The sequence below is a fragment of the Ciconia boyciana genome, chromosome 14 (assembly GCF_034638445.1).
Source record: "Ciconia boyciana chromosome 14, ASM3463844v1, whole genome shotgun sequence".
Classification (NCBI taxonomy): domain Eukaryota; kingdom Metazoa; phylum Chordata; class Aves; order Ciconiiformes; family Ciconiidae; genus Ciconia; species Ciconia boyciana.
In genome coordinates, this window is record NC_132947.1 from 7,674,689 (window position 1) to 7,818,867 (window position 144,179).

The window sequence follows — 144,179 nt, forward strand, 5'->3', positions numbered from 1 at the left end:
TTCTAAGAATATTGATACAGTATTAGTGTTACACAGGTTAGCAAAACTTTGAAGAATAATCAGCTTTATTGATTATTCAATACTGTTTATTTTTCCCCAGGGCCTGGGAATTGTGGCTACAATTAGTTTAGCAACGTCCTCATTGTGTTTCCAAAAGCTGTAGGCAAGAGACAGCCATGATGTTCAAAGGGAACCTTTGTGCCTCTGTCCGTAAAAGAGGAATTTCCTGCACATCATCTGCGGTGCGGAGCAGAGCCATCCCAGAGCTGGGCAGTGGCTGAGCTCTCGGCTCCGTGTGCAAGCGCTGGTTCAAGTCATTAAAAGAGATACCCATATGTCTGGGCTATCAAGTTCAGCAAATGTTTCACACTGAATTACGTCCAAACATCTCAGATGCAGTTGTTCTGTCAAGGTAATATTTGGACAATTCTCAGTGTTTATTAGCCCATAAAATCATACCTATTTGAGCAAGTGGCAGTTTTAGAAGTTATATAAAATACAGGCTAACTCAAAGCCTTTTTAGGCCAGTGCTTTTTAAATTTGATGCCATTTAACCATGGAGCACTAACTGTACACGTTTTAGAAAAGACATCTCAATAGGTTGTACAAGATTAGCTTTATACATTCACAGTGAATTTCTTGACTTCTTTTGATAGTTTATTTTAAGCCCTTAATGTCACTCAAATACAGCATTTTTTTCTCTAATAGTTAATAAGTTATTGTAAAAAGCCTTGAGAAAAGAAACTGTTTAAAGTGCAAGAACACACAGTAAGTTATTTTTACATTCAGTTTGATTTTTCCCTCAATTAATCCATTGTACTACTGCAAAAGCTATCAAGTCTCTGAGGCAGTTCTATTTCTCTTCTCTGTTATTTTATAGTGTCATAGCATTGCACAAAGCTTTGCAGACATGGAGAGAAAACAGGTCCTTGTTCCCAGGAGCTTTGTAGCCTAAAGATGATACAACCTACTAAGGCATGACAGTAAATACGTGCGGGTGGGGGGAATGGAACTAAAAAGGTTACTTAAAATAAACAGACTTGCTTATTATCTCTGCAGTATAAGAGCTTTCTGTAAAAGCAAGCACTTACGTAAGGATTGCAGGAAAAAAATAGTTTATGTCAGTTATTTTTGCTACTTAATACACTGAAGTGCAGGTACAATGTCAGGAATGACGGTCACTCTGGAGATTACTTGTACACTGTATAGCAGAAATGCATCCATAGTTCAACAGTATGTTGTACATCTGCCACTGCATTTAAAGTTCAAGCTAGGAGTTGCAGGACCAGCAGACGCTAAAGAAAGGTGTCCAAAAGCAGGGGGAGTCTAGGACTTTTTTTTTTCCTTTTTTCTTTCTTTTTTTTTTTTCTGACCTGCGAAAACCAGAAAAAAGTTCAAAAAGAAAAACCCAGAACAGTTTCTTTAATTCATAGACAAGGCTGCCTTACAGCCATTATCAAATTGTGCTGTGGGGAACTTACGGGTGCATCCACAACTGCATTTTAATTTACATCAGAAGTGCAGTTTTGAAGTAAATCTCCTCAGCAACTCCACTCATCCCACTTCAACTTGCACTGTAGGGAGGTCTTTCAGTGTGAAAGTACCTTTCCTCCAGATAAAACTAAACCAGAAGACATATGCCAGATGAGGCTCACACACTATCTACTGGCCAGCGTTCACATCTCACAGACAAACTCCAGTCCAGAGTGAAAACTGTGTGTCTAGTACGGACGTCACCTCCTCAGCAGCAGGTGCCTGGCCATATAGATCCACTCCTCTCGCCTCAAACTGCTAGCTACCATAGACATAGCCCAAGGCCATCTCTGCTCCTGCCTTGTCCTAGCACTGAGCACATACGGGCCAGAAAATCCAACCCTCAGACAGGAGCAAATTGCAATTTCGGTTAAAAGAAAGAATTGCTGTTAGAGTTGAAACTATTTGGATGCCAGCATGACTCTGGAATCCAAACAACACTGCAAGCAGGTTTCAATGTATTATACTTCCAAAAGACAAAATATTTTTTCTTACCCCTATGTTCCTGATCAGGTTAGCTTTATCAGCAATGATCCATAAGAAACTGCAGTACACCTTCTTGAATCTCATGGGCAACATACAGTCCAGACAGTATTCTGCCTATTTTAGCTAATTCAAATCATGCAGCATTAAATTCAAGATCCTGAAGAACCTAACAAAACTGTGATTTTTGATTCTAACAGAATAGCAAATAAACAAAGCTGAGACCATAACTACAGACACTGAACATTACATGATGGATTGCTATTCTGACTGTGTTAGATACCTATACAACATTAATAATCTTTCTTCACAGTATCAGTGAATTTACCATACCTCCGATCAAGGACCAACACAGGTATGATTTTTTTTCCCATAATAGCTACAACTGATTACACAGCATCTTTCGCAAAGTTGGAAAGTTCTTAGCAAACATGAATAAATGTCATGAATTTGACATGAGATCTACATAGTCTGCAGACGCTTATTGGTAATTTGCCATGAATAATTTCTGTCCAAGTCTTTAATGACTTTTTGAAGCCAACTGACTGTCAATGAAAAGTTACCTGTTTAAGTTTGAATATATTCTCAGTTTCATTAAAACCTGAAGGTAGCTGAACCCTAGCACCCTCTCCTTGAAGAGTCTGCTAAGGACATTTGAAGGAGAAATATCATCTGCACCACCTGATGCGTCAGAGCAACTTCACCACAGCGTAGGTAGCCAAGACTCTACTGGGGCACAGTTATTACTGGCGTAATCCCCAGTGATGACAATAGGTGGATTTGGGCCATTATCTCCAGAGTCCAGCAAGGCAAGAAAAACTAATGCCAGTCCTTAATGGACTAGTGTAAATGTATTCCCTCGGCCCCGGGGTCTGCTGCTCTATCCACGATTGCCACATGGCATAGCCCAGGTATCAACAGAAAGAGTCCAACTGACTTGTGGATTTAGGATTCCTCTAGAAACAGAAATCCCGTGTACAACGCTGTGTAAAGTAGCAGATATAAACTGTGTAGATTGTGATTCAATATAGTTTTCCTCAGTGATAGGCATTTCATAAGAATTTCACTTCAGACAAAATTAAACTCAGTTTTATAACTCAAGGTTAAGACAGGTATAAATCAGCAAAGCTATACAGAGTTTGCTGTGACTCCATCAATTTCTATCAGATGAGAATATGACCTGTCAAGACTACATTTAAATCACTATTTCAAAGTGTTTTTATTAAGTGATTAGAGCATATGTTACTTTTTTGTCTTTAACAATAATAAATCACCAATGAACTGACATGGAAACAGCAGACAGGACAGAGTACAATGTATTAAGTTTTCCATATACTGTTGATATTAAATGCAGCCACTGCACATGGAAGGGTAGTTCACCAAGGGAAAATGTTTGAAGATAAGTCCTGCAAATATAAAATCAAATAATTACCTGCAAATAGTCTGATCAGATAACTTGAGTTACATTACCACTATTTTTGACAAGCTTTTTATACAGCAGAAAAATAGGAAATCAAACGGAAGGGATGAGAATTAACATTACTTGAGAACAAAGGCTGAAGAATCTTGAACCCCAGAAGGATTGCAGACACTGCAGCAAGTCAATTCAGGTAACACCAGTTCAGTCAATGGACAGAGCTGCATATTGAAAAGTAGTTTATACCTATGAAACATGGATAGGTTTTGGGTTTGGTTGGGTTTTTTCCCCCCACAGAAGTCCTTGAAGGTATTTGAGGTGTTCGGATATTTGCATAATGAAAGCCACATGAAAACTATTATTTAACTCATTTTAATTCACAGCCTTTAGGGTCTGATTCAATGCTTATTGAAGTCAGTAGGAGTCTTCCCATTTAATTCATGAGTTTAGATCAGACCTTCATCTGCAGCTATAATGAAAGGGAGTTAAAAAGGGTAATTTTGGGGCACATCGTTCTCTTCAAGTTAGAATTCCTAGAATCAGTTCCTTCAGCTAATTCGTGCACCCCTACTGGGGAGGACAGAAGAAGAGAATTGCATCCAAATGACAAGCAGATGAAAATAAAGACAACCAATGTTAAATTGTGTATTAGCAACCTAGTCGCTCAGAACGGCTCAGCGGTTCCTCTCACACAATTACATTATTCTCAGATAAATGCACTGTGTGGTATAGATCTGCCTCAGATCAAACCCTTAAATTTGACTGTTTCCAGACTGGAAAATATCAATTCTACCTTTGCAATTTTAGGCACAAAAATACAACTCTCAAGCCATCGACTTGTGTTCGACCACCAGAATAACCACCTGGTTTCCAGTAGGATTCCATTCATGGTTAATTGACTTTCTAACAAGTTAATTATAAGCTCACTCCTGTTAAAGTAGTCACATAATCCCTGCAAGAAAAGGACATGACCAATTCCCTAAACACAGGGAGACTCTACCTAGATTTCATACTTTCTTAGGCAACAAAGAATGAACTTCCACAGATAAGATCTTTACCTATGTATCTGCCTGGAGTCTAGCGACACCTGAACATGCATGTTTTTCCCATAGTCAGGATACTTGCAATAGGAGCATTCAACATAGATTCTCTAATTAGGCTGGTGTTCATGCTGCGTTTTCTGTCCAGTAATGGCATTAATAAGCTGTTTTTCACCTGAGCATTTTCACAAAATTTGCAGAACTTTTGAGACCTTCGATCTTCAACCAAGTTTAGTTGATATTAAACAGCTGAGTTATTGGTGAGGCAGAAGACCAAACAAGAGTGCCTGAAATCTCTTTCCTTATTGGAGAAGTAAACTAAAAATAAAAAGAATCAGCCCTATTAACTATTCTATTACAAAGCTTAATTAAATGTGATTTATGTGAATTCTGTATTCATGAAAATACAGAGAATGAAGAAACATCCCAACTTGTGAATGACTACTAGGTTTCAGCTCACATATCATTTCCCAGGGCTCTAGCTTTTCCAGTTCATATTTTCCTGGCATCTTAGAAGTGCACTTGCTTTAGCGACAAGATAGTTATGATAGCAGCATAATAGCCATGACCCGATTTGGCAGCATGTCCTAGAGACACAGATTACATCCTGAGGTATAAGACAAGACTTCAGCAAAGTTATTCCTATAGATTTGATGCCTACTCTCTGTCCCAGGCTTAGCAAAGAAAAATACTTTGGAAATCCAAAAACCCATAAATAGCCATACCCAGCAGCAAATAACTCTGAACAATCAGTGTGTCTACTTAGTTCCTAATAACTGTTTCAAACTAATGAAGTATCATGCACTGTAATCTTCTCTAGCAAAAAAACCTTGCAACTTCCCAGCGATATTTAAGGTAACAGGTTCACAATATACATTAGTGAACTTCTATATGCTCCATGTTATAATGTTGTTCTACTTCATGTGTAGACAGATTTAGTCTTTGCAAAAAACCAGCCTCTTAGAAATCACTGAAATCAAATTAGATCTTTCTGTTGCATCTATCTTCATTTGGATAGAAGTGAATTTTTAGAAAAAATAAAAATTCAAGTTTTCATACTCTTTTTGCAGCTGTGGCTTTAAAACAAATGAGCCAAGGCTCATTCTTCTCTTAATGTTAGCCGAAAGATCTTCTGTTTAGAGCAGATGACTTCTTTGTGAAAGCTGGTATGATATTTAATTGAGCTGATAACCTCTCACTATCAAAAAAAGACTTTTTAAAAAGTCTGAAAATAACTGAAATCTACTTTCTAAAGCTCATATTTTAAAATGTCTAGAGTAAATGTGTCTCCTTAATTTGATTGTGAAACATCTTCAGATGCAAAATCCACCAAAGTATGTCAAGGGAGATGGCAACAAAACTAAATAAACAAACAGAAATTATTCTTTCAGATCTGACACCTGCTGTCTCTTCAGACAGTGTGGATCTGATGAGAATTAATGTAGCAGATGGAGCAAAATAAATGGCGACTGCTTGTTTCTGAATCATCAAATTGTAAAGAAATCCTCTAACAGTTTTTTCAGAGGTTGCTTAGCAGGAAAAAAAAAAAGCAGGATTTTCCTGCACATCCCCTAAAGGTATACCCAGATAAAACTGCATAGAAGTGGCCTTCCCATCCTGCTTATACCAGCCTAGTTATTTACATTGCTGCTTTAAGAAACATACAGTTCCTAAGAGCTAAAACTCAAGTATTCAGGTATCAGGCTAAAACATTTCTATGCTCTAACTCTTGAATCTCTGCTTTGTCAAAGGTGTCTCCTCCCAGGCCAGGAAATCCTGTCCATGTTACGCAGTCATAACAATGATTTTCCAGGGAGGCAGCAGGAGTTTGGCAATTCCACGTGGTGCAGTTTTCTGACAGATCAACATTTTACTATTGTGTTCTTTTATATTTTGGGAGGATACAGCATCTCACTAATGAGCTACTCAACACAAGGAAAACAATGGACTGCTCTAAAAAAATCTGCAGAAAACATGCATATTCCATGTTGCAGCAAGAAAGTATAGGAACATATATAAATGCCAAGAACCATTACGGACAAGAATTTTACTTCCAATATTTTGTGACAATCTAGAAGTTAAGTTGTAGTACCACTGAAAAAGAAATTGAACTTCAAAACTGCCCTCTTTGCATTCTTAGTGATTGCTCTCAATGCCTCTGCTCTCAGAAATCCTATTTGTAAAATGTGTGGAAAAAAGAAACATATGCCTTCAGCCCAGGGCCTTTGATACATCTGCATTTGAGTGCGATCAGGGCGTGATTGATCTTCCAAAGTAAATTGAGTTGTCAAGAGGGGCTTTTAGTTATTTCCATTTGTTTCCTTTCTCTTGCATATTAGACACTGATAACTAGAAGCAAACAGACTTTTTGAGTTAAGCAAGCCATTTTTTTAACCTTTTTGCGTAGATTTCACATTGAAACTATTCTAGGTAATAACGTCCCTATAGCTATGGCATGCTAGAGAGGTCATTCAAGTTTCAGAAGTATCTTCTCATCCACCTACCTCTGCAGTCCCCTCAGAATTAGCCATTTGGCTTCAGCAAGTACACAGCTTCACAGCCTTTGCTGTGGTCACGAATTCTCTTAGGCAAGTCTTGGTCTATGGACCTTCTCATAAAATCCCAGAAGGCAAGAATCTAATTTGTGTGGTAAAATATCTAACTATTTGGGCAAGCACAAACTTAAGCAACTGGTGACATTTGGCAGTGGGGCCTAATGTACTGTCACTGTCTTCCTAACATCCCTGTTCCCCTGAGTACAGCTGCAGATGAAGAGAGGTTACCCTACTGTGAGTAAGCTCCTTTCGGGCCATTTCTTTTTACAAGCAGATCTTGTCTCACATTTACAATATTGAGCTACTCTTCCAATGCTATGGAATTATCTTTACAAGCCTATCTAGAGTCATGGTGATTTACTAGCACGTGGCAACTCCCACCATGTACATCTTTAGCTCTGCATCTCTTTCTCCAACTGCCAGAGCCTGCCCTTCTCAAATATTTGCATTTGTTTTCAACACAGTCTGAAGTTTTTCACTTTCTTCTAGCTTTAAAACTATACTGCTTCATTGCAAATCAGAATCTGGCTGAAATGGTCACCTGCACTTTGAGCATTTGTAAGAGATTATTAGCAAATCAAGTCACAGAGAAGATAGCTTCTATGTGAAAATATAGCCTTTGTGTAACCTAAACCCATCTGGCAGGCAGGTATCTACAAAATACACTTAGACCAGCTGTAACAAAATGTAATGAAATTACATTTAAGAATTTATACAATTAGGAATTTATCTTTCTCAGACAATTACAAGTGCAGTCTTCAGAGGAGCCATTGTAACCACATGGATGTGCTTTATCTCAGATTTTCACTTAAACTAATGGCTTCTAAATTACTTGAGTGGAAAATTAAGAATGCAATGCTGCACTTAAGAAAGCATTTGCTTTTCATTGCATATGCTGTTAAATTTCCATTAAACTCTACATTTATATACAGATTTTTAATTCATAAAGTATGGTAATAGAATGAAACAGTCTGATTGGGCAGATGATACCTTCTGAAGAAAGCAGATCTTTCTGGATATCTGCCTTCCTCAGAGTGTACCCTGTACCTATTCAGCATCACATGTCCTTTGTTTTGGGAAAACAAGCTTAAACAAAGAAGTTATAAGCTACTTGAAAATGAAACTGGTTAACTTTTTTTTTTTCAAATCAAGTCCAAGATCTATCCTCCAAGGTTTATGATGACAATTAAGAATTCCAGGGTATTCAACAAATATACATCATGCACTGGTGGGTTAATCCCAAAGCTGTATAAAGACGATAAAGTGTTTTAAAATTGCAAAATAATCTATTTATAGAGCAAAGTATTCAACAATCTTTTGTGCAAGAAATAGAAACATGGTGGTTAACTTACGAAGTAAACTGCAGGTTCCAGTGAGACATTAAGAATTGCCTGGGAAGATGGTGGACTCATCTTTGCCAAAGACTTTCAAAAATCATCCTGTGATGATCCTGCCTTCCGGAGATTTCTTAGTCTCTTTAGCCCTGTTGCAGATAGATCTGTTATTTCACAACCAGCCAATCTCTGCCACTGTCGTGGTTTAACCCCAGCCGGCAACTAAGCCCCCCCCAGCCGCTCGCTCACTTCCCCCTGGTGGGATGGGGGAGAGAATCGGAAGGGTAAAAGTGGGAAAACTCGTGGGCTGAGATAAAGACAGTTTAATAGGGAAAGCAAAAGCCACACGCACAAGCAAAGCAAAGCAAGGAATTCATTCACTCCTTCCCAGGGGCAGGCAGGTGTTCAGCCATCTCCAGGAAAGCAGGGCTCCATCACGCGGAACGGTGACTTGGGAAGACAAATGCCACCACTCCGAATGTCCCCCCCTTCCTTCTTCTTCCCCAGCTTTATATACTGAGCATGACGTCATGTGGTATGGAATAGCCCTTTGGTCAGTTTGGATCAACTGTCCTGGCTGTGCCCCCTCCCAGCTGCTTCTGCACCTGGCAGAGCATGGGAAGCTGAAAAGTCCTTGACCAGTGCAGCAACACCTAAAACATCTCTGTATTATCAACACTGTTTTCAGCACAAATCCAAAACATAGCCCCATACTAGCTACTATGAAGAAAATTAACTCTATCCCAGCCAAAACCAGCACAGACACTAATTCATAGTAGAGCTGGCAATACTCGATCTCATTAAAGCTTTACGCAGACCTCATTAAGAAAAAAGCAACAAGTGCAGAACATACTGCAGTTACATTTTCAGGTTGCAGGGTACACTGCATGTGCATTTTTGATCCTTTTGCTTACTATGTGTGTAAGGTCAAACAACTAATTTATTTTTTATTAATAATTAGCATTTTAATGACATCCTGGAAAATATGTTACCAGATTTAACCATATTCAGCTTTATTCTCAAGTGCTAAATTGACATTTGTAAGGCTCTCCCTCAGGTAGGATTTTCAAGAAAAGAAAGGATTGCTTGGACCGTATTGGTCACTAAGGGTACATAAAGCATTCAAGCCTTGAAGGGTCATTGTGGAATCATTGCTGATGTTGGAACTATTCAGAGAAGTGTTCAATAATATGAATGAGGAGTCCACAGTCAGCTCAATGGCTCATATCTGCTCTGTTTTGCATAAGAAATCCATAGTCCACATACAAATCAACTGGTAGGATCAGATAGGTGTACAAATACTTTCTAGCTAGCTTGAAGGAATGAAGATACTGCAATCAGTCTGCATTTTCATCCCGTGTAATACCTAACATGAGGCTCGGATGTGGCTAATTTCAAGGCACTCTTTGCTGCAGGAATTTTTTGGTCCCATGTCCTTTTGGCGAGCAAATTTTCAAGTATTTTACCACATTTCATTCTAATCACCACTGTGCCATGTGTGTGACTAACCCATCAGTAGTGACTCTGGCTCTTTCACTGATGGGCTCCAGGAAATTTGTTTCATAAATAAAACTTTAGAAAATAAGGACATTAAAATCATTGGTGTTTACATGAAAAGTAATTGAATATCAATCAAAACACACTGGCAACCTCTTGACAGCTCCAGTTCTGCTATAATTCATTGAATTAATCAAGTCTTGACACTGTGATATGTTATTACAAAGGCTGAAGAAGGAGCAGGAAATTACAAAGTTAAGAAAAAGAAGACCTTTTTCTTCACTTCATTGTATGTGAAACTTTCTAGTGGAGGAGAATAAGGACATGAAAGGAACTGCCATAACTCAGATTCAGCTAATCTATTGTTTCATCTGGTAGTGGCCAAATCCAACCATTAAAATGATGGTGCAAGAATTGCATCAGGCAAATCTCTTGACATAACCAAAGCAGCAATAAAGTTATAGCATCCTGCATATCCTTATAGCATATCTGTATTACCTTCACTACTTCTCAGATGTGTGTCTCATTCTTTTATGAGGAGAAAGACCAAATTGACTATATTACATTAATACCCCTCTTTTTTTCAAAGGAAAATTAGCAAGGCAATAGTGTCCCCCGTGTATTACATTGTAGAATATTGCAATCTCCTTTCACTGGCTACCAGGAAAACTTTGCAAGATACAACCAGTACAATTTTTGAAAAAGTGCTAAAAAATGCCACTTCCTTTTGATCAGGTTGGGCATGAGCAGCAGCTACCATGACTCCTTCGGTGTACTTCAGCCACAGCACATCTTTGTTTCAAAAACTCACTCCAAGCCGTGCAATGTGAAATGTGTGCATTGAGTTTCTGCTTTATTACTAAGACATTGTGGTACAGACCACAAAGCATAGGTAAATATTCATATATGTACAAGTATTCAGAGTATGTCTTCTGCACAGTAAAGCAAAAATAGCTAGTACTTGCTTTTGTATATCAGTCAGATAGCTGCCTAACTACTGTCACCTCTACCCCCCCAAGCGATTTCCCAATGTCATATGATGAAGCAGTGGTGGAGCTGGTACGAGAATTATTGTCTGCAGACTCGTAGCCTCCTGCTCTAGCCACTAGATCATGTGGTCATGAATAACTGCAGACAGAGAGGCATTTGGAAGCACAATAACACATTCAATCATGCAAATGTGTGTTTAGTGCACACTAGAACCTGTCCTTATAATAAATGGGTAACTTAGGAGCACAAATAGGACCCTATATAATCAAACTAATATTCATTCCACTGTTCCAACAGCTTATAGACACACAGCAAACACCACAGACGTCTGTTTCCCAAGCTGTTAATGCCTAGAACAGAAGAGAAAGTGCTGAAAAAAAAAGATCTACTCTAGGGAACATTTGCAAAAGACAGGTGACTTATCAGGTATTCTTCCCCTACCTTATCTCCCCTTTGCTTTTGTAACATAAGCAAAAGCAGATAAACACATAGCCATATGCTAAAAAAGTGCAGACAGTTCATAAAGCAGGAGGAAAATTGTGCCATGGGATCTTTCTTCTCTAAATGACCTTCCTGAGAAATGCTGCATAGGATGAAGTGAAATGCTTACACTTCCTAGCAGCTACAGTCTGATGCTATACTTGCTGTTTTCTGATACTTTGCATCTAGAGAAGGGGGAAAAAAGCCAAGCAGGTTTCAATTTCTCTGGAAAGGAGAAGATTTTAAGACCATTTCAGCTGGCAAAGTGCCATAGTTGCTCACAAAAAGGAGAAAGCAGGATATTTTAAACCTCACGCTATATTCCCCTGCTACAATAGGGAGTATAATATCTTCATCTCAAAGATTTTGTCAGAAGATGTTGTTTTAGTACACTTAAATTTGTTTTTAAAAAATGAGCTCGATGAACAGATGTTGAATTTACCTCAGTGGAAAATGAACTCTGCTTTTTATCCACACAACAAATCCAGCCACTCTAAAATAAGAGCTGACAAACCTTTCCTGAAGTACTGTGCTATGCTGTTCACTTGCTTTTGTTGCACCCATCATTACTATCTAAACTAGATTTTTTCCAGTCCTCCTCCCATTTTCTCACCCAGGTGGAAATACCATGTGCCTGATTTTTAAGTATGCTTTCTTTCCCGCCCCCCCCTTATTAGAAAAGTGAATTTTATACTTGGAAGAGAAAGAAGAAAAGCCTGCAGCAGATCTTCAATTGTGTTGAAGTAATTTGTTCTACAATCCTGAACTGGCTTCCCATAAAAAAAAAAAGCATCCTGCTTTTACCTTGTGAGAGACTATTTTCAAATTGTGGACAAAGCAAAAAGCAAATATTTAGAGCAAATATGCCATCAGACACATTTACTGAGCTGGGATCTACATATCTTGTGGAAGAGTTTTACGGCTGGCAAATTTAAACACAAACCTTGGTCCGAACTGGTACAGGAAGGAGGGTGATCTCAGGCAACTCAATGTCAGCTTTCACCTTCTCCTTCAGGCAGGAGGAACCTGTCAGTCCTGAAAAAGTGGAGATAATCATGGCACTTCTCAGCCCAGACGGAGCACTGCTTCCTCGGTTCTGCCCTAGGAGAGGAAAAGCAATCAGCTGTGCCCTCCCTGTTCTCTCGCTGCTGAGGGGGCAGTGATTCACGCAGGCTGCAGAGATGCTCTTTGTGTGGTCTTATTCCTTTAGTGTCATGGGACGCCTCATCCAACAAGGGTCCTGGCTTTTGCTAGAAACCTGGGATACTTGTGGGCTCCTGGATATCAACATCTCTGTTGCTCTCTTCTTGAGGCACATCATAGTTTCTTTTTTATATTAAAAGTTACATGTTCTGTGCTTGCTGACACAGTACTTTGTAGTGTAGGGGTTTGCAGAGCCAGAAAAGCCAGGAAACGTTCTGATCTGGAGGGATGTTCTGGACTAAATACTTCTAATGTGCTTGACTCCAACTGCAAGAAATTGGATTCAGTGACCCAGATAGCTTTTTCCACTTTATATTCTCATGTTAAGTACCTAGAGCTTGAGTCCTTTGCTAATATCCTAATTTAAAATACATATTAGCAAATCTTTCTATCACTAAAGGATAAAATGGTAGCAAGCACGGCAGTGGCTCTTCCACCACACTATAATTCAACCTAGCCTCCTGATTTTCTAGGAGTTCAACTTAATACACGACACATGATAATTCGTATTTGAAATTGTTAATGGGGTTTTATATTTCAGTTAAACCTAGAGATACACCATCTCTACATCATTTCGAGATCTTTGCTGCATCAACTTTAAAACAAATAACAGCAGAGAGAATGGCTGAGGTGCCATGAGACTTGGGCAAAACCTTTAAATGATAAAAGGCAAAGTACAGTGCATAGTAGATATTTTCAGGAACACATTCTCATCTCCAGTTTACACACAAACACAGACAGGGCAATGATATTTAATACCAAGGCGCAGACCTCAGTAATATGTCCAACAGCAATTCCTAAAAGAAGAAATGGCTTTTTTTGCAGCAACAATAAAGCCAGCTCTCTTGGGCAATAGGAAATAAAATGTTTTAGTTTGTCTAAAATATGAGCTGTGAAAATAAATAGCTGTGCTATACAGAAAATGTCACTCAAATAAAAAACTGCACTTTCCTTTTGATGGGATATTAAATATAACGCTGTTGCTGTCTGATATTCCTTCCCAGTTCGCATTACCCTACAGACACCACTTAGTCATATACATTTTGTTTTATTATTCCTAGCATGCAATATTAATCTATTCTTGGCTAGTAATTAATTACTGTTACATATTTTCACAGCTCCATAGCCTCCTTAGGGGAAAGACTCTACTACATATTTAAGAAGTAGATTAATGTGTACTTATGTAGATGGACCCTCTGGAATAATTTACATTTTGCTAGGATGATTTCTTAGTCAAACACACCTGAGTGGCTTTTTTCAGTGCAAGAATAACAATGTCCACAAAGTTAGGCATACTGATACTGAGAAATAAAAACTAAATAATGTGGTGTCCTTTGGGAGCTCAAGGAACAAGCCTGTCTTCAGTAATGATGGTATTCAGTGATAAAATAGGAATGAATCAGATCCATTATTTTAATCTACTTTCCAAAAGGTAGAACAAATTGTTAGTTTGCCTGCTTTAAGTAGTGCCACTCCAAAGTATCTTCAGAGTGGAAGAGCTTGAAGATAAGGGGCCTTACTTTACTCTTTCATTGCTGTAATCCTGAAGATATAATTACTTCAGACTTCTGGCCTGATTCAAAGCACACTGAAATTAGTGCAAGCCTTTCCTCTGGCTTCAGATTAGGCTGCTAAAATAGCCTGTCTCTCCGCACAGTATCTAGCTAAGGAGTGTAACTAATACAGTTTAAGGGTGTATAATTCCTATTCATGTCATAAAGTATAGAATTTCTATGAAGATCAACATCTCTTGATTGTATGGCTAATCATTGCATTCCCACTTTGCAGGAAAGGAAAATAAATATTTTTTCTGGGAATGAATAAATTCAAATGTGACAGCTGAAGTGATAGAAGTTAATGGAGAAAGTAGCATTTCAGCTGTGAGGAATGATAAATAACTATTGAGGTCACACAGAGGCAACAAGAATAATAGCTAGACTTGCTATGCAGTATATTGCACCTATAGGGAAGCCAGCTGACTGTTTTTGCTTCATCCTTACTTCCACAGCCTGTTTCTTAATGTGGCCACATGAATTCTTCTGATAGTTTCTCTTCAAACACTGAACCCAGACAGGCATGGCACAGCACCCATTTAATTTTCCCTGTTAATAGTTACCAAATACCTTCCGTTCCAAGAATAATTTACCAAACATTCACAATTAGAAAGTGCTTGCCCTTAGAAGTACAGACCTTGGCTGTTTCACTCCACTTGATGTTCTGGCCTTAATGCATCACTCCATTAAAGGGACAAGAGCATTTTTAACGTATGTGATGGCCACCAAACAGAACAAATTGATCTTTACATTCCTGTAAGTGCTAGGTTTACATAGAAGTTTATACATCTTGCATAATTATTGGAATCGAATGCATTAATAGGTCCTGATGAGTGTTATCAGTGCATGGACCTTTAGAATGGCTAGGAATTTGCCAAAGCATTAATTTTATATTCTATTCTGTAAACCCGCAAAGTATTCATGCAGAATAAACCCATTTGAAAAATGCCTTTGTAAAGTGGCAACTGGTAGTGTCAGTTTGTTCCTAAGGCTTCATGAATTGGGATCCAAGGGTTAAGCTACAGTTTTTCTTGTATATTATTATTACCAGTTAAAAAGAATACTCTGCACAAGTTCTGGCCTCTATTTCCCTAGATAAGCTTGGTCATAATTTTCATCAAAAAGATCTTTCATTTATTCCTATTAAAAAACTACTTTTTTCCCCATCCTTCCAGATTAAAGAATATAAAACCAGAACTCCTTTGGAGGATTGGGGTTTTGTTCTTTTTTGCCTGCCTTAGATGAAAACTCAACTATTACCTAGTTGTTCAATGAAACAAAAGGGTTTTTATTTTCTTTCAAACATTTCACAGACAGTATTTTTCTGAAGACGACAGTTATTACTCTGGATTCACACAGGGAGGCAGTTTGCTGAAAAAGCTATTTCCATTTTTGCCCGTACCTTTGATGATAAAAAAATCATTTACAGGCTAAATTTACTCATGACCATTTTACAGCTATTTATTCTCATATTCACCTTTAGTGGAAATAGCTCTTCTCCCCCGTTTTAACCATCTCCCATATCTATAGAAGGCAGTTGTGTCCTTCTCAGCCCTCCTTTTGCCTAGGACCTTTAGTACTCTCCTGTATGAACACTGGAGTCTGGTAACTCCAGACTTCAGTTCCCATTTTCCTAGGGCATATGGAAAAATATTGTAACCCCTCCTGCCTTTGGCATAAAAATAAAAGTCATTGTGGACTGGATAAAATATTTCATTAAGATACCTTTGGTTGTGCAATCCAGACTAGAACCTTGCCTCACGTAAGAAGAAAATACAGGTGACTGGAAACCACACCAGTTATAAGTCAGTCATGCTATTTAATAAAGCCCATATCACCTAGCCACGATAGCTATTCTCTTGAGAGTTCAGGTCATAAAACATTACATAGAATGATCACTGCTTACTACTCTTCTGCAAAGTGCTGAGGGGGGAGGGGTGGGAAATCAATCTCATTAGAGAGACTTAAGCAAGACAACTTTCACTGTTTTACTGTGCTTCATAAATAAAAAAACTTTGCATGTTTTTGAGATACAAGAAGGTACTATAGTGGAAAAATCTATTAAAGGACTTTAATTTGGAAAGTGAGGCAGATAACTAAGAGTTCAAAAAGACCAGCATACACAAGAATGGCCATAAATTTCAACCAGACTTTGGGTACAAAAAGTATCTTTGCAACTGAAGTAACACATAACTCCTCATATTCACTGTATGAAGGTTGAAAGCATCCTTACCGTGAAGGGGGGAGTACTCTGTGCAAAACGCCCAGCAATCAGGAATATCAGCCAGAAATTTGAGGAAGGAATTAGACTTTCACAAAAGCCATCAGCAGTGCAATTAGCTCAGATCTCTCCCAGGTAAGATTTGGATCTCAACCATACTTTAAGGTCATCCTGCTGCTTGATATCTCAGGCTTAACATGATCCACAAGCCAGGAACATCACTTTCTTTCAGTCCTAAAGCTATAAATTCTAGATTATAGAGGAGAAATTTGCTGCTGGTCATCTGTTCTATGAGTTGTCGTTGTCTATCAGTTATTCTGCTGTGTATCACAAAATACTGTAAGTTAACTGGTATCTCCAGTGATGCTGAAGGTATATTTTGCTGGCTTCTGTAGTTTGTCCAAAGGGAATAATGTATTTTGCTCAGTAATACCCTAGTTCCGGAACATGGAGTGCTATGGCAGCTTAACATTCCACATTTAGCGAGTAGAAGTATTCCAAAAGTAAATCTCTGCCTTACTTCTCCTAATATTGTGAAATGCTCTAGCTCCAACATTGCTTTTCATTAAAACATTTCTATTTTTAATATTTATTTCTAAAGCATGTAAAAAGATACATTATTTTCATACCACCTATTAAGTAGTTTAAAACATAATTGAAATAAAGTCACTGCACTTCGAAGATTTATTTAAGGCTCCTAGAACCAAGAAATGTTGTAAAGTCTATTCAGCTGTTCTATTCAGGTCCTTAAATAGAATATAGAGAAAAATGTTGTCTCTATAGAAACAGGCAGCTTCCTTGAACTTATCGCTGGTCACTTAGCTTCAACCTTGACCCTTGTGATGATGATACGTATGAAAAGTTATTTCTTCTTTACTTTTGCATCTCATAGCCACGTATTAGCAAAAATACAGGAGAGGCAGATTTGCTTTTTACCCTCAAGTTTTTAAATGAAAATCAGTTAGTAATTCAAAACAGGGCAGCTTGACTGTGCCCTTAATTCTCTACTGTCTTTGTAGTAGCAAGGCATGGTGGCACACCGCAACACAAAATGATAATCTAAATGTTAGCAAGTCGCAATTAAAGAATGATGACCATTTTCAAAGTACAAACGATCCCTGACATGCTATCAGACATGAGAGAAGACAAGATATTTTATTCATTTCAGGGCTTCATTATCAATCCCTCTTCAAAGGAGTCAGAACTTGTGCACCTCTCAAGTGTGTAACAACTTACTAGTGTAGTAATTAGCATAAGAAGTTAAAACTGAAAGCATATATAAGCACATAAAAGCGTACATGTATGTGCTTCTGATTATTAAGTATGAGAAGATGGCTGTGTTCAGAAAACCATTATACTGGTTTTCCATTAGATGCATCACTCTCCTTTTGGCCTGCCAACCTCTTTCTTACTTAGAAAACTGAAGGAAAATGATTAAAAGGAAACATTATGCTTGCATATCGAAACCTGTGCAATAAGCCACCTCATTAAGCAACCTTCAGCCTCAGAGAGGCCAGGATAGCCACAGGTGCAGGAAGTACAAGACTTCAGTTTCATTAGGAGAGCAACTTCTGGCAAAGAAATATGTTTTGGTCACCTCTGCAACTTTAACATCTTCTTGATAAATTCTAAATCAAGAGTTATTCTGATGCAGATTTGCAGCCACGCAAGATTTCTGGTTGTCACCAAGCTGATAGCTCACCTACCTCTAACTTGATGCCAAAAGAGGAGTTGAACTCTCTTCATGCTGTTATAGACAGCCTAGCCCTAATATTTTTACCGCAGTCATGTTTTATAGGGGTATTGTACACAAAACATCTTATTTGGAATCAATCCTAACATTCACAAATAATATTATAAAGTTTGTTCCATAAGTTTTGAATGAGCTTCTGAAGTAAGAAATGAAGAAAACAGCTATTCTTTTGGCCCAGTTTCATATGTATGAATATCCCCAGTGTTTTTAACATGGAGTATCTGGTGATTTGGGGCCAAATCACCACCAAGCTGCCCACGTACTACTTGATTTCTGGTAAAGGAGCTGCTATGGAGGGAAAAAGAATGTTGTACTTCGGTGACTAATTGCCCAAGTTGTGCCTTTTTTTTTCCTTTTAAAACCCAGATTTGTTAACCAATCAGCTATTAATATGCTCCTTAATGACATATAGAGACATTTCAAACAAAACTGGGAAGGTAGGAACAATTAATGACAATTCCCTAAAGGCAAACACTAGTTTTCTCTGAAACTGAAAGCTGCAAGAGATAAAGCTAAACTGCAACAGGAAAATAAATTACAAAAGTCATACCCTGAATATCCCCAGTAGGCCATCTGGTCAGATGAATGGTTGCTATAGCACCAACTCACCTTATATGAATTTATTCCTAAAGACCCAAAATAGCTTCTTTTCTAAGTAAAAAAATACAGGCAGATAAATTTTGTATCGGTAACACCACTGGAGATAGACTGTCTCCAATCGCACAACAATAGCCACCAATCTCCCCGAGAACTTTGCTTTTAGTTATGAACCGACCCTAGCAGCAGGCTCTGGTTCACCTTTCAGACATCACTCGTGCCTTATTCTTTGACTACAATGGTAAAAAAATCTGATCCATCAGAAGTGATTCCCTGCTGTGGTAGCAATATGGTTAATGTTATCAGTACAGTTGCAGCAAGAAACACTACGAGTTCAACGAAGGGCCACAAGGATGATTAAGGGACTAGAGCACCTCACATATGAGGAAAGGCTGATGGAGCTGGGACTGCTTAGCCTAGAGAAAAGAAGGCTCAGGGAGGATCTTATTAACGTACAATAAATACCTGAAGGAAGAGTGCAAAGAGGACAGAGCCAGGGTCTTTTCAGTGGTGCCCAGTGGCAGGACCAGAGGCAATGGGCACAAACACAGGAGGTTCCATCTGAACATCAGGAAATGCTTTTTCACTGTGAGGGTGACTGAGCACTGGAATAGGTTGCCCAGGAGGGTTGTGGAGTCTTCCTCAGAGATATTCAAAAGCCACCTAGACACAGTCCTGGGACACGGGCTCTAGGTGGCCCTCCTTGAGCAGGAGTTTGGGCAAGATGACCTCCAGAGGTCCCTTCCAACCTCAACCATTCTGTGACTCTGAGACGGACATCAGTTGAAACTTAGCCCTATGGGTTGTCTGAGTTCCCTTGGGAGAACTACTCCCTTCCAGGTACAGCTCTGCTTTTGTAATGAGTAATCATACTGCAGTCATTAAGCTTGGACAGGGCTTATGTTCTCAGGGAAAGAGGAAACTTGCAATAAGCAAGAAGTGGTGTGCGGGACAGCAAGGTCTACAGACCTTCAGATTAAGTCTGGTTAAAATAGAGACAAAAAGTTAAACATATATTAAAAGTCAATAGGCTTCCCAGTACTTAACACCCAAGTCTTGGGCTAAGTCTCCTTTGTAATACTGGCACCTCCACTTACCCTTGCTCCAAAGCCTCCTACCTTTCTTAGAATAAATGACTCTTCATCAGGGTAGGATAGAAGTGAAGGGGTATTGGGCTGGTAAACTGAATTTTGATAGTCTGAGGCAGACGAAAATGGCTTTGAGTAAGGTATCGTGGTCAGAGTAAAAACAGCCTTGCTGCTACGTTGAATTGCGTCAAAGATCTACACCCTGGCTGTTTGCTGGCAGAAGATAAGATATCGAGCTCCTTCTCTGATTAGGTCTCTCTCATGTATGAAGAATTAGCTTGGTATATTAACATTTAATTAAGTTAAAACCCAAAAACTTACGAAATGACTACACAGCATTGCTATCTTTATGGACCTAATTGAATCACAAACTGAGTCATTTTCTCTTGGTTGCAGCAAGAAAATTTAATAAAAAAGGGCAAATATTTTCAACTTTATGGTGAAACATTGTAATCACCTGCCCTTTCTATACTGCACACCCACATTTAGAGGACAACAGAGGCTGGATTTAAGTGGCTTCACCATGGAACTGGTTGAGAAGCATCAAATTACAGCCGGTTTCACAACTCAGGTACACAGCTGTCCAAATTTCCTTTACCTGTGCCATTTATGAAATTACGGAACATTATTTACAATTGGCTGGGCTGATGCACATAACAGTTAATCCAGGTGAGTAGAGAGATAGCAACTGAAATTACTGTAACTTAGGTGAGTTCAAGTCTCCCTTGCTGTACCAAACAGCTTCTACCTCTGATTTCCCTAAAGCCAGATTAAGTCCACCAGAATTCATCGACACTTTGTCTTAATAATGTTCCAATAAACATCTGGGAAGTCCCCCTCAGCTTGCACCTTTCACTTGCTCCATGCAGCCTTGGATCAATACCTGTCAGAGGCACCTTAACTGACGTTAATTCCTGCACCTTGTGTAGCAGTTACAGAGAGCCGATGTGTTCAAAGTAAACTAATAGAGCAGCCAGTGTTATTAAGTGGTAAGAGGCCTCACGTGTTACAGCTCACAGATTGTTTCAGCTTTTTAACATTTCTGGGACAAGAACACTAATAAATGAAACTAAATCCTTTAGTTTCCTATCACTTCCTTTCATGCTTGTTCCTGCTCACATTTTCTTACTGTCTCAGTCTGCCATCTTTAACAGCTCTGACTACTTGTCTGTTAATAATTTCCACAGCTTTACCCTAACATTAGGTTCATTTTTCTTAATTTATCCAAATTAAAATGCAACATTACCGCGACACCTCCCTCCAGCCATGCTGAACATGACCAGACATCAAGTCCTGGCAATATTCTATTTGATAACGGGTTCTTTAAGAGACATGAAATAACATGGAATAACGTGGAATACCCCAAGGAACATTTAAGAAATTCTAGCAAACAGCCTTGGGATCACATAGAAGTACTTTCTTCTTTCCTTTCAAATTTCTGGCCAGGGCCAGACAAATCAACCAGCAACACATCATGCAGGTACAGCTTGCAGGAAGTTTTGCTTGTGTACCCTAACAGTTCTGTCAAATACAAGCATGCAGGATTTTGAAAAGGCCAACTTTAGGCATTTATGCAAACAAAACTCAATTGTGGAAAAATTAAGACAAAGATCTGTATGTAACAACTGTCTGTTATCCAGACAATAACTGAACTAGATTGGACTCTCACTTATGCATGGTGAGGTCAAGCTGGTGCTACCCTGCTGAGGGTGTGAACACAGCTTGGTTTATGCTCGTTAGTCTCACTTTCATAAATGTCAGAGTCAAACTGGCTTTATTTAAATGAGAAACATATGTCCACTCCACAGGCTCCATTTCTACTTAAAAGAACTCTTCATGAATGAGGCAGCTCCTCTGTTTTTACTCACCCACACTCTTTTTCCTGTTAACTGCTGTGATTATCAAACTTGCCAGTCAGATTGCACAATGGAGTTGCCATGGTAAATATTTTTACTTTTAATAAACACTCAGCTATATTCTTTCTAATGCCTCACAGCAGACAGGGAATGTAAAAGTATGATTTTCAAATCTCTTGCCAAATTTCATGCTAAGATTGCCAAGAACTATTTTTTTAAGCATGGCTAAGCTGATATACCTCCCATAATGAACTGACTGCACTAATAAATAACATGCAGGCTTAATAAGACATATTTTGTTTTTTTTGGTTTTGGTTTTCATAAACTTGATGACAGCTTTGCCAGAGCAACATCCTTATGCAAAGACACTTTTGCCTATGTAATGTCATTTACCATCAGATTCTAAATGCATATATGACAAACGGAACATTTATTTGTGCCCTCAGTTGATGGGGACCCAATAAATCACTCAGACTTCACCAGAGTTGGATTTTCCCTCCTATGACACCAGCTGCTTCAAACTGTGGGGTTTTTTATTATTTCCTACACAACCTCCATATACATAATCTAAAATTCATAGCTTTTCCTTTTTTCAGGATTCTGACAGTCTTTCTATCAGATTCTGACTTTCTTTAGTACTATCCAACTACCCTAAACAATAAGAATTTTAAAAGGTTCTGAACATCTGAGTCTATTTGTGTTGTTGCTATTCCTGTGTTTACTGTGCCTAAAAAAATTCATTGTCAAAACATGTGGTGATGCTGTGTGCTCTCCTCATATTAACAGTAGTAATACTTATGAAAATCTATTTTGCTTCCTCTTCTGTGCTTTATTAATTATTTTTTTTACTATTTCTAATGCCTCTTTGGTGTTATACAGCCACGAGGTACTTTTGAAACAGAGCAATACTCTTCTTTTTTACTGAAGACCTAAACTCTTGGCCACCATTTTGTTCAGTATCTCTAATCAAAACTAATCAAGCTATCGTGCTTTCTTTTTCTCCTAGAGAATTAGCAAAACACAAAAGCATATGTGAAGTCTAAGCTGTAGGTCTGAGTGGGAAGATAATTATGGGAAGATATCTTACATGAAATTCAAAAAACCCACATGTTTGCAGATAATTTGCAACTCAGTCATTAAAAAGTCATTAAGAAAGCATGTTTCATCTCTTCTCTGATAAAAGTCTATTACAGCCAGGTTTCATAAGGGCCTTCTTTTGCTGTCTTTGCGGTAGGAATGCGTGATGCTGGTGCTTAGCCATCCCTGTGGCAGGACTGGCTCTATCATATGGCCAAACATCCTCTAGGTTGCACTTCCACAGCTGTAAAATGTGTCCACAGCTGTGGGTTTATAAACATATACCTGTGCAGTGCTGTTTACCTCTGGTCCTGGCACTCAACCATATCATACCCTTCCCATTCCACCTAACCCTTTCCTTTTCCGTAACCGCTTCTTAAAGGCGTTTAGAATTAATCACACCACCTACTACTACTATCAATATTGTACACCTGAAAAGATCCTAAAGAGAAAAACATCTTATAAATGCACATTATTCAGTCATCTGTCAATACTCGTTACTTTATACTTTCCCAGTTTTCACATTAGAGGGAGCTCTTTTGCTGCTCCAGTGCAAATCTTGGGTTGTGCAAACCCCACTTTGGCCATGTGGGTGCCTTACGTTGTGTAAGGAGCAGCTGTAGGTTCCAGTACAGTATGAAGAGACAAAACTCCTTATGATCTGTAAAAACCCTGCAATAGCCTCAACTATTCCAGTGTGTGAAGAGAATTTAAAGCAAGTGGGATGTTGAAGTATTCTGCAGTTTGATGCATCTTGGAGCTCAAACTCTCATTCATATATAAGGGGGGCAGGGGGTCAAGAGAATTTAACTTTTACCTACAGTTTGAGCCAGTAAATCCAATCTAGTTGTCTCCTAGGCTTTGTGAAAATGGGTAGGATGTGAGTTTTAATGCTACAAGATACCTTCTCAAAACCTTTAACACAGCAAATGTGAACTGAAGCATCACAGATTCTGACCCAGGCTTTGCACCTGATGTGTGTTTCTGACCTCAGATATAAGCTATATTCAATCCATTTTTATAGAGAGGAGCTGAACAAAGTAGGGGGGAAAACATGCAGAAGTCAGGGCAAAGCACCTGGACAAACCCTTACACTAGTCCCAGGCACTCAGCTGGCCGAGCCACGGGACCTGCGGGTTCATCAGCTCCGCATCTCAGCTCAGCCTAGGCCTCAGGACATATCCCGCTTCCAGCCTCAGCCTTTATAGCCCCAGATCTGCCCAGCAAAAACCTTTCGGAAAGCTTTGGGGCACAGCGAGCCAGACCTCCTCAGGGCGGACCACACTTGCATAACCCCAACAGGCCTGGGGGCTGCACGTCCCCAGTAGCTGTGTCCATCACCCCATCCACCCTTTGCATGCTCACACCCACCTTGGCCAGGTCTCACACGTTCCTCCACAGCTCACACGTTCCTTCCTCTGCACCGGGAGCTGCAGAGTTTACCTCACCCTGGGTAACACCGCTTAGGTCTGAAAATTTGCCTGAAAAGCCTTGCAGTGTGATTTTTCTCATACTGTTGTCACACTCCCAAACCTGACTGGGACCTTGAAGCCTAGAAAGAGCTGAAAATTAGAGTCTTCCCTCTTAAGAAATAAAGAAAAAGGTTTCAAGTTTACTTCATTTGAAGGTTGCAGGTTCATTCTTTTTATAGTTAAATTGGGACCTTTTGTGTGTCTTCTACCTGATCACTTTAAGACTATTGATCCAGGCATCTATGCCCAGAAAATTGCTTTATTGTACAGCTTCCATATTTTTAACTGTAGTTTGAAAGATACCGTAATAGTTATGAATTCCCATTGAGACTCACTATGTTGGCAATCAGGTGCCTCAAAAGGGCAAAAATATTCCAGGCAATGTGTGCTATTCGGCTTTGAAAGAATCTGTGTTGTTATGCTGTTCTGTATTATTCAATATATAACAATGAGGCATTTCAAGTACTTTAAAATTATTCTGTTACTGTGTGCACTTAAACAGTCTGAAGTAACAGAAAATATCCCTTGGAAGAGTGAAACATCAAGGACATTTCAGGGCTGTCAGTGCCCTTGATCTGGGGAAGCATTGCACTCACTGAGTTTTTGGTCTGTGCATCAAGACATGGTCTGTTTTGACTCTCCTGAAGTAGTTAAAAATACCCACAAGCAATTTCCTGGAGACACGCACACATTTGGCAATTAGGAAACTTAAGTGCAGTGCATGTAGGTGTCATGGTAAGAGTGGTCTGGGACCAAAAATTTACTCTCCTCCGCACTGGTGAGGGAAGTGCTACTTATTTGAAGTTAGTATTTCTCATTTAAAACTAACAGGCACCATGACCAGAAGAGCTGTATGTGAGCTGGATCCAAATAAGGTGCAACAAATTACACAGTTTGCCTCTTGCACTTCTTCCTTCAAACAGCTCTGATTGAATACATCTCTAGCTTTTCCTTTACCTGTCACCGTGGTAAGTACGTGGCCCCCAGGCAGCAACTGCCAAGGTGAGCGTCCCCCAGCGCTTGCCCAGCCGCGGTTCCTCCCCATCTCTCCTGCTAGCCCCATACCCAAGCTCCCCAGGACGTGACCAGCAGCGTTCTAAGGCACCCGGCCATGCAGGCTGCTCAAGATCTCTTCAAGCTCCTCAAACCCTTCCTGTCCTGATATGCCCACGACATTCTGCACAGCGCCTGTATTTGGGGTAAGGGCTTAACTCAGAGCTGGGGCAGTAAACCGCCCAGACTTGCTGATCACTGGATGACTATCACAAATCTTTGCAAAGTAAGATTGATCTGCATCCACAATGCAAAGGAGAAGGACTATAGTTTATACCTCCATAAAACAGCCCTGGATGCCAGGCTTGCATAAACCTGCATAGTGATGGTAGATGAGTTTGGGTAAAATGCAGGGAAGAGTACTTTAAACCTGCAGCAAAGATAAATCCTACAGGCAAACCTAAATAGCTAAGAGGACATTTGGCTCACCACTACTTCTATCTGTCAGCTGCAAATAAGTCCTTTCATATTATTCAATATTCTTTTTAACAAGGTTAGAAATCAGGAGCAGACCCAGATGACTTTCGTGAAGTTCTAATAATTTATACCTATCAAGAAGTTTGGTTTTGCTTGGGGTTTGGTCAGTTTGTTGTTGGGTTATTTAGGGTTGGGGAAGAGCTGAAGAAAGGTGAATGACATGAAAGGGGACCTGCATCTGGAAAAATACAATTTCAGCTTTTGGGGAAAACTATTGAAAAGGAAACACAGAAGACCCCTTTGAACTGCAGCAGATAGCGATGAAAACAAAATCTCAGAACAAGTAAATTAATAAATAAGTCAGATTGCAGATTGTTTCACAGCCACAACAAGCTGCAGAGTTTATTGTTTTGTTTCCAGACCGAGGTCTATAGAAAATAAATATATGGGGCTTGGGGCATTTACAGATAATGAACATCCAGACTGAGGAATGTACCCCAAGGTATTTTGGAATCATCTCACTGACAGAACAGAAATCGGATAAAAAAGCAAGAAAGAAATATGATCTGCAGAGACACAGAGAGGCAGAGACTCAAACCGACTGGTAAGTAATGGCATCTTTCCACCCCTAGTACAAATAACTGTGTTTGAAGTTTACTGAGGAAGAGATTTCAGCTGATTTAGTCCTGACCCGTTTCTGAAGTTTTGCCTATACAGTGCAACCGGTGAACTAACAAACCTGCAGGCCTGTTGCCTGCCTATAAAAGCAGCACTGATGCCTGCCTTCCCTACCATCAACCTCCCCCTCGAGGCTGGGCAGCTGCTGGAGGCCTGCCCTTTTGTACACATTAAATCATTCAACCAGGTATTTAATCTTCCCTGACACATTTGTTATCAGGATAATAGAGGAGGGATTTTTTGCTATTCTGCAAATGGCATTTTCATGACTCCAGAGAACCCATCTCTGCTGCCTCAAGGCAGCTATCCAGGTGCAGGGATGGTCACCCAGAGCCACAGCCCATGTGCCACACAGTGTCCCTGCCACGCACGCGCCCAAGCGCACTAAGGGCTCTGGCTTTCTGCTGTTCAGCTCCGCGGTGAACCATCTTTCTGATGGTGTTATTTCTGGGTGCAATTCATACTGATGAGTCTAATACTCAGTTACAAAAGCAAAACCAAAAGAAAAACTTTACCTGACCTCAACAAGATATCTTATGACATATAATTATTATTGCTTAGTTTTGGCACTGAGTAACCCATTAATTTTGACTTGAGTAGGAAAAAAATACCTGTGTAATATGCATCTTTCAAGGAATGGAAAGTGTACCGTGACTCCTGCCACAAACCAACCTCTGCCAATCTCTAATAACAAATATGCTTGAATATTATCTGTAATAAGTCCAAGAACGAAGAGAAAAATCTTCCTCAATTCACTTCAAGTGCAGTGAGCTTAAAGTCATTCTCCAAGAAGAAAAAAGGCTACACAAGTTTCTTTACAACAATTTATTTTTTTCAGCCCTTTCTATAGCACTGCCAACCTAGCTATAGTGCTGCATTGGATATAGTTGCCTTTGCATTGTAACAGGAGTTTAGATCCTCAAGTACTGTAAATTGAGGTCTCTCTATTGACTCTAGCACATGGATTCTTTCTGCTGAATCTTTACACCACATCAATCTTGTGTGTTTCGATATAAACTTCAGTTTCTGTTTATCAACTTACAATTATTTAATCAAGAAAAGCTCTTGAAATGCATTATCACACTTTGAAAAATAATACCAAGGATGAAAGAGAGAGGAAAAGCAACAGATGGGTAACAGTTCCAGCAGGACAATTCAATTTCCAAACAACAAGCCATCACAAGCACATCAGCCTCCCCACAGGTTTCTTTTTAAGTTTAGCAATAACATGTTAAACGTGCCTCCAATTTGTGAGGAATTTCACAGTGTAAACGTTTCGGTGAACCTTTGGTAACTGCAGCAAAGCTCACTAAAACAGACAGCCCTGCTGGGGCCTCACTCTGCCAGGGATGCCCGAGGCTGTGCTGGGTGCTGCAGGGGCCTTCCTCCCCCTGGGACTTTTTGGGTGAGCAGCACCCAGACAGCACTACTGGCAAACAGGAATCCCATCTGAGGCTGAAGCCTGTATAAATTGAACAGGGGGAGAGGAAATTAGTTTTCTGGGCTGAGCTATCGCTGCCCATTATATTTGTGCAAGGGATAACCTCCTTGTTACATTGCAGTTTCTCCATTCATCTTCTGAGGGGGAAGAGAGTACTGGGCTTCTCCCCCACACACCCCTTTTGATTGTTATCATCCGTGTGTGTAGTTATCCAGCTGAAAAATAGTTAGGAAAGAACTGAAAAACCAATATAATCCATCAATTTAGCTCATTTTTCTCCCCTTTCAGGATACGTCTCTGGAACTCTTGAATTCCGTCTATGCATAAAGCGGAGTATTCCCAGGATTTAATTTCCTTTCATGAAATATAGAGAGAATATCTGCTACTCCAGGTTTATTTTCCCTTGAAATACTTCACAGCCTCCTTTCTCCTCCTTCTAAAAGCAGCCTCGTAGAGTCAGGCACCTGGTCTCATCAGGCACTACTGCTCCCGCTCTCCCGGGCTGCGGGTGCTCCAAAGGCGTATGCAGATGCAAGCCACAGGGCTGAGCGGGAGCACGCTCTAAGGCTGGAAATGGAACTGGTTTTCTTTTCTAGGACTGTTCTCACATGCCCGTACAACTGCTTCTGTGCGAGCGTGTGACTACATGTGTGACTTCCAGAAGGGAACCATTACCAGGAAGCAAAACCAGCAAAAACTAATTTGAGTCTTACATTGTAGCCAAACCAGCAAAATGTAATTTGAGTCTTATATGGTAGCCAATATTGTGGGAACTTGGATGCTCTCCTCTTTTAATAAATAGCAATATCGGAATGTTTAATTCGTTATTGTTTATATTAGCACATTACATTCCTTGGGGTTTAATTATTATTGCGTCCTCTAAGTCTGCTCAGTCTCAAGCTCATGCAAATGACTGGCAAGCCCTTGGTTTGATGCAGAGAAAGGAAAAGCTTGTACTTGGCTGTCACCTCCTTCAGGCAAGGTGCAGCATGCAGCACTATTAATAGTTATTCATTTAATAGTTATCTAAGATTTTCTGTCCTGTTTCTCCACAAGAGTTTCCATCTTTTCTATGCTAAAAGACTTTTTCTAGTGGCTCAGAAGATAAATGAATTTAGCATGGTAGCACCTTCCTCTTCCTGGTATACATGATAACCTCCAGAATCTCTTACAGGACAGAGCACAGCAATAAGCTCAGAATGAAAAATGTTGTGTTCAAACCTCTACCTTCCTGCAGACTTCTAGTGCAAAGTCAGACCATGTAGTTAAATTCAGATGACACTGAGGCATCCAGCTCCTACTGGATTCAGGAAGCAATATTTACATATTTGTGCTCCATTTTGATTTAACTCCACATTTTTTAAAAACAGAGATTACAGCTTCCCTAACTCAAAAGGGTTTTGCAAAGATTAAAGAAAAAACAAACCATAAGCTGCAAAGCAATCAGATGCAGTGAGCCCCATAAACAGAAAAAGCCCTAATTACCTCACACCTTGAGCACGCGGAACGGGGGCTGCCCACCCAGGAGCAGCACGGCTCTGCAGGGGATGACATGGCGGGAGCCGAAAGGGACAACGTGGCAGCGTCCTCACCAGCACAGGCAGAGCCCAAGCAGAGCCGAGTCAGTGGCACCAACAGGTCCAGCAACAACACACAGAGAAGCAGGTCCAAAAGCAACTGGAAAGGCATCAGCAAGTGGGATTCAGGGGCAGACAGGGCTGAGTAAAGAGCTGCCCACGACAAGCAAAAAAACTCATCCAAGCAGCAGGGTCTGCCCTAAATGTGGCTCCAGGGCCCGTGGGTGGGTGTGTGGGTGGGGGGCTCAGGTGATCCTGGTCAGGGCAATGAAGGCCTCAGCAGCAGAGGATAAGAGCATTGGTCTCTGGTGCTTTTATTGAAGTTTTGACCCTTAATTTGATACAAATAAAAAAAAAAAATTGAAAGAAAGCCTTTTTTTTATTATGATGAAGCAGAGTATTTCAATATCCTCAAATATTTACTGTCTTTATCATCTTTAACATAATTTCTTGTTTCTAAACGTTTTCATACTTGATAGTTCTCTTTAAAAAAATCCAGTTTCTACAAAATATCCTGACAGCACTCATTTTACAAAAGCAGATAGAAAAAGAAAACAGCTGCTCTATTAATCCAAACTAGGTTTCATTTCTTAGTCACATCTGTCTGCCACTGCTAAGAGATGCCATAAATATTGAGCACATTTCTTAGAACACCCAGGACAGTTTTGTTACTTGGCAGTTCTCCATAAGTCATTTGCTACAACGCACCTCGCTAATGCCACCATTTTTTTTTCATTAGGGTTGAACAGGAGCAGGAGGCACTTTCGGAGAGCAACTGAGGTGATCAGCAGTTTCAAAATGTCACAGGAGAAGTTAGGATGGATTTATTAGAAACAAATCACGAGATCTCAAAACGCTTCGCCAAAAGTGGAGTGTGTATGAGGAGTACAAGTGACCATCCTATCCAGACCATTCCCATACAGAAAGTAATGGGTTACCATGAAACCAAAGTTTGCAAATTCTAAGGAAGAAAGAGCAAAATGTTGCTTGTGGGAATGACAAAGATCATGTTAATGAATGGGGCTCTTATTTGGCTCCGTTCTTGCCGCAGTCCTCTGGGTCACATGCGGTTCTGCGTGCATAATGGAAGAGTCAGCACCTTCTTTCTTGCTCTGAGACGATACAGTAAATGTAACCATCTGCTACATTTTGTTAGAGCTCAGAGGAAAGGGAACAGCAACAGGAATAATATCTGGGCAATCAGTTGTGCATCTTATGTATTAGACAAATAAATGTTTGCATGTGTTAGCAGAGCAGTCTGATTTTTTTTCTTCTGATGAATGTTGAGGATATTGTTCTCCAAACTCTGCAAAACTTTGCAGTAGTATCTGAATGGTATCATAATGAACTTGCTAATGGAAAACAAGTGGAGAGTGGATGGTGAGAACTGTGCCAACATAACTACTAAATAGACCACCTAACTGATATTCTTACAAAATTCAGAAAGCATACCTCAGGCGTATTCTCCATGATTCTTGCTCAAAGTTTCTGAAAGTGTCCCCCTTTTTTGCTGTGAGTTAGAATCATTTTAATACACATTTTAAACATACATTAACCATAAGGGGAATTTAGATTTGAAAGTACTCATTCTGCAGCCTATATACATAAGTAGTGGGGCAAACCTAATCTGAAAAGTATCAGTATCACATACTGACATATTGCATCATTTACGCCCCATGTGAAGGCATACTACTGATGTACATAATGCATATTCTACTGATGTACAGCATACATATATATTTGTTGTGCTTCGGCCATTTACCTGCAATCAGTTCTCATGCCAGCCTCAGCATTGCCACCAGCGAGAAGAGTTCTTTGTATTATCCTTCCATTTTATATTTTAAAACTCAGTTTCACAGTTTTAAACGGTTGTCTCACACTAGTTAGAAATCATCTGCTTTTATTTTTCTGTTCCAGCATGGCTTTTTAAAATTTTTTAATTTCCTGTTTACAGCCACAACCTTAACATCTATTTAAACACAGATACATCCTGCTACCAAGAATAATTGAAGTAGCTGATGATTTTAGGTACTCAGCAATTTACTGATTCAGAGAGCACAGTATATCTCAGCATACCTTCTGCTTGGATCTCACGGTTTCGCTGCAGAGCAAAGAGAGTTAGCAGTATTTGATCTAGCAAGCACATGTTTTATTAAATTATTGGCATTCTGCAGATTTCCATGGGGTGGCGATGGCTTACATTGCTTATCATTTCCTTTGGCTAAATTGCCTCATTCCATGTTTGACCATGTACAAAAACAAAGTGCATACTATGTTTACAGCAGAGACCAGTAGCATTTTAATTCAAATATATTAAATTTCCTGTGTGGTATTTACAAACTCTTATTCCATATTTTTTAGTTAATGAATTAATTAAGTCAGTATTAATTTAAGTATTAACTGGGAAATTTGCATTATTATAATGATATAAGAAGTGTCTTTCACACTCAAAATAAAATCTCAAGTTTTCAGGGGTTTTTTTGTTTGTTTTGTTGGGGTCTTTTTGCGAGGACTTTATAATACAAAATAGGTATGAGGGATAACTTGCACCTGGAAGAGGTTTAAATAAGCCTTATCCTACTGAGATAGAAAAACATAGACAACATAAACAGAGCTACTAGGCACTCAAGGTACAGTCAACAAAGTTTTAGAGATGCTGCTGGGGAGTTTGAGAGGGAATGCCCAGAGAGCCGTCACCTCCCTGCCTGGCGAGCCAAAACCGGGGGGGTCGTGTGCCGCTCCGCTTTGAGCCCTGAAAAGAGGCGGAGAGGCTGGAGCCACAGCCCAGCAGCTCCCACACTGCCCAGGGCTCTCTGCTCCCTCTTCGGTCTGTAAAACAACTCCTTAGCCCCGCAAACATTTTATTTTTGTAAAGATCATTCTTTCTCTACAGAGGTTGAAACGGCAGACGATGCCTGACTTCACAGGGCAGCCTTCGGAAACCAGCCCTTTCTTCCACGTTTCTGCTCCGCTGTCCCAGATGTGGGATCCCAACAGCTGGAGGAGCACGAGGAACAATCTCCAGGCGTGCTCACGACCCACCGCTGCGGACTGCCCGTCGCCTCCTGAGGCACGCTGCCTGCAGGGTCGGCAGGGGATGTCGGGGATGCCAGCAGCAAGATGCCGCTCGGCCGCTGCTGAGCACCGGAGAGCAGCGGTCCAAGCGCAGGGTGCTGGCAGGCCTCTCACCACGCAGAGGTGAGGTCCTCAATCAAATGTCAGTCGTGAGATTTTCACATTTTGGTATAAAATATAGACTTAAGAATGGGCTACTTGTGCTCCTGGTTCCCTGCAGGCAGCACGCAGTTTAGCTGAGGAGGGGATCCGGGCCAGCTTGCAGACTGCTCTGCTCTACAGGGACACACACAGTTGGATTTTACTAGCAGGAACACTGGCAACAAACCCTGTTGTTCAGAAGGATGTTTTCATTTACTTTTACAGAAAAGAACCTAACCCCAAAAAGAAATCAGCACCCATGTTTCCACTGCTTTCAAAAGGTGAGGCTCTTGGCTTTTCTCATTTCATTTCCTTGATGGTCTTGGCTGACTGAACCCAATCTTCATACCTGAGCCAAGGCAGTAATGTTGCTCTTTTCTTACTATGCAATTAGACATACATAGGCAGGATTACAAAGACTGGGTACCTTCATGAAACTATATGCTTTTCGATTTTCTTACGAAATGGCATAGGCACTTGCACGTGGTCTTTTGTTAATTGTATGGCTCACTCAAAAGCTGTGGGCACCCGACAGCTGCACAGGTTTGCGTGTTTGCCATCACCATCGACTTGGACAATTTCTTCTACTGTACATGCTCTGTTTCTGGATTTTAAGATGTGCTTTTTTAAAACACTAGGCCTTTCTACATGCTAAATAATAAAGCAAAACCAAGAAGCAGGTAATGCCTGGAAAAGTGGAAAAAAGAAAATAGGTGAAATTCTGTTTTGAACTAATAAATGTAAGTCACCACAATGAGCTCATGAGAAAGAGAGTTTGGGAGAAGTCAGGCTTGTGTGTGGCATTTACACTTACGAATGGCTAAAAGTCAATCCAGCTGGTGAACAGGAATGACAAGGGTAATGACAATAGCGTCACTGTGTTGAGTGACCTCCAGATACTCAGCATGACACATTTATTAAGGGTTGTTGCCCTGGTTTTTTTAAATGTATGGAAACAGCAAAGGTGTAGAGGTATTTACAGGGATTTCTGTGACATAGACAAGGTGAGGTTTCTGGGTAGCCCCATGGCCGTGGCCCCGTGACGGTGTCAGGACCCCACTTAGCACTTTCCAGTCTGCCCAGCCAGTAAATCTGGGACTGATCAAGATGGATGTAAATGAAATAATTTATTTCTGTGGCAGTGAGTGTCTGGTTTTTTCACCTTGATAACTGCTTGTAACACCATCTGATTTGGGGCATATTACTGAAAGTGCCCAGCATCGGCACCCTTTGCCCTCTCCTGTCACTGGAGGGAGGACAAGAGGCTCCCACAGACAACACTGCAGAAGGTCTCAGGCTCCTTCTCGGAGTCACCCTCAAGATGCCTCTCCCCTTCAGCATCCTGGGGAGATGGCTGAAGCACTCAAGTTAGGTACTTTTTTTCTTAATGACCAATGAGAAAAATCTAATATTCTTAACAAAGTCTTTAAACCATTTCCACAATGGGTTGCTACGTACTGAGCAGAAACTGGGCTTCATGTAACCTCAGTGGGAATCCAGCAATGCAAACAGACTTGCGCCATGGCTGAATTTGCCCCTGTAGTGCCTGGGGTGGAATGATGAACTCCACATCTCATAGTACATCCTTCCTTTTTTCTCTTCAGTGTTTCATAACATCATGAAATAAGTGCACCACAAAACATTTTAATTGACCTGATGCTGCAGAAGTGGTAAATCAGTAAGGGCATTTATTATCGCACACTATGGGCTTGTGGTGAAGGAGCCAAACAGGACAGCTGAACCTTTTCCTTATGGGGTTAATTACCAATTATCCCAAATGTTGCTACACTTAGATATACCTGCACCCGGTGCTTCATCTCTTTGCAAAAGCAGGGGAAAGAGGAAGGTTGCAGAGGACTTCTTCCCTCCCAGTAACAGCTGCCAGAGGCTGATGAGAGATTGCTTCTCCTACTCCACTTCTACTGCCAACCCCCAAACACTCTGATTTTAACCTTCTTTCAATTCTCAGATCCCTGAGCAATCTCCAGAGGGTGTATAATTGCAAATACAGTGACCACATGCTCACTTTCTTAGTGCCCTTTGGTGAGCCCTGGAGAGGCAGCTGAGGACGCCCCAGAGCCTCATAACGTGGGCTGAAAGGCTCTGCCAGCATCGGACTATTCTCAGCATCAGCAGTTTCCAGGCTTCACCTCTGCTTTACATCACCTAAGGCATTCAGATCTGTACCTCCTGCAGCACTGGAGAACACTGTGTTGGGTTCCAACATGACAGCGATGTTAGCACATGGGCTGTTCGTTTGCCCGTGTATAGCCCTGTGTTATTGTGGTTATACTGTCTTCAGCACCCCCACTTGCTCCTTCACCTCTTAAATGCCATGGAGCTTCAGCCTGCCTCTGAGAGAGAGTCAAGAGATCAAGATAGAATCATAGAATCATAGAATTGTTAAGGTTGGAAAAGACCTTTAAGATCATTGAGTCCAACCGTTAACCTAGCACTGCCAAGTCCACCACTACACCATGTCCCTAAGCCCCACATCTACACGTCTTCTAAATACCTCCAGGGATGGGGACTCAACCACTTCCCTGGGCAGCCTGTTCCAATGCTTGATAACCCTTTCGGTGAAAGAATTTTTCCTAATATCCAGTCTAAACCTCCCTGGCACAACTTGAGGCCATTTCCTCTCGTCCTATCACTTGTTGCCTGGGAGAAGAGACCGACTCCCACCTGGCTACAACCTCCTTTCAGGGAGTTGTAGAGAGCAATAAGGTCTCCCCTCAGCCTCCTTCTCTCCAGGCTGAACAACCCCAGTTCCCTCAGCCGCTCCCCATCAGCCTTGTGCTCCAGACCCTTCCCCAGCTCCGTTGCCCTTCTCTGGACACGCTCCAGCCCCTCAATGTCTCTCTTGGAGTGAGGGGCCCAAAACTGAACACAGCATTCGAGGTGCGGCCTCACCAGTGCCGAGTACAGGGGACGATCACTGCCCCAGTCCTGCTGGCCACGCTATTGCTGATACAAGATGCTCATGCCTTCATCGCATGCTCCTCCTCTTTTGACATCACTTTCAAGAGCACAGACCAGGTGTTGAGATGTTGCCAGGTCACGCGCTGCTTGGGGCGGTTGTGCAGGACAGCCTGAAGAAAGGCCACCAGCTCTGCTCTGCAGCACAGCGATGTCCCCTGCAGCCCTCGAGGCTTTCAGAGCAGGTGGCACCTGGAAGGGATGTGGCAGCCTTCCCCTTGGGAAGTGCTGGCCCTGAAGCAGCCCTTTCTGCAGGGATGGATTCTTTTTCAGACAGGGCCATCCCAGCTTGTAAAACCCACCTGAAATCAACTGCATAGGATTTGCTCAGTGCCAATTCTATTTATTTAAAATAATGAACAAAAATATAAAAACCAGATATCTGCACAGTTCATTCAGGAAAGAAAATACAGTATATTCCTGTCTCCCTGAATAAGGTGGGGACGATTAAAGACTCTCATCAGGAATGGCACAAATACTAATAGAGCCAGAGATGTTTTATATACAGCACTGCTTCGGCTGACAGCTCAGAATTTCCTTAGGGTGCTTCCCTGATGGAATGAATTCTATCTTCGATCTATACTGCGCAGGGAGGAAATGGATATTTAAGTTATCAGTGTGTTGCTGCGGACTTTTATACTTGCTAGTAGTAAAAGAATACAAGGAACTCAATGTTCTTGTTTCAGTGGCTTTCAGTGCACGTGTTAAGGCAGTACGACTAATTCTCTGCAACTTAGACCCTGCCACCGTAATCTGCATTACAGTGCCCATAGCGTTATCATAGGAGCAGGGAATTGTGAGTGGTCCTGAGCAAGCCTGACGCAGAAGATGTTTATTTGTGATGGACTTGTGCAAACGTCACAACTGAGCAAGTGCACTGGAGAAGCCTCTGGCAGCAATTCCGATCACCGGCAGGTTGCACTGCATTTTAAAAATGATTAGTCTCTGCAAAATGTATATGTGTTGGGGAAGGGGGGATAAAACACACCCATTAAATCACAGCCTTTCAAAATATGATGTCACAACAAGTCACATCCTATTAGAGGAATCAGAAGATAAATGTTTGCTGTGGGCTGGTGAAAGAAGCCAGGAAGAAAATAAAGCTTTCTACCCTGTGTGTAAATTGTAAAAGATGACTTCTTGTGTTGCCTTGCTTCTGCCAAAGAAAAAATTCTTTGCTAACTAAGAGAAATACAGTAGAAGACAAATATCACAAAAATAGAGGTAGTAACTATGGCTTTCCACCAAAGAATATCAATTATTTCCAAATGCAGTTGTGTTTTGTTTTGGTTTCATGCCATACAGTCTGCAGAGCAGGGCTTTGCTTTAATCCAAGCAAGTTCATCCAAACCTAAGGCAAAAGGTTCGTATCTCAGGCTCTGGTTTCCAACATTACAGAGATAAGAAACTGTTGTTTAAGAAAGGGGAATTTGGGTTCTGAGATAAAATTAATGAAGTCTCCCGTTTACACCAGTATGCGTTACTCAAGCAGTACCGGGAAGAGGGAGGACAAGGCTAAAGTTTCACTCAAAATTCTCAAGATGCCAGGAACCAGCAGGAGCACAGCCCAAGCACGGCACCTGCATCAGCATCTGGGAAACGGACTTTTTTTGATACCATGAACTTTTGCACATTTCCGTATAAAAGTGGTATCTGGTGAAACTGATGTGTCATGACAGAGCTCTCTCTTTTCTTCTTACATATCAGATTAAAAGATGCATTGCAGGAATTCCACATTTCTGTCATGTCTTCGCTGTGTCCTGCTTCCCACAGATTTATATTGCTCACAGAAGAGCGGCAGCTGTGATTCTGCCCGCCTGGCAGCCATTGACAAAGACAATGAAAGCACTCTGGGCTCAAAAGAAAATGGTTATTTAATTAAAGCAACAGGAAAACTCCCTTTCTTGTGGTAGCTGGCAGCCAGATGGGCTCCAGCATCATATCGCTCTTCATTCCTTAAATCACCTTCTGGAGAGGGGGTAAGCAAGGTTGAATAAATAGTTTTACACGCCACAGAGCTAGCAGGGACCAGCTTCCCAGGCACCCATGTCCTGTGGGTGAATCACTGGGTGGGAGCTCCACAGCACCTACCTTTGCCCACGTGGATCTCTTGGGTGTCCAGTAAAAGGTGAATTCATACCTCAGCCTCTCCCTCTGTAGAAAACCTCTGCTCTTCATGAAGTTTGTAGGAAGTTAATGATCTCTGAAACCATGACCACAGTGTAAACTCAAATGCAGATTACAGTCAGTGTGTTTGAACAGTGAGGTGCTCTGTTCTGACAAATTTTTTATTTTGGTATAGAAGAGTGCCAAGATCTTTTTAAAATATCTCCTCTAAGTTGGGAGTCAATCAGATGCGTCCTTAGAAGCTGGCTCCTGGGGCCCTTGCTGCATAACCTAATATGAGGGTTTGCTGGAGGCATATTTTAATGGCTTTAAAATGAACTTGCAGCAAACAGTGCCTTGGGAGCACCCCTTTAGCCTGTACTTCAGAAACATTTTCAAATTAAATATAGTGAAACAGACAGCTAGAAAAATAGTGCATATTAATACTAATAAAAACCCTAATAGACAACAGACTGCAAGGCCATTAAAATTCTAGTCATGGCTGGGAGAGCAGACTGCAAACTTTGGAGACAACAACGGAGAAAAAGCAACTAACAGCAATTTTGGAGAGAATCTGATGTGATTGTAAGAACATCAGCTGGTTCTGCCTTGGTTGTTGTTAATAGACTCTGTTGTGACCCCCTGCACAGCAGAAATATAACATAATGAAAGACAAGGCATATAAATCAGCAATCAACTCTTTCTTCTTCTTGACACATCAGTAACAGCTAAATGAAATGAAGACCTGGGATGCTCCCCTGAGCTAGTTCTGCACCGCTTAAATTGCACCCTAATCTGCCGTATTTATAATGCAAGCAACTTCAATGGGTTAGGTTCTTTGAAATTCAGTGTAATTTTGTAAAACAAAGTAATTATGAAGCCAGCATTTTCCAAAGGGTTATTAAGGCCACAGCTTACTACAGTGACAAAAGCATCTGATTCCATGGAAGTTTGAATCTCTGGATTGGTATCAGTACATCATAAATACTTTTTTCCTTCATTCTGATGGTAGGCACCAACACATTGCTTTGTGATCTAAAATCACTTCTAATACAATGTATCTATCGCTGTGTTCTGTAGACCCTGCTTGTGACATGGGAAAAAACTGGAAGGAATGATGAAAATTCCAATATTTTAGGTGGAAATAGCCATCCTGATACATTTGTGTATTTTTTACCTCAGAATACACTTCAGATACCTCCATAGGTGTTCATTACGTAGTCAGCTGATTGGTCACCAAAGGACAGCTTAAAACGGCATTTCAGCAGGACCCTGCTAGGTGCCAATAAGAGACAAAGAAAAGAAAATCTAGCTAGAACTTCTGATTCTTGAATATAATATGGTTTGTGAAAATTGACAGCACATGGTGGGAAAACAAGTGATATTGCAATAACGCAGCTGGAAAACTCCACTAAGTATCATCAGGGTAAGAAAAACAACCTTCTTGCTTTCGTTCACTCAGAGGTAATAGATTAATTGTTTATTTGAAGGAAATCAGTTCGAGTCGCCTGTCTTCTGGTTCATATTTTTAACAGATGTGTGGCATTGCGTATTGGCCAGCTGCCCACCTCTGAGACCAACTTGTTCTCTGGGAAGTTCCCACTTTGCTAGAGACAGGGATAAAAACTCAATTCTGACAGGTTATTATAAAATAAGACAATTCTTACTGCTCTTGGACTTAGAGCTCTTCAGAATGTGTGGAGAGGCCCCTTTTTTCTATTTTTCACAGTAAAAAATGGCTTGTTAAGTTCCATACGAAGGGAGGGCATGAGGGATGGGAAGCAGTGCTCTCCCACCACCGCCAAAGCCATAGTGGGCTGGTGAGATGCCTGTTGCTGGGTACCAGCTCCCATTTCCATCCTCACCTGCCTCAGGGCAATGACTTTCCTATGGAAGTGAGCTAGCCAGAAGTTGGGAATTGCAAGGCAAAGAAATGCCTTTTTCAGGGCCTGATATGCTGGAATTCAGACTTTGCTTTGCAAACCGGGATGACAGTGCTCCCTCCCTATGGCAGACGCTGAACGGAGTGAGAGTTCACCGAAAAATCCTGAAGCTCAGACACTGCAGCGCTGGCACACCTAGCTATCGAGATAGTCATTTGAATGTTAATGCTATGTGGTTCACCTACTTTTAACCCATTTCTCTTTACCCTAATCAGAGTTTGGCACTTAGACAATAAAGTACTTCCAGCTCCAGCTGATGATTCCCTTTTTGAGGGCATCAGGAGAGTTATAAAAGAAATGTTCCCTCGCACAAAGAACCAAAACAAGCAGAGTTCAAATGTGTTGCAATGTCAAAAAGTATGTTCTGCTTCATTCAGCAGCAAAAGAGCTCACACTTGCCTGTACGGGAAAGCCAGCGCAATTACCTGTTCAAGTAACTCTGCAACTTGTTTGACTCAGGCTTTCACAAAGGAAAAATAAAAGCATGTAAATCTGATAATAAACTGCTACGTCCGGAAGGAGAGGGGCTCTTTATTTCCCACCAAGATGTTTTTACTGAACCACTGTGAAAATGCACCTTGGTGTACTGTGTCAGAGACAACATTATTTGGGATTTTTGATGAGAAACTGCTCATTGACTTGTTCACAAGCTGCAAAAGTGATGAAAAATAAAATGCAAGAAAATAAATTATGAAGTGATGATGGTTCAGGTCTTCTTGGAGTTAAGACAAACAAACTATCCTGCTAAATGGTTCCTTCCTCATGATATTCGTAAGAAAGTACTTTGGATCAGGCTGTTCTCTATAGTGAGGGGGAAATCAAGGAGATGCCACAGTTCAGAAAGATGGAAAATGAACCGTGCAATCTGCAGAAAACTGCATGGACAATAGGGACAGGGTCTAAACTTCTCACGTACTGCCTGTGCATTTCAGCTCCTGGCTTTCTCTCCCAGCAATTGTCTGCTGGCTTGCATGGTATTTCCCTGCTCACAGAAGCAGCAGCTAGATTTCTATCCTACACACATTTGTTCAGCAAAACAGTGCTTGATCCAACTTAGTAAGCCAAAAGTTGATTTAACCTGCAGCTGCTTCTAATAACTCCAAGCAGTCAAAGAGCAGAGGTCGCATATAGGTGGTAGGTATGCACAGATGCATCCAAAGGATCCATCTGGCATCTTTGCTGGAGAGCCACCACAGTAGTAGCTACCAAAAAAAAAAAAAGAAAAAAAAAAAAGCTTGTTCATATTTTACTATCATAAAACAACTTGTCTTCAGCTTACCGTATCTCTTTAAGTACAAGTTTCAGACCTCGATTATGTCTGGCTTTCTTAGATGTGTTTTGAATTATTTCTCTCTTACTTTCTGACCAGTCTATTTTTGTCTTGTTTCTAATTTGCAATAGGCCTGGATGAGATATTGCTCCTGGGAACAGAAGTAGCATCCCAGCTCAAGGCTGGAAATCAATACAATTAGAAGACGCTATAAATCTAGTTTTTCCTGAAAAGCTGGGGTTGTATTTTGAGATCTAAATCTGCAAGACCTTCCCATATTTTGTAAAGCAGGTGAAACCACATCTGCCAGTGCTTTCTGGAGAACCAGGGTTTGTATTCTTGGCTCATGGGGTAGATAAATGAACACGTGTCGAAAGCAGGAGCAGCACTCACAGCCTTTCATGGATAATGATGTGTCAGTCTTGATTCTTCTAATACAGCAAAAAAAGCTAGTATTCTTCTTCAGAATCCCCTAATCATAATCAAAGAAATTAACTAGCACAGAAACATAATCAAATAATACAGAAAGATTTGTTACCAGCCTATTAGGAGATCCAAACAGATTAAAAATAGCACTGTGAGCCTTCCTCTCCTAGATTTTCCTTCTTTATTTCTACTGGGCTTGGATTTCTCGACTCACTTTATGTGTTACAGACCTAATGTTCACACTGACATTAGCAGTGACAGCCGGTAATAATGCCATTGTCATTCGACGCTGACTTCCTGCAATCCCAAGAGTGCTAATAAATGGTTGCCTGATCCAAGCCCAACGATATCAATGGAAAGGATTCCTGCCGCCTTCCGTGGCTCAGTTGTTCACTTTCCCAGTTTAAGGTTGAATTAAGAGGTGACTATTGCAAATAACACAAACATCACCTGGGCTTGCTCAAATGTCAGCTTTTATTTTGGGCTGTGTAGCTCAAGGAGGGAGCCTGGAGGAACCCTGACACTGAAGGCAACCTTTTCTTATATAATCTGCTATATATTTTTATTTAAATAATGGCTCCTCAGGAAAACAACATGCTGTCACAGGAGGTTCCCCAGGGGAAAGAAGACACACAAAAGAGAGAAACAATCTTCTGCAAATGCATCTACTTAAGGAGTTCTTAATTCCAGTTTTCTTACAGGTGGCAAGTTTTTCAAGCCAAACTCTCCCCATCTGACATGAAGTCTTTGTCAACAATCAAACAGTACAAGCCTAACTGGTTAGAAGATGATGAAGAATCTTATCCTCGTTTGGCAAAAATAAAGTGAAATAAAGTTAAAAAAAAATCCGAAACTTGAGTAAAACTGTACTCTTTTTGAGTAAAACAAATACTTTACTCTTTGAGTAAAACAAATCCAAAAGTACTCTTGATATGAACCAGATGTAAAGATTCTCAGCGACAAAATGTGCCCGTGAATTTTCATGCCTGCCTTCCCTTTGTTTCACTTCTGATTCAGGCACGGCTTCGCACAACTCAGTGATCTTCATAAGCCAGCACAGCTTGGCGCTGATGCCAAATTTCTCCCCTTTATTTGCTCCTGCCTCTGCTTTGCCCCTCTCCATGCCAGCAGCCCAAGTGAAGACAACCTGGGAACTAATTCAAGTTAAATAGACCTAACAAAAAGCCCTACCCAAACAAAACATTCCCCAAAACCAAGTGCAGTTTTAAGCAGGTCAGTTTTCTGCTGGCGAACTAACTCTCGCTGTGCCAGAACAAAGATCTATAGACAGAGATCTACATAGAGGCACAGACCATTTTTTCCCTTTTTCCACCACCTGACTGAATATGGTTTGGAAACGATATATTCTTAATATCCTGCAGCGTATCAGCATCTTAGGAGCCTGGTTACAATGGAAAGCTGAGCTTTAGGTGCCTAGGCTGCCCTATGGGAAAAACTTTCATGCAGTTCAGTTCATGAAAAACTTTCAGTGCAGCCAGATCAGGCACTGGTGGGCAAGTGGTGGCTTCCAATGTAAAAAATCACAGTTCTTCAGTAAATCCTATTTCTGGCCTTAAAAACATTGACGGAATAGAACATAACATCTGGGTTTGTGTAAACCCATCTCCCTTTTTTAGGCATTTTTTAGTCATCAACTCTAAGGATCAGGCCCATGTTAACAGGTGTATTTTTCTTGCTACTTGGTCAGTTGGACAGATATACATGTAAGCATGGGACTGAAGAGAAAAGATATTCTTACATGCCGGTGAACTGTGCAGTGCCAACCTGTGCACCTGGTTCTGCTAGAAATGAAAACACACTTCAAGAGAGACCACTAACCAAGCAAAGAAATAAAACAAAAGCAATCAGAGATCATCAAATCTTCCAAGATAATTAAACTCTAATTAAGCATTCTGTTCTCACTTTGAACCATAGATCACACAATTTAAGCAATTTTCCACAAGGATTTGACAGTCACGTGTGGCAAAGGAAAAGCAACTTTCGATTGATTTTGTTTCACTCTGTAAGCAAGTAAATTGAGTAATACATGGGATAAAACAAATGCTAGAAATAACAGACACACACACCCCCCCCCCCCCAAACAAAGCTAAATGGAGTTTTTATTTTATATATTGCTGCTCTAGGTAGGCCCTGGCCTTGGATCGATCCTTATTGGCTCACTGCGAAAGGTCAGCAAAGGTCTGCCACGGAAGCATTTTTTTTCTTGCAAATATTTGCTACCTTTCTGGAACAGAGAAAAGGATAAACTGTTCTAGAGACCTACCATGGCTCTCAGGAAGAAGAATGACTGAACTCTTAAAAGTATGCATTCTGCTTTTCCTTTGGTTTGATACTGAAAATGCCTTTTGTAAAAATCCCAGATGTCTCATGGAAGAAAGGGAAGAAAATAGTAAGATGTGCAGTTAGCCCAGGTCAGAGCATGCCGCTTGGCAGTATTCCTAGTGAAGCATCTCTGCCTGGGTATTGCACCAGATCAATCTTCCTTCCCAGCTAGAGGAATGCTGCTTGCGTCTTAGAGGGACCACCCATGAGTGCGAGTCCAGCCCATTCTCCAGTGATGGATGCCTTTGGATAAAAGAGAGGGAGAATTTTTTTCTCGAGAATTTCCACTCAGAGTCTGTATCCAAAGAGGAATCAGGCACCTCAGTGCCATTCCAGACCCACACCAACGACCACTGGTCCTCTCCTGGCAAGGATCAGCTTTGCTGGGATCCTCTTGACTTGCGGTGTGAGCTGCAGGGTCTGTACAAGAGAGCCGACAGCTGGAGGCTGTGAGCAGTGATGGACCGCGGCGAGACAGACTGAGCCACGTGAGTTACCGCGGCTCATCTCCATGAGGCAGGGCTGTGCAACATCTTCCTTTTTGTGGGCTGCCACGGTTGTAAGGTGCGGTAGCATCTGGAGAAACCACAGACTTGGTTTTTCCAATCCGTCTCTTAATTTGGCTTAAGAAAGGATGTCATTTTGCTGGGGCTTTACGTGGACATCACTCCACCATACTCTTGTTCCTCCTTGCTGGGACATCACTCCACCATACACCAAACTCTTGTTCCTCCTTGCTGCCTATATCCACGGATGTTCCAGTATCTGAATACATGGAGTTCCTTTGAGCCTACCCCAATACATTTAAAAGGCACATGAAAGTCTAGCCTGGTCTTCATTTTGGGACAAATACATGAAGAAAAGGGCAGGTTACTCAAGGGCACCAAGGGGACACCGGAACAGAGCTCTCTAGCTGTGATAGGTCCCTCCAACTCCTTATCTTTCACAGCTGGCAGAGGAGCTATAAATCTAATTTTGCTACCTTTTCCCTTCCTACATTGCAGAACAACATTTATGTGTTTCATTTATACTAAATGTAGGTACACTTTCCTTTTATTAAATGGGCCAAAAATAGAGATCATACATCATTAATACTGTCTGCCTTTCAGCTGAGTCATTACATGTTTATGGAGAAGTAAGTATTTATGCAACTATTTACTTCAGTTTTATGGACACATGGATGCATTGCCTTCAGCACAAAGAGTTTTCTGTATCATTTAGTCTGTATACAGTTTATCTCATTATGTAAAATTAAGCACTATGTTCAGTCAAAAAGATACAATAAATTATATTCGTAGGTGAATTTCTCTTATTCATTTCTCTTAGTCATTTTGTATTGCCTTTTACCCAGTGATCTCAAAATACAAACAGTATCTGATTAGAAGCTATAATTTCATACAAGCATGATTTCATACACCACATATAAATAGCATGTCCACCTTTGCAGTAGAGTATGCTAGATTTTTTAAGTTCACAGCAGAATATAAAAGGATAGGACAGGAGGTTAGCGAAAGTCAATCTAGAAAATTGAGAGACAAATTCAGGCAGTTGCCAGAGTTTAAGTGTGGCTAGGGTGCAATACTCTTAAAAAAAAATACCAAAAGCATCTTAATGAGCACAGGTAATTAGAGTCTCTTTTTTATGCATCCTTTAAAATACAATTTGTCCAATAGGACCAGAGGTCCTCTTCACACTATTTTATGTGGTCCTTACTATATTGTTTCTGAAAATGGCAGGACTGTTACTACACATTTATCCTGGGTACTATGGCCTGCAGACATGCCATTCCCATTTTTAAGACATGGAAAATCAAGTGGGAAACCCAAGTTGGCCTGGAAATAGAGCCTGAACCAAAAAATGAGCCCATCTAGACATTGCTAGTTTCCTCACCTGAGGATACAAAACTCTTCACGTAGGTTGTGACCTGTAGCAGAAATGCAAGGGCAGGATAAATCACCCACATCCCCCGTTTTCTCTGCTCAGCTGCAATGAATGGGCTCAGAAGTCCACTGCTCCTCTGGCTAGGAGGTGGCTTTCTGGAAGCTTTAAAGATGACCTGCTGCAGTTGGGTGACTGACCTAAAGTTTGGAAGCTGGAATAAGTTAATAGAAAAACCTCAAGCAGACCAATGAACCACCTGCCTTCAGGCAAGCCTCAGAGCCTGCCTCTCTCTGTTGCTGGGACGGAGTAGCTGTACGGCTCTGCTGCACTGTGCCAACTCGGACACCGTCGGCGAGATGTGGCGGGAGCTGAAAGCAGAGGGTCAGGGCTCATTTACAGGCTTCGGTTTCTCAAACTGACGTGAGAGGCAGCAGAAACCTGTGCAAATCCAGTTGTTTCCCAGCTACATCTACCATCCCTCCTTTCCCTGTGCAAAACCCAACAGCAAAGTGCAAAGGCTGGGCTCACCCTCCCGCCCCTCTCAATCCCGTTCACCCAGTGCAAAAATGGCACCAACAGTGCATAGGAAAGCGTTTTTTTCCCTACACATTTATTGCTTGTACAAAGGGAACTTAGAGTTCTCCAAAGCATTTACACTTCTACTGTGTTTCTATAAGGTTTAGCCACAGAGATCCCTTTCAGAATAACCCAAACGTCTCCCTTGTTTCTATTGCTGTGCAAGCAAGGGAGCGCATCGGCTTGATACGGAAGAAATGACGAAGGCGCCACAAGACAAAGACGAAACGCCGTAGATATTCTGACGTTACCGGCGCTAAAGGCCCGCTCAGCGGAAGGCGGCGGAGCCCAGCAGGCAGCGGCTGGGCAGCGAGCGCCAGCCCTCGCGGCCGCTCCCGCCGCACGGCCGGCCCCCGCCGGCCCAGGCCCAGCCCCAGCCCCAGTCCCCGCCGGCCCAGGCCCAGGCCCAGGCCCAGGCCCAGCCCCAGCCCCAGCCCCAGCCCCAGCCCCCGCCCCAGCCCCCGCAGGCCCAGCCCCAGCCCCCGCCGGCCCAGGCCCAGCCCCAGCCCCAGTCCCCGCCGGCCCAGCCCCAGCCCCAGCCCCAGCCCCAGCCCCAGCCCCAGCCCCAGCCCCAGTCCCAGTCCCCGCCGGCCCAGCCCCAGCTGCAGCCCTCGCAGCCGCTCCCGCCGCACGGCCGGCCCCGCAGGCCCAGCCCCAGCCCCCGCCCGCCCAGCCCCAGCCCCTGCCCCCTGCCCCAGCCGCAGCTGCAGCTGCAGCCCTCGCGGCCGCTCCCGCCACACGGCCGGCCCCGGCCGGCCCAGCCCCAGCCCCAGCCCCAGCCCCCGCCCCTGCCCCAGCCCCCGCCGGCCCAGCCCCAGCCCCCGCCGGCCCAGCCCCAGCCCCAGCCCCCGCCCCGCCCCAGTCCCCGCCGGCCCAGGCCCAGGCCCAGGCCCAGGCCCAGCCCCAGCCCCAGCCCCAGCCCCAGCCCCAGCCCCCGCCCCAGCCCCCGCAGGCCCAGCCCCAGCCCCAGTCCCCGCCGGCCCAGCCCCAGCCCCAGCCCCCGCCGGCCCAGGCCCAGCCCCAGCCCCAGCCCCAGCCCCCGCCCCCGCCCCAGCCCCCGCCGGCCCAGCCCCAGCCCGAGCCCGCGCCCGCGGCGCCGCGCCCAGCGGCTGCCAGCAGCGGCTGGCACCACCCGCGGCACCGACCCGCCGACACCACAGCCCAGCGGCCGCCGGGCTGGTTCTGGTCACCGCCTTCTGTATTTCCTCACGTTCCTACGGCTGGCAGACCGGGAACTAATTTCACCAGAGAGACTATAACCCTTTTTAGATGGCTCAGAGTAAGATGAACACCTCACACCTTTTATTTGTAAGATTTCCAGAGTATTTAAAAGACAGATAGCTGGGAAAATACTCATATACAAACCCAACCGTCCTGAATGTCTCAGCACCTATTTCCCTTTTTGAGGCTTGTCAAGAAACAGAATGACACATAAGCTAAATACTAAAGAGCAAGCCACTACAATAAACTTTTTCCTGGCAAGTTTATTTGCTGGCATTTGTAAATCCACCGAGAAAGTGTAGTGCAATCAATACAGCTGAGGCCCAAGTTCTAATTAGAGCCTTCTGTTTGAAAACAGCTTTTCTTTCAACACTACGTGGCTAGTGGTAGTGATAGAATATTGCCTAAAAATAAGAAAATGGTTCATTAGTGTTCATGGAAACAGAAGATGAATCTGCCCTTGTGAAAGTTAATGAATACACAGAAATATCACATCATGACCCCTGATCTCAGTGCCTGAGGCAGCAGTATTGTTATGCGCTCGCCAGAATTGCTCAGCAAGAGGACTCAGATACAACTCTTATTGCATTAATTTTATCTATGTGATTATTTAAATTAATGACATTCTGGCAGCAAGTCACAAACTTCAAGAGATGTTCACCTGCTTAAATATTAATGATGCTTTTCTGCTGTAAGGTGTAAGAAGGGAAAGCAGAACTAAATACTAACAATTTTAAGAATAAATATTAACAATGGTACAAGCATGAAAAATAAAGCTGTTTCACTCAGACAAATGCTGAAACAATCCACTTAAACTGCTACCCTCCCTCCCTCAAGGAAGCAAAAATTGTTTTGTTAAATCTTGGTCAAGCAAAAAGTGCAAGATCTCCTTTATTAAAAAAAATTTTTAAAAGTTTTGAAGTATGATGAAAATACCTTGAGGTCTTGAGCGACTTTTGGCAAGTCCTTGTGTGACTCCATCTCCCTCTGTAAAACAGAAATGGAGAGGATGTCAGCCATCCCATTTCTCTCAGCAGCACAATGATTTAAGGTAGTTACCTTGCCCTCTCTGCTATTTTAGATAATGGCATTTGCATTCTGTTACCTGTAATAAGAACGTCTAAGAAAAAGAAATGTAATTTGAAGTCTTGATATTATGATTTTTTTTTTCCCCCTAATGTACTTAATTCCCAGATTAGCCTTTTAAGATCATTACCCACCGAGTTCTGCTGCAGTTTGGACCGTCTCCATCTACCCACTGTGCTATTACCAGTTTGCTAGTTCATACCTGCTCAAAAGATAAAACAACTTTTCTTAGCATGGATTTGAAAAGTGGGGTAAGCAGCTCTACGCTTTCTCTTCCGTTCCCTTCTTCTTTTACCCCTAAAATATATTCTTCCATCTCCACAATTATGGCTTGCAGATTGGTCACTGGTCTTTTGTGGGATGAAAGGGACCAGAGGGTACGGCATTTCTGCCCAGCCTTTGAGGAACAGCTGTCTGAGAAACCGCACAGCATTACTGAGAGCCGTATGAATGGGAGAGGTGACACAGAGCCAAAGACCTGCTCATTTGGATGACTTTGCAGAACACTTTTCGGCCTTTGAAAAAGTTATCTCGGAAGATCTATGGACATTCGAGAAAGAACAAGGTTGACATATAAAAGGGCATGCTGGAATTTGGTGGAGCAATTGAAACTAGTCCGTAAAATTGCTATCCTGCTTTTTACATACAGGACAAGCTCAAAAAAACTCTTGTGAAGTCCTGTTCAATTGGAGGGCCCATGTGTAGGGCAGAGACTAGAGGAAAATAGTTCTCAAGGATTTGTCACACACTGATCCTTGAATCCCATGGTAACCCTGAGCCCCACAGCTCTATAAATGGATTTGCAGCACATTTTCTGAAGTACATCTCTTCAGACACAGTGTAGCTCAGGTACCTGAGGGGTTTCCACTCCAATTCTGCATCTGTTCTCACCAGCGTGTCAGGTACCACTGGCACCCAACTGGCACACACAATGGCATCATCGTATCGGTGTTGTACACACGCAGTCTGCTGTACAGTCTAAACACCCCAGCTCCAAATACAGTGAAGACCTTTCTCTCGCCATAAAGCCAGTAACTATAGGAGTAGCAAGCCCTCTCACTTCCTTCAGCTAATGACCTTGCTAACTAAGCGAGTCAGCAATGATGCAAAGTGACTTAATCTGCTGGTACCACAAATAAAAGCAACTTCCTGATATTGTGTCACACACACACAGTAATTCAAAGCAAAGTTACTTTTAGGCCTTTTTTTCATCCTTCGCAGACAGTTTCACTAGAAAGAATAATATCAGAGGTAGTTGATTTAATGACCCTTCATTTAAAGGCCAAGGTTAGAATAGCTTTTTTTGTTGTCTTTGTAATTGGACTGTTCAACCACAGACAGTCTTACTGTATCAATCATTGTATGAGTGAAAGGTGAATAAAAGCATTTACTGAACCATCATATCCATGATAAAACAACAGATGCTGTCAGCTCTAAAGGGAATACATTAGCAGAAGTAAACCTGAAAGATAAAGACCTATTAGTCATAACATGCCTTTCAATCACTTATTTATTTTAGCAGTTCAGCTTTGAAATAAAGTGAACATAATCCTTATTTACAATAAATTAAGCTTATCTTTGCACTATGGTGTATCTTAAACAATGGTGGCATACTGATTTTTTTCCTTCAGAAACACATTTACCTTCACCACACTCATCGTTGGCTTCCCTGAAAGCCCCTCTCACCGCCAGTTCTGTTACTACAACCCTTTCAGATGTAAAAACCCAACATTTTACATTTTCCCAGTGTTTTACTTCACAATTGATAATGTGTTTATTAAATTGATATACAGATCCTAAGCCCAAGCCAGTTAAAAAAAAGTCTTACTCCAGTGCCTGGCTACTTCAGGACACTGTAACAAACAGAAAGGCTGAATGGACTTGGAAACATCTGCTCTTTCCTTATTCCTGGAGAGAAAGTCTGTTTAATAAAGGAAGGTAAAAATATTATAGAGCACACAGTGCAATTCAAGAGCTGAACTATCCCAACGTGTCAGCACTGTAACAAGGCACAGTTATTTGCAGTAGCTGAGCATGTTAGCTTGGGATCGGCCACCAGCTGAGACCTTGCCAGCCTTTAGCAGAGCAGAAGAATTACTTTAGCTGTCTTGAAAGCTAAATGCTTTTACATTCCCTTATGACATTTAGTTGTTTTGCAGCAACATGGCCTTGTTGCCTCACGTTCCACTTGTAATCTGCTATAACCCTTGCATCCCTTTCTAAAGGGCTGCTGTCTTGCTTCTCTTCCTATGACATGTTTGTGTAGTCAATTAGCCTTGCTTACAAGCACTCGTCCCTACTGAATTTCTTCAATTTGTCCAGATCATTTTGTATTCTAATCTTGTATTCCTGTGTCCTTCCTTCCCATTTTACAGATCTGCAGTTTTAAGAAGCACACTCCCTACTGCTCTGTCCAAGTGATTAACCAGGACTGGAACCGGACACAGAACCACACACCACTCCGGATATCCTCCTCCAGCCCTAAACACCGACAGCAGCTCTGAGTACACTGTAACTATGAGTATAGTTTTAGTCATCATGTGGGTCATGATCAACATCAAGTCCTCCCAGTCTGCTTTGAAACTTCATCTTCAGAATTAAAAGCCAAGCTTAAGATACGTGCTATTTTTACTCAAACCATGAGACCATTACCTCTGTCATATGAGAAAATTAGCCTGTGCGAACTCATTCTCTACAAACATGAACAAATGTAGCTCATTCTCTACAAACCTACTCTGGCCATTGCATTCTTTTACTTTTCTTCCAAGATATCTGGAAAAATTAGCTTCTAACATTATACATGCCTAGATAAATGCAATTATCATTAGAATTGTATCCCGTATTTTTTCACTTAAAAATATGCAGAGACCATATTCCCCACTAGCGCAACCAAAATAAGACCTAGTCCTTAAGCTTGTTAGGTGAGCAGGAATGAGATGGTTAGAGGCGATCAGTCTGCCTTGTAACCTGACAAGGCAGCCTTACTCAGGGCTTGTTAAAACGATTTAACTACACCTCGCTAAGTGCAGTGTTTCACTTGTATTCAGGGTAATCATAGCGATCTATCTACAGCTGTTGTACACTTCTGACCATTTGGCATAGCACACAGTAGTCAACCATGCTATTTTTGAAAAGCCTGTTTGCCGTTAAATTAAGATGCTGGTGCCAGTCTATGAAAGTAGTGCTTAACATGAACGCTGTCACAAAACAGAAAAATCAGCTTTCTGCCACAAAATGGTTCATGGCCTTGTGAGGTGCCTGTTGAATCTACTACTCTGTTTCACTAGGACACCCGACGAGTGGTTGTGTGGCTTTAGATGCAAGCCACTGTCCCCCTCCATCCTTCTTCCGAGGGCCCTAGTGGCTCCACAACAGCTCTGTTCATGCTGCAGATAGTGACAACAAAAAGCACTGTACCACGAATTAAGTGGGACTTTTTTTTTATTTTAAACATTTACAGAGATGGAAATAAATACAGGAAATAGAAGATAGAGAGGGTGCTTTTAAAAGAAATCAATCAAGTCTTCATCAGGCTTCAAACAGGAAAAATTGTATCCGATAGCTGCTTAAAACTGGCCACCATTTCAAAGGTCAAGGATTAGGCTGAACAATAATGTGAATAACTAAAGATAAGCATTACAACAAACAAGGGTGACATCAGTGAACACACAGCTGTAATAGACAAAATGGAACCACACTACAGCAAGAAAGTCTCATATATTTACAACATACCTATCATACAAAAACATTTGAAAATATTTAGGGAGTGATTTCTTCTCTGTCCAGCTGTAAGATATAAAAGAAACACTGGAGGGTTTGTTAGTTTTGTTCCCCTCCCCAGTTATCTACAGAATAGTTTTAACTTTTGGCAAAGTTTACAAAAAACTTTGTATTGCAAGAATTTTTCAGCCAACTTGAGCTCTTCCGTGTTTCCATCCTTGCTTATCATCATCACTGTCATCCACTGGGGCAGTTTGTCAGAAGACAAAGAGTTTGTAAAGTTCTTTACACTCTTTTACCGATGGTCTGACCTGTAGGTTGGAAAAGTGTCTGTGCGATGAAGCTTCACTGGGCTAGAAACATCTTCGCCGAGTCAGATGCAAAAAACAGAACAACACTCAGTAAGACATAGGCACCTTAGTCAGCATTTTATAAAGGACTATGTGAACTGCAGATTACAGCCTTTCAATTAAACCTATCCCTGCTTAATCTGCTGCTCCATCTCAGAAACAACTCCACTCAGATTTTCTTTCCCAGTTCCTTCAGAACAGAGAGTTGTACAAAGCAAATTAATTTTTTAAAAGTTCTGACTTTGCATTTTAAATTAAAAATGCACTTTAGCTCTCAATATTGACATCAGTTATTTTCTGTACATTAGAAAAGGGGAAAAGAGTCAATTCAGAAACCATAAATTCCAACTATGGTGGAAGAAAGTTTTTGCACACAAGGTTTCAGATGCCTCTACCATTCAGTGAGAGAAATGCTGCTTCATACATATGGAATTATACAACTCAGTATAACAATTGTTTCATATTTCTTTTTCCAGTAATAATTGAAGCATTTCAAGATTTTGGCAACCTAATCTAATTAGAGGTGCCTGGGGTACCACTGAAGTAGTAGCCCTGACTGATGAACAAGACAAGGACTTCAGTGTCTTTCCTAATTACAATGCTGGCTGCATGGCTGGCTTGTTTTTCAAAGACTTTTACCCCATTCTCATGACGACAATCTCCTAAGATCCTTTTTTTCCAGTTTAACAAGCAAGCTATTTTTCTAAATCTAACACAAGTGGTTTGTACCCATATAGTCTATTTATCTTGTGTCGATTCAATGCTGAATTATTGTTTTAATAAAGGACTCTATAGTAAGGCACAGTAAGGCCAATCCACTGATTGTGTCAGAGTGCTGCAAGCAGTCTTGTTCTCGTGTGCCACAGGCTGCCACCAGCAGGTCATCTTCCCATGCCCTAATTTATTGAACAAATTTGAACAGGCATGTAAGTGCTGCTTTTATTATCCATTCCTCCTCTGAAACATTTGCCGGGTTTAGCTGGGGCTTTTTATGTGCTGCCTGCCCCCTCTAGTGTTGAAAAAAGGAAAAAGGAAAAATAGTAGCTTTTATGATATGCTGAAAAAATCGCTGAGGACCAGAATGGAACATAGCTATATATGTCAGGGCTGCCAGCGCTTGTAATTTTTAATCACAGCTTGTGATATGCTGTGTTGGTGGAGGTGCTAACTTCTACCATCTCCTGCTTTATTAAAGTAAAATAAATATCTATCATTCATTATTCCTTGAGAAACTCCTAGTATTTGAGAGGAGGAAAAAAAGAAACCAAAAAAGAGAGACTCTAAAAGTTTTCCAAACCAGGATGTTTTAAAATATCCGTCTAGTGATTTCTGAACGCTTGATGTTGGTAAATGGTATCGCCATGTTAGTACGAGAAAGCCCTGCCAGCTCCTGAGGTTTTCTGCTAAACACAGGTTTGCCTGTGGTTTTTTTGCAGCAGGACGTGGCACCAAGAGCAGGGCTGCCCCTTGGAGCAGCACACGCCTGCCCTGACTTTCAGGGATGCCAGACAAACACCCCATATCCTGATGACCACGCTGAGCTTCCCTTTCTAAAGCCCCCACAGCGAAGGGAAACTGCTTCAGTCCACCTTTATCATCCAGGTGTTTAATCAAGCTCAGCCTTTGTTCCATACATTGTGAAAATAAAGTTATGGCAGGTACGGGCGCCTTCCATTCAATACTCCAGGCTGTCCCCCTTCTAATAAGTGTTTAGTCTGTTTTCTGCTGCTTTTCTGAGTAACGCCCTGACCCTGACTTCACAACTCATCCATACCAACTTCTGTACAAACACTAACTCAGCCAATCCATGTAGCTTAGAGTGGAAGACTGTGTTTTGAAATACAAATGGGCTTTTTTTTTTTTTTTTAAACTCTAAAAACACGCATGACTACAAGGTGCTGACGTTGGACCAGCTCCTCAGGGGTACGAAGCAGCTCCTACTCCAGAGGCGCCTCTGGGGAAGGCGGCACAACGCAACAGCAGTGCGTGGCAGGTGCTGCACTTTTCACTTTATCTCAGGAGATTGAAGTTCAGTGTTGAAACATGCTCTGAAATACAGGGGCAGAGATGGCTCACGTCAGCACTCCTGCAAAGCCCCTGCTAGCCATCCGTGCGCAGCTCCAGTGGGCTTCCTTTCCGTCTCCCCACCCATGCGCTCCGTAACCACTAGATGTCCCTTGGTGACCACGGAGGGACAACTGGGTGCGGAGACCTCCCCGGCGAGCGGTTCCTCCCTCTCTGCAGCCTGGGGAGGTTTTCAGGCATGAGGAGACCGAGCTGTGCTGCCCCTTGGGCTGACAGCAAGGAGGGGATTTGGAGAAGACATCTGCCCATCTTCAGGGCACGCCGCAATGCAGGGTGGCAGCGCTGCAGCTGTTCAAGCAACAGTTTTCTAGAACTACTTGGCGTGGCCATTTCCTTTTACTTTCCCTAATTCAGCTGTTTTTGAGGAAGCAGTTGTTTAGGCTGAATATTAGCAAGTACACAAAATGACTAGGGAAGACTGCATCATTCTTAGCATGAGGCAGCCATCCAAAGGAGAGGGGAGCCAAATGGTTATAAGTCTGCCAAAAAAAAAATTCGGTGCCACTAAAAGAGTTTGGTAGCAGGAAGGATTGGGCAAACTTGATAACTGGCCATCCTGTACGAGTAATGTCTCCTTGTTTATCTGGAAATGGTCAGAAAACTTGTCAAATGAAGGATCCCTCTCCAATGGGAAGTGAGAAGAGCACCTCCTGATGACAACCCCTCTGCCAGGCTGTCCATCTTAAGGTGGGATGTGCCCTTCTCTCCATCAACTACACAGCAGTGGCAACTGGCTTAGACCAAACATCAGCCTTCAGTGAGACGGACAGGTACTGAAATGATTCAACAATGTCACGATCCGATTTGTGCATTGACTCTTTCCACCCCAGCCCCTTACCTTGCAGACCGTAGAGCTGGCCAGTGCTGTGCTGTCGCGTGATGTGCTGCCAGTAGGCACTGCGGGGCAAGGGCACCATGGTGCTGAGGGACACGGCTCGCTCGCTCATTTTCATCTGAAGCTGCAAAGCAGTAAACCGATGTGAAGGAGACAGCCATGTTTATTGCAAATCCTCCAAGAATAGCATGACCACTGGCTGCAAGGACTTCTAACGCTATCGCCAGGACAGCGTCTTCCTCCCCCCCTCTCTCTGCCCACCCTACACGAGCAGAGGCAACTAACTCAGGGGTTAGTCTCCATGGGCACACACCACTCGGGTTAGGAGGCCACGCCGCTGTTGCACACCAAAGCTCACCTTGGTGCTCCCCTGGTCCTGGGCTACCACTGCTTCCCCTGAGGGGAGTGTTAACTCAAGCAGCTGAAACAGAAACCGGGGATCAGTGGAAGATAGGAAAGTGCCGGTATGCTCCCCCTTTAGCAGCAAAGCCATCCCAGGGTCTTTCCCAGCTATGCAAGCAACTTCCCAAAGCTAAATACAGCCTCAGCACATCGAGACCCTGACTGGAGATGTTTCATATGGGTAAGGACAAGTTGTTCTTGTTAGTTTTGACGCATTTTCTATTCATCTCCCATCTCCTACAGCTGAGGAACGCGCCAGGTGTATGGCACAGGAGTTCAACATAGGAGATAACTGCATCCTTCAGCTAAATTCCTTCAACGAACAGCATGTCCAGGTACGCTGAGAGGAGAGCACGTGGGCTGCACGGCATTGCTGGAAGCCCCATCTCACACTTCCCCCTCCATACAGGGCCTTCAGCTATATTTTCTTACATAATCACTGCCCCTTGTTAGTTATATTACACAACACAAAAATATATGAGAACTGACTACTTTAAGGCATTTTTTCCATGAATTTAATAAGATGTATGTGCCAGCTGATAAAAATAATTGGATTTTATCATAAGCTTCACAGTACAGCTAAAATTCTGCTCCCAAAGCTCAGAAAAACATCAGTTCAAACATACCGAGACTGCACTTGACTTTTCCAATTTATAAAGATAGCTTTTTACAGAAAAGCAAGCTTTTACATTTTATTTTCACTAAACTTTGACAAGAAGATCAGCATATTTTGGAGCAAAACTAAACAGGCAGAGCAAGCACAGAAAAGAGGTGAGGCGAGGCTGTATCCGAAGAGACCCATTTCCAAGTTACTTAGAGGCACCATCTACCTTCAACCTGCTCTCTGTACGGTGGACACACTGTGCCTGTGAAGTGAAGGTAAAACAAAACCAAACCAAACCCAGATCAACTCCTGCTCTTAAAACGCCCACCTCCACATCAGTTGGATGTGAATCACTGCACCATGCAAGGTTCCACCTACATCATACAGCGTATTTATTACAGCTCCTTCGCAGCCCCAACACCCTTTGCAGTATCACCACACACATCTCAGCACCATGGGAACAAACAACGATGGATCTTTTACTGGGAATAAAAATCAGCAGAGCATTGTAAGGATGGCGTTTCCCAGCTGGAGATACTTTTTGTGGTGATTCTGTTTATTGGTGAGTTGGACAGCAAGCTAAGACAGTTTGAGCAACAGTTTGGCTGTCAGAAGGAGTGCAAAAAAGCAACAGGCTATCTTGGGAGGAAAAAGAGACACAGCTAGAGAAAGATTAGATAAAAACACAGAAAAGATCCAGAAGGGGTGCCCCTCCTGAACTCAATCAGCAGGGGAAAAAATTAAAAAACCCACAGCTGGAGATAAGAATTAGTACGTTATGACCTGAATACACAGCGGTTCTTCAAAACATCTCGGACTGCAAGCAAAGGCAGCTTTAATGATGATTGATTTCATTCTCACAATTAACCTACTGTATCTCTGTGGCAACAGAAAGAGTAGGAATAACTTGATAATGACCTGGCTTTATGCCGCAGAAGCACCCGGCACCGTAAGCAGGTCGCAAACAGTCAGAATTGATATGCTGGAACATGCATGAGCAAAGGCTGCGAGCAGAGCACCAGGCGGGACATGCGACTCCACATATCATTAATACAGTAAATAATTTGTTAACTGGAGGGCACCTAATCCATAGCCTCTCGCCCTCTTCTGCCCAAGGGAGAAGGAGAATGCTGAAACCTGAAAGGAGATCAGGATCCCCAGAGCAGTTCAAACGCAGCTCCTCGCATATGTGGCAGAGATCAAGCTATGTTAAGTCACACTTAAACCGAAGCAGCAGCAAAGGTGTGAGAAGTGGTGAGGGACAGCACAAAGCCAGCCCGCTGCTCCAGTGGCCAGGAGAGATCTGCAGAGGAAGGGGACGGAGAAACAGCACTCACAGCCATCAGCAGCCAGTGCCGAGGGCAGGGGGAGCCCCTGTGCCACCTCTTGTCACCTGGATGGGAGGTGTACAGAGCTATCCTAAGGCAGTTCGCTGGGCCAAAGCACAGCTCTGGGTCAAACCCAGGGTGTGGCTGGTTCCGCGAAGTCTTGGGGGCTCAGGGAGGAAAGATTAAGTATTTTGTGTCTTGGATCCCACCTTAACAATCAGCCAAACTTGCATTAGAGGCAAAACCACTGTCTGCCAAAAAAAACCCAAACCAAACCAAACCAAACCAACCAAAAAACAAATTAAACACCCCACCCAACTCACTCCCCACACCAACATTCTCTCAAGCCAGCTGTGAGCATGGCTCCAAAACAAAAGAAAAGATGATTTAAGATTTGTTAGGTTTGGTTGGTTTCCTCAGGCTGGACAATGCAATTTTCAAAGATTTTGCAGAACAACTTGCACTAAGTAAACCTTCATCTCCCAGTGGGAGAAGACTGCACTCACTGTGTTTTTGAGGGAATTTTCTTCCCAGTGAAGCAAATTCATGGTATCAATCAAAATCAATTAGAACAATAATTGCTTAAGAAACATTTGCTAAATTCATTACAGCAAAACTACAGAATGGTAAATAATAAAAACAACTTCAGAAATTAGAGGGCACTAACATATTGCTGCCGGTTTGACTACTATCCATCTTACACTAATACTCAATATTTTTCTCTTATTTCAAAAGTTAGTGAGCACCATTTCCACTCTTAATTATGAATCTCTGTGAAAATGGCCAGAGATAATAGCAGGCTCCAGCCTGGACAGACGCACTCGCACATCAGATGGATCTAGTGCAAATTGCACACCTGAGTGGCTGAGAGGGGAATAAGAGTCAGGGAAAGCTGCCGGTAACTGGCTGATAATATCTTTCTATGAAGCACTGAGCTTTCGCTGCCAAAACTGGGAAGTTCATCGTTATTACTTTAGCGAGATGTCAAGTTGTAATGTCTTTTTTTAAAGCAACCTGAACTCAGAGCAGGCATAAATGACAGCAGTCAACTCACAGCACCAGTCCCGTCAGTTTTCATGGCAACCGGATACTCATGAAAATATAACTTGAATAGATATTTTTCTTTCCATTGTCTGGCAATGCAAAAGTGAAAGGAAAGAAACAGTTGGATGAGATGAGTTACCAAATGACCAGAATGGCTTCATGCATTGCTAAGCAAAGCCAGTTCTTTCTTCCCTTTAAAAGAGAAAAGGGAGAGATCTTTGAATTCACTGGAAAGGAAAATAAATGAAACCCACTTGTGAAAGCGTCACAGACTCTGGTCAGCATATGCTCGGCCCTCGCCAGAAAGCAACAGCACATTAACAGAAAGTGTCAGGGTGAGGTTCCCAGCTGAGGAACCACTATCGCATCAATTTGCCACGTGCATTTCAAGAGCCAGAGCCAGTTATAGTCACAAACTGAACCAACATACTGCAATATAAAGCGAGCGGCTGCTAGGGAGGTGACAGACACATTATAGCCCACATTCTCAACAGCACTTGGCAGCTTTATTTCACTCTATCAGCATGGGACATTCAACTCCCTTTTTTTTCTTTGCACAGGCTCCAGGAGCCCTGAGGTAGCTTAATACCATCTTCACCTCGGTCTTGGATAATCACGTCACTGACGTAGCAGTGGTCAGGATTACAGGAGCAAACAGAAGACGTTCAGTGTAGACTTAATTTCTCACCATCAGTATCTCCTATTTTCTACTTTTATTTACCCTTTCTGTAAACAATAGCTCAAGCTTCACTACTATGAAAATTCACACAGGGTAAATAATTCTTGGAGATAGAAACAATATACACAGCCAAGCATGAAGTGCAAGCATCTAAAATGAACTCCTTGTTGAAGCATTCAAAAGCAGAAGAAAAATACAGGAGAAATCAATCAATCTGAACAAAGATGTACTTTACAAATATTTTGTAAACAGCAAAATAAGCCACTTGAGTTCTACACTGATATGATCCTCTGCCTAAACTTCTAAATCTGACTATCCTTGAACACCAGAAAAGCCACCAAGTCTTACTGACTATTTCAGAACCAGACATTTCTATGACAGACTTGGGAAACTCGTATTCAGGGGCATATGGACTCATCTGAAACAATTATATTCCTCTACTAAATTACAAGACTTTCAGTTCACAAGGAATATGTTCTTATCCCCCACTTAGCACTCTTGGGTCTATAAAATTAGATTTAGGGGTTGTGGTTGGACACAGTGTTCATGAAAAAGCTTTTAGAGGTTGTGCAGCTGCTCTCTATTGAAATCTATAGCAACTGTGCATCTGTTGAGTCTACTGGCACTTGTAAGATGGAAATTTTACAGCACAGCATCAGACATAATCTATTAAAGATGCTATTACATAAATGTAAAACCACCAAACATGAAATTGCCTGTAAGCCTATTCACTTGTTACTGAACTTATCTCTGTTTTTTGAAAATGAAGTTGTGCTCCCAACAGGTTACTCAATCGCTTCTGATCCTGGTGGGCTACAAATGTTAGCTAGTTATGCTGACTTAGCCTGGGTTAATTTTAATCTGCTTAATTTAGTTACTGTTGAGTACTTATATCACCTACCCATCTGTCTCAACTTAGATAATTTTGGATATTTTGGAACAAAAACTCCCTTTGCTAACAGGAACTATAAAGTTTTCGTTTTAAACAAAAGTCAAACCCAGCAAAGATGATGTTAGGTGATACTTTACTGGGAAAGGGAAAAAGACCAGTGCAGCTGGCTGCAGAGTCCACCTGCTAGTTCTAACGTTTTTAAAAGCAAGCAAGCGAAGTGTCAAGCTCTTCTTAGTGAACCTGGAAGTGCTGGGAAAAGCACGTGGTCTAAATGGACACAGGGCAGAGGCTGTCAGAAGAAAGCCTCCGAGTTAGTACTTCATCCTCACAGCCACAGCGCTCTGCCACAGGCTTTACAGAAGTGACCACGTTGTCACGACACCAGCTGGAAGTTAACAGAGTAGCATCAACCGAGAACTGGCATATCACACTATATACGGTGTGAAATATATACATATACATATAAAATACTAACTAGTCTCTTTCCTGTTGAAAGTAAAGACATTGCATGACCCACATCACCGAAAAACAGACTTGAATTTTCCTCACTTTCCCATTTCAGTTATCCCACCTGCTCTACAAACGACAGAATTACCCATTTGCCTGCACGCTCGGCTGAAGCACTCAGTTATCCAGTCCACAAGATTGGTCGGGACACTTGGAAACAGTTTCCTATTGCCCCTCCTCTCCTCATTTGCTCCTTCTCATTGGACTGCTATTAAGAGAAATAACTTTCCTATTATGTATTTGGCTTCCATTCTGTCTCAAGTCCAAGAAAGGGGAAGAACAAAAGAAATACAAGTACTTAAGACAATTTGTTCCCTTCCCCATTCCCTCAACATCCACTCTTATCTTGTCTTAAGTTTCCACAAGCAGTAATGGCATTTTCTGTTTCGTCCCAGCTGGGTCATCCAGTTAATACTGGGTTAATTCATAACTACAACTTATCCCTAAAACCAAGATGTTAGTAGAATTACTGAAAGGATTAGACATGGATGCGGATAACAGCGGCGCTTATGTTTACAATAAGAGAAAGACATAAATCTTATTGCAGATTACATAAACCAATTATTACTGCCTGGAACAGAGATGTTGTTTATAGCCAGGCTCTTCCACAGTTGTCCATTCTGGGCATTTTATACATTCCAGAAAGCCTGTTATCTTCAGGATACTAATTTTGCTGTCAAAGTCAACCTGTGAGTCTTGGGGTGTAGTGACCGATTGTGATATGGGATAAACAGAACATTCCTTTTCACTCTACAGGTTTCATGGGAAAAAAAAAAAAAGTTAGTAAGATCCTGAAACACATTAGGTGCCAGTGCCATAAAACTGCCTTCCTTAGACACAATGCTTTTGGAGATGCCACACTGTCTGTTCTCAATCTGTATGCTAGTTTTGCATCTTACACTCCTACATTTCCTACCAGTCATGTGTGTCATAAAACAGGTTTTAGACACAAAAAGCACTTGTGGAAAACAGACATGCACTGAGAGATCAGAAAAACATCTAGTCCTCCCCCATAGTTTAATCTGAACCATATGACTCTTTCCAAATCATCCTTGGAGTGCAGACATCAATTAGCAAATGGAAAACAGCATGAGCCACAACATTTTGCAAATAGATTGATGAGAAATGCTTCCAAACAAACTCATTATGCTGATTAATCAAAGGAAACTAATGAGAACGTGCACTGACAGGAGCTTATCACCTCTGTATTAATTCACACTTACTGATAGCTTTGCAAACACAAAAATCAAGGACTATAAGTTTCCCAGTTGTTATGATTCTTGAAAAGCAACCCCAGTTATATATACTGCCCTAAATATTAAAATCAAGCAGAACTTAGTAAGAGCAATAATCAGACTGCTTACTAGCTGTGAATCAAAACTTAAAATCATGTTGAAGAAACATATTGTTCATTGGCGCCCAGTGCGAAATAACAAGCATAACAAGCAGCCGTACCATTGAATTTTTCACACTCTGCAACAAGCGCTCGTGTTGTTCTGCTATGGCCAAAGCAGCCGAGTGAACCTTCTGATAGATTGCTTCCCCATCCCTGGTCTGAAAGATGAATAGTCCTTCTCCTGTGTCACACATCCTGCCAAGGCAAGAACAGATGGGATCCAAGGGTGAGATTTAAGTTTACAGACCATGAACAAGCAAAACTTTACCATGCTGCTCTAAAGGTGCTAATGCCCAAGCAGTAAGAAAATACAGGTTGCTGAAATATGGAACGAAGTTATCTAAAAGTCTTTGCGTGTGGGTCTTACCACCCCTGGTCCAATCCTACTGTTTTAGCCCATATTTGTATTGCTCTCGCCAAACAGGGCCTCAGCTAAGTACCTCTGATCTATCATAAGTGCTTAAGCTCTAGAGAGTTCATGCACAAGACCCAGATTTTTAATATTTAGACCCTATCTAGAATCGGTGCCAGGCAGGATTGATTTGTCTTCCCGTTTCAGACTTTTAACACTGCCTGTAATGAGTTTTGCAGAGTTTTGTCTTCCACTTGAAACAATAAATACATATCCTCAGCATCCCAGTTGCATTGTCTTATCATGGCTAATGCATGCTCAGCTAAATAAGAACGTATCCTTTCCCCCAGCCCCGAGAGGACTAAATTCTGCAGTAATATGGAGGATGGACATTTAAATGCCTCTTCCCTTTCCAGATAAGTTAATTGTACGAACTGTTTCTCTTTTACTATTGTAATTCTTTAATGTGCTTATTAATAATGCTAATAATGCATCCATATCCCTTAGAAAGGATTTGATAGCTTAGTTCAACAAGTAAGTGCTCCAACCTCAGCCACACAAAGACTTCAGCTCATTAAGATTGAGCTGCAGGAAGCAATACAGAATAACATCTCTAAAACAAGGAATTGCATTCAAATTTCTTATAAATCCATTTGTCAAATAGATGGAAACCAGGAATATAATCAATGGAAGAAAGGAGTCCCTTCTCCATTACTTTAGTTTGCTTTCAGGAAACAGCTTAGCACTCACTGCTCTCAACTTCAAACTCCACTTCTCCTAGTACAGAACCCATAACTCTGTGCCCAAAGGCCCACGTTGTACAAATTCTGGAATGATATTCACCCCTTCTTCCCAGATCTGTCCATCCAATTCTCTGGCTCATATAACACTTTATTTAAGAACAACCCTATACAGTAATATACAATGCTGTCAGCCTCCACCCTGCAGTCCCCTGGGACACCACAGCTCTTCCACCTCCATCCTCAGGCACTTATATTTGGCAACTGCTTCCATTCAAGCTGCAACCTGGGATTAAGAGGGGGTTTTATTTGTTTTTATATTTGTTTCAATATATATTTTTTTTAGCAGAGGGTACAGACCAGCCTCTGTCTGAAGACAAGCTCTGATGTCCTTCAACAACCTCCAGAAGTGGTCCAGAGCACCACCCTGCAAAGCAACACAATATAGCGAACACACACCTACCTCCCTGCTTCAAATGTGAACCAAGATGGGTCCCGCCCGTAGCGTCGGAGGGCACTTAATGGCCAAGAGATGAGTTTTACTCTGGGATTCTGGACGTCCCAAAGACAGATATTCTCAAATGTTATCTGCAAGGTACATTCCCCATGCACATCTAAATTAGGGGATGGCATCAAATACACATTGAATCTCTCTGGGAGAAAAACAAAAGGTTAGTCTAAAATCCCTGCCCTTTAAATGTACAAGTCATTAAAGGAATTTCCTATTTTCCACCTCTATTACAAGATCTTATTTCCACTTTGAACAATTAATTCAAAAACAAAGACTTAATTCCATCCAATAACTCACTAAACTCCATGTTTGTCACAGTCAGAATGCTGCACTCAAAGGGCATCAAACATTTGTGTGCGCATTCAGATACCAAAGAGAACTGCACCATCATAATCCTGATATTTGCAAACAATTAATAAAAATGTGTGCATAAATAAATACATTGCAATTGCATTTGTGCAGGTAATTAGTTAATTTGCATAGAAAAGTCAAGTAGTCATGGGCTGAGGTTTTGCATGCAATTACTACTATTTATTATTTGCTTTACAGTGTTGCCAAAGAGCCTCAGTCACAGACTGAAACTTGTACAGACATCATACAAGAAAACACACAATAAAAGATAGCCCCCATCTCCAAGATCAACTAACTTGTCTGAGAAAGAAAAATGCTATTCCAAAATAATTCTAGTTACCTTACTTATCTCTGGTAGCAACTAAAAAAATACCAAAAGCCAAAAAAACTCCTAAACAAACAAAAAACCCCCCACAAAACAGGAAAGAGGGCTTGGAAAAACAATTTTGCACCAATTTATTTCAGATATTTGTATACACAGTCCAAAAGATTTTAAAATAATGCTATTAAAGATGTAAAAGTTCAACATTTATGTACCTACCACTCTGCTCCCTCTCTACTCCAGATGCCAACAGGTCAGGCTCTCCAAGGCTAATGTCATTAATTCGTGTTCCAAGACACTCCATCTGCAGCACCTTGCACCACTCATCTGCCTCAAGTTCTGTATAAATGCCCAGAAAATCTGTGTGTAAGTATAATACATCCATAATTTCACAACTAATGCTCTTATGTTTTCTAATGTGCGTTGCCATTTTACCCACCTGACTCACAAGCAAAGGTTTTCGATGTGTCATCATTAAAATAAATGCCAACAGCATGCTTCTTTGTGCTTTTTGGCATTCGCAATATATTCTTCACATTATTGAGCTCTGTGACCTGAAAAAGCACAATTTGGAGTTTTAATTAGGAGCTTGAAAAGATATATATCCATTATTGACTGAAGAAGGAGAGAAAAGAATTATATCATGTTGCAAAGGACAGAGAAAAGGAGAGCATGAACATGCCTTTGATTGCTCTTAAAGAAATGCAGCCTTGACATGAATCACCTTAGACAACAACTTGAAGACCCTGGATGATGAAGCAGCCACGTCCTCCAGCTCTCTCTTGTCTGTACGTGAGCTTCAGTGCAACACCACCTGAACAGGATTTTAGCCAAGGGGCAGGTAGAATCAAAGCTCACTCCCATTTGAGAAATATTTACATGAAGGACATGAGAAAGACCAACCTGATGTAGCAGAAGCAAAGAGAGGTGAAGATAAAAATCTAAAGGATTCACCCATTTGGAGGAGAAAGTCCAGTTCCAGAACAGCTTTCATCGTGGAGGACAAAACTGTGAGAATGGTGAAAAGCTGCCCTCTAAATTATTTTTTGATGGAAAGTTGAGGATTTGTTAGAACAGTCCACTTAAAAAAAAAAAAAAAAAATCACAGTTTTAGTTATTAGAAAGCTTTTTAGCTTTAAAGATTCACAGACTTGTAAACACAGATTTCTGTTGCCTGGTTGCCAAAAACTGATTGGAAAAATAGCTTTCACACCAAAAAAATAAACATGTATCTGTTACCTTGTATACAGCTTTAGTAAATACATACTACATACAATTGCTTCATATTTCTAACATCCACTTTTCACCCTCACAACCGTAAGTAACACTCCTAGATTTGACAGAAGAGGAATGCTTCATTATTTAAATTCCTTTTAATACAAAGGTTAACACCCAGACAGGGAATGAGGAAGTTACATTTAAATATTCATTATCAGAAAACATTCCACTGATTCTTTTACATGGTAGGGGTCGATGAGAGAGAGAGAGAAAGAGGGGGAATTTAACAGAAACGTTCCCAAAGCTGTGCAACCTAACAACTTCACTGCTTTGGTCTCATTAGGCCTGTGGGATAGTTTCCTATCAAACTGTGCCAACTCTAAACAAAGACATGCAGCAATTGCCTTATAGATAAGACTCAGGAAGTATGAAGAGTTATCAGTGTTGTAGGGTCCAGCAACAGAAACCGCTCCTCTAGAGCATCTTGGGCTCCCCAGCACACCCACTGCACCTCTCTGGCCCGTCATCCTAAGTCACTTTCTTCTTGCAGTCAATTTATTCCCTTCCAGCAGGGCAGAACAGACAGCAAAAATCACATTTTCAAGCAAGACCCCTGAAAAGGTAATCTTACTGTGAATGGAAGGAACAAGGAGCAGTTGGTGGGCAACGTCTCCCCAGAATAAAAATAAGCAACACATCCAATGTCCAGAAACTCACTCTAGGGGCCGTAGCAGAAGGAAATAATGGAAGGAACATCCCATGGGGAACACACCAAACCTTCTGCATAGCTGCCAAATTTAGAACTCAGGTTTTTATAGCCTCCAGGTTCAAGATTTTGAGAAGTGTCAAAACTTAGACTTCCTAACTGTGCTTAATTTTGCATGAGCATTTTTTACTCTTCCAGGAAATCCTGTGATGGAAGCACATCCCCCAGTACTAACAAGACACTCGTCGTTAAATATGACAAATCTGTCATAATCTATTCCCATCGTGCTCAGCACATGACAGGTCAAGCACAAATTGCCAGCTGCCAAGTTCAACTCATATATTTTTCTCATATGCCAAGAAAGGATTCAAATGCAAGAGGAAAAAAAGAGCTAGACTTTTTCGTTCAGGACAGCAACCACCCTGACATTTATACTGAGCACACTTACATTTTCTGCAAGTGAACATGCTAATGAAGTTTTGTACCTATGAGTACAAAAGTTAGCAGAAGCAGAATGTAGCCATACATTTTGGTAATGAATCATTTAGCTAGCTAGGATTTGTCCTAATGGAAAGCTTATTTCTTAAAATCAGGCATGTCACGCTCCTACTGCTGGATATCCCAGCAATTGTCTCTGGCGTGATGAATCCTGAGGATGCTGTGACAGGGCTCAGGGAGATCATGAAAGGTTTATACTCGTCAGAGAACAGCACACTGCCTCCCCATTCTGGCTCAGGAGCCAAAAGCACTTTCAGCAGGTGGGAGGCTCAGAAGTACCAACTGCTGCGCTGCTGCCCAGGTCCCCCATCAGCCCCTGGTGATGGGCGCTGCCTCAGCCCCTGCCAGGGAGACACCCTACATCCTAGTGAGAGAGGCAAAGGATGCTTGACCATGTGGGAGGCCGCTAGCTACTGCACGGGGCTGGGAAAGAAAAACCAACCAACCCACCCAAACAGTATCACTAATGACCCTGTGCTCAGACCGAGTCATGCACCTCCAGGCCAGATGGGAGCAAACGTTCATAACACTCCTGGGAACGTGAGAATGACAAGATTAAAACATTTGCTTTGTCTGCCTACACTAAAAGGAGAGAGATTTCTGATTACTGTTTCTTCTATTACGACTCCAACCTTGTACATCTTACCTTCACCACTTCCAGCATCCCTAAGACCACACTTTACCACCCAAGTTGTCATGTTTTATTCTCATTAGGGCTGCAAGCTGCAACTACTGCCCAATCTCCCTACATGAGCTCCTGCAGTCTCTGCATCCCTGGCACAGAGTATCCGTCACACATTTCCTCTCATTTCTGTACTACTAGAGACATCCTGTACTTTCCAGCCTCCACACTCCAATCTCCAGCTCACCCCTACCCACCCCAAGGGTTCCAAGCCTTGCACACTGTTGCTTCTGTGTCATATCCACACTGCAGCTCTACGACTGCATCACCTCTGGACCCAGCCACGGGGACTGAGATTTGCTCCTGCCAATATCTCAGATACCTGCAGTCTCCCTCCGGTCTAAGGCTTCACATCAGCAGCAGTTGGTCATTCCAACAAGATCTACCCAGCACAGACAGTAGGGCAGAAGCCACAGACATGCCTTGCAACCAAGAATTTTCTTTCTTTAGGTCTCCCAGTCAAGAAAAGTTTCACCAAAAGTTACACAGCAGCTCCTCCACCATCCTATGCCCCAGCACAGCAATCTCACTTCTCCTCCTGCCAAGTCAGGATAGCCACTTTATGCTACAGTCACTTCAATGGACCATTACGGAGTTGTGCAAAAGTCAAGGTGTCCAAAAGTATGGTGGTTGGGTGACTTGACCTCATGACAGCATAAGTGACAACTCCTGCATTCCCCTTTGGAAACAACTAAATACAAAAAAGCATGAATATAATGGCATCATTGTTTTGGAGCTGAGAATAGCAATAATTTTTTCCTCCTTATCATAAATTCCTCTCAAAAGGCAGTTACTTACTGCAGTAAAGTACTTCTTTGTAATCTCAAATGCAGAGTAATACATTCCAATAGAGATTTTACAAGAATCAGCTCATGCTTAAAATCCCAAAGTTCATCCTTCTGAACAGAAAAATTTGTTTTTATTTGAATATGCCTTCTCCTACATTCGCTTTTTATTGCTGTACTCCCTCTAAGCATACTGTGTTATGAAGAAGACAATGCAGATTATCTAGGACATTATTTATCACAGTATTCACAGTGGTCTATTTTGCTTTCCTGGGGTATCAACCAGCAGTTATTCATCTCTCTAAGCAAAAACTTTCCCTAAGTCAACATAAGAGCAGAGGATGAAGATAGAGAGCAGACGAGTGTGCCACTGACCTGGGTGCTCGTGCAAGGGCAACTCAGACGGATGGCCTTTTCCCTGGGTCTGCAGGGCAGGTGTACAGGGAAGGGAGGAAGGAAAAAGGGGTACAGAGAAGGGGTGAACATGAACAACTTAATTATATGAGGATGATTTTTTTTAATGTGTTTATAAAGCTCTATCCTAAGCCCCTTCCTCATCACTTTGCCTCTACCTCCGAGTGCTGTACACTAGGAGGAGGGACAAGACGGGGACCCAATATAAGTCTGCACACTGCAGCAGTGTCCAGTAAGTCAGGTGCTTCCAGGAATCACCTTATGCCCCGTGTGAATGCAGACTGCCCGCGCCGCAAAGCACAGCAGCTATGTACCAAAAACACACTCCAAGAGCCCTGGCTCACAGCCTGGTCAAATAAAATTGCAGGCGATTTCACCCCTTGGATGATATCTTGAAGAAATACTGAAATCAATAGTATTGTATCATTATTTTCACTGATCATCAAATCCTTTGTAACTCATGTTTTAGCTCTGAACTGGGAAAAAAAGGGTATTTACATTTGGAGAAATCCTAGCCACAACATTTGGCGGCTCCTGGGTTATTTTGTGCTGCATTGACTGTTTGAGAGCTCTTGTATCATGGCATTTCACAGAGCACGGTCTGAAAGTCTTCACATGCATCTGAAGATTTCCTGATGGCATTTGCTTCTGTTGAGCTGCACAAGCTGACACCAAAGCATCTCCCTTTGAAGCGTGACAGACAGGTAGCCCCCGATTCTGACCTCTGCCTCCGGTCCAAATGTCTACACTAATACGCACACACTCTAGTCTCTTCCCAGCTGGTTTCAGACTAAGTTTTTCTTCGGTACCCGACCTAGCAGACACAGGGAGAATAACAGACAGACAAAATCTGGCACTCTGGGACTGTCTGAAGTCAGTGGCACAAGTGATAGCATGCAGAAGAGTCACTTGAATTCAGACTTTCAGCTCCTGCATGCCTTCTGTCCTGGAATTTGGAAATTGTCCTGGAACAACCTTGCGGCACCTGATTTTTGTGTCTGGCAAAAACATACTCAATAAGCAGCTGACCTCTCTTCCTTTTTGGGACTGAGCCGCTAAAGTTGCCTTCACCTTTCAGAGGTTCAGAGGTACGCCAGTATGGTAATAGCCCCTTCTGGCAAGACCCAGCTTTAGCCAAAAGCTATTCCTGCTGCCGAGGCTCAACAGTGCACCTGCACTCCTGAGGGAGAAGTTGTCTAAAGATCGCTTGGTATCTGACCCGCCGTGTTACCCAGCAAGGTGCTTCAAAATGCCATCATTATCCCAGATGCCTAAACAGCCTTCCTGTTGCTCACCCTTATGCAACAGATGGTTCAAATTGTCTGGCACATATGCACCGATTTCACACTGAAGAAGTGGCAGGCTGCTAATGTCCCCTCTACCGTGCTTTTGGAAAGGAGTCAGGAGCCAGGAGCAGACACCAAACACCTGCAAATATTTGAGGCTGAAGTTCTCTTTTTTGGCATTTTTTAAAAAACTCTCCTCCTGCCAGGGCCTTGCAAAACAAGTGTTTTCATGGTTAGTTTAATTCATGTATATTTTATTTGTCCGAGATTAATAAGTAATGTACATTTATAAACTTAATTCTAAAAAGGTGGGTAAACAACAAATATCAGACCTAAGACAGTATTAACAGAGAAATCACAAGAATGATATTTCATTAGGGTTAAAGACCGCCCTTTGCATGCTTCTCCCCTTTACTTTCAAGCCTCCTTTATGTTAAGATGACAAGCCATATAATTGAAATACATTTCATTAGATTAAAAACTAAAATACTTGCAGAGCTATGTGGTAAGAGAGTTCTGAACCAGGAACAGGGATTAATCATTCATTTCCCAACTGACAGTACAAGCAGACGGAGCTTTACCCTGACCAGATATACTCAGGCAAATATTCTTCCATCTCTCCCATTCCCTTCAAAAACATGCCAAACACACAGTTTACTAAAAATGGCCTTTAGCATTCAAACTATTGTTTGAATTAGTACATATTTCTCAAATATGGGTAGCCTTTCAGAGCACAACACAAGGGAGTATATTTACTGCCTACACAACTGCCACATTCAACGGTTTTCAAGTATCTTGTGTTTTAATCTTAATTAAGGACTTCATGCTTCTGTCTTGGCTTCCTGAGAATTCCTCCCATGATGGGTACAGGCAGAACACTTACCAGGACACACCAGGGGAACATTTAATGGCAAATGCTGCTCCTGCTGCAATTCCAGCCCAGTCCTGCTTATAAGATTTGCCTGTACATATCCAACTTACTAAGGATACATAACAGTAAAATTTTATATAGTTTTAAAAATATTTATTTAAAAAGATAAATATATATACATATATAAAAATAAAATCTACAGCCATGCCTATATCTCCCTTTCTTCAGTGGGAAAAATCATCAGCCGCTAGTTTTCACTTGCTCACGTACAGAATCACACGCCCTGGCCATAACCCCGCCATAGCCCAACACTGGCTTAGTCGAAGAAATGAAAGCCAGAACAACCACCAGATTTAGAGATTCAGTTTTTACCATCCCTCTCAGAGGCTGCTCCTTCGCTCACTGTGGAAGCGAAGGGTCAGTGGAGCCATGCACAGGGCAGGTCCTTCCATACGGAAGGACACATACCTGCCCCACAGACTTCCAGTGAGCCTCACTGTATGGCATTATAGTGAAGATACCAAAATATCCTGACAAGTTACTTTAATTCTTTTAAAGCCTCAAACTAGACATTTCATTCATAGTAAGTGATAGTATTCATTAAAATAAATGTTTAACAGCCAGTTATTAGCAGAGTGGTCATACTTTAAACATTTAATTTGCTACTGATACAGTTTTGCATTAGCAAGCCTGGAAAACAATTACAAATTACACAATTCAATTTTCCGAATGGATTATTCCATAACTAGACAGAAAGACTCTTTAAATTACTTCTGCTGTTTCAAGGCAAGATTAATACAATCGGATTAAAACTTAGACCCCCTCGAGGAATCAGTACATTCCTGTCAGCAGTATGCAATTAGTTGGGTTTGTATTGGAATACTAAGGATTCTTCTGGCACATTGCAAAGTCAAAAGTCGCTTGGAGAAATAATAATTTCTTCCTTCCTCCAATATTATTTTGTTAAAGCATATGGTAATGTGTGGTTGATTATTTACATTTACCAAGTGAAAACTAGACAGCTACCTGAAAGGCAACTCTCTGTGTAGATTTTGTAGCCTGGATCCTAATAATTTTCTCTCCCTTGTGGGACCAAATGACTTAAGTGAGCAATTTGCTTTGTGTATGCAAATTTTCAGTTCACTTCATAAGCTACAGATGACTGTTCTCAGATGACCTGTATTTTAGGACACTTTAACCTTTCTGTGTTTAAAAAAACAGAACAAGATTAGAAAGTATTTAAAGGTCAGTATTATTTAAAAAAAAAAGTACTTCTTTCTTTTGTTGTTTTAAACTTTGAGTGGCAAGGACGTCAAAATTCAGCCTCTGGTGCAGGGCTGCAGAAGAGGACACATACATCACGCATTCAAATGCAAACAAATTGGACCCCCTAATGCGACAGAAACACCACCGAGACACCTCAAACACTGCTTGTGACCCAGACTTCAAATGCATACAGGAGAGACCTTGACTGGATAAAGGTGCCAAGGAGATGTTGTACGGTCTGTCCACAGCAACTCAGCTTCAATGACTGGTACCACCACGGTGCCTACAGAACAAATGCTCTGGACAGATTCTTTCCACTAATAAATTGGAGTAACATTTGCACTTTAATTCATCACAGGAAAAAAAAAAAAAGGCAACAAAATGAAACAATTTAACACTTCAGTGAAGGAGGCAGGTGCTATTGAAAAATTAGCTCCATTAATCATTTTTCATTTTCTACCCTTTACAGTTTTATGATGGATTAAACATTCCCTGAGATTGATGGGGTGAGCGGGGGCTCCTCAATTTTCTAGATTTGATGCTGCTTTCAAGAACATTTGAGAATTGCTTCAGAACCCAGGTAGGAAGTTAATGATCATATTTCTGAAATACTGGTAATCTGTAAGTGAGGTTTTCCTCTTACAGTATCATCTATCAGACTGAACGGCATTCGTCCTTAGATTCATTAGCACAAGCTTATGACACAGTGACACTTGCCATGTTAACAGGACTGGCTGGGCTTCTCATTTCTAGGATTAACTTTATTGTCAGAGACAGTGAGAAGCAGCCTCCTGTCCAGGAGGGACAGAATTAGAATAGTCATAGAAAAGCCTCTACGCACCATCAAGCTGTTATGACAACAGCTCTCTTGCCGACCAAATGTACATCAAGACAACAGCAATGACTATCCTAGACTTCTGGATGATGTCTTGAGTACCAAAGTCCCATTAATATTATACATTAAAAACAGGTGACAAGTAGTGTTAGTTGAAGACTGCCATATTAAGTTGGTATTTGCATTTTTTTTATTAATAATTAACTACGCTTTTTGTAAGAATGAGTTCAACTACAGAGCAGTATAGAGCAGCAGTGACATGTTCTCCTTTTTTCAACACCTCATATTTAACACTGTTAGAAGCTGCATCATTCACCACCTTAGAATTTCACACATTTACAAAGCTTATTTAAAAAAGAAACCCATTTTTATCCACCTGTGCTCTTTGTAAATTAACACATTTAGCCAGAAAATGCTATTTAATATTCATTGGCTTCCTTTCAGTAAGGTTCGTTAAAAATAAACTGGACCCATCAACTTGGATAGCTGATGACTATAGAACTAGAAGACAGACTCGTTTACCATCACGGTGAAAAAATGGGGACACTGCAGAGCCCCACTGCCAAATAGCAACACTGCATAAGTGACAACCTACTGTCCTGGGCCATCACATCTAAACCGCTCTACTTGGTTAGCACTGCTTCATTGCAGAGTGGCAAAAGGAGTGATAAAGGTGGAGAACAAATGCTGATGGCAATGTTCCCAGCATATCTCCCGCAAATGGCAGCGAGATGGCTGCCCAGTCGTCCAGCCTGCCTGCACCCCAGTGGCTCTCAGCAAGCTCATCCGCAGCGTCCAGGCTGATGTGGTGCTGGGAAGAGAGATCTCTCCATTTTATACAGGAGGACTACAGGCTTTCTGGCAGAAACCTCAGCACTGCATCCCGTAATTTCGGTCTACATCCCTGGGACCTGAAGCAGACAGACGTTTAGGGGAAGGGCTCAGAGCACTGGAGCTGGCAGCCTAGCTCAGCAGGTCCAACACACCAAAAAACCATAGAAGCTCAGACTGATCATCTCAGCTATACTCAGCGTAAGACTCAGACCCCAAGACACCACCCTCCAATTCCTGAAAAGGATATAATCTTTTAGGATATAGGAAATTAGGATATAATCTATCAGTTCACTCCAGCTGGAACCAGTGCTTTCAGGAGTGCACGCTACATTCAAGTGACCTGCATTCAAGTTTCTTTTACTCCTCCAAAAGTGACTGATTGTGGAGTTTGACCATTGTTTATTCCTCTCAAATAAACTACCAGAGAAATCCAGATACTAAATTTATAGAAGAAGCAATATCTAACATTAAGTAACTGTTAACTATAGACTAAGCTTGACTTAAAGCTGAAAACCCCTCAAAGCTAGTGGGACTTTCTATGGTGCTTTAGTCTGCAGATCCAGATGTAGGAAACTGCTGTTAGGTTTCACACGTGACAACGAAGTGCTAACCTACACATTTTCTTGAAATAAGAGAAAAAAATCCAGCCTCATTTAGATTCCTCATGGATTTCATATCCATTACCTAATCTGAACTTCAAATCAGCATGTGCTGCTGATATATTGCATTAATACAATGGAAGAAATACAGATTTGCATCAATAATTGACAGAGCCATACTAATATAAACGCAACATTTCACACAAAGCTGGAAATTGTCTTATACACAGTGTGCAACCCTCACACACATCAAATAAAAAAAATGCACTTCTCATTACTTTTGAAAGTTGCTTAATATAAATTTGAATAGACTATTTCTGGGCATGACTTACTACAAATAGCCACAGGTTTTATGACCAATCAATTACAAATTATGTGGCATGTAGACAGACAAGTCTGAATTCAGATTCAGGATTCCCTCAAGATTTCCTCCTAAATGGATGTCAAAGTGAGTAAGTGCAGATCAGCCTCAAGCTGAGCTGTGCTCGCCAACTCCTAGGAATTTATGCACATAATTCCTAATCTTCTAATATATTAAGCTTTTGCCAACAATGATTATAAATTAAAGAGTTTCTTATTTTCATCTCCATGCCCAGGAGAATTACACATGTAAATTCTCAGATGAATATGAAATGTGCACATAACTCCAGAGAAGTGATTAGAGGGAAAAACTTCATTCTTTTAATACTGGTGAATTTAGCAAAGGTTTTCACATCATCATTGCAAGAAAAATTTGCATGTTGCCCTTCATTTCTGTAGCTCTCTACCGTCTTCCCACAGATGCAAAATCCTAGTAAAACGGGAACCTCTAAGTACCCAGCTTTTTGAATTCACACATTACCTTGGATGGTTGTTACCGTAATTATGAAGAGTAGTAGTCATTGCAAAGTATTTCAGATCTGATTTTAAAGGGCTGAGGAGAGAAAAGGACATCTCTAAAAATAAAGTAATTTTCCATTAGCTTAGCAAGATGTTTGCTACAAAGCAGAAAATAGAACACTTAGTCTGCCTCTACTTCACTGAATGGAGGAACATACAAGTGGGTTTAGGACCTTGGTAGTAAAAAAAGTTCCAATTTTCAGGCCAATTAATACATGACAACTTCAGATTTTATTCTTGATTGTACATTGAAAAAAAAGTTTGAGAAACAACCATATTACCAAGTCTTACCTTGTGATAGCATCTAAAGTAAGCAGCTCGTTCATCTGAGAATTTCTCCAGCCTCTTTGGCCCTTTGCTTGAAGCTTTTTTGAATACTAACCAGCATCTCTGGTAAATCTAGAAACACAAGAGAGTAAACTTGGCACCTCCAATGACTTGAACGTCACTAATATTTGCATAGAAGTTAAACGCATAAATCAGCTGTTGCTCTGGAGCTACGATTAACGACTCTCGGTAGCTTAGACAAAATGTAAAATCAAGCTAACAGATAGTTACATCCTATTTCTTTTGAATTACGATACAATCAGAAATTCTTACGAAGACAGTGCATGACTGCATGAAAGGTGCTAGGAAGAAAGAGCTGTAATTATGCTTGCAAATGCAGGGCTTTCTAGGAAACAGCTTTTGAAAAATAAAGTGAGACACTTTCCCATGTGGATTTGTTACCGGTTCCAGTCTTGCATGCTTAAGATGGACATGAAGAAAGCTTGAGTAGGCAGGTAGGAATGGACCTTCCGTCACACCAGTATGAGAGAGAAAACTGTAAGTGTATATTCTATGTATAAGGGTAAATCAGGATATATAAGGGAGAAGGAACTGAATTACTGGGTAACAAAAAAGACAGATCATTTAACTGTAGAACCCAGGACAACCCTGACAACCGGCATTTTGCTTTCAAGGTCCAGTTGAATTTAAATTCAAGTCACTTGGGGCAAACTCTGTCTGTGCAGAATGGTTTAAAAAACACCTTTCCATCTACAGCATTAAGCCACTTCATCTCTCAAACTTCTGCTGCCATTTCTTGCAATCTTCCCACCTATTTTTTAACTGTGGTGCACTTTCTACCATCCTCTTACATTCAAAACCATAGCTCTCAGCTTAGATAACATACTGGCTGCATAGAAGGAAAGAATTATAAGTCTTGCCAACTGTTCACAGCCTACATTTAATCAGTAATTCCAAAGTAACACCTGGTAAGTTAGAAATAAAACCGCCACTAAAATTAGGGTGATTTCAAAGAAAAAAGTCTGATCAGCTGTTATCAAGTAGTTCACAGCTCTGACAGAGCTCCAACACAGCGCACATTCACTGGAGTGATCAGTGATGAGACCCATCAAAACATCTCGCTGCCTCCAGCTAAGCCAGCACCCAACAGGTAACCAGCAGACAAGGCAACTCCATCCTCTGAACCCTTGATGGGGTTCTAACCAATGTATTCAGCACAAAACAATTATGCCCATGAAAAGTATCTATAAGTTTATTTCTGTGCCCAAAAATGATTGTTAGTTGACTAGCTGTGCTTCTTTCACTGGCTTTTACCTGTTTCTATAAAGATGTTAAGGGAACCTTATTATTCCCCCCAGCTTTATTATTCTGCCTCACATGTGGGCACTCATACTCCTGGCCCACTTGGCTGCAGAAGCATTTAGCATATGGACAGGCTGCTCTGATGCCAGGCACCAGCTGAACCTATCAAGATTTTCTTCCAATTTTCCAGCTTATTGGCCACTCAACCTGTTCTGTTTAATGCAAGGGTTTGAACTGAATTGTTCAAGAATTACAAGACACGGACTAAAATGAGAGCTTACCCCCAAAGAAGCAATTCAGATATGCACCCACTTCTACTGGAAGAGACTTTCTACATTTGCCTTCTGAGAATCTTGTTTGCTGGGCCCAGATAACCTCATCACACTTGACAAGAAAAACTGTCCAAAACCCCACCCAAAAGAGACTGTCAAAAGTTTGAGTATTCAGCCCTTTTGCTTTTCAAAAACCTATAGTTTTATTTTTAGCTGTGAGAAGCCCACAGAAGAGAACAGAATTCTTTAGTAATGCATTTGCCATTATACAACACACACAAGGACAACTACAACATGATGATGTCCTACTCAGACCATTTGCCCTCAGAAGCACCTCCCTGGGTCAGCAAGCATCTTGAAGCTGTAGCTGCAACAGTGAGCTCAGCAGCACACAGAATTAGGGGCAGAACAGGAGAGTAACATTCTAATACAAATAAACAAAGTTTTGCTCTGCCTCCAGCTGGGCACAGATCCAGGATGGTTATCGCCCTTCCAAATGCCACTAGGAGCATAAGCACTATTAACGATCAACTCCAGTCAAGCATGGTAGATGGCTGTAAGTTGGTGCTACTGGAATTTATTACTGCAGTTCAACAATATCTAATCCAAGACTAATTCTTAGACTTCGATCAGAATCAGGGTACAGCTGGGGGGAAAAAAAAACAAACAAAACCTGTTACATGTAAGTACCTCCAAGGATGCGAAAGCCGTATCAGCCTACAAAATAAATACTGGTCTTTGAGTTTTGGTTCCGCTCCCATATTACAACAATTCTCTAACAAAAGAGTCCCAGGGTTGGAATATATTATGCCAGTGCCTCAGGATGACATCATCGCAATCCAAGTAACTACACCTATAAAGAACAAATGGCATTCATGATGCTAACTTGAGCAAACTGGAGGAAAGTCAGCTCATGAAGGTCCCTCCCCTGAAGTTCCTCCTCCTTCTGTATGAGCTAGTCAGCTCTCTCCTCTTTGGGAATCTCTAGACAGAGAGATTCTACTGCAATAGTAGTGTAAAGTAGAATAAAGTATTTTGTTTTGATTAGAGACAACGAACAATTTTTTGTCTGAATATACAGTTCGGAATCCTGTTAATGTTAGTGATCTGATGGTTAACTCCTCTCTGCTGAGCTTATAGAAACAAACTTAAAAAGAAGACACATCCCCTCACTTGAAGCCTGCTCAGCACCTTCAAAAATGAGATAATGGACCCATCGACAATGGGTACTATTCTCACAGTTACATTTCTATGCTCCCATGACACATATATCTCACAGGTGAACATCCAGCACCATCTTAAGTGAGCATAAACTACATGATTCCCTAAACCTCTAGCAATAAAGCAATAAAAAAAGGGGGTTGGACTAGATTACCTTTAAAGGTCCTTCCAACCCAAACCATTCTATGATTCTATGAATAACCAATTTGGCAGCATCTGCCTAGGAGCACCAAAAGCCCTTCAACATAGTCAATGCACAGAAGAGATGATGTGGTGCCCAAGACAGAGAGCTAATCATAGACCCTGTTATGACCTACAATACAGAGCAAGTAATTAGGTCTTTGATGCCATCACAGTCTAGTACGTGTCTGATACTTGTCAGTATTTCTTCAAGTTGAAGACAGCACGTGAACTGTTTACATTGTCACAGCTGTTTTGACAGCAGCCACAAGAACCAGCCCCAAATGCTCTTAGGTGCCTATTCCGTCATGAATACTTAGCTCACTTATCCCTCAAATCAACATTTTCACTACTACTCCATGAATAGGAATTAGTTGAAAGTACTGCCGTAATTACTTCCACTCCAAACACTTGGGCTGACAGTGATTAGATAATCCAAACAGCAAATCAGGATCTGATGCGAGAGAGAACAGTAATAGCTGTCATTTGCATAACACCTAAAACTTACAAAGCTCTGCCTGTGAGATCTTCTGAGAAAGCCTAACTCCAAATTTAATTCGAGTATCAAAAATTAGCATCTACTTCCTATGGTCTCTCCTGAAAATTTCAGCTTCTAACAGCCCATCGAGCAGGTAAGAACGTAAAACTTGAGGGAAATAATGCAACTGTTTATGAAGTGGATCATCCAAAACCTAGACAGGTGATCCAATATGCATGTCCAAGGTCAGGTCAAAACAGTTCTATTTTTGGCTCTAAAGATCAGCTGATATAAATCATTACCACAACTGAAGTCAAAGAAGGAGCGACTTCAAAGGAATGATGCAATCTGAGTATTTGGATTCCTGCTCTCAGTGCTGTGCCTTAGGAACCAAGCAGGATTGCTCAGCCATCCCCGAGCTCCTCCTGATGCTGGAAATACACTGCGAAGCAAAGGAGCTATTAACCTCAGCTGGAACTGGTCAGCATCTGCCTGAGTAAAGTGGAAAAATTTCTTTTGACTTTCCCGGGTTTCATGGTTCAGTTGTGGTTTGAGAATACTCTCATGCAGAGAGGGAAACTGAAACCGGAGGCTCGCTGTCCTACGTGATGACCCAAACCCCTGGACTGTCCTGGAAACGGGTGTGGGGAGGGAGACCTGTCAGTCTTCACCACCTCCCAGCTGATCAGAAAGGCAAGATAACTAAGAGCTAGATTTTTGAGTGCCTAAAATGTCATTCTTCATACATGAAGTGCAAACTATTCCACACAAGAAACAAACATTTGAATTTAGAAACTAAAATTTGCATTTCAGTCCAAAGCAAGTTTACCCCACCCCTCAATACTTTTGTTCAGCAACTGATCTAAAAAAGCATCTGGAAATAGCCAGATATTTAGAAATTGGAGGGGGGAGGCTATTTTTCATATCTTGGGGCAGGGGTTTTAAAACTGGCTATTTTTTAAAACTAAGATATGTGGCTTCCACTACACTACGGCAAAGCAAGCCTACTTTATTTCAGGACCAAACAATTCCACCCATTATCTGTTTGTTATTTAAGAGGGACATAGAGGTCAGAGACAGTAGCACAAAGTCTCATCTGGCAAATTTCTCCTTTGCAAACAAGTGACCCTTCAGGGAAAGCTGCCCTATTTTATTCCTGTGTTGTGTTTTTCTGCTCTCTGCCCTAAAACAAAGAATTCCAATGAGCTGCATTTACAGACACTGAACTTGCTGTCAAATAAACACAAACTTTGCTTTTTTTTAAAAGCAGTAGCTGAAAGTACTATCATGCAGCTTGGGATGATTACCAGAAAGCCTGGGCTGTTGCCAGGAACTTGCCTTTTGTGACTCTGATAACCTCTAGAAATAGATAATCTAGTAAAGGCACAGCACAAGAGCACAAGAAATTTCTCACAGTATGTTCTGAACTTTTTTTTTTTTTTTGGTAGGAAAAAAATGCTGCCGCTTTATCCAAGGCTGGTAGATAGCTCACCCACTGAAGTACCTCCATTGCATATGGAAAGTTATTTGCAGGTTTTTGCTGAACTTTGCCAGGGAGTCTCCAGCAGACTGGAGTTCCAGGTACAAGGTCCCTTCCAACAGGGAGTTGTTCACACAGGCAATTAGCCAGCTAGGGCTAGTGTTTGGATCTTAACTCTTCTATTTTAAAAAAAGCCTTCATATGTCACTTCTGATTCAAAAGGTGGTAAAGAGCCCTGAAATAGAATTCTTAGCCTGAAGGAAATTTGTGAGGAGACTGGATCTAAAATTTTGCTTTGCATCTAGAAAAATGAAATATTGCCAACAAAGGCAGATTGCAGCTCATTCATTCAATTATATTCACTCCTCAGACAGGTCTGAAGCAGTAGATCTCCATGAGGTGGCTGCTTCTTCTTGAAAAACTGGGGGACAACTGCTTCCTACTAAAGAGGTCTAGGTATCAGCAAGTATGTAATGTAAGTATAAAACAATTAATGTAAGTATGTATATTAATGTAACAATGTAAGTATAAAACAATTACAAGTAGATGGAGTACCAGAAAGAATCACATAGCTGTAAACATATCTAACTTGCACTGAAATGTGCTTAGCATGACTTAAACAGTGCATAGAAATGTAGACTGGTTCACTGGCTTTGTAAAATAAGCAGCAGAGTTGTCCACATGTTGTCTGTAAAGATCTCTCTGCACTTGGCAACAAGACAATTTTACTTTCCCAGAATACCCATTTAATGTGAATGTGTTATGAGTAAGCAACATTGCATTATTCATTGTGATCAGGTTATAATGACTCCATAAATCAAAGCTGGTTTACATCAAGCTATCTTCTTCTCTGGGGGACTGAAGAAAGTAATCTAGATGTCTCCTTCCCCTGAGAAACACATTTGGGAGAGAGAAACCTCACTCCTTCCTCTCATTCAGTATACTTCTTCAGAAACTATATTTTACACTAAGAAGTCATCCACAGCTGCTAATAGGGAATGAAGCTGTAATCTTGTCTCTGTGCCTCTTCAGAATGAACAATATTGCTCAGTATTGCAAAGTTTTTTCATCAAATTACAAAATCCAGCTTTGGTGCTGGCCAGAACTTGCTATAAGACCAGTGCACAAAAAAATGCTTGGCAGGTCTTTGTGAATCTATACACCTTCTTTTACTCTTACAGTTATTAATGCAAGTCACAACAGATGCCTACCGCTCTAAAATATGAGGCATTTTAATCAGTCTTTCCTCTTCAAAAACTCTGTCTTTCTACCCCTTCCCTCCCAACTGGAATTGCATTAACCAGAAGTGGGATTTTTGTCAATGGTTCAGGCTCAGAACTCAAAGCCATTCCTCCAGCCTTAGTTTAAAACACCAAAACACCTACAGACGCATTCCCACTTGGCACACTAGTTAGAAGGCAACTTTGTTCTAAGCCTTTTTTTTTTCGGTCCTTCCAAAACATTCTCAGCAACTGAAAGTCTGCGTACTGTGATCTAGGGCACAGTGTCCGAGCCATGGCAGGGTGGTGAGGAGCATAATCTAAGCACAGACAGTAAAATGGCTCACCCAAGATTACCACCTAACAATTTAGTAATGGAGCTTTTTTTTTATTTTGTGTCTATACTATGCTCTGTGACAATGGACATTGACAGGGAAACACAAGCAGCATTTTACTGGTTTTCCTTGTAACTGGTATATATTAGTCATTGGTTCAGACAAAGGGGAAAAAATGCTCAACAGAAATGATGCTGCTGCTGCTGGCACAGGTCACCTCTGGCAGATTTTAAGATGGAATGGGCTCACTGAAAGACAAGAAGGGATTTGCTGATACATTCCAGCCCGGTAGAAGATAATTTTTAAAAAAAATTTTTAAAGGAACACCCGGGAGCTTATGAGAGCCCTTTACAGTGAATCACTGCAACTGTCAATAAAGCAGTTTAGAAGCAATGTACCCCTTCAAATGGTTGACGCACTCAGCAGCTGGAAGTCTAGAGTTCAGAGGCATCTTAATTACAGATCCTGGCCAGATGATGAAGCACATTATCAGTGAAATCTCTCCAACATACAATCTTTTGAGGGCTTTGGAAGAACACTATGGCTCCGTCCAGACCTGGCAGAGAAGCCACCAGACTTGGGGGGACACCCAAAACAGCATTCTGGACCTCAAGGGGCAGGGAAAGGACTCCAGGAACGCAGGACACCCAGGAGGTTGGCACCTGGAACAGAACAGTGATAGCCGCTAATGGAAAATGTCATTAAGAAGACAGGGCTGGGATTTAGGACTTGCTTATGCCACATGAGTATCATAAGTGTTCCGCAAAGGAGTAATTTCTTTCCCTTCTCTACTCAGTGCATGGTGCCTCAAATTTGCATTGGCAGGTGCTCCTCACATGCACCTCACAGGAAACTTGTTGGTAAACTAATGTGTAAATAAATTACACTGTGTAATAAACTACACAAGAGGTGTAAGGGATAAGCAGTCATGCTGTTTGATGTGACAGAGGGCAATATAGAACTTGACTCCATTTTTTAGTTTCTCTAACAACTGTCTAGAATTTCAGGACCTAAGAGACATTAAAAGCAAGACTTCAACTTCCAGTCTACTCTCCCTGCAAAAATGGTGACTTGGATGCAGTATCACTAGAAAGAGAGCATTACCTGAAATATCCTTCCACTTTCAGGCCCTTCTTTATGGGCTTACAGCCTTCAAAGTATACGGTTGCTGTTTTTTTGGTTTGGTTTTTTTTTAAATCATACACAAAAAAAGTTAGAATTCTGGGCTGCGTAAGACCATTAGAGAGAGTGCCTCCAAGTGCCAAGAAGCATTTACAGCAGAAACCCTCTCTTGCTAGTGACAGTTTAAAAAAGTCAGACTGGAGCTAAGTAACTGATTTGGTTCCTTGAGCATCTGCTAAGCCTTATATATGGGCACAGTTAATTCTAGGCATGAAACTGGATAGGAGAAAAATCAGCCTAGGACTCTGCTAAAGGAAGAAAAAATAGTAAAGGCTTCAATGCAAACTAAAAACTGACACGGTGCAGCCAGTTCATGCTGGCTGAGCTCTACAGAGTGCAGTGGGCTGTGCCGTCCTGCTGGGTCAGGCCATCAGTGCGGTCCAGTGAATTAACACTATTTAGTACTGTGTTAGAATTAGGCAAGTGCTGAATAACTTAAAATGACTGCGATGAATTATGGTTTGGAATTATTCTTTTTTGTCACTAAGTATCTGATTTAGTTACTTTAATTACATGGGCTATAGGGAGAAAATGGCATTGATACAGCTCATTAACAGTTCATAGAGCTCACTAATTAGTACATCAGATGCAAAGAGGCCACAGAGCACACATGCACTAACCCTTGGTACCAGCCGCTCACAGCTCTAACAAGAACACCAGCTCACCTGCTAAAGCCATGGTAGGGGGATGCTCTCCTGAACTCAGCTGTCAGAAGGCACAGATGGGACTTGCTCCATGTCTGGAGATGAACCGTACTTACTCACAAACTCCCAGCAACAGGCTTTGTTTCAGCCCCCCAGAGCATACAAGCGTTTGTAAGAGCTGTATTTCAGAGTTGGACTTGTAATTTTAAGACTACACATAATGAGACAAAAAAGGGCAGAAAGTGCATATGAATTAGGCCTTTATCTCAGTAGAGTCAATTCTTCAGCAGTAAGCTACCAGCACCCAAAGCCAGACATGGGAGAAGGGCTTTAGTTTCTCAGTCTTCAGTGTATGACTTGAACAATTCGGCTGTACCTGTTGCCACTTGCCCACCCGTTAAATTCAGTTAATGATGCTTGTTATGTGCTGCTTGGAGAGCCAGGGATGACAAATGCCCTGCAAACCCATAACTAACAGATGGGTATGACTGCCCATTTCTGGCCTGCTGTCATTCTTTGCCATTCACCAATTAATTTAACTGCAAGCTTCAGAAAGCACCACAGGTTTCCTGTAACAAGTACATTACCTCCCATCTCTACAGACACTCTCCAGACACCTCAAGTAAGTCTCAAGGTTAGTCCATCATACTGTCCCAACACAAGGTAAACTTATCTTATTCCTTCCACGTTTTTCTATGCAGTCATCGGTCATTCCCCCAGCCTCTCTGGAGCTTGGATCAGTTTTAAAATCAAAGTGAATCTGCATGAAAGAGCCAATAATGCTACCAAGTGAGTCACTGCAAGCTGGACTTCACCAAAATATAGTGCTTTGTTAAGAGTGACAGAATTACAGCCCATTAAATCATAGTAACAAGCACTTCAGCATTGCCTTACAGGATTGCAGAAAATAATTGAAGTCATTTGCCTAGGCTGCTAGATGGACTGATACCCTGTTCAAAGCTGCGGCAGGGAGAAGTCCACGGCAGTCAAAACGCGTTTCCCTTTTCAAGCACTTTGCTGCACTGGCTTCGGAGTGATAACCTTCCGTGTACCCTGAACTGCTGAAGGCTTGTGCACAAAAGGATCCAAGTCACAGCAGAAAGCCCACGGGGCCTGTGACCAGCAGCTGGACTCCATCCTGGGTGTAACCTGATGGTCTTGCACGTAAGAGCTCCATTGCTCTGCCAGAACTTTTAAAGCTACCGACCAGATGAAAAATGTCACCAGTTTGTCCAATATTTTAAAACCAAAATTCAGTCAGTTTACTAGTAAAGGTGCAACTGAGGCTGGGTAGAGGGGTTGGTTTGTTTATTGGGGGTTTTTTCGTTTGTTTTGGGTTGGGGGGGACAGACTACTACTGACTTAAAGAAACCCAGATTAAAACAAGGATTCCAGAGCCAATATTTCCCTAGTAGACTTCAGCTTTCCACTGGCTCTTGCAGTCCTCTTGCATTTGCCTAGGCTAATCTACACTTTAGTTCAAATGGACAAACTCAACTTCTATTAATTTCTCATGTCCCAGCTGTGTAGTATTAATTAAAGAAAGAGTTCAAGAGTTCATTCACATTTCGGTAGACTCTGTCCTCAAGAAAGTATGACTGTGGCATAAAAAATGTCTATGAAAGCTTAGCAGAATACTGTCTTAATTTGCACTACTTCACTGAACAGAGAATAGCCACTTGTATTTTACCATAAGCACTGTGCCAAGAGTATGCCACTCAATAGTATGCAGTTAATTCAGTACAATCAGCTAACATCCATCCTCCCTGGTGTGGAGACGTTAGTGAGAGCATTAAGAGGAATTTTTCCTTTGCCGACCACAGAGCATTGATAGTTCCCCAGATAAACATTACTTGGTAAGTAAAGGGACAACTTAATCTCCTACATTAACGTTACTGGGAAGAAATACCAGATTTTACCGTATTGATATTTTGAATTGAAACAAGTTACATTATTTTCAGTAAAGGGGAAAAAAACCCCAGTATTCATTCCAATAGCTTGAACTTTCACTGGTATTTCTGACAGCACTTGATGAAGCCAGACAAGAAGATAATAGGAACAGTCCATCAACTTCCATGGTATACCTACAACTACACAAACATCAAATTAAGACGTCAGTCTCAGATGCAGACCTTATATCTGTTACTTTCTTTCAAGTGTTTCCACAAACACTGCAAAATGTTAATTTAGCACTGATCTAACTTCAGGGTAATGCCCATATACACCAGCAGAAGAATCACTTTCACACTGTGTAACGAATTGATGATGAAAAGGCATCAAAGCCACGAACAACTAAATTTCACCTGCTTATAATTGGGTTTTCTTTTCCTTTCACTGCCTTTATAGTCATTCTTGGCATACCCTTTCGTATGCAGAGCAGCTAGTGCAGTCACCTCCAGAAACCATACAGACCTTTGTCTAGCAAAGGAAGAGCAAACAGTGAAAATGCAGAACCGGGACCCACAACTGGCAGAAGATGAGGGAAGTGTTTGAGATAAAAGCAGAAGAAAAAGGGTGTTCTGGTCAGGTTTGCATTAAACTTGTTAAAATGAAAACTCCATCTTTAGAACAGGATAGCAAATGGGTAAGAATCCCTTGTTTACTAGTTAACACAGTCTATGAAAAAAGGCAAATTTGGAGTCTCATTCTTGCTTAATGAACTAAGCCCATCTTCCAAAGAAGAACGTGGAAGGTAATTCACCAGAAAACATATGCTGGAAAGCACAAGAAAAGCTGTTCCTGCTCCTAAAAAAGGCCACCATCAAAACAGGAATTTCACACTCCAAATCATGATCTGCATAATCCCCCATCTTCTACCTCTTGGAGAAAAACTGGAACAGTTCTTAGGCTTGTTTTTTGGGATGTTGGTGGGGTTTTGTGGAACCAAAGTAGGTGCTCTTTTGTTTCTCTCCACACAATCCTGAAGATCAGATTTGTCTATTTGTAAGGTACACAAACCTCCAGATTTCCCAGTTCAGTTTAGAATCATAGCTTGGGCTATGAGTGATATCCAAAACAAACTCAGATGCTGCCCCAAAAGGAAACTCGGACAGGAAAAGCAGTGTGATGAAAAGTGGGGGCTATGGGAAAGCTATCAGACCCTTGCTTCTCCATCCTGTTTTCACAAGGCAAAAAATTAAGTTTTTTAACCATGGTTTTTAATTAATGGTAAATAAACCATGGTAAATAAACCATGTGCGTTGCAAAACCTCCTTTTAACTCATCCTGAATACAGTGCTAAGCACCCTGGTCCTCTAACACACAGATCTCCCAAGGTGAGCAGCTCCCAAATGACAAGCCCTGCTCACTTTTCTCCAACTCAACTTCTTTGCTTCAATTCCAGAGGTAATGCCACCAAGACACCTACTGATTTGGACTCAAATCCCATGAACTTTGCGCCAGAGGAAATCCAAAGGGGACTTGCTCATGGGCTGATAGACCCAATGCCAGCAGCCAGATGGAGCTGCATTAGGTCTTGAATGGCATGTACCGGTATTCCTCCCCTTTTCAGCTCAAGGATAAAAACTCAAACTTTCTAAGCAATGTCCTGGATCCTACCCCTGCTGCCACTGACAAGTTCCAAGCAGTAAGAAATCTTAATACCTGTGAATATGTTCCAACACCTTATTTAACAGTTTTCTAAAAATATGAATATGCAATGGGCTTAATACCTTGCAGGTTGAAGTTGGTACATAAGAAATCTGTTCAGTTTTTCTGTCTCAATGCTTCCAGACTGAAAAGAGCTGTATACATGAACACTAGAGTTTGATTAATAAAGCTGCTTCAAATGTAGATATAGGCAGACAACTTTTCCTTCTCCTCCCCACTCCAGCCTTACATCATTCTTGTTTCCAGTTTTCACAGCTCATACTCTAACATCCCCATATTAACTTTCTGGCACGCTTATTCAAGCACCAATCTCTTTAGCCATATGGTTCTAGTCCTGCAGATTGTCTCTCCCCCATTTTACCTCTCCTCCCACAGGGTTTCACGGAAACAGTGCTATGCAAAACTTGTAAAAGTACGTGTCATTTTAAACGTTCAACACCAACCTTCTCAATGAAGTTTCTACAGAAGTCAGTTTAATTAAAATCATCAGTTTAATTAAAATCAAGAACAGAAAACCTTGAAAACTTAATCTCTTTTCAGCTTTTGACAATCAAAAATTTCAGCTGAAGTTTAAAAAAAAAGAAAAAAAAAAATCCTGAAGTGGACAAGTCCAAAACTTTATACAAAAGTTTTTCCAAACTTCTAAGCATGAATCAGAAGTTTTCCCATCTAGTCCTAAAGCAAGTGTATGCAGTAAGCATTAATGCTATACTTCCTGAGGAACAGTCTATAGCACAAATTGTTGTATTTTCCCACTTAAAGCTAGTATATGGCCACTGTCCAACATGTAAGTTCTCATGCAATACTCAAATACAAGACAGATTGTATCCTAATTTTAAATTTTTCACTTATTTTCTAAATATTAAAAAAATAATCTTCAATATTGCAGGTAAAGCATTAATCAAAGAAAGAAGCAGTCCAGAAACCTAAGAATGATTTTTCACTGTTTTTAAATCATTCCAGAAATACCCAAGTTCTACACACATTACACCACTTAAGCATTTCCTAGGAACAAGCAACTAGTTTACAAAGTTGTGAAGAATTCAGCTCCCTCCTCTGCCACAAACTGAAGACTAAAGTATTACAAATTCCTGTTTGGGGTTGGCGAGGAGAGCCCTAGTTCTGCATTGGAGGACACCACTTATACCACATTCCCTCACACTGATGCAATTAAGAGTTTTTGGGCTAGTCAGACCCATCAAGCAAAGAAAATTGACACGCACAGATCTAGTTTCTGTCCTTAACAAGGTTAATACTAAAGAGGGAACAAGTCTACTGTTGTGGTTCCAGCAGTCACATCTTTCAGAAGAGACCGTTACAGTTACCTACTAATTTTTACTTTCCCGATTTCACTATGATCAAGACTTTACTGAATTTGGTTAAGCTGGTTCAGATCAATGTTAAACAGTGTTCAGAAGAACAGCACCCACACAAACTTTTTGGACTATATGTTAATGTGATCCTTGCACCAGTGAGATCAATGGTATCAATGTAGTTGCTTTCAGAAGTACAACTTCTGATTTTTCTCCTTCCCTTCACTGCAAGAAGTCAGGTCCTACTTAGCAGCCACATCTCCAGCAACATTCAGCACTTGCATAAGGCCACCCCTGTAATGAGAAATCACTTAATCGTGCCAAGTTGATTCGGAGAGGTGCAAAAAATCAAATTATGCTGCCCCATCAGTGATGGCAAGGACACTGAGGAGGAAAGGCTGAATCCCCTGGCCCACATGCTCCCCAGCACAGTCAGGAAAGTGCCCTGCAAAAGGAGTGGTTGGAAGGGAGAGGTCTGGACTGAGCTTAGTTCATCTTTAGCTCTTTGAATAACCTTGTTGCTAGAGGTATGGGCAGAAGTTTATCCATCTTCAACAAAGGTGGTGAAAGCCATCGTTTACAACTCCGTTCTACAAATTTGTTCCCAGAAGATCTGGCCCTATCAGAGGATAGCAACAGAAACCCCCCAGGCAGGACTGCAGGAACACATCAGATGCTGGACAACCCAGTGCTTGCCATGACTGAAACCCTGGAGGACACTGGCTGATCTCCGTGTTCTCAGGAAACTCCCATGGACAACCACAAGTGGTAGCAGAATTGCACTTTTGGGCTTCAGCTGCTAAAACCTCACTAACTCTCACATTGGGTGCTTGGATCTTTTTCTTGGATCCAGCCCAAATTTCCATGGAGGACCCACTCTAATAGACAGATGAGGCTGATCATTCCTTGCATAACAAGGAGGTGCCTCCAACAGATGGGGTTACACACAACCCCAAGAGCAGGCTGTGCAGACTGCGGATTTAATTAGAAGCGTTGTTAAACAGATACGACTGCAAGAACAGTTCTGTGCCTTGCCTCGTAAGTGCAAAGTGGAAGCTACCTCATGAGACAGGATTCTGCAAAAATCTGTTAGCAGCATTTCCTTTGCCAGACAGAGGTATAAGAAACAGACTGCTAGTTAAAAAAATCCACTTTACTCCTCTCTTCCTCTTGGTGAGCTTTATTCTCTGACAAACAGATATAGAAGTCTCCGCAGAGACCTGCATTTTTAGGAACAGACACTTAGCTGTTAGCACAGCTCCATTAAAGTCAATGGATCCTCCCAAATGAGTGTTTTTAATAGCCTGTAATAATTTGATAGTAATACAAACTTGTGGAGCAGACTCCCAGACCTCCACATGCAGGAAATACCTTCATAAAATCATGGCAACGATAAAATAAATCAGGCTGCCTGTTAATAATGTCCAATTTTGAGAGTTCCACACATTATTTTTAGTGTGCAGATTGTTTTTCTGGGTTGTAAACATCCAGTGTATCTAGTTAGCAATAGTATATGTTCTAGAAAGATAAATACTTTGTCAGGCTTTTCTAACAAACAACAAATTGCCAGGACTATTTGTTTTAAGTACTGCTGTCATGCAGAAGCACTAATCTATGTATATTAATTCAGCTGCATATGCTGTCCTACACTGTTCTAATTTTAATAACCCTGCCTTTTATACAGGAAAAAACTTTATCCTCTTCTAGAATACAGGTCACCTTAATGTTCATATGCAAATTATTTCAGCATTTCCTAGTCTGCTTTTAGATACATATGATCTTTAGTGCTTTCTTGAATCCTTTGTGGAAACATGCATTTAAGCTTGGGAAGGCTACTTCTACGTTTGCGAGAGCCAAAGTTACAGCTCAAATTCTTGCATCTTCACCATGAAATTAAGAGACAGACAACCTGAAGTAACATGTTGCGAATAGCCAGGGAACAGAAACAGTTGCAGTGTTAAAGAGAAGTTTGCTGAAGCAGAAAGCATCACAACTGTTATACTTCCTTTGCTTTATAATGAAAGAAATAAGCAGGCAAACAACTGTACATTCAATTTTTTTAACCATAATTCATTCCTTATTTCGACCTGGATTTATACTGGATTATGGCATAGACATATCAAAAGTCTTCCAGAATAAAGACATTTTAAGAGCTTTATTAACAAGACAGATAAAGATCGCTTCAGCATTGGGAAGTTTGTGACAGAGGGAAGAGCATGAGAGCACAAACTACTGTAGATGGCTCCACATCTATTTTTAACGCTTAAAAATGTAAAAGATTCTGTCTATTCTTGCTGTTGGATTTTTCCTGGAAGATTGTTCAGTAACGCTGTCTCCTCACATTGCCTATGCAGAGCATTGATCCAACCTTGTAGCACAGCAGATCCAGCATCACAGTACACAGAATGAAGCTCACATTTTGACATATGAGCTATTAATGAGTTTAAAGTGATACTATCTGAGAAATGGGGATACAATGGAAATACCTGCACACAAGCCAGATGTTTATAGTAGACAAAGCTTGGGAGAAAGAGTGCAGTCATACTTGTATTGTTCAGAAAGGTATTCTACCCCTCCTGGACAGCAGCAACGAGTAAGCCACCACAGCCAAACCCTCTATCGGGAAGGAGGTGCTTAGTTTCCAAGCAAGCCAGAGGGAATGTTTTTGGAAGCCAGTGATTGCTAGTCAATCAAGTATTGTGCAGAACCAAGCCAGACTCTACAAGGCTTTGCATAGCTGTGAATATGTACAGCTCCTCAACAGAGACATCTCTGCTCACCACCAGCACACCTCAGCTGGTTCTTTGAGGCACTTCTGTTTGATCAGCACTGTTTTGCTTTCAGATACAGACAGCTCAAGGCAGTTGCTGTTCATCGAAGAGATTGTTTCCCTCTGACACTAACAGTACTTCATCACTTAATGCAACAAGACACTCCAAGCGTGTTACTGGCATACCAGAAACTAGGGGCTGACAGCTAACCCCGTGGCATCTTGCTCCAGCAGTCTCCCATACATCAAGAGGCAGGGACAGACCAGATGCCTGCAAACTCCGCAGGGTCCTCCGAGGGGAACAGCATCATCCTTAAAGCCCTGCGTGCAGGAGGGCAGCTGGCAGCCTCCCGGTGCCACCCCATCAGCACTCCCAACACTGCTGCCTGTGCCCTGAGGAACAGGCTTCAGGAACATCACCTGCCTTCACTTGGAGCCTCCAGCACTTACTTCTGCCCACACCTTGACAACGGCAGTAGAGGATACCCTCTGAGCAGCTTCTGTGCTGCATAATCCTTGCTCAAATTGGAACGTGGCTTCCAGCAAACCTGAGCTTAGGTGTGGGTGCAGGAAGGGTAAGCTAAGCCTTAACAACAGGGAGTTCAATAAAAGCGTTAGACTGCAAGCAGCACACACTGCTGGGAGCCTCCTACCCCACGAGGACAGGTGGGCTGGCTGCACCTCGAAGAAGACTATCGAGTGCCTCTTTCCTTATAAAGCTCTTCAGGCTCACCAAAGGCCCTCTATTTCAAAGATTTGTTCCTGTTTTGATTTTTAATTGTTATTTGAACACTCAGTTGAGCCAGTCCAACCTACAATGAAGGCGCAAGCGTGTTCACAAGCAGTGCACATCCACCCATCCTTAAAATGGAAACACAAGAACTGGCCTTTTCATTAAGGAGAGGAAACATCCCCATAATATATTCCCCCTCAGAAAGGTCACATCTGTGCCACAGAACAAGACATCATTTGAAAATCGTAAGCACAAAAAAAGCATTTTTAGGTACAGAGGCCATAAAACAACTCCCCTGTTTCATATATAGATAGAAAGCACTTAATCAAATGAAAGGTGACTGCAAGCAAAAGCACTCAGTACAACAGAGCATCTTCTCTCCCGACACATAGGTCCAGTGGTCACTAGCGGTCACTGATGGAACCACCGTTCACAGAGCAAAGCTGATTTTTTTTTGTTTTAAGGAACTCTGGAAGGTTGTGCTTTTACACTGTCAGCAGTTTTCTAGCACACAACCTCCTCGGTGTCCCTGCTAATGACATAACTGAGGGAGACCATTGGCTGAGGGAATTATTTTTCTCCCTATAAGGACAGAAAGAATCAGGAAGAGTGCTTTTTCTCCTGAATATATTTGGCTCTGCAGAAGACACATGTGATACAAATGTTGCTATGGAAACTATTCTATTAAATAATATTAAATTAAATTTACATATTTAAAGTGTGCAAAAACAGTCCAGGTACAAAACTAATTAGCCTAAATTCAATCTTGAAATTACAAAGTAGGGCCTACCAGAACTGTCATTTTTCTTTTAAAAGAGATCTGGGTTTGAGCAAGCTGCTTCTCTGCACCCCTTTCTTTCCAAATCTAGCACCTGCACCCCAGTTATTCAGAAAAGTCATTTCTTAGGATAATTTGTAGATACAAGCTCTGCTCCTAGTTCCCTTGGTGATGGAATTACCATAGCGTTACAGAGAAAAACCCAGGAGCTGAATTCAGTCTGAAAAGACAATGTACTGATTACAGCTGTGCCACCATAATATTGGAATGTATTTTAATAAATCCCACTTAATCTCACCACACAGTGTTGAAGTCCTTCTCAATTAAACAGGAGTCCTACACAGGGCTGGAGTAGGCTTGTCCTTCCTAATGTTTTCAGGGCATGGCAAAGTTCTTTGAAAGTTAATATTTTAAGGTCTAAAGTATTTTTTCCCTTCCCACCTCCAGCTCCTGGCTGTCCAACAGCCCTCCCCAACGTAGCTACCAGAAAACAAGCTGTTTGCATCGTTCCTTCCCCTCTGAAGAAGCCAAGCTCCCATTAGCCACTGAGTAAGACTGAATTCAAGCTCTTCCTAAAGGCAGGCGGCAGCCCCAGGTGCTCAGCCAGCTTCTGTACCAGCCACGCACACACACACCTGCAGCAAGGAGGAAAATGCAGAAAGGAGAAAGGACACGTTTTAGCTGGGGCTTCGTACTGAGAAGTGGGTGCTGATAGCTGCACTGCTGCCGCAAGCAACGCAAGCTTGTCCTGCATTTAAAGAACTCGGGTTATCATAATTACCCACTTCTACTTGGGTGTTGTAAATCAAGGCTTTTAAGCAGCTTATAGAAAATGCAAGTTACGGGAAGAAATCTGCAGCCATGTTTCAACCGTCTGTTCTTCAGTAGTGGGCCAATACTCTAAACTGAAAACTACAAGGAGAGAAAAGCATTACTGCTGATGAAACTACTTACTTCCAAACAAATGGAGCACCAAGATTTGAATAGGTCACCTCTCCCTCATAGCACAGGCCTCTGTCACCAGATCTAAAGCAGTGACAGACAGATCACAGCAGCTACTACCTTCCGTCCTAATGTTCTCCACAGCACTGGAAAGCCGTCGGGACAGGACGCCCAGAGCCAAGGGCAGCTCAGGGCAACAAACTCGGGGCTCTTCATTTTAACAAATCTATGGCCATGGGAACTCTCTGGGACTTTGCTTGGACTTCTTCACAAAAGCACTTTCCATCACCCCTTTCACACTTTCCAGCCATTGATAACGACACAAACCTTTGGAACTGGAAGGAATGAGATCAAATAAACAAACCATCTTTTCAAAGAAAACATTTAACTTTTGTTCCATTTCCACGGACTCAGTGTCGTTCTCCATTTCTTCCTCTGCTTTTGCATTCAGCTGTCAAATGCACTTCTACTGAGAGGGCACTGAACACTTCCTCACCACCACCACCCTCAAAGGGTTTAGGAACGCCTTAGTAAAGGCAAGGCACAGGCATTAACAGAATTTACACCTATCTCAGAGTTAGATGCGCCTTACTCACATGCCCATTGGGTCTCACTGTTACAGTATGGAAAGATGTGTCAAAGTTTAATCTCACTCTTCATTTACACTGGAGCAAACTGAATACTAACATACATTCAGTAATGAAAGGATAGTTATGATACACTAATTCTGGCAAATTTACTACAAGTTCTCTCATAATGATGTTGCCTCCATCTATCACAGGATCACACGGTTCTTAAAGAACGAACTGTGCCTGCAAGTCCAGGTACAAGAAAAACAGCATCTTCCATTTAGAGACGACTACTGGAATACTTTAAAACACTTTCCAGTTTCCAAACAAGTCAGGGAGATGCAAGTTACCAAAACTGTAGAGAAGCCATTGAACATGGATACAGCAAGAGAATTAAACTATAATTGTAATGAGCCAGCAAAAGCTTTCAGATGACTGCGTGCACACCCCCATAATAAAACTTGATGCAAAACTCACACTATGGACCATTCAGAATTGCCAACCCATCAGTTCTCAGTAAACACAAGAAATTAGTTACTTTCCTGTCCTGAGAAGTAGATACATCAATTAAAGCATACACAAAGCCTCCCTTCCAGTTTGCATCCGCCTTAGGCCATGTTGGCTCAGCAAGGCAGACGGGAGGTGTGGAGCATGCAAGTCCCATTACCGGAGCGGCTCTGGCAGCCGGCTCAGGGAGCAGGTAGCAGGTAGCAGCAGCCCACGAACCGTAGGAACAGACCGTGCTTTAAGCCAGCATATGCCAAACAAGGTACTGGAGGGAACTGTCCTGCCACTATTGCCTACCTAGTAGCCACAACAGAAACTAGCAACGTACCGTGATAATAACAGAACTGACTTAAAGTAAATGTAAAATGAAATAAGGAGCTAAAAGAGGCTTTTTGGATTTTCACGTTGTGCAACTCAAATGCAATGAACTTAAAAGCCCTAACGACATCACAAGGTCTTCACCTGTCCCACACGAGACCTTAAAGCCCTGATTTGCGGCGGCCCCCTCCCAGGAACCCCGGGACTTCAGCAGCTGCAGACCGCTCTCAGCCCTCGCCCCTGCCCAAGGTTCCCCCGCACCCCCAGACCCTCAGTCCCGAGGGCACAGGCACCTCCGGCCCCCGCCTTCCTCCCGGCCATCCCCCTCCTCGCCGGGGGTCACAGCCCTCCGCGCTCCCCGTCGCGGCGGACGCGCAGCCCCGGCCCAAAGTTGGCGGCGGCTGCCCGGCTCCGGGCGCTCCGGAGAGCTCGGCATGAAGGGCAGAGCCGGGAGGTGGAGGCGGCACAGCCTTCCCGGCAGGCAGCATCCCCGGCAGGCAGCATCCCAACGGGAGAGAGAGAGAAAAAATATATATCTATACATATACACGTATATATATAATGCATATATATATATGCGCATTTAGGTGCCTTTATTCTTCTCCCCCTCCCCCCAATATTTTTGTTTCGTGTCTCCCCTGCGGAGACACCCACTGAGCTCAGTTTGCAAAAAGAGGAGGACAAAGGAGGGAAGGAAAAAAAAAGGGGGGATGGGGGGAGCCCAAAGGCAGGTGCCCCTCGGGCGAGGCCGGAGGGGGCCCGCACTCACCCCCAGCCGCCTGCTCCGGATGCGCACGTAGCCCTGCTTCACGATGTCGTTGAAATTGGCGGCCATCCTTCCCCGGGACACTTGGAGGCGGCCGGCGCCGCTCAGCCAGCCCGCATGGCGCGCAGCAGCCCCCGCAGCCGCGCCCCGCTCCGCACCGCCCCGCCGAGCGCCCCGGCCCCGCGGCGGGGCGGGCCGGGCCGTGGGAAGGGCTGGCGGCAGCGCCCGCCCCGCGCCCGCCCTCCCGCAGCCCCGCGTCCTCCGCAGCCTGCCCGGCCGGGGCTGGCACTGGGGCCGGGGCCGGGGCCGCCGCGCCCCGGCGGCCCGGCCCGGCCCTGCCCGGCCCTGCCCTGCCCGGCCCTGCCCTGCCGCCCCCGCCGGCCTCGGGAGGGCGGGCGGTCCTCGCTCCCGAAAGTCAGTTTTGAGGAGCAAAACGCTGAGGGCTCCCCCCACTTCCCACCATCACGGGCTGTTTCGGGGGCTATGCGAACGGCTGCCACCCCACGTTGTACCAAGCACGTCGTTTCCTCCAGCCGCAGGTGGGTCTGCTGGGAACAATCAGATCTGCCCCACCGTGCTGAGGCCACGAGGCTCTGACTCGTGGTTTTCCCCAGGAAAGTGGGTTTCCCAGAAAGTCTTTCAGATGCCGAAAGTCTGCCAAGTGGCGCAGCTCCAGAATCTCCTGCTAAAGACTGGTAACCTGAGCTGTTGTCCTACGGCGCGCTTCATGTCGTGGAAATGTCACACGAGCATATGCTGCATTTTCTAGGCAATGTGCGGTTGCAGTAAGGAAAGACTTTCCCTGGCACTGGGCCCCGGGGTTGCCTTCTGCGTCCCCTGAGTTCTCCTTTTCCAAGAACGTGTGAATATTGCCAAGTACGCCAGCCCAGGAGAGAGGAGCTCCAGTGACTCCGCTTGCTCTACATGGGTTACCTGTTAGTGGTACGCTATAAATACTATGTCCTGGAAAGAAGGACTGTTCATCTCTTCATAACATCTTTTAATAGCATTACAAATATAGGCAGTCTGAGGAGGTCAGCCAGACAGATGACTTTGACTTTGAGAATTATCATGCCATGGAAGTTACAAATGGGGTAGCAAGGGGGAAGGCAGAGCAGAGAATCACCAAGGAGCATAAACGGGAGAGCACCTCGCAGCTGTGCCGAGCGCAGGGCAACGTAGAAGTGATGCCCATTTTTATTTAGTTGTTCAATGACTACAAAACCCACCTATGATAAAACAGGCCCCTTTCTGGTTTAAATATGTAGCTCCTTCATTTTAGGAGCAGCCAGAAATGATGGTGGTTGCTCTGCTGTGGTAACAGCGTGGTGCTTTCAGTTCTTGCTTGAAGAGGTGATTATGCTTTGCAAGGCTTTACGAAATATTAATTGATGGAGTGGATTACAGAGATAGAGTGTAAGACTCTCTAGCTGAAGGGCTAATTCACTTAGGATGAAGGAGACAAGTCTGCAGTCCTTGCCTCAGAGTCTACTTTATTATTTTGCACTTCCCTCTCCCTTTCACTGAGCTATTTTACAGAACGCACAAAATAGAACAGCTTCAGCTAGAAACAACAAAAACTTCTACACCCGTGCACCAAACTACTCCAGAAATGAGAAGAATATTCTGAGACAAGTCTGTCCACTAGGACAATATGACTCTAAATCAACACAGAAGTCGCATATTACAAAGCATAGGTTCCTCACTGCAAAATTGCCAAGTAACCTATTTTTGTTAAATATATTGTACAGACCCAAGAACACTGTTAATACGAGTTCCATAGTACCATTCGTTAGATTTCATTGCTGGTCGAAAGCTAGAAAAGTTGAGACACCCAGCCTGCTTCATCTTGTATAGAAGTGTGCATTCAGCACAGAAACGTATTTCACAATCTCAAGCACCATAAAAATACTAATGCTGGAAGCATCAAATATATTCCAAACCCAGAAAAAACAGAGTGTGCTTATTTTGGTTTCAAAGACATTTGTAGCAGGAAACAAATTACAGAGCCACTTTAGATGTCTTTTCAACAAGTTTAGACGTTTCTTCTAATCCCTTCCAGTACCTGTAAACACATACTGCTGATTTCATTAACCACTAGCATATTCTTTCAGGTAAACACATTCCTAAGAGCTTTGCTAAGTAAAGGTGGATTTAAGCCTGTGCTTATTCTTTGATGAATTAGGATATTAGTGTCCACTTAGGTTTTTACTTTGAACAACATAAATCCCTTACACATGCTATGGTTCAAAGAGAAAATGCATTTTAATTCCCATGTGCGCAGTATGTTCCAAGAATGTGCCAGAAAATCTCATTGTCCAGGTTTTCAACCCAATACTATCACTAGAAAAAAACTTGTTTACCACGTTTTCAATACCAATGCAAATGTGTGCTCTCATTGTTTTGACAGGAGTCCTTCTTTCATTTCCCTAGGGGTCTATTGACCATTTGCACTCCCTATAAGGAAATGCTGCTCATGTTTATCTATATTCAAAACTGTATAAAACCTTTTTAATAAGCTTTCATTGAAATTCAAATTCTTTTCCTCTTAATGACAATGCTATTGCTATTATTTCTTAGGAAGATAAGAGTCAAGGGTCACTTTGAAGTACTAGCCTGCTGTTAATAATTTAAGTGGATTATTGTTATATTCTAATCTCATAATAACTATCATTGTATTGCCCTACAGTGAGCTCATTTGCTTTGAGGGCTCTGGAAACAGAAATCACTGTTACGCATTTTAACTGAAAATGAGGGTATCAGTTTTTTCCAAAATGCCATACTGACATTTTAAAAAGAAGTTACATTCACCTTATTATATTTGCAGCATGTCATCCCCCGTGTCCACGATATTATTTCATCACAGTCTACAGGCGAAATTTGACAAACATCTCTGAGACTTACCAAGTTAAAGAATAAGAAAACTGCAGAGGCCATTTTAAGGAAGCAATATTTTCTGTGGAAGTTATTTCCTTGAACAGATGGAGCTGGTACTAGTCAAGCATTTCCTGACAAAAAAGTTTCTCATTTGATCACCCTGAAATGATTTTCTGGAAATGTATAACATGCATCAATATTTTTTTATGAAAAGCTCCCATAACATTTTGTCTCCATAAGGTCAAGATGCCAACATTTTTCCACTATTGTTTTGGGTTTTCAGAGTAGTTTAGAAATGATAACATCACAATGAAGTGTTCTGACCTTATCAAGTACTTTGAGGTTACTGGAATGCAATATGTCAAACACAGTATCTCCATGAAAAGCTTTTTGGCATTCCTATGTCTAATTTTGTTTTGGCGTGAGATAAATTTTTGACATTTCATTCTGATTTTTGCAATGGAAATTCTGAATTTGGACTAGTTCTAGCTGCAAGAAAATGCAACGGATAATGAGCAAAAATAAGAGAGTGTCATTCTTTAAAAAAAGTGGGGTTTTTTTTCCTATGCTATTGCAAACCTCGAAATCCCTTATTCTCCTGTTTCCAAAGCCAAACTTGTAGTGCTGCCTTGGATCATTAGACCAGCCATATTTAATTTTGGAAAAAGAGAAAAAGAAGTTTATTCTGAATTTACTTCTTTCACAATGCAGAGATTTGATTAGTTTTGCCTTATAATTGTGGCTCGTTCTACCACTGGTGCTAATGCAAAACCATATGCTGGATTCACAGTACGAAACTGCTCAGAAATTCTCTTCCTTCACCATTTACGTATCATTGTGCTAATTGATTTTGAGTGAATGAATTCTGCAGAAATGAAGATTTCTCAGATACTCTTCTCTGCTGTTACATCTTCTTCTGTGTCTTTGTTTCTAATATGCCTGTAAGGCTGCCTGTGCAATGGCCAGCACTGCCAGGCTTCCGGCAGAGGAGTGCTGAGTTGGGTCACAGAATTTAGGAAACCTTCATAAAATTTGGGCTAGCCTTTTGAGGTAACTTCCCTGGTGAAGTGAGGCCAGGACCCTTGGTTAAAACATCCTCATTTGCTCTAGGGATTTCTGAATACATTAGGTATAAAATTGCATTAGTGAAATGCACACATAACAGATGTCAGTCAGTGCCAAAACATGAAAATTCATGAGACTGAACAGCTAACTTAAAAAAAACCCTACCATAACAGAATGTAGGCATACAGCTACTTGCACAGTAAACAGGAAAGTGCCTGCCAGCATAAGCACTGATAATCAATATTTAATGAAAATAAATAATCTATTAACCAGGCTAACATGTCATTTGGCACAGTAATATTGCAGTATCAGGCACTGAAATTACCTTGCCTCTGCACGATTCATTCAAATAATTTTGCTTCATGTAGACCAAGGTGGTGAGAGGCAGAGAAGATAGCGGGGGCGGGGGGGATGCAGCAAATGAAATGCATCTTTTTACTGGAAACTGTGGTTCTGATTGTAATATTTTGTCCCTAACAAAATTACTGTCAACACAGTGAATGGTAAGATAGAAATAAATATATGCTGACTGAATCTGCAAGCAAAGTGAATCCAGGGTAACATTAGCTCTTGAAAAACCCAACTCATTTTGCTTGCTTTGTATTTCTGTGACAGTTACAAGCATTTAAGCAACTTTTTCATCCTCGCTCTCCTGAAGACATACATCAAGGGACCTTCCTGCATCTGCAGGACATGGCTGGAGGGATTAAGCAGGACTGAGTGGCGGGTCAGAAGGTCACCATCCATCCTCCCTTTTCCTATAGGCAATTTATCAGAGTCTGCAGTGTATCAAAGCGCAGCTCTGGGACCAGCAGCTCACTCTGATCTTTGGCTATGGCAGAGCTGGAGTGATATAGCCTACGCAATTGCAGTTTCCCTGCCTGCCTGTTTGATGTTTCCCATCGGAGCCAGCACAAGAACATTAATCCCAGAGTAGGTCCCAAAATATGCAACTGTAGTCTTTACTGAGCCACGAGTAGGCAATGCAGCAGTGCCAAAGACTCAGACCTCAGCGACAGCTGAATCTGGATTACACCATGTGGACATGACAGACTCATTCACATTTGTCTGTGTGTTTGGATTTAACTGTGTTGCTTGTGTAGGTGGATTTCACTGCATGACATATATGGTTGTCCTTGGGGCTGGCCCAGCTAAACCCCACAGCACGTTGAATAATTCCTCCAAGAGATCCTTCAAAACAGGACCTACCACCACTAGTGGTAAAATCAATATCTTCTGGGGTAAGGCAGCATTTTCCAAGACAGTGAAGACAAGCCTGCTAAAGGGTATCTCAAGACTCAAATTGCCAACATCAAAAGGTGTAGAAATCATACCATAAATGGATGTTTTGCCTATTGTATGCTCACAAAGGAACCTGACAGGCAAAGTAATTAATGGTACCCAGGGAAATATTTAAGCCAGGGCCTATATTTAATGGTATCTGAAATTTTTAAGGACATTCTGTAGGAACCTAAACCTTGCCTCTGGTAACGTTGTCTAGGAAGAAGGTTTGGGATTAGTACTAGCACTCAGGCTGCAGTATGCCTCGCCAGTGCTGTAACAGGATGCTGGTTGCTATTACAGTGTATTTAAATAAATAATTTACTATTACCACACTGCAAGAAAAGCATCAGCTAAGTTTCAGTTTAAACCCAAATGCTAAGGGTTTCACTTGAAAATTCAAATAGAAGCTTCTTTATGTTATATCATTATTTAAATGTGAGAAGTTTTTTCTAAATTAGACTTCAATATATATATTTATAGATATTCCAATACTGATTGATTCCAGTGAAATTTATTTTCTGTTGTTTTGCCCTAAATACTCATTACTGAGCCAATGTCAAGCTAATTTGATGTCTGTGTTAACAATATGTCTACAAGTTCTGCAAATTCTTATCTTGACTCAGTGCATATTTAAGCATTTATTGCTACATGTCTACTGAAAATTTGTGCCTGAAAGTTTTTTGATCTTTTTGTTGCTGTTAAATGAGTTAGAAAAAAGTATATATTCTAATTATAGTATTTGCAGATGGCGTTTGCTAAAGATATCAAATAGTGTCAGTTTACAATGCAGAGTTTGATATTATGTGCTGCCTTATATAATCAGTAGATTTGGGGGCTGGATTTTAACATTTCATTGTGCAGTTGCAAGGTTAAATTTGCATAAGCATTTACCAGAACTGGGCACCTGAATAAAATGAATGAATGTGAAAACAAACACCATTCCCCATTGCAGCATGACTTGCAGGTAGGAAAAGCCAAAGCTCTCACAAGACCCTGCACCCTGGAGCTATTGGATGGGGAAGGCGTGAAGGGTGGATTTTGTTCTCCATGTCATTCTCTCAACATATCAGCCCCTTTGCATGGAGGTAGTGCAAGAAGAGTTGTGCTTTGTAATGCACTAAAAGGCTAAAGCAAGTTATTTTCCTTTAGAAGCAAGACAAAGTACTAGGAAAGAATGATGGCTGAATCACAGTACCTTCACACTGAAGTATGAGAAAAGACAGCTAACTAAAAAGATGTACTTTCTGACTCTCCTTACCTAGAGCTGAGACAAAAGACTGCATCAATAACCCTCCTGCGCATGCAGTTGGAAACATTCGGTTCATGTGTGAAAGCCTGCATGTCACTTTTTCGAAAAGGCAGCCCAAATTTACAGATGTTCTTTGCTAACTTTGAAGGTGTAAATTCAAAACAGCCATTATAAAACAGACTAACTCAAATAAGGCAGACACCAGGACAGCAAGTCATTCTTTTTATGGCATGCAAACAAATCTGGAATTTGTATTTCAGTATTGAACTAAAAATATTAAGAACACTTTCAGAGTGGTAAAACACAAATGACAGGCCCTCTGCTCAAGAAGTGGTCAGAGCTATTTGCATGGCTCTGTAACACCATGTAATGAAAGGCTCTGTGTAGAACGTAGATTTTGTAAACTTCTGCTAACTGCCCAGCAACTGCAGGTACCTTAAATTGAGTCACTTGTGTCCTTTCTTTGTGACACACCATTTATTAATTGCATTTGCAGTGACAATGAAGTTGAAGTCTTGCTGAAGATTTAAGGGGACTTGTCTGGGTTCAGTCACAGTGCTTCCTAGTCCCTTTTCCTAAACTGCGCCAGCAAGTCTGGTATACAAATGGGAAAGGATTCTCAAAGGCTAAATGATTGCTCAGATTTCCCACAGTCTTGGTCAGAAATAGCACGAGAATTCATTCCACATGCTTACACCTCCCGAGGGCTGTAAATATCGCTGCTGTTCAATATTTTGAGGAGCAGATTCCAGCGCAGGCATAGATTGTCTAAAACAGGAAAAGTTTGCCAAAGGCTTAATTTCAATTTTATGTCAGGTCACTCGAAAGCAATGCAAAAAAGACAGGAGTTTTGACTGTAGAATATATCAGTAAAAATATTTGTTTACTATTACCCGAAGTTTAACAAGTTTTCTAACAAAGTTGCCATAAATTGAACATCTGGCTGTATTGGGTGGAATTTACAGACCTTTTTCATGCAGCTACTTCCCAGAGGAACCGAGAAGAATGACTTCACGCCCAATTATCCTTGATTTTCATGCAATTTACACAGAAAATATTGTAAATTGCGTCTCTCATGTAAACTGTTTCAAATGAGTATTCATTAACACAGGTGCCTTTGCTTGCCAAGGCTCAGCTGGCTCTGGGGACTCATCAGTTGTCCTAAGTGGTGGATATACGCACTGATTAGCAGGAACAGAGAGGGGGAGAAAAGCACAGGCATAAACATACAAGGAGCACTCATTCATAAACAAAACCAACAAAAACAACTTGAGAAACATGCACTGCCCAACATTAACAAGTCTTGTCAGCAGTGCCTTTGTTTCCTTACTGATATTTAAATGTTAGATTAATTCAAATTTAAGTTTGTCATTGTTTGCGGCCAGACTCATGTATCTCACTTTATGTTAACATTCTTTCAATAAGTAGTTTACAACACATTAAAAATGTTAAATTAGTATTAATAATATGTGAATTTGGGTAGTAAAAAGCATGAAGCTAAAAGGTTATGAGTTATTATAAAATGTAGTGCTGCAAAATTACTAACACACTGCACAACCTGTGTACTCTATAACCCGTAACAAACCATTTGCTGAAACTTCTATCATTGTATTAAAACTTTATAATATCTTTATATAGGGGACTCTTAGGGGCTGCTTAGGCTGACTCGGACCACTCTCCGAAGCACACTAGCAGGCAGTTTCATGACCCTTCCAGCTCCCACCTGCCAGGACAGAAACCTTGGTGGGTAGATGGTGAGGAACAGCAGCCCAGTCTGCATCCAGCCCAGTTCTTTGGAAAATAACTATCTGAAGGCTGAAGATGAGTATGACCTCTGTGCACTTTGCACTGTTTTTTAGTTTTGATCATTCTTTGATACATGTACAAATCCAAACCACAATTAATTTTCCTTTAAATAGATTATACTGATTTTTCCTTTGAAAGGTTAATGAATGGGAATTGCTATACAGCATGGGTAGTCGGGGTGCCTGCAGTCCTCTGCTGCTTTGGGTCTCAGCCAATGACCAGCCATCCTGATAATTATCTACTCAGCTTTGCATTGATCTTTTTCCATACATTTGAGTAAACAACAGGAAATTGGATAGAAGGATTCCATGTACAATTTATCAACAAACTAAACTTGCCATCTGTCTTAAAGTATTGAAATTCAAATTGTGGTCATTTGGGGTGAGTCCTTATGAATTTATACACTCAAGCTCAAAGAGCCTTCTCTTTCAAAACAAACTGTGGCCAAAAGAATGGGGGGGGCAAGCCATTTTTAAATTGTAACTAATCTCGCTGTAACAATATTATCTGTCCCGTTTGATTGCCAGAGCTTGAAGCAGGAGTGAAAAACTGGCAGTATACTCTGCTCTTGGCACTACTGCAGAACTGGGCATCGCTTTCATGCTTCAGAAATCACTTGTGTGCATTGGGCTTTTCAGAAGAGCTTAAGGAAGCCCAACTCTTAATGAATTTTCAGTGGGGTGTGGATGCCTACCTCTGTCAGGTTCCTCCAAGAGCCTGTTTATTACATTTTGAAGGAGGCTTTTGGAACATACAGGAGGAGCATTCAGAATTTTCCCATTCCGCTATGGACTTGGGAGGTTTTAGGCAGGGCCATAAGGCGCAATCAAGAGGGCAAGAAGCAAACCCGCTCCAGAGATGTGTACGTCTCTGGGGCTCCTGGCAGTAGCGAAAGCACACGCCTGACCACGAAGCTTAATTGTCCTTATAGGAGGTGCTGCACTCCCCTCGCCCTTTCCCTGCCTCCCCCTGGGGAGTCTGGCCTTCCCTCGGGCTAGATGTTGGGAAAGATTCGTTTCTCTCCCGCAAATCTCTTCTTGGTAATTTTTGACCATGAGCACTAAAATGCTACAGCCTGACTCATCAAGAGCCTTAACTGTGAACCTAATTTAAAGCAGTTCCATAGTGACGTTATAAATTACTCATGTAATAACGTTTGCTATGTGCTCAGGCAATGGCTGTTCCAGGGCCTCATTCCTTGAATGACGGATGAGTAATTCTGAGGCCTCTGTTTCACTCTCCATCAATAACACTAGTTTTGAGGTTTTTTCTGGAGAAACTGGTGTCTGCTCATTGTAACTTTATTACGAGCTTTTGGTTGGAGTCTCAGTAAATCTAAACTGGCAGAATTTCATTCCCTTCAGCTGAACCATGCCAGTTTGCACTAGCGGACATGTCGGTCTTTATCTTTTGTCTTGGGAGCTTTCCTCGCGGTCTCAAATCCCAACGCATGCTGCAAACTTAAGATGTCAAGTAATTGTCCACAATTAACCTTTTGCTGCAGGATTCACATAAGATCTAAAACTTTAATACAGCAGGCTGGTGCACCAATAACGACACGCAGGCTGCCAGGGCAATTCATTTGGCCATCAATGTCTTTTCTGCCAGCTTCCTTGTGGAGAAATCCCTTAGACCTGCATAGGTGTCACCAACTATACATTTTTCTGGCAGCTTGCTCACTCCTTTCTGAACGTCCTGCAGCTACACATAGGACCAGTAGCACATCCATCACTTGATGAAAATAGGGGCAATTTATCTCATGTAACACATGGATCTGTTCGTGGCTGGTGCGAGCTCCTGGGGGCAGTTTGTATCCCCCATCGCACAGCCCGGCACGGCCGTGCTGGTGTGAGTGGATCGAACAACTCCTCCTTGGTTAATTGAAAAGCCTGCCTGGTAAGATTGATAGATCGGTAAGACTGATGAGCTTTATTGAAAGAAAACTCTAATTCCCAGCTGTGGTTCAGTTCAGGATAGCAAAAGTAACGCTTATATTTAGTCATGGAAATAAATAATGCATGAGTGTTACCATGGCATTTTAGCAGCATTTGGGTCTGAAACAGGCGTTGCTGTCATCCCTTCTCAGTCTGTTCGAGCCTTACACTTTGTGACAGTTCATTTCCTTAACATTAAACTTTAACCAAATGTTATTTCCTTTTATGAAAATCAGTGGTTTCTATTAGGCTTGCTTGGGGTAGATTTGCTAAAAAGCATTTATGTCTAATATTTCTTGCCATCCGAAAGCTACTCATCACATTTTCTTCTTTGTTTTAAACTGGAGAAGGAATGTTTGCCAATAAACAAAATGTATAGCTGTTAATCTAATTGCACATATTGTCTTTATAAATGTGCTTGCCAATTGGTTATTTTCATGAGCAAAACGCATACCTACAATTACTAGTTTTAAAGGTCCAGTTGTGAGATTTCTAGCTTTAAAAGTCTAAGCAATTGGTGATTTTGTTGAAGAGAATTCTTCAGCTGCTTTTCCCCACAAACTTTTTTTCTGTATGTATCCATCTTAAATTAAGGAATTTGACTATACTACGTTGTTAACAGGTCCTTGAAAACACTGATAGAATATAATATATATCTAGTGGAATCTGTAAATCCATTTTAGATATGATCAGGTATTGTTGCCACCTCTCAAGACTGGATTGCAAATGTGAAAATTTGAAGGTTTTTAAAGCCCCAGCCCCTTATTCAATATCACTATTATTTTTGTTTTATTTTGTCAATTACATTTCTAGGCATTTTAATTTCAGAGTAATAACATGACCCTAAATAACAGCTTGGTTTGAACCATCTTTTAGTTACTGGAATCAGAAGATATATGACTGGAGTTTTGATTTAGGTTTTCACACAGTTCTGCACATTTCTTAATGGATATCTCTGCCCAGACAACCTCAATAATCCCAGAAAACATTTTGCAACTGATTCACTGTAATTTCTGGACATTTTTTGCCTTTACCTTGATTTCTAGAAGAAAGGCAGAAAATTTATCATATAAATTTATGTTGACTTCACTTACTGACTCTTTTTAAGGACTTTCAGTTAATGCTACCAGCTAAGCAGAATGAAAAACTGATCTAGTGTGTACTTAGTAACACCGAATTTCAGCAGAAGCACCATGAGCAACAATAAAATACTCTCATGTATGAAACACTGTGGCCTTTTGGTCTAAAATTCCTAAACTAATCCAAAAGGAAGATTATCCTTTCATTCAACAAGTTGCAGTGGAGAAGATAAGCAATCATGCAAGAAGATTAGAAAGACTCCAAAATATCCTTGTAAAATAAACTATTAAGACTTTGATGTTACCTTATCTGCCAGTGAAAGATTTCCCAAATGTTACAAAATATAAACAATTGTACTTCAGGATTGAAAGGCACAGTACTAAACTCTGCATGCACTTTTTTAGCATTTAATAACTGAGCCAGTGCGAACTGCAGTCCAATCTTTAAGGAAGCACAAACCATATAGTTGCATGCAAACTACATCTATGTAAAAAAATCAATATTAAACAAAATATAATTTGTCTCTGAGAAAGTTTATCAGAAATAACCTATTTTGAAAGAGCCAGGAGCACACAGAGCCATTCCTGAGGCTGACCTGAGTCAAACGTCCAGCTCCTCTCCCAGAGTGCAGGCACTGGGAGGTACCCTCTACCCAGACCTGCCTCACTTCGCAGCCGAGATACCAACAAAAACCATCAGTGCAACAAGCTTAGTAACTGGACAACGAACAGAAATGAGACATGGTCCAGGACAGAAAGAAGGAAATGGTACTTTGAGAGCATGTGTCCCTCCCTGGGACTAGCAGGGTCCAGACATCCATCCCCTTCTCTGCCTCCTCCGTCATACGAGCAGAGGGGCAGGGGGCAATACTGTCTGAGACCTTGGCTACAAGAACAGCAATTTTTACCTGCTTAGGATGGTGAAAAGCCATTGTAACAGTCGCGTGTACAGATAACAGAAATCCATAAAGTCAAGAAAAGCTGCTGCCTTTCATTTCCCAAAGGTAGCTACCTGTGAACAGCCATACTACATTAAAAAGCTCTTTGAGAGACAAAACCATTTTTGATGCAAGAATGTCATACTATAACTGGTGTGTGTGTGCACATATGGAAACTAAATAGTTCCTTGTAACTTAGTGTAAAGAATTAATTAAGTTGGGAAATATTTTTACTGATAAATATAGAAAAGAGGGGGGAAATAAAGTAATAGTTCAAGAATGTCATTTCACACATACAAAAAATATAAATTAAATCAATCTACGTGAACTCTGCAATATTTCTAAGGATATTTGGCCAAAAAGGTTGTTCAAAACTAATGAACTGGAACCCAAAATCCAGTATGATGAAGCAAGAAGGCAGCTCCTGAAACTACAAATAAGATCAAAAGAGGGTTCCAGGTTTATTAAGAAGATCTGCTTAATTGAAACTGAATAACTGCAAATGACCATGTCGGCAGTGCATTTCATTTAGAGGAGATTTCATATGCGTAACGGTAATTATGAAATATGTGACAAATTAACTCAAAGCAAGTGAGAATGTATATGACAGGCAGATAAGAGCAAATATCACACTACTGCTTACAACTCCTAAGTCTTTCAATGACAAGAATTTTAGAATCAGTCAGAAATTCCTTTTTTTTTTTTTTAATTAGACAAAAGCAGTATTTTGGAAGATGTAGCCACTGCATTTTCAATGGAACTATCCAGTTTGATGCCCCCTGGCATTATGGATCTGATCAATCTTCATGGCCTTTGGTAAAATTAAGAACTAAAAAAAAAACCAGTCAAAAAATCATATTTGTACTTCACATTCAATCCCTGTAACTCTCATTCATTGTCACTCCAGTGACTGATGTTTGCTCTTTTAATCATAAATAGGAAGAAAAAAACCAAAATCTGCTGTGTGAAAGTAAAAACGTTCCCACCTCTATTCCACTGACAACCCATGAACAACATCACGTATTGTACATCTCCTTCTTTCTCTATTGCTGAATGGAAAAATATTCTTAGATGCTTACTGAAGCTTAACCCAATAAGCAATTAAAAGAAAAGCTTAATGAAGTGGTGTGCTAATGAGACTGACTCAGCCTGTGGCAGCAGCGAATCGACAGCTATCACCTAAGGACACGCTGCTTTATTGCTTTCCCATCGACGCTCTGTAGCAGCAAGCAGAAGTGCCCTCCCCCAGGTTTGTGTTTCACTCCACATCCACCACTGCCAGCCAGTTTGCGGTGGGGAATGTGGTCTGTACAGGGACACGCGACTGCTCTCCCCATGGCGAGTGTCCAGACTTCCCCCGCCTGCTCTGGCCAGTGTAAGGACTCGCTGGTTTTGGATGCAAACCATTCCTCTTACCTTGATTCCAGGAAAACCTCTATTGCCCCTGTAGGCAATAACTGAGCTGCTCAGGAGGTTATGGCTGGCAGCAGCATGCTCACAGTCCCACAACTACTCTGCCAGCCCCTCCTCAGTGTGGATGGGGTTAGGAAGAGCTGTGAGAAGACCAATCACCATCTCTAGTATTCCAGAGACAACTTAACAGGATTTGCAGGAGCTGAACTGTCTATGGCTCCACTTTATTTCTTGATAAATCCCACTGTCTTTCCTTTAAACAGAGTCACCCTAATAGCTTTTTTTTTTTTATCATTAAGCTATGGAATCTTGGTTTTGGCCTGACATCACCATGTTAAAACCAGTACAAATGCCAGCAAAAATGGTGTTGCCCTTCTATGGTCTGAAAAAGCCTCTTCTGGTTTCAGCGCAGCACTTCATTTGAAAGCAAGAGCCAGAAAGAGAGGCAACATACGGGGTCTGCCACCACAAAGCCACAGTGCAAATAAGCTTCTTGGTGATTCAGAGTTTGCGCAGGGGAAAAAGAACGTGCACTTCCTTCCCCTGGCACACCGTGATGTCCTGGTGGTAATATCTCATGAGGGAGACATGCCTGTTTTATGCTTCAGAGCATGTTTGATTACAAGAAACATCTTGCATGAATCATTGCCAGATAAAGAGTACAAGACAGTTAAAAGCACCATTTGTACTGAGAAATGCATGCCTGTATAGATGTGTACATCTATATCTGCACAGTAATTATTTCCTTTGCACCATTCTGCAAAGCCCCATAATACCTCTGCAATGTAGGTAAATTCCTGGGGTTTTTGGGTTGTGGGGTTTTTGAGGTTGGGGTTTTTTTTTCAATTTACAGGTACTGAAATGCAGGCAAAATGTTAAGTCACTTTGTTAGTACGATTTCACTATGTTGGCATTGTTGCAACTCCACAAATGACATTGGCTAGCAGATAAGGAGCATTAGGAGCATGACACCAAGCCCAGACAACAGCTGGTAGAGGCTCTCACCTCTTCCTAACAGCTAACAGAAGGAAAAAGTAGAGCAGCTTTGCAATAGAAAAATGATTCCACACACACTGAGAGTTTAATGGGATTTGCATCAAACCTGTAATTTGTTGAATAAAAGAGAAAACAATAAGCCAAAGAGCTTCATTTGTCTCCTTGCTGATAAGGCTGGAAGTCAGTAAAAGCCCCTTTTCCCCATGGGGAAATTTAACAAGATTCCGGTGATCAACATCCTTGGTATTCAAGAGCGCGTTATAAATGAGAGATCAGGAGGAAAAGATGTTAGCAATGACAAAGATGGCCATATTTTATTTAGCTAACCGGGTATTTGCATTTCCCCTATGGGGAAGTGAAAGCTGAATGTGTCAGACTATTTTTCCTATGTAAATGTAAGTAAACACACATATACATCAAATGGATAAATACGGCCTCTCAGACAGATCCCTCTCTTGCAATCATTCTTTCAAATAAGGCCCTTACTGAATAAAAATGTTCCTTTAGTTTTGCTCCAGATTTTCACCTGTGACTGCAAAGACATTTCTGTCACCATGTTCTGCATGGGAGCTCGTTTATGTCTGCTCAGATGTCAGAGGTGATACAAAACCTGGAAAATGCCTCAGTGTAGCATCTGCTCTTCTGCACCATTTTTATTCAACATTTTGTACAGAAAACATGGACGTCACTGAGGATGGATGATATGCAATAGGATGATTTAACCCCGAAAGCTGAATTTTCTATAGAGGTTTAAAAATGGTGCAATTAGGACGGACTGTCACAAAATGATTAATACCGCAAGGTACCTATCATTTCTTTTAGTCATACCGGAGTAGCCCATTAATTTGAAATCTGCACGGTCACAAGTGTCACTTGTTCCCACATTTATCCATGGGGACCAAGAAGCCGTCTTTATAGGGAAATCAATACTGAGCATTGTTGTGAATACCTTCAGACTAATCAAAAGCATGGGTGATGTGAAGGGGGAGGAGGATTTCATTAAAGTTAAGAAATTATTGGTGTGGCATGATGGTACGATGTTAAATGGATGTCACAGTGCAGACAGCTCATGTTTTAAAAAATGCTCATTACATTTTGCCCTGGAGTAATGATTTATGTGATTAGGATGTTTTCTTCATCTAACCTCTCTTCCCTGTCTTCAGGTTTTCTACTGCCAACCATCTTTATTATATTGGAGCACCCTCAATGCAAAATTTACAGCAATAGTCAAACTTCTAGGAAGTTAATATTCAGCACTTCTTTTCAAAAGTGCCTCAAATTAAGGAATAAAGACAACAAAATTATTTCACTGCTCAGTCTTAAAAATGCTGGAAGTACTAATTTCAAATCTATCCATGCCACACCTCTGATACATCGCACAGGCCACTGACAACACTGTAGTAATGCTCCATTTCTGTAACGCTGCATCTGATCTACGTTCCTACATTACTTAAGGGCCATTAATGTATATTCTTTTAGTACACTTAAAGAAATTCTTCTCAAACCAAATCTATTTCTGCTCACCCCGCTGTTTGATTCTCAGTCCAGTGCATGTTATGAGGAACAGAGTGCTACAGTGAATTGAATCACAATGGTTTGAAACCACAATATGCCGCTACATTATTTTGATGAATATGTACATGAATATGTACCAGAGACCCAGCACTTGCCTTTTGCGCCAAAGATGATCATCATGCAGTTGCCCTACACCAGCATCCTGTACCAGTTCTAAACAAGAACTGGTACAGCAGCATCTGCCATCATATTCTTAGGAGTTTCAGAGAATAGAGAGACTGTATAATTAACAAGGCAGCACCCTGCAACTACCCTAAGGCAATGTGGGAGCTAAAAATGACTGGAGAAATGCAAGGAGTGGCAGAAGGACTTGTTATGTTCATTCAAATAATGAATTTGCTTTAAAGAACTGAGTGGAACTGTTGTCTTAGTAACCCACTTCAAGCACAAAACATTTCAGTAAGCTGGCATGCAGCCACCGTAACATCTGCACACCAAGACAGGTTGGTGAGTCCTGCATAAGGATCCAGATTCTCTGGAAATATCTGGCACGAATTATCCTGGAATTTAGCTAGCACAGAACTAGACAGAACAAAAGAAGTTTGCTTTTCCCTCCATGTTCCCCGTTTCCCAAGGAGAGCCAGAAAAAATAAAATTGGCAGGCCAATTCAGAATACGCTACACCGGGCTATATTCTGGGTTTTAAATAAGTGCAAACACACACACGGACAAGGCGCCTTAGCTTTCCTTATTATTTATCAGATAGTCACCTGGAGCAGAGAGACTGATTTGCCCAAGAATACAAGGAGCCTGTGCCGGGCCGATTGCTGGCCCCCAGATGCTGCTGCCTCTCCCCGAACGCCGCTGCTGCTGGAGAGTGTGAGCCCTTCCCGCTGCAAAAACTCGCCATCCAGTTAATAAAACTCACTAGTGACAAAACTCAAGCACCACGTGTGGGAGAGCACTTGCTATGATCCTACTTGAAAAGATTTTCAACATTATAGCTGCAAAAGATAGTTATCAAAATATTAAATAAAATAAGAAAGTATGTTCAAGAGATGAACGGTGCAAGAGCTCTCTGTCATGGAAATGTGTTTTGCAATTACAACTTATTAAAAATACATACTTTCTCCCAGGCTAAACCATCCACAGTAATTCATCTTACCTTCATGGATATTTGGGGGGGGGGGGGGGGAGAAAAAAAGAAAAAAAATCCCTCCGATCTGAAAATGAATCTTCAATAACAAAACTGTTCTTTTAAACCCCCCACTGTTATTGTAAAAGAGCAATTAATGTACTAAATAGAAAGATTTAACTAGAGTGCTTGAAATGATCTCTTATGAACAATCTTTTGTAAACATGTCCATATTTCATTAGGTTGCTCTGCAAATAGCGGAGAGCTCTGAAAGTGATGGCACAACAAATAATCTTTGCAGTACTACTTTGTTCTTCTAGTGATCCGAAGTATTGGTGTAACAGCCAATAACGAATGTCAGATCATCTGGCGATCCCTTGCTGGAATTTTAAATGTGTTCCCAAATGGAGAGAATGGTGCTTGTGAGTCTGAAGTTCAATTGGCTTTAGTGGTTTAAATGCAAAAGAAAGTTAATTAGTCATAAAGAAATGGTACATGATGAACATGGCACCCCAATTTATATTCAGATATGACTTCTTCTGGTCTAAAATAGAAAGCAAAGCAATTAGCCAGCAAAGGCATTAACTGCTTGGGTTATTTAGTATATAATGAGCAAATGCATCCACCCGCCACTTTACTTTGCAATGCTGTTTTTCATTTACTTTTAATGCATTCATAACATTAGGTTTTGTTTACCATTACGGTGATTAACAACAGGAAAACTGGATCAAACTCTGCTCTCGGTTGCTTTACAAGACCAGAAAAGTTATTGTAGGAACATCATTTGGCCCACTGCAATTTCTGAATTCAAAGCACAGACAATTTAGCAAAGAAGTAATGTAATGGAAATAATTTGGTATTTGAATTTGTGTTTCGTTCTATGCTGCTTGGAACAACTGGAGGTGAGGTTAAAACTAAACTCAGCTCATCCACCTGGAGTAAATTGTCCTGAAAGCAAAAAAAACCCAACCCACAGAACAAGCGACAAGGTTTTGATCAGAAAATCCTATTGGCCAAACTGTTCATCAAACTCAGTGGATGAAACCCTGGCAAGAGACACCGTGAGCAAGCAAAACTGAAGGCACTTTGGCAGAGCACACTGAAGCAGAAGTTCAGCTCCAAACTTCTGAAGAAATCATGGATGATGGAGGCGGATGGGAACTTGCTCAAAGAGCTGAAGGACAAACAGTCTTTGGGTACGCTTGACACAGAGGTTTCCCTAGATCTTCCTTGTCTGTCAAGAAACTTTTTCACCCAACAGAAATTTTGGAATCACCCAACCAATAACTCCAAGCAGGCTGCCTGGTGCTCACAAGTACTTTACACTGCACAGGCAGTAAATCCCACTAAAGCGTATGGCCTTAACATGTGTGCAGCCACTCTTCTTTCCAAGATTTCCTCAATGAAAGGAAGCACAACAGCATTGAGAAAAATAGTAATAGTTCACTTCTGCTCTCTACAAGTCATTTCTGGAATAAAGAGGAAGGAAATTCAATCCTAGTATTTATAACTGTAGCTGAAATGACTGTACTGAATTTGATGGTTATTTTCAGCATTAACTGCAAGTAGCTCTTTCCTTCTGTTTCAACACACCCCCCCACATGTTATCTGCTGGACTTTTTTGCCTCTGGTTTTAGAGCTTTACTTAATATCACCTAAAAAGCAACACCCACATATCCTTCCTGTTAGCTCATGGATTCCCTCCCCAGGACACGTTAAGACTGACTTCAGTTGAAAGCTTAGCCAGTGGGATTTTCCAGTTAAAACCTGATAAAGTTTACTCACACACTTTTGTAAAAATCAGAAGTGTAAACCAAGTTGTTTTCTCATTAGTACAGTCTGACATTCTTGAATCCCATGAGACACCACCTAAATCTATTTAATTTCATTAAGTTTTCTGGAAAAAATCCCCATTTATAAAGATTTAATGCGATTAATTTAGAGCACTTCTGACATTCACGGACTTGTGCACAAGGCCCACTTAGTCTCTCTAATCCCTGTTTTGATGTCTTTCCTCGTAGACAGTGTGTTAAGCTTTTGTTTGGTCATTGAACTGAATCCTCCGTGAAACATACCCCACTGCAGCTGCAGCCTCGCAGCATCACTCCTTGTAGTGATGATGGGTTTCAGGAGGCATCTGTAGTTACTCTTGGTGCTCTGGGCAAACTGTATTACATGTAATTACATTCAGTGTAAGTACCCTTACCATTTCAGTTGGATGTGATATTCCTCTGCATTCTCTTCCCAAAGCCATTCGGTAATCTTGTCACCGTGAAAGAGTTGTTGCAGCCCACTCCTCAGTTAGCTGGTACTTAGTGATGGATGAAATTACCTCACTAGGCTTTTAGTGCAGACAAATGTTATGCAAGGCCTTTTGAGATTTCTGAAGAAAAGCTCAATAGAAAAGCACTGTATTACTGTTTATTTTCTAACACGTCAGCAAGTTGGATGCAGCATGAAGGTCCCTGGAGAAAACATCATTTTTAAAAACATCTCTTCTGATAACGTCCTTTAGGAGCTATGACCCAGAAGAGATATCCTGCTAGTTTCCACTGCCCCAAATCTCTGCCAAAGAATCATAGTGAACAACTACAGCCCTCAAGTCCATACACCTTCCCTGGCCAGCAGAAGGGCTGATCCAAATGGATGCAAACTATCACTGAAGGGTTGCTAATGACAATCAGTTCTCCCCGATTTGAACAGAGGATCTTCCCATGGGACTGAATCATTAGTGAAATAGTTAAATGAACATAAGAAATGGAGTGTTATACATACATGTACCCAGACTGCCTCTACAAACGTCCCGTCCTGAGAACAAGTTAGAAAAATGGTGTGGCAAATATTGCTTCTTCTGAGAGGGCAAATGACTAATACCTAAATATGAATCCAGTTTCACTGCTATTCCTTTGGAGAAAAAGCAAAATTAAATGTTTGCTAAGTGAAAGGCATATGAGGGGTAATAGGATTAAAGAGGAGTTAAGTTCAAGTTTCTGTACAGGAATTACAAAGAGCAAGAAGTAAAGTAGAAGAAAACTAAAAGCAAAGAGCTTTGGCTATATCTCTTGTTTAAATTGTGAGATATATTAAAAAGTCTCTACCAAAGTATAATGACATTTTGGATAGCTGTTTTCATGTGTGTCATCTGCATAGAATTGCTCTTTGCTGAAATTACATATCATTTAAGAATTTGCCAGCTGTACAGCAAGTATCACACACTGAGGGCAGGAACACACACAGACAAATAAGAAGTCTTTCTGCTGGCTAGTCTGATTTTATTCTATGCAGTTCACTAATGAATAATTTACATGCTAATGTAAATTAGATCAATTACTGTTTTCACTTGTATGAAATCATTATTATTATTAAAATTGTTCATCCTTATAGAGAGGAAGCAGGCCTGTTCTCTGCTCTAACATTAGGGGACACTATACATTATTAATGCCAGATATAAATGCTTTTTGTCTCATACCTAGATCTACTTTTTCTTTCCCTCTTGAATCCATCTTTCACTAATAAATTTGCACGCAAATTAAAGTTCTTTCAATGGAGCATGATTTTGCTTTATCTTCCAGCTTACCTATGTACTAATGTACAATTTCAGAGTTCAATTCTTAGAAAAGCTCTATGTAATACGTTATAGGAACTTACTGAAGCTGCATTATGTAGAAGTGCAGGTGTTTATTGTTCCCAGTTTTTCTATTCAATGGATGACAGACAAGTTTTAAAACTTGGTATAGAATAGGCTTGTATTTTCTCTGCTTTTAAAAAAAAAAAAGTCATATATCAACCGTAGCTACAGCTAGGAAGAAAATCATTGCATTAGTTTAGTTCTAAAGAGGGACAATCTGTTACTTCTGTCATTGCTTTGCCAGGTATAATTTTTCTCCTGAACTTGCATAAAGAATTATTATGTAACAAATTTGGGTTCACTTAAGAGCATTGAAACAGGGCTGCAGCGTCAAATGCAAATAAGAAGGTAAGAAAAAGTGCATCCACAGAGTCATCATTATAAAAATCCCCAGAGCAAGAGGTTTTTACATGATATCTCTGCATCAGAAAGGATGCGTGCTTGGATTGATGGTGCATTAAGATAAAAAGTCCTAGGGAGGAAGAACTGCAGGTCTCTTGTCAGAGTGACGTACTAAACTCTGGGCTGAGCTGACTGGTACCTTGCCCAACGACATTAACAGGTTACGTGAGCAAAATTCACCTCAACAAAATGGCAATAGATTGCTCATTAAGATGTGAGACACCTACAGCCTGGAAAACGCCCAGAAAAATACAATACAGAATGAGAACCGGGCAACTTAACTAGATCCCTGACAAACAGCAAAGAAGCTAGAACATCTTACTCAAATGAGAATGTCGCAATACTGGAGCATGGAAAGGATTTGAGACAGTATGTCTATGGGTTAGAAATGCTAGCATCTATTAATAAGCAGATGTGATATTTGTAGGCACAATGCAGAATCTGACCTGGGTGTGACAGGTTGCAGAGCTTTGGTGATCACCAAAACAAAAGGATAAGAAAAAAAGGCAGCAGCAGCAAAGATGAAGTTAAGCTTCTGACATTCTTACCTAGAAATTTCTGCTAGAAATATTTAAAAGCTTGCACAAGGGCTGGCTTTGTTTTTAAGTGCTTAACGTCTCCTGAAGTCACTCAGAAGTCTTCCTTTGATCTCACTGAACTTTGAAGCAGGTCAAACAAGTAAAGGTGCTTTGCATATTGCCCTCCTCTATCACGCTATATTAACAGAAGAATTGGGATGACTATGTCTAGACTTTATAGAAACTAGAGTTAAGATTTTTTTTTTTTTTAAATTAAGCCTAACACCTCCATCTCTCAAGCAAGAAGTTTTAATACTATTTCCTAGGCTACTTCAAAACATTCCAGCAGTTTTTCCTATAGCAAGAAAAATCCACTTAAGAACAAACACTTCATTTCATGTTCTTTCATTACAGGGATTTCATTCAAGCAAGCCCCATTTGTGCAGATAGCAGACATCCAAACTTAAGGGCATCCATTTGTCATTTCTTACTCAATGCCACATGGCTCGTATCATTAGCTGGGTAATACTGGCGTTTTGTAACAGCCTTTCACATTTGACACCAATACAGATACAGTTGTAATCATGATGCACTATTACAAAGCAACCACTTATCAGAAAACTTGAATTAGGGCTGAGAAAAACCATGGACAGTTGTGCTTCTCTCAGTGCACTGAGAAGTGGGAGGACACAGCATTTTCTGCATTTCTAGTCTAGCTACTTCCAGCTACAAACATACCAGTTGAGACGCCTACTGTCATCAGAACTCCTCAGTAGTATCTCCTACATAAACGTGAGCAATGCCTGGCTCAAAAGGAAAGTGAAGACAAAGATTTTTGCCTACTGATTTCTAAAACTGTCAAATTAAGACCTGAATATTGATTTCCAAAACTGTAAAGTGAAGACATGACTACAAATAACAACTGAAATAATACAAATACGTTTAATATATCTGTATAGGCAAAACGTCTGGGTTTTGTTGTGCATGTCAAAGTTGTATGTTCAAATGGTATTGTATTGTGTTTATTCAGATGTGCCTTTGGGGGGCTGTACAGATTCATTTGTGAAGGCCAGCTTGCATGGGAACATTGAAAACACTCTTCAGAGTGTGCAGACAGTGCTTGCTGACCTGCTGTGTATTTGCCTTCCTGTCTTTTAAAATGTAAATAAGAAACTCTCAAATATCTACAGCTAATGGAATGTGTGGAAAGAAAACATTTATTTTCACAAAGGGAAAGGCACAAATGACCAATACAGTAGTGAAGGACATACACCAAGGAACAAGTAGTTTCGTAGCCTAAGGCAGAGCTGTTGACTGGCACGACAGGAGCGTGAACAAGGACTCTGAAAACACCACACCTGAACTGGCCACTTCTTTCTAGAGGCACAAAGCAGTGATCAAAGCCACCGCTTCACTGCAGTTGGACGTAATACATCCAGAATAACACCTTAAAGAAACATCTAAGATATTCAAAGGCAGAACTTCCAAATCCTAACTCAAGTGATTTAACCTAATTTGAATTGCATTACTTTTCTCCCTCTGAATATTAATTGGGATTTTTGACAGATAGGTTTACTGTCAGTGAGATGAAAGATATGCCTGTCAGCTAATGTTTACAAGTCAGTCTTCAAGCTGAGAGATAAAATTAAAACCATTACCATACCACCAGTTTCAAGCCAAACTTAATATCATACAGCTTAATTGCAAAGTATTGGGTATTAGGAGAAATTAAGCAAAGAATCCTTCACCTTGGCTAGAATAGGAGTTTTTAAGCCTCAGCACATTGTCCAGTCACACTTACACCACAGATTTTGGGAGCAGGGAGAGAGAAAGTGAGTTCACCAAAACATTCACGTGTTGTAAGTTCACATGTTCAGAGCCAGGTTCTTACTCCAAATGTACCAGGATGCTCTGCTTGGATCAGAGATAAAGCAGTGTGACTTTGCCGTCTTCTGGATGTTATGGCTTGCTCTAGGCACGTGCTGGCACTGTGTATTGTTCTCTCTGCTATTTTTGCTCAAATTTTCACCCAGCTGTATTCTGGTAGAAATAGCCAGGCACTTTGATTGTCCCTTCTTAAACTGGGCCTCTGTTCTCCAGTGAGAGATGCCGGCAATAGCAACCATAGGCAGCCATGACATCCTTCAGCTTCCTCACCCACTGCCACTTCGACACCCAGGAAAGGTTGAGTGTGAGCTTGAGGGACACCCCAGATGGGACCTGTGCCCACCCCACCACCGACCAGGGAGGATTTTCCTGCTGTGTCTCAGCAGATTTCCCCAGTGCCTAGCTAGCACCTTCAGCCCATGTGCTTGGGAGAAGACATGGGTCATGGCCATGGGATCTCAGTTTGCCTCAAGAGCAAGAAGTGGTCTAGTAAGTTATTTTGAGACAACGTGCCTGGGCCTAGTGAGTAATTGGATGAGACAGGAGAAGCCCGAGGCACTTTTCTGGGCCCATCTGAAGTACTAAGACAAAAATAAAACAGGGTGATTTGCAATACTGATTTATCTTGCAAATAGTGCACATCAGCTTCAAACATTTGTCAGCCGTGACTCACTTCATGGTGACAGGTAGAAAGGTCAATGTTTTCTTCTTCTTGAACAGAGTAAACTGGGGCTGCTAACAGAAAATCTGTTTTCCAATTACTGGCTTAGCAAATAATAATCAGTTTTATCCCATCTTTAGCTTGAAAAACCTGAGGCTGTTAGAAATAATGAATTGGATTTTCAAATGCTCTAGAAAAATTAACTATTTAGTATGTATTTAAAAGCATCCAGAATTAAATGGGAAAGGCAGGTAGGTGGGGGGCAATGGAGAATACCGTCTGAGGCACGTGGGAGTAGGAAGAGACATCTGGTGTAGAGTTTTAGCTTAGAAAAAGTATTTTCTATTTGATTACTGGTGGTAATTACAATCCAATTCAACAAGCTCCAGCTACTTTTTCTCCCATATAGTACAACCTTGCTAACATTTTAATAGACTATGTTGCCATATATGTTAGTATATTCATTTTTTTGATCGCCACAAGACTTCTAAAACTAAAAATAATAAAAAAACCATCCTATAAGAACTCAAGGCATTTAAAGTCAATGTTGCAGCACTAAATACCGATCGAAAAATTTCCTTCAAAACAGTTCGGGAGTATGGGAGCAGAGAAGGAATAGTGACTTTTTTTTTACCCCAATCTTGGCAATTTTATGACAAAGCAGGGGGGTATTTTGTGGTTTTCATGAAAACTTTAAATTTTCATGGTAGAGGAAGGCAGATATTTTGCTGACCAGCTCACATGTCAAGGCAATATTTAGCAAAGCTGCTTAGTACTGTCATTCAGATGTACTGGTTTTGGTATGGCAGCAGGTTTAGCAATGAATTTCAGCTGTACTATTTCGTCACACCAAGGTATAGTGGTGGTGTGATTGTGAAGGATAATCACAGATATATTGCACTAGAAAAGCTTTCCCCTTGAGAAAGAGAGGGGATATCACAATTACACCCCCACCTACGGACACATCGTCAGGCAGCTTGAAGTGGGAAACTTGGAAGTGAGTTCGCAAATGATCTTTTCGGGGAGGTCCAGGCAGAGCTTGTCCTTTGGGAAAAACAATAAAACAGGTAATCCACTTTGTTGGGTTCACAGGTATAAGAGCTTGTTCAGAGACAGACTGCAATTTAGAAAGGATTAGCTACCAGTATCCAAAATGGTATTTTAGAGGGAGGAATTCAATGCAGAGGTTTTAAGTATGTTTATGCCCCTCTTCCTGCTGTTTCAGACATGAATCAAATACAGACAACAGCTAAATCCACACCTGTTCAAAGTGATTATTTCACTTGTTTCTTCTGTGGCCTCTTGATTTATTCCACCAGGAAGTGTGAACTCCCCCCACTCTCTGGTATGGAATATTATTTTCCTAGCATCTTACAACCTGTTTGTATTTTATATGCAATATAAGGAATCGTACTCATGCATTTGTGCCTATTAACCCTTTTTAAAGCACTCTGAATGGATTAGGAGTTCAGAAAACAGGCCAGAGAATGCCATGGGCCAATACTGTAACAGCTGTTAATTTTGTTCTAAAACCCATTTGTTTTGAAATATTTCAGTTTGGGTTTTTTCTGGGGGCAGACAGGCAGAAGAAGGTAGAATCCAAGTTGCTTCTGCCAGTACAATGCTTGTCTCATGCATTTTCAGCAGCCAGCACAGGAATGAGTTCATTTTGAATTGAAATTAGCTTATTATAATTTTTTTATTACTGGCTTCTGACCAAGTGAGGAACTGCTTTCTAATATTCAGAGCATGCTGTACAATTTATTTCTTTGCAAACAATTTTAGAAAAATATTATGATCAGAGAACTATACTCTATTTTTTATTAATTTAGACTAGTAACAGAAGTTCGCAAAAATAAATAATGAAACTCATGAATTTTGGTGAATTTATTCTGAGATTTGCATTCACCATGCTACCTGTAATATCTCAGTAGTAATTAATACAGTAGTACTTTATGAACCTGTTTGCTGTCCTTTAGTTAAGCTATGCTAGCATTGTCATTAAAAAACCCCCACATTTCTGAGCAGTTAAAAGAACTCCAGCATAAAATTTTGCTTTGCACTGCAATATAGCCTAGATGAGCTTCTGACTAAAGAAATCAAAATTTAAGTTTTTGGGGGAATTTCAATGCTAGAATGGCAAAACCAGCAACAAAACTGCTGGGCACATGAGGAAGAAGATGGCGAATAGATCAGGAAGGCTCCCGTAGCCACCAGCAGCTCAGTAGTCTCCCTTTGAATGATTTATGAGCTCTCTAGCAGCCTTCACTGAATTCTGCATTTCAGAAACATGCCAGAGCAGCTGTTTGTAGATGTAACCAGGCTTTGCATGTTATAAATAATGAAACAGTTATTTAGATAGTACCGCACCCAAGTGGTTTCTTCGAACTGAAGCTGTTGTACAAAGGGCAGAAGTCGTAACAGCTTCTGCCTGGAGAGGATTGACGTCAGAGTGGGAAGAAATGCAGTTTTCCCAAGCCTCAGCCTAACAGTCTTCAAAAGCCTGGTTTCCCTTGGACTATCACAAAGATCACAAGCGGAAAAAGAAACGTACAGCATGAGCACGTGCAGTTTCGAGGAGGCTGTGCTGGCTTGGCTTCATATGGATCTGTTACACCAAAGGATAGCTGTTTAAATGCATTACTTTTTCCACAGTGTCCTCCAGGTGAGCAGATAGCCAGAGAATTTAGCCCAAGGAAACTGGCTGAAGGTCTGGGGCACTGAGAGGCGTCAGGGCAGGCTCTTGGGCAGCATCATTTCAGGAGCACTAGTTCTGTGTGGCTTGGGACACCACAAAGAATGAACAGGAGCAGGAGAGGTCCTTTAGCTCCTTGCACCAGGAGGAGGGAACGTGATCCAAGCAGATTTCCCACAAACCTGACAAAATCATGGACTAAATACAACTGTGCAGCAGCCAGCTGCCAGAGAAGGTGAAAGTTCCTGCTGTTCCCAGACTGAACATAAGTGTGAACAGTAGGAAGTCTGCTTAAGTCTAATTTCTACACTGCTGCTCAGCCTGAAAAAAAGTCTAATTTTTAAAGGAGATGGGTTTTGATCTGTTCTTGGTCTTCACTCAGTACAAGGTCCTTCATATGTAATTCATGTCAATTCATGCTGTGACAGCTTTAGAACAACTGAGACTGTAAATAATGTGGTGTTTTGTTCATTTTGGATAAGCTTACAAAAGGAGACTGTCTCACTGCTTAGGTTATTGGCAGCCCATAGGATGAAACGAACCTTCATTTTTTAATGAAGGAGCAATCCTGCCAAAAAAGTAAATAAAGAGCAGTGCAGAGATGGTTATTTTGCAGGCTGGCTCCTCACTGATGTCAAAGTAAGAGTCAAATTTCTAAGCAACTTTGCCATTTTCTTAAAACTGAAGATGGAGAGGCAGATCTCATAATTTGCTAGGTGGTGAGAATTTAACAAGGCTGTTTACTTCACACCTTCTGGCACTGCCTTTTCTTGTCTTACTATTTTGTATTCAAATATGTCGCTTCTCTAGCTTTCTGTCCACATGAATACAGAAAAGGGCTAACAAATGTCCTGCATTTCCCATGTGCATTCCCTGCCTCCCAAGAAGCCAAGACTTGGAGATGTAGATCTGCTCAAACCAAAAATGCTTTTCCCTTTCTTCTGCAGATCTAGAATTTCCCTGATGTTTATAAACCCTGACACAGCTTATGCTAAAACTGGGACCCTCCAGAGCTGTTTTGTGGCATCCAAGTCAGAGGTTAAAAAAAAGCAAAAATTGCTTATGGCTGGATCATCATAGTGATGAGATAATGAGCTAACTTTTTTCCAAGGGACAACTAAAAGAATATATAATTAGATAAAAACAAATTATAATTATATTGAATGATTTTAATGAAAGTCATCTGAAACATTCATTTCAGAAGCAAATAGTCTACATTAAGCTATCAGAAATGCAAATGGCTAAAAGCACAATGGGACATTTGGGAAAAAAGCATATTATCTTACTAGCACATATCTTCTTGTGAGATGCAACCAACTTTTAAAAAGAGGAAAATAGATCCCTTCACAGAATTTACATTGCAGTTGTCAGAATTAAGGAAGATCTATGAAAGATACTGTACTGTATCACTCCATTTTCCTAGTCAATATTTGACAGAAAGGTCTTTTCTTTCCATATTTATTTCATAATTATGGAATAATAAATAGGAAAGCTCACATGTGCAGGATGCACATGAGAAGCGCTCAACTTCTCCACAGCCCAAAGCAAAAGCAGACAAACTTTTACCTTAATCTTCAGCTATATAACATTGCCTTATTTCCTTCCATCTCTCAATTATTAATTACATTCCTCATTGACATTCAAGGTTTCTAAAAGACAAGGCCAATATGCAGCCTATATCATGCTATAGGTGTGGTTCAAGTGCACCTCATCAAGTTCAATGCAGAGAAGTGATAGAAGTCTCTACCCTAATATTGAGACTATTATAACCAATCCAAAACCATTTTCTCAGTGAAATGAGACAGCTTCTTCTTCCTGTTCTGTTGTTTTCCAGTCCAAATGAGGACTGTGTACACCAGGAGTGAGGAGAGGAATTTGATAAACTGATGATAAATGACCAAGCTTCTACTGACTTTATAAAGGATATTATCTTGTGCTATATTGCAGACAGGTTTGATTATTGTCAGAAAACTGGACCATGACAAAAAACACAACACCTTACACAATAAAAATCTGTTTCCTCTATATCTTTGATTCATATCTTTTGGCTTCACTAAAAAATACATTTTTTTCCCTTCGCACTTGCAGAGCTGTGATTTCTTGAGAACGATCAATCTATGACAGGAGCCAGATACTATTCTGGGGCTCAGACAACCTGGCCTTCTAAAATTAAAAAGTTGCCTCTTTCATCTGAGTATCATAAGCAGTTATAAAGAGCCTGAAAGAAGAATTTAGCTGACAATGTAACTGCATGAGGCAAAGATGTGGAGAAGAGGCTAGAGCGTTTTTTTCTCCCCCAGCTTGACTTTTGATTTCAGCTGTGTTTACGGCTATGGCAGAAAGCATTCTTTGACTTGTAAGCTGATCAAATTTGACCTAGAAGTTAGAGAGAAGTGAATGTAGTGTTCTGTTAATCCTCTTTTTTCTAACCATACAGCATTTTATAAACAACCTAACACACATAGCAAGTTGAAGAAGTGGGAATAGATTAATAAAATATTACAGCTTTCATTTACTCCATGCTAAATCTAGATAAATGCTATCAAAACTGCTACAGCAAATGTACAATGGGATCAAAACACAGCACATTTCAGAACTGTCTTCCAGGATTTGCAGATATCAAAGGAAAAAATATGGAAATGAAAAATTAGCTAGTTGAGATAGATGTCCCTTCTCTGCCAGATGTCCCTTCTCTATTGTTCCTCACTAGAGTCAGCTTCACAAGCACATCTCTCTCTCCCCCCACCTCCTTTATTTTATATATATATATATATATATATATATATATAAAGCCCTTAAGGTACATGTGACTGACCGGCAAATGATGCCATATGATCTGCCCTTTGATGATAGGGCCAACATATTTTACTGTCTGTCTTTTCAAGCATTGCTAGTAAGGGCCATATTGAATTCCAGGCACTAGTGACAAAAATCAATAGGATTTCTGGGACTGCAAATAATTTTTTCAAACTATGGGTGCCACTCAAGCTGGATATTGCACCTTTTCATAGCAACGCAATAGGTCACCTTTAGATGATCCCTCCGGATAATTTCTATACATTTTTCTAGGACTTTGCCCAAGTCACTGCTGAAGCAGAAGCTTATTTCACCATAAAGTCAAGAAGTCTCTAAAGGGATTCACCAACAGTTACTTAGGCTGAGATGAGCCTGAATCTCTCCAATTATGCACCGAGAAACCTCCTTTACCCATCAGGGTGCTACGGCAATGGTTGTATGCAGCCATAAGCAAGCACATCTGCAGGTGGTTGTTCTCCTGTGCTGTATGCTCCCGTTACATATCTGGGTGAAAAATTATCTCAGGAAGCTGGCATACACCAGTCATTATTTACTGGCATCCTAGTCATTATTTACCGTGAGCATCACTACCTGCTCCTTAGAAACTTATTTATAATTCTCCTCACTTTCACACTGTGACACCAAATGATGTATATTCAAACTGATATAAAAACCATTAATATGCACAGATATGGAAAAGAATTTGCAAAACAAATACCAAAGAAAATAGCTTCTAAAATAGGCCAAGACATTCTGCAGTGACATTCAAGAGGAAAAAACCTGTGTTTCATTGGAATAATAATCAAACACTCTATTGGATGCCAAGCAAATACTCAGCCAAAAGAAAATAAACTTTACTATGTTAGTCCTTCTGTCAATCCATCTGTCTCCTTCTTTCACTTAGATTCCCAGTCTTGTTTCTGATATGCCCTAGAGTAACAGCGGTTTCCTGTACTTGCAAAAATGAAAATATTTCAAAATATTCAATATCTGCATTTTGAGGGTTATTCTTGTGTGTTTTGGAACCCAAAGAATGTTTATAAGTAGAACTTAAGTTGACAAATATCCAAATATCAGTGAAATTGTGAAAAAGTTTCTATCATGGTGGCCACAGAAGCTGAAATGTGTATGCATATACTTGAATTTGCAAATCCAGATTGGCTAAATATACTGTTGCCTGCCACTTACACACATACTGCTTCAGTCCTATAATCAAATTTAAACTCTAGATTTTTTACATTGAAAATGAAGTAATATTACTTTAGAATCATTCCTGCAGTCTTATTATCCTCATTATGCATGGTTTACTTATAATAATTTTAGGTTCCCTGTCTAGATTTGTTTTAACCTCTGAACAATCCTAAATCACAGGAAAATAAACAGAAAAAAACCCAAAGCCTGCATACGAGTAAGAAAAATCTATCACTGATCTTTTTTAATGCTTTAAAGGCAAACTGAAGCTGTTTAGTTTTTCAAAGTTAAGTCATTTTGAAATATTATCTGTTATTACATCTGTTGAGAGAATCAACCATACATTCCATGGAGTACTGTACATTTTGACATTTATTTTTGTTCTGTTTCAGAACAAAGTGAATGTTTGGATGTTCTTCACAGACTAAAAATTCCGTATTGTTTCATGTAGGGAATGTTCAAAATATTAAAGGTCAAAATTAATTATGACATGTCTTATTCACTATGCAATGATTAATATTAATTATTGCATTTAAAATCTGAAACTAAACAAAATAAGGAATTAGAGATTATCAGAACAAAATAAGAAAGCCTAAATTGTGTGTTTTCATAAATTCCTATCAAAAACATTGCCAAAATTGACACATCCAGTGAAATACTTCTATTCTGACAACACTGGTTTTCTTTTGGAACATTTATGATGGAAAAAACCCAGCGATTCACTTGTGGTTTGTGTATTGCTCAATTCATGGGACAAAAACCCCATGGATCTATTTGCCAGTGAGGCAAGAGGCCAAAATACTCAAATGAGAGAAAATTCCCCGGAGTGGGCTGATGAGCTGACTCTTAAGGGCTCAATACCTGACTGCCTTTCACCTGTCCTCACCCTTATGCAAAGGGCTTCACACCCATTTGCACGATGGGGAATGACGGTCAAAGACAGCCAAGCTATGTAAGGGGTAAAAGCACACACGACCCAGCTCTGTGTGCAAAACTGCCGAAACTGTGGGGGAAATAAAACCATGCTCATAATAACAGAAAGAAAATGAATCGGAGAAAGAATGAATACGTGCGGTTTTACCCGGCAGGAACCTTCCTCCTAATGAAGTCTGCCTGTGCAATTTCACACAGAACTCACTCTAAACTGCACTTCTCACCACTGGTAGGTTAGTGAAAATTACTGCCGGGTCCATGTTCTTCTGCCTTGTGGCAATTAGGCTTACTCAATTTAAAGACCATTTTTCTTTCTAGTTCTCAGGAAGAAGGGAAAGAAATGCTACCAACCTATCCACAGAGCTTCGAAACTACATTTGAGAATAGTGAAGCAGAGAAAGTCCCAATTTAATCTACTGCAATACTCATTTTGAACCAATCTTACCCTTTCCAATTTCCTTCTCCTTTTATAACAGGCACCCAACTATGAAAGCCCTAAATTGAGAATAATGAATCAAATAACCTTTGTCAGGTAATTCAGCTGAAATCTCTCAGCACTGCTCCCCATGATGCTATTAAAACTTGGGTGTGCCACCGCCCTACTCCACGAGTAACGAGTTTTGTCATCCAAGTGGGCAGGATACAGAGAGATGCAATTAACGACATAGGGGAAACCATGGCATTATTGACCCTTCCTTTGAAGGAGTTTGTCTCTCTTAACAGAACTATTGACAGCTAAATAATCCCAATTTCATTATCTTCTTAAACATCCCTAATCTATTAAGTACAAAAAAATAATCCAGGGTCAGTGCTAACATACCATTTGAGTAAACTGGTGTATGCAATTGAAACACAGGTTGGTGCTTATGCATCTTACTCTGAGATTAATGGACATAAAATTATTTTCATTTTTACCAGGCTTGCTTATTATCAAGGGGTGCAGTTATACATGTTCCATAAGGAAAGATGTTATTTAGGTGAAGCTAAAGTATTCTTCCTGGTAGAGTGTTACTAAACTGAAGAAAGGCAACCAGAAAAGAGAACTGAAGTCTTCACTGTTATGTTCTTTTATCCTATTTGTTTAAAAAGGTGGCTGATACAATTCACAAACTGTATTTGTGATGCAGTATTTGTAATGCAGGTAGTATCTAGATAGGAGTGTTGCTCAGTATTCCATATGGTTTATCAGCAAAAAGGAGCAGCAAGAACCATGCAGTCTCTGCATTTGCCATTTCCTTGCTGAAATAGAATTAAAATTTGGCATCAACACTGTCTCTGCTCTAAAGAAAAATGACACTGTTAACACACTAGTTATTTCTAAATCTGTCTATTGGATCCAGACCCAATGCAGGGGCAGCAAGTATCACGGTGATATTAAAGCAATTATGAAAAAAAGATCAGTATAACTAAAAGATCTGCATGTATTATTTAATCAAAAATACAAGGTCTGTCAGTAAGTATGTAGTTTCTGAATCTCAGTCCACTATGAACGATACTTGAAGTGTAAATAGTTTAGACCTCAGTTCAGGAAAGTACATAATCACATTTCAATTCCATTGAGGCAATGGTTCAACAAGTACAGATTTCTCTGGAGTAATGACATTTTATTGAATAGTGATATGAAGGAACCTATTTTCTTGCTTCTTATATATTTCTCTACATTAGCAAAATAAAAAGAAAGTCAAAAGCAGCTATGCCATGCTCCTGAATGTTCAAGTATCCAACTAGATGCAAACAGGAATGAACTACAAGTCCAAGTGGCAATGTAATATTCTGAGTTACAGTAATGATGAGACATGACTTCAGTTTCCTATTTATGAAAAATGGTGAAGGAAACATAACTATTGTTAAAGTTTATTTCCAAATGCTTATGCAAATTAGCTTTTTTTTACACCATCATCAAATTCATCATGCAGGTAGTCTGATCACACCTATGAGATGGTCATACTGTTTAGGCCATGTCCTGTTCTAACCCTCAAGAAACCTCAGCAGCCCTTCAGACAGAGCATCAAAATCCAGTCTGTGCTATTCATTACTTTGAGTGGATTATCATTGCTGCCAAAGATTCACAATAAACTAGTCTGCTTTGTTCCTGAGCCAGAAAATTTTTATTGTTTCTGCTTAGGCAAAAATCTAAGATACATCCATTTCCCTTCCAGTCTGTTATTTGATTAATAAGGGGATGAAGAAGGCCAGGTCTCCTATATTAGTAAGATGTTTAACTAACGACTGGTTATTAAATGCACAAGAAAATGTCAAGAAAGGAGTCTACAGCCATTGGTATTAGAACCAACAGCCTGCATGCCATTACTTCTGGAAAGCCTGAAACTGCAGACTACTACTACTACAGCTGTGGTGCTTTGCAAAATGCCGTATTGAAACACCATTAGCGCTCCAGAAAGGTTGTTCACAGTTTAAGGTTTGCTCTATTTCATCATAAGAAGTATAATTTCTAATTATATGTTGATTTTTGCTGATATACAGATGCATAGTGCTTAGTTCTGTTCCATGAAGAGCACATTTACCAACACCATAGCTGCCAAGAAGACAAAGTAGAGAACAAGACAAGAAAAATTGGGCTATCCTAACAGGCATCAGCAATACCCTCGTCTTGTCAGCCACCAAATCATGAGGGACAAGACAAAGCAGAAAGCAGCCTAGTTCTATCTTTGCTGCTGTCAGGAGTAGCATCCAAAAGTCTTTGGCACCAGCTGTGAGGCTTTGTGTGCAAAGGGAAAATAACTGTCAGTATTGAGATGTGGTGACACAGGAAAATAGCAGAAGACAACACAGGGGAAGATACAGACAGCTGTGGGATTTTATACGAACTAATTGTGATTCATTACGTAGGCCAGGGTGAACAACATCAAATGGCTGTTTAACTTTACCTGAATTACTATGAGCACAGCTTCCTGTCCTGGTTTCAGCTGGGATAAAGTTAATTTTCTTCCTAGTAGCTGGTACAGTGCTGTGGTTTGGATTTAGGATGAGAATAATGTTGATAACACGCTGACGTTTTAGTTGTTGCTAAGCAGTGCTTACACTAGTCAAGGACTTTTCAGCTCCCCATGCTCTGCCAGGTGCACAAGACGCTGGGAGGGGGCACAGCCAGACTGGCCCAAGGGCTATTCCGTACCATAGGGCGTCATGCTCAGTATAGAAACTGGGGGAGTTGGCTGGGGGGCAGCGAGTGCTGCTCAGGGATGGGATGGGCATCACTCAGCAGGTGGTGAGTGGTTGCATCACTTAGTTTTTCTTGTGTTTTGTTCCTCTCTCATGTTTTCCTTTTCATTACAATTTATTATTATTATTTTATTGCAATTATTAAACTGTTCTTATCTCAACTCACAAGTTTTCTTACTTTTGCTGTTCAGATTCTATCCCCCATCCCACTGGAGGGGAGAGTGAGCAAGCAGCTATGTGGTGCTTGGTTGCCAACTGGGACTAAACCACAACACTTCCTTAAGTGACCTTCTTGCTTCGCCCTTTATAACCTACTCTTTGAAGGCTGACACTTCTGGCATCATATAGTTAAGGCTTCTGCTTTGTTTTTTATTCATGATTAATTCATTACTGCTCCTAGTACTGCATACACTCTGCACCCACCCTCCTTGTTATACACTTGGCCTTTCTGCTTGGATCTGTGGGTCTTCAGATTGTGTTATCCAAAGGAATTTATATGCCTTTTACCACAGTAGTGTTGGGGTACTACAGCTTTTCAGTGAGTTGTACAGAAGTTTCAAAGCAGAATCGCTGCAGTTTGCTGAAAGGAGAGCTTGTTATGGGAGTTCATCTATCACATGCACATGTTGATCACATCCTGCCTGCTCTCCACTGGATCTATCACTGAGCAAAATGAGACCAAGGGTTGCAGTCAGACTTGGTTGTTTGCCAAAGCAGCACTGTGACCTTCAGAACAAGTTATTTCAAGACAAGAACTACTGCTTCTAATAACTTAGATTTCAAAACAAGGCAGTTATCTTGGGTGGCTTAACATTCAATGATAACATGTTCAAGACACAGCAGACTTTTCAAGAATCCATAGAAGGACATCCTCAGGAAGTCATTCCACATTTTTGCCAAACTAAGATTAAATGGAAGCCTGACTGGAGAGGGTTGCACATACTACCCCTGAATACTTACATGACAGGGAATAAGAACAGAGAAAGCAGTGGACCAGCTAACATCAAGTATGCAGTACCCTAGCGTCCAAAGAGAACAAAAAAGGAGAAACCTGCAAGTGAAAGAAGAGGAAAAACACCAAGCAATCTTCTATGATCATATAAAAAAACCCAAATACCCACAGAAACAGCACATTCATTTCTCCTGCACCGTGGTGCAACAGCCATTCATATCTCCTGTGCCCTCACCACACATTCCCAACCTTGTGCAAATAAACCTCTGGCAGCATCTACTGTTTTCCAGGAGCAAGATATAAATTGCACACAATCATAAGCACTCTGTGGGCTTCCTGAGGAGCATTCAGCAAACAAAACTCATGAACAGATGCAGCTGGAATTCACTACAGGATGTTTTTATTTGCCTAATCAGAAAGAAATAAGAATGTTGAGAAATTCCCAAACTATCACTGCTAGCAGCTAAGCCTTGGATCTCATACAGTCACAGCATACCAGGTTTGTGGGATTGTTTTTAAGAAAGATTAACACAGCCAAAGAAGTTGCATTCATCAATTCAAGGTCTTGAAGTTCATGGGTTTTGTTCAAGGTTCAGCTGTCATGTCATTGCATTATGTCCTGTATATCCTAGAGTGTTTAAAAGGTTCCACTTAACAGAATGCTCAGAACAAACATTGCAGCTGAATCACTTCAGTGATAGAAGTAAATACCTGTAAGACCTGACTGTTAACTGACTAGTTAAAACCTTACCATTTTTCAAAGCTAGATGCAATTTAATTGGTTATTTAATACATCTTCTAAGCCTCAAGTTTTTGCTGCAAAACCAACTTCCCAAGCATCTAAACTGAGTATTTTCATTGCTTCCTTAGACTAGTTTTGAAGTGGTCATTTTACAAACTTCATTATATCACTTGAGGTTGTAAGTACTTCAGTCTTAAGAAACTAAAAGAAAAATCCATTACTTGAGGTTGGAATGCCTGCATATGTTTAAATCCTGCTGCATTCTGAAGGATGGATAACAGTTACTTCAATCCTGACCTCTGATTTTCCTTCTCCTATTTATTAGCAGCTGGTTCAGAGAATTAAACCATCTGCTCTTTGAAAAATGAGTATTGCCGAAAATAAATAGTTTAGCCTTGGCAGTAAATTCATCCTGACTGCAACTTGCCTTACCATTGCTGCTTCTACTAATAAGATTACAGCTAGAATATCACATCTGTCAAGAACCTTCATAATTCCTTTTAAAAAGTGAAGTATAGCTCAGATCAAAATTGTTAGCCAGTTGTTGAGTAATCTCTGTGCTTAGATTTTCAAATGTCTGAAAGAGCGATTTCCTTGTAACACAAGCTAAGTAAAGCAATAGGCATAGATGTTCATTAGTTTAATTAACATTATTTGAAGATAAATACTAATGGGACAGATTATAAACAATAACCTTTGTTTTCTGCTTGTAGTTTATGGAAACAAAATACTGCAATTTAGAGAATGCAAATTCTGAAGTTTCTACTTGGCTGTGCAAACCAAGCAAGGGAAAGAACAAACATTTGACTTCAATGGACATGGAATAAAACCCTACATAGAATCACAGAATCGTTTAGGTTGGAAAAGACCTTTAAGACCATCAAGTCCAACCGTTAACCTAGCACTGCCAAATCCACCACTACACCCTCTCCCTAAGCACCACATCTACACGTCTTCTAAATACCTCCAGGGATGGGGACTCAACCACTTCCCTGGGCAGCCTGTTCCAATGCTTGACAACCCTTTCAGTGAAGTAAAATTTCCTCATATCCAGTCTAAACCTCCCCTGGCACAACTTGAGGCCATTTCCTCTCATCCTATCACTTGTTACCTGGGAGAAGAGACCGACTCCCACCTGGCTACAGCCTCCTTTCAGGGAGTTGTAGAGAGCGATAAGGTCTCCCCTCAGCATCCTTTTCTCCAGGCTGAACAACCCCAGTTCCCTCAGCTGCTCCTCAGACTTGTGCTCCAGACCCTTCCCCAGCTCCGTTGCCCTTCTCTGGACACGCTCCAGCCCCTCACTGTCTCTCTTGGAGTGAGGGGCCCAAAACTGAACACAGCATTCGAGCTGCGGCCTCACCAGGGCCGAGTACAGGGGCACAATCACTTCCCTAGTCCTGCTGGCCACACTATTTCTGATACAAGCCAGGATGCTCTTGGCCTTCTTGGCCACCTGGGCACACTGCTGGCTCATATTCAGGTGGCTGTCAACCAGCACCCCCAGGTCCTTTTCTGCCAGGCAGCTTTCCAGCCACTCTTCCCCAAGCCTGTAGCACTGCATGGGGTTGCTGTGACCTGAGTGCAGGACCTTGCACTTGGCCTTGTTGAACCTCATACAACTGGCCCCAGCCCATCGATCCAGCCTGTCCAGGTCCCTCTGCAGAGCCTTCCTACCCTCAAGTAGATCAACACTTTGGTGTTTGCCCAGTTTGGTGTCATCTGCAAACTGACTGACGGTGCACTCGATCCCCTCGTCCAGATCCTTGATAAAGATATTAAACGGGACTGGCCCCATCACTGAGCCCTGGGGACACCACTTGTGACCGGCCGCCAGCTGGACTGAACTCCCTTCACCACAACTCTCTGGGCCCGGCCATCCAGACAGTTCTTTACCCAGCGAAGCATATGCCCGTCCAAGCCATGAGCAGCCAGTTTCTCCAGTAGAATGCTGTGGGAAACGGTGTCAATTACATAAATGATAAATAGCTCTGACTGGAAAACTGGGGATAATCTGTTGTTCACTTCATTGTTGATATTTCCAGCTAATACCCTTCTTGCCATATGACAGAAGGCAGTTCAGCGTGCTCTGTTCACACTTGAAGCAAGTCGCTTCCCATTAGCTTCTAGGTCTGGAAAAAGGGAATAATTATGCCTTTGAAATCAGATTTACAGAGAAGTCTAGTCAGTACTACTGCTATAACAGTTCAAAATGCAGCTTATCACAGAACCTGCAGGTGTTTGTACACATAATACTGTGGGCAGATCTTACTCCCCTATATTCTAACCTCCCAGACTTCTGGTTTATGGTATCACTGGCTGCCTAGCATGGGTTTTGACCTGGTAAGTAAGCAGAGAGCCACTGAAGACTGTGTATTGTAACACTGCTGCTGTTCTTACTCTTCACTTGCAAAACCTTTTAAAGATTTCAAAAGGCATTAGGAACACAGTAATCTTCACAGATTCCTTCTGAGGTAAAATCTCTGGTGAGGTAAAAGGCTAGGATTTCCAAATGTGGGTGCCTGGTGTTATCTTCTTAAATGTCTCAGGATGTAATGAAGATGTTGGTGGGATCTTCATCACTTGTGAAAAATTAGGCCAATTATTTCAGTGCCAGCTCACTGCACAGCTTCAGAAGTCTGCCCTGGAAAATGTCAGCTCAATACTGGTCTCAGTCAGTAATAAACAAGTTTAAAGGCTTGGGAGCAGCACAGACATTTCAAGGGACTGCAGACAGAAGCAGAGACAGACTTTTTTCTCATGTCCTGTGAAGTGATAAAGCTGCACCCTCTCTCGCTTTTCAAAACACAAGGTCCAAAGCAAGCTCCCCCCTTTGCCCCAAACCAGGCAGCTTCAGCTAAGAATCCCATTTCCCTGCCTCCTGCTCTAGTGCCTGGAAGCTTCTCATGTCATTAACCTCTTTCTTACACAAAAGCCTGCATAAAAGCAGCTCTTTCTTCGGCTTATTTTCACAAGATAGCACCTCTCAGGCATAATGGTTAGAGCTCAATTGTACCATTGCCAGTTTTCATGGACTCTCAGCAAGGAAAACTGGAATAAAAGCATCATATTGCCTGTATACACTAGGTATAGGACTTTTCAGAAACGATAACATTATATAATATATACAATAATTTTTTTCTGCTATGCTTCCTGCCTCCAAGGAGTAAAAGCTGACAGCACTGTCAGTTCTGGGGCAAAACAGCAGAGGATAGGAGCAATATTTCATGCAGTGGTCACCATTTTGGCTCAGGGGATGAATAAATATACCACATTTCTTTCAGGAAGCAAACAAAGATTAATTACTTAAAAATAAGGCAAAGTGAAAATCAATCCGCTGAATTAAAAAATATGTTAATATTTTAATTGACATATTGCATGTCAGCAGGAATAAAATGAAATAATCTGTCTTTCTGAACACACAATAATTTGTGTTACTAGAAAACTGTTCCTGTTTTTTAAAGAGAAGAATGTCCCTCTATCCTTCTCTGTACATGGAATATGCCATCCCCCTAATGATATAACTATATATAACTACACCAGAGAGAATGGAATTTATATTCATGAGATACAGATGGCTTCATAATTCACGAGTGATGGAGGCCTGAGTGAGTAATTAAGCCTCCCCTATGGAGCAGAAAGCAATTCCAAATCTCAGTACAGTTAGTAAATAACTTACCTAAGGAAACATAGGTCCTCTTACTGGCTCTACTTTGACCTGCTCTGTGACATTGGGCACCTCCCCTCCCCACCTTTTTTCCCAACTTCTTTATTATATGTATTTAGACTGGCAGGTTTGGGGTTTTTTGGGTTTAAGGGAAAGCTATCTCTAGGTTTAGGAGGGAACAGTTCTTTATCCTGTACAAGTATAATTGCAAAGGGTCCCAGCTATGACTGGGGGAAATCCCAAAAGGCAGTTGATTCTCATGAAAAGCCTTAAGATATCATCCAATTTTCATTTTCAATTACTGAAATTCAAGCTTTCCATTCCTGAGTAAAACACAATCCACATGTTCAATACTAGACATCACCAAGACTGCAGAGCGACATGAGTCTCAAGTCACTAGGATTTCAGACCTACAAAACTAGCTAGACACCCATTAAATCTTTTGCTAACAGTCAGCAAAGCCACACCTTGCTGAGGTGTGCAGGAAGCATCCTCTCCTTGTCCCTCAAAGTCCAATTGCTTCTATTAGAAGAATTTGACAGGTTTAGTCAAGGTTTTGAGAGATCAGTGGACACACACATGTAGTTACCAGGATATATCCCAATGCTCATTAAAACACACACAAGTAACACAGGGAAGAGAGTGAAGTGCTATACATTTTACATAAAAGACTGAGATAGCATGGACAAACTATTTACTAGCCTCCATATAAATGGTTCAAACATAAATTGGTGCCAAGCCATTAGCTGAAAGTTTTAATATATTTTCAAAACAGGCTGAAAGTTTAGAACATGAATAGACCTTTCTTTCAAATAATTAAAAATTCCCCTATGCCTTATCTTGTATCCCACCACAACAATAAGCTACTTCATACAGAGCAGACTGACAAAGCTGGAACCATCTTCCCCCACATTCAAGTGGTGATTTTTACTCCCTTCTTGCTTTCTAACTTGCTCCACAAACTCCAGACTAAGTACCCTCAGCAGCTACTAGGAAGGGGACATTGAGCAATTCTTAAACAGTTTATAGAAGGGAGCTCATTAATGATTGTTCAATAACAAAACATCTTGAGAGCTTTTTGCTAAAGTCTCTGCTAAAAAGTGAAAAAACCAATATATTTCCTTACTGACAGAAGTCAGAATTTGTTATAAGAATGAGTGAACTGTTTGTCATTTTTTTTTCTACTCAAGACCTATACTGCAGCTTTCTAACATCTTGCTGTTGCTTAGTTAGAGACATAGAAAGAATATGATATGGCATTTCTATTTATATAAAACTTTAGAAAAAAGACTGCAAACACACAGTTAAACTTCTACATAGAACCCAACTGTAGACTATTCTATTATGCAGAAGAAAAAGTAATCTGAGACTTACATCAGACCCTTGAAACACACATCTTTAGAAAGTAAAACCTCTTCAATTGAACAAAAGCTATACTAAAAAGTTTTTTCTACATTTGTTTCACTTCTTAAAAATAATTTTTTTTTTTTACTTTATTTTCCCCTTTAGAGCAGAGTAACTCTCCCCACCACAAATTCCCATCTACCTCCTAAAAACCAGACTATATACTGCTCTCACCACAATTTACAGGGACAAAAATTAAGTGGGTGGGGCAATGTATAAGCTCAGCTGGGATCACTTAACTTGGGACTAACTATAAATACATCCTCCTTTAAAAAAAAAATCTTTCTTTTCTGATATTTAAGGCTGTTGAGTAAATTTAGTTTATAGGAATGTAGGGAAGAGCTTCAGCAGTATTGGATGGAATATCAGTTAAGCAACTGTTGCATTTGGTAAGTTAACTTAAGATATGAATAGATTCTTTCTTTGCTTGTGTGCAGTCTGGCTAACAAGGAAACAAATTATTTTTTTAAGAAAAAGTCTAATGATCACTAAAAATAAGAGATTTGAATTTTTATTTTTTTAATATTGCTTTTTAAGTGAGCACTTTCTGCTCTTATTATATAATTAAGAAAAGTGATATCTTCACAAAATATTGCTAATATATTACTAATACCTCTAAACTGATAATGAATTTTATATAGCTATTTAGCTATGATGTGATGCAAAATATTTTCAGACTAAGAAACTTTGTTCTGTTTTAAGCTTAGAGAATAACATCTACTACAATAAATTATATAAAAATGGATGTTCCATTTTGGAAGGTTCAGAAATGAACTATTTCAACTTCTAGCTATGCATCCGTATCTTCCTTCGGGTAACTTTATATACCTTCAGCTATGCAAAAATCCAAACACACTGAACTTTCTCCTTTAAAGGAGTTTTTCCAAAATATAGTGTGTTCTGTATATACTATAAGGATTAGGTTTACTAACATAATGTGTTTTATTAAGTCAATTAATGAACACTAAAAAACAAATTAAAAACTTATTTTCTATCAAGAGAATATTCTGTAAAGGGGATATGAAGCCTGCTAGGCTTCCAACAAGCAAGTCAAAAAGAGTAGTAACAGAGTTCAGGTAAGTTATTCTTGAAAATCTTTCACAGTGGCTAGGGAATTCCCCTAAAAAGATAGCAATAACCTTTATTGCTCCTACAGGTTGTGGCTGAAAAGCAGTAGCTTGGGCAGAACAGGCTGTGGAAGAGGGAGGAAAGAGTCTAGGCTCAGGGATCTGCCTTCCCTCTCACTTGCTCTACTCCGGTTTATAGAAAACTATACATCTGTGGATGCAGCTGCATCTCTTTAAAATTCAGGCAGTAAGCAGGCTCTCTCTTCTTGAAACAGAAGTGGGAATCAGTGTGTCTAAAGAGAATATACTCCAGCTTGCTTTTAAACCAGCCTTTTCATTCTCCCTTTTCCAGAGGGTTATGTTTTTCAGACAGGATCAACTTGTGCCTGTTTCCTTTCTCTTTGGCTTGCAGAAGAGATGTATAAAATGCAGGAAAAGAGAGAAATACAAGGGCAGAACTTGGACTATACAAATCCACAAGATATAGCCTACAAACACAGCATCACCTGTATTTTATGTTCAATACGTACTAAACGTTAACTTCAATTCACCTGAAGAATCAATTCTCAGTGCTTCAAGTTAGTGTCATTCTCTCAGTCAAAGTTAGATGTAATTTGGAGACAGTCACTATCTCTTTATGCTTCAGGTTGTGACCCAGAGAATTTTACCTGGTTTTGATTTTTAAATACTTCACTTAAATTGCATATATGATCTCCAACACCCAGCAGAGTGGCAAACGAAACAGATAGTAATTTCAGGCTGAAGTAAACAAGGGAAAAAGACAAACTTGTAGAGAGGAAGATCACATTTGCATGGACATACCCCAGATGATAAAATCAGGGGGACTGTAACAGTAAGAGTTAGTAATACAGTTGTATTTAAATTTAAATGATACTGTCTGGTGCATAATTTCCTCTTCAGAGCCACAGTGAACCAGAAAGAGCTTAGGAAAATGTGATGGTCATTCTAATTTAATCTGTTCCCCCAACTCTACAAATTATGGCTTCTATTAATCAGGCAACCATTTAAGGAAGGCAAATTCTTATTTATTTTTGGCTTCAAGATAATTTACTTAATGTAAAGACTAGACCTGCAATCAATCAGCAGTTAGCCTAGTTATCAGAGACTTTCCTTCCCACTGATGGGAAGATGATGATACAGTTGAATCACTTTGCATAGAGTGGCTCTCCGTGCAGTGGCTTGTGTGATACCTGCTTCTTGCTGGTTTTATTACAATAAAGGTTGAATACTGAATGTCTTGGCTGCTGCTTTGGTTCCTGTCACAATTTCTGCCAGTCAGTTCAGTCCCTGACGTTTACTTCAGATAACCAATGGAGCTATGGAGGTGGAAGATTAGTTACAGGACCTGGTTCCCTGCCTATTTATTTTCTTTGGTTTAAATATTTGAAATTCCGTAAGGATAATTTTAAAATATCCCATTGCCCTTTATAGAAAGAGACCTAAGATGATGATTAACTCTTAAGAATGTGATTGATACAATTTGATTTCAGTGTAACTTTGGCACATATTTAAAAATTAGCCATATTTGTGCATGTGAATACTTAGCCCTGTAGCTCTATTAGAAGAAAACAGTATTTGTATATGTGAGCTGTCAGCTTACTTGATCTGTGCATTCACTCAAATGCTATTTGCATGCAAGTGCAATTACACATGTAAAGTGCAGAGAAAAATGGATCAAGCAGGTTTGGAACCTCTCAAAAAAATTCACCCTTAGCGTATTTTAAAATAGCCTCTTCAGAACAGCTAACATAAATTCTACTTAAATGTATTACACTTGCCAAGCATCTTCTTCAGAATTGTCCAGTGGAGGGAATATGGTCTATTGGTTTACACATGATTTTGGGAGCTATAACATTTGAGTTCTCCTTTGTTTTGAGTGACCCTGAGCAAAGTAAATGAACCTCTTTTGTTCCTTGTCTGTAAACAAAAGATCAAAGAAATAAAACAGAAAAGTAATTTCTACCCTCAGTTGATGCCACAAATAATTGTGGAATGCTCAAAGTGTTTTGAGATCCTTGTATGAAAGAATAAGGATGAAGTAGTACCCACAGTACAAATGTAATCAGGCTCCAACAGTGTTAGCTGAGTGCAGCCAGGGCTGAGTCATGACACTTTCTAGATATATAGCATTTTCTTAAATAAAAACATTAATCTACAAAACAGAGCTCCATTCTAGATCATAGATTCCCCTTGGACTCCCATTTTTCCCTAAATGGGCTTTTACCATGGGATCTATAAAACTCCAAGTGTGCTGCTGAAGCTGATAATATTATAATTTACCTCTTTAGGGCTGAGAAGAAAACAGATGCTCTACCTGTTACAGGGGACAGTCAAGATCCCACAATGATTTTTTGAAGCAGTCAGCTTTATCACCAATGTCCTTACCAAAGTCCTGTTGCATTGTGTGTGTTCCTAGTCCTTGTTTGGACTGTTCTATATACCATCAGAATATTAAGGTGAACATGTCTAATACCTTCCCTAAGGCTGCTCATACTTACTGTTTATACTTAGTGCTTAAGTTATCTGTTGCTTTGCCTCTTTCAAACCATTTATTGTATGTAACCCATGAAAGCGAACTTTTACCAAATCTATTGAGACCAAGGTTGCCATGAAAGAAAACATGAGGGAATACTACTATGCTTGCAAAACAGCCACGTATGAGAATATTTGTACTGGCACATAGAAGAATTGCACAGTAAAAATGATTCAAACACTGGAACTGCATACAGATTCAAGTTATCACAAAACAAATACAAATCATTGTAGGCCTCTGAAAAAGGAAGCTCTATTGTAAGGGTGTAGGGAGACAAAAGAAGGAAAGGACAAGAAAATATGCTTTCCAGATCTAGGAAAAACTAGCCTCTAATTTCAGTAGTGTTATCTCTTGATACAAGTATTTTTTCAGCCAAAATGAAGGAACTCTGACTCTTCTTTGCCTAGAAGTGTGTTTTCTTTCCCCAGAAGTGAAAAGATGTTGAGTATGCTATGCTCCATTCCCTTAAGAAGTGGACTGGAGTACTGTATTAGCAATATGATTATCAAAGCTGATAGGATCTGATGCCAGTCTGGCATCTGCTGGGTAAGTCAGTGGTGTAAAACTTTGTGCTCCCTTGGGCATGAAGGAATTAAAACCATATAGACTTAAACTGTAAAGTCTAACAACTAGTGCTGATCAAAACATGAATGTTTTATTTGACTTTTAGTGGAGATTTAATAGCGCAGATCAGTATTGCTTTAAAATAATGCAACTGAATCTACTGGATATTTACTGTCTGGATTAATTCCAGCTCACAACTTTGAATAACCTAGTGATAGTTTGCCTTTCATTTTTTTAAGAAGTGGACAAAGATGATCATCCCAAACTATGCATTTAAGTGTGACCACATTTATGGTTACATGACTTTTTTTTTTCCCTGGGTCATACTTTTCCCAGATATTGTTGCCATTCAAGTTTCTTATCGCTAAACCAGAAATGCATTTTACAGATGCTGAAGCAGCTGCTTGTCCATATAAATTTTATGCTTACTTCTTGATAAATCTAGATATTGCCTTTTGATTGTAATAAAATTAAATCGGCTTACACAAACTGATGATCCTACTCCACAGTCCCATTTTTTACTTTAATTTTACATCCCCTCAAGGCTGTTTTATTATACAATGAACCCTTTAGTATTTTTTATTGTTCATGTTCTGAATCACTGAACCAAGACCCTGTGATAAATTACTATTCTATGACACTTTGACTTCAATTTTTTGTAAGTAAACATTTCTGATTTGTTTAGTATAACTAATACATCACACAGATCCTGCTGTACTAAGGACCTTAAGTAATTCAAAAAAGCTTTGGCGCCTTCAGACAAATGAGGTATTCTGATGGAAAACAAAAACACAACAGCTTTAGGGTAGGTAGGGTTCATGCAGGGCAGTGGCACTGTTACTTTGGGGGTGGTGGTGTTTGGTTTCTATGGACAGTAATTGCCAGGAGGGTGGGTGCCTCTGAAGCTGTGGTTATGATTCTGGCCCAGCCTGACTCATTGAGCTGGCAGGTACAAAGTGGAGGAAACACTTTGTTCTCACGTAGTGGCAGTGCTCCACTCTGTATGGCACATGGCAGCAGAAAGCCTGTGTAGTCTTGTTGCCATCAAATGCTGTCTTTCCAAAGGCTTCTGACTGTCCTGTTACCTACTTCTGACTAATACCACTGTACTTTCATTCCAGAAACAACCTTTCATCCTTCCTTGCATCTGAGTTTAAAAAAAAAAAAAAAAAAAAACCAACCCAAACCCTCCAGTATGTCCAGCTGGGATTGCAGATTAAATGACAGGAGGATTAAATGCACAGGCAACTAGGAAAGCGGCTTGTACAGTCACCCAATACACACAATTTGGCTAGGCAAAAGAACCTGTATTTGGACTGCTCTTTGAAATCCTGGATGCCATGTTCCCTGAGTGATGCTTTTTCACAATTTTTGTCTTCATTTACAGTGTAAGAATGTTCTCCATATATGAGAATGAAAACTAATGAAAACCATTTATTTTGGCCATCATTAGCATTTCAAAATGCCCTGAAACAATTACTGGTCTATTGGTCTGCAGAAATGGATCTGAAAATTGAACTCATGAACATTACTTAGAATACTTTGAGTCACATCATAATGTTTCTTTGTATGGACCTGGTCATTAGTATTTTAGATGCTTAACTAGGTGAGAAATAGCTCAGCTCAAAACATCTGTCACTTAAACTCCCAGATGAACTACTTGCCTATATAACCCATTTAAACAAATCACTGGAATCATGTTAGTGATACGAAAGAGACCTAGCTATGGTATATATTCAGTACAAAATCACAAAGAATAAGCCAAAAGTGCAACTTCATTTTTTCAC

The 144,179-nt window shown here is 41.0% G+C and overlaps 1 protein-coding gene across 12 annotated transcripts; it reads right to left on the reverse strand.

The window, feature by feature from the left end:
• Positions 1-47,543: 47,543 nt before the first annotated feature.
• DOK5 (docking protein 5) lies at positions 47,544-109,927 on the reverse strand. Of its 12 annotated transcripts, none has more exons than XM_072879305.1 (10): positions 109,909-109,927; positions 75,645-75,752; positions 64,920-65,034; positions 64,700-64,840; positions 63,760-63,949; positions 62,264-62,399; positions 55,711-55,773; positions 55,356-55,476; positions 48,213-48,263; positions 47,544-47,680 (listed from the first exon to the last, which is right to left on the reverse strand). In XM_072879305.1, exons 3-10 carry the CDS (start codon positions 64,996-64,998, stop codon positions 47,649-47,651), a joined length of 813 nt encoding a protein of 270 aa, XP_072735406.1. In that variant the 5' UTR covers positions 64,999-65,034; positions 75,645-75,752; positions 109,909-109,927; the 3' UTR covers positions 47,544-47,648. The 12 variants fall into 12 exon arrangements, with proteins under 12 accessions (XP_072735406.1, XP_072735398.1, XP_072735395.1 ...); XM_072879297.1 differs by lacking the exon at positions 109,909-109,927 and adding an exon at positions 96,264-96,567 and having other exon boundaries at positions 63,760-63,910; XM_072879294.1 differs by lacking the exon at positions 109,909-109,927 and adding an exon at positions 96,264-96,559.
• Between the last annotated feature and the right edge of the window lie 34,252 nt (positions 109,928-144,179).

Coding starts and splice junctions, on each gene's coding strand:
- DOK5 (XM_072879294.1), bottom strand. CDS start 96,329: ATGGCCGCCAATTTCAACGACATCGTGAAGCAGGGCTACGTGCGCATC. Junction 62,400..63,759: donor TTCACATTTGAAGCAGGGAG/GTAGGTGTGTGT, acceptor TTGCCTTGGCAG/GATGTGTGACACAGGAGAAG. Junction 55,477..55,710: donor AGGACCAGGGGAGCACCAAG/GTGAGCTTTGGT, acceptor ACTGCTTTGCAG/CTTCAGATGAAAATGAGCGA.